This window comes from Micrasema longulum, unplaced genomic scaffold (genome assembly GCF_059751315.1).
Source record: "Micrasema longulum isolate JH-2025_06_02 unplaced genomic scaffold, ASM5975131v1 h1tg001282l, whole genome shotgun sequence".
NCBI classification, from domain to species: domain Eukaryota; kingdom Metazoa; phylum Arthropoda; class Insecta; order Trichoptera; family Brachycentridae; genus Micrasema; species Micrasema longulum.
Window position 1 is genome coordinate 148 of NW_028278469.1, and position 129,121 is coordinate 129,268.

The 129,121-nt window shown below is 31.7% G+C and overlaps 1 protein-coding gene across 2 annotated transcripts; it reads left to right on the forward strand.

The window, feature by feature from the left end:
* The first annotated feature begins 5,138 nt into the window (after positions 1–5,138).
* On the forward strand, positions 5,139–100,509 carry LOC148276082 (uncharacterized). 2 transcript variants are annotated; one of them, XM_088234783.1, is made up of 4 exons: positions 5,139–5,235; positions 30,098–30,167; positions 59,067–59,184; positions 99,026–100,509. In XM_088234783.1, exons 1-4 carry the CDS (start codon positions 5,158–5,160, stop codon positions 99,258–99,260), a joined length of 501 nt encoding a protein of 166 aa, XP_088090909.1. In that variant the 5' UTR covers positions 5,139–5,157; the 3' UTR covers positions 99,261–100,509. The 2 variants fall into 2 exon arrangements, with proteins under 2 accessions (XP_088090909.1, XP_088090908.1); XM_088234782.1 differs by lacking the exons at positions 59,067–59,184; positions 99,026–100,509 and adding an exon at positions 52,752–53,638.
* The last annotated feature ends 28,612 nt before the right edge of the window (positions 100,510–129,121 follow it).

A 129,121-nucleotide genomic window follows, 5' to 3' on the forward strand; every position in this document is an offset into this window, starting at 1 on the left:
TTTTTAATATGTACATATTTACGCCTAAGAAAAAATAAATTTATGTTTCCACAAATCGAAATAATCCGATCTTTTATTTTATCTTGTCTGTGCTTGTCATGTTGATGCCAATACAAATGTCATTAATCGCCAGGAGCGTTTGCAGAACTAAAGTATTTGTTTTTTTTTACATATTAAATATTTATGATTATTAATCACCGATTCACACCTAACTTGGGAATCGATATAATTGCGCGAGGGTTTCTAAAAATGGCTCCTAATAAACTATTTTTTAGACCCTAAGATCATAATTGGCAAAATTCCAACAGATTCGCGAATTCATTCATTGCTAGGATTATTTTTTATTAACCACTTACAACACCTACAGACTTTCTTTTCTCTAAAAATGGATAAAGCTTTCCATATTTTTTCTTCTCGTCTATTTTTAAGCTAGCGCCCTTTGCACGCGCTACTATTTGTTTTCGCCTACTTTGTTTAAGATTATAGGCTCGATTCCTGGCAAGGAAGACACAAACTATTCGATCTCTTGCTCTGGACCGGCACCTAAAGCGTGAGACTGGCCGCTCTCCGCAACTGTCAAATATAAGGCGACAAATGACAAGCAAACTAAAATGGCGGCCAGAAAAAATCGGTCTGGAACATAAAACACATCTCGTAGTTAGCCCCTTTTCTTCAGTCTAACACTCTTGCTGCACAGTTAGAACTCTATACGATAAGGACACTCATGGCGGTATGCTGTCAAGTTAATTAAATCACTTATGTCGATTGAAGGATAGACCGAGAGCTTTCATCACATAAATCTATTCCTAAGCCAATTAATTACTACCTAGCCCAAAGCTGCAAGTAAAACCGCATTATATGGATCAGGAATGGTTGACTGTACAGAGCTGTTTGGTTTAATAACAATACATGTGCCAGCCAGGATTTGTAGACGGTACCACCTGTTTCATGTACCAATAAGTAAAACATCGTATGTTAAAAATGCTTTTTTTCGTAGGACTTTTTCAATGTACAATACAAAATTTAAAAATATAGATTATACAAACATCACTCTGTCAGATTTAAAATTTACACTAAAAATGTATTCTGTAACTTAGTAGACATTATAATAATAAATATGTACATCTCCCCTCCCCTCCTTATCCTCTCTTCAAGCATTTTTGTCCTTATCCCGCCCAATTTACAGTAACTTAATGTTCTTAAAATAAATATTTAAAAAATCTTTGATTATTGAGTACATGAAAATAACATTTTTATATGTATGAATTGTATGTATTTATTTTATATGTAATATATATTTTCTTTACTAACTTTGTATGCTATGTGGAAATCTGTTATTAGTTCTGAGTTTATACACTATATCTGTTTGTTTACTAAAAATATGTATGTAGAACTGTTGATTTCCCAATTAAAATAAAATAAAATAAAATAAATCTGAATAAAATTCTGAGCTAAAAGTCTTGAGCTAGTTTTGTAAACTCTCATTACATGTATTTATGGTTCAATTTTCAATTCAATCACAAAGACGCACATGGTATTTATCGTTTTATTCGTTCAACCACTGCATATTCATGTGTTCAATGAACCTAAATTGTTAGTAACTTCAAATCTTTTTTTTATTTATTCCTTGAGGTAAAATTCATTTCGTTCTATTTTTTACACACGTAAACCACTAAAAAAAATTACGCCTTTACAAAGAAAGAAAAAATCAGAAAAGTAATATTAAAAATTGAAGAATCTTTGATAATAACATATTCGCAAAAAAAGTATCCATGTAAGTTTTTATGTGCGCACAATAAACACCCAATAAAGTTATCCACAAAATACTTTTTTAAAAATCCAGTGAATTCAGAAAAGAAACAATTCAAATCTAAAATCTTAATTGCATTTTTCAGTGACGATAATTATTATAAATTATTTTCTCACCAAGCTTATTTAAACTAGCAAATAAAACATTCCATTTCTCAATTTTATAACATTTAGATAACAAAATTTATCTCACATTTGGCTTTCTAAGTAAATACTTTTCATGTAGTTAATATGTTCGAAATTAATTTGATTACCTAACTTGTGCTTTGAGAGTAAACAAAATCCTTTTTGGTACAATGTAAAATTTAAGATAACGTCTATCAAGGAATAATGCTAGAAATTTGTGATAATCCATTTTAAATGTACCGACACGATTTATGTGTGTTTAACTTACGATACAAATGAAACAAAATGTAAAATACTGAACCTTTTCATATAAATAACTACCTGAACCCGGCTATGCTTTGCAATTGCTTAATTTGAATATATTAATAATATAGCTTAAATGAACATAATTTCAATTTCAATTTTCATTTTCAATTTTATTTATTCATATATATGTTCATTATAAAATGGAATATCTTAATTTATACCATAGAAATAATTAAAATAATTAGGTATACATAAAAACCACATCAGTATACATAATACACTACACCCATAATTAATAAATTACAACAGTGCTATTAAAAGTGAACTGACATTTATTGATAAGTACATAAAATTTCAAATATCTGCCTTCTAATAACATACAAAATGATAAATCAAACTTCTATAACTAACTTATACAAAAAAATATTCATTTAAAAATGTGAATTGAACAGGAATGTTGCGTCTCATAAAATGAAATAATACGGACCAAAATGGACACCAAGTCGTTGGAACAATAGGCATAATCCCCCAGTCTACACACGTGCGTTTCCAGAAATTCTCCAGCAGCCTAGTGGACCACATGGTGACGATATCTACCTACTGTCTACAAAAGATTCTCTTCGGACATCTATCTCCCTTTGTTAACCATGGAGTTGATACAGTGCTTTATTTATTTAGTTTTTTATTGCTTAGTTCTTGGCATGAACACTTGACAAACTTACTATTATGCTCTATTTTTTATAAATTGATTGATATCATTCTAACTTTGCTAGAATTCCACTCGTCCATGCGCTTTGTAGCTGCACGATGATAGGTTATCTAGCTTTCATATACCAACTTAAAAATACCTAAATTTTATAAATGGGGTCTAGAATTCCAATCGTCTATGCGCTTAGTAGCTGCAAGACGTGTTGTAATCTTACTCCTTTTTATTATTCATATTATTTTTATTTTTTTTTAGTATCATTAATACACTAAATTTATTTGTCAATTTTTAAAATGTGTAAATGGGGGCTAAATTTCTAACTGTCTATGCGCTCTGTAGCTGCAAGACGTCCTGTAATCTAGCTCCTATCTGTTATAATTTTTTATTGATCTTAATTGAAAACGAGGAACTAGAATCCCAACCGTCCATGCGCTCTGTAGCTCCAAGACGTACTGGGATATTTATTAATTGTACAGCGCCCTTGAGGTGATTTTCACAAAAATGGCGCTATATAAATTATCCAACTATATATATATATATATATAATATCCAGAGAATAATGTGTTAAAAAGTAAGAAAATCTTGTAACGAAAAACTCCCTCAGAGACGTGGAAAATGTCAACGTCCAAAGTAATATTGTTCAACATAAAGATAGCCCTTCCAACAGGCATAACCATTGGCAGGTTGGTCCTGTATATTGGAATGTGAAAAAGTCTATGCTGATGCTGTCTAAGGTTATTATCCGGAACATAAAAGCTAATGCTCTGCATAATTTCCGGGTTGTCAATAATACCGCGCAACAATCAAAAGAAGTGCGTATTTAAATACACATTCCTTCTTGTCTTCAAACTGCTGTAACCGAGCATACCCTGGAGAAACTCAGTGGGATAAAGCCATGGATAATATTCGCACTCCCTCATGCAGAGAAACCGAATATTTTTTTCTGAACCCTCTTCACCATAATTGATTGTTTGATATAAATTATCGTAAAAGTAACCATCCTACAACGGGGTAAATAAGTTTCTATAAAATGTCGTGTTATATAAGACTCGCAGCTAAAACATAAAGGTCGGTTAGGTTCTCGGCAAATTTTAAATATATTTTTTTGGAAAAAAATAGTAAAAAAATACCATATTTGTGTATCGAATAGTAAAAAATTGTTTTTTTAATTATTTTTTATTGATTAAAAAATATAAAATACATAAATAACATATTATACTCCGAGGAGTTTACAACGGAGTCCTGGTCTGGACCCTTATGTATGGAAGCGATGTATGGACGATGAAAAACAGGGATGAAAGTTGGCTGAATGCTGTCTAAATGCGATCTCTCGGGTAAATGCGTGGTAAAACCATGTACGATAGACGCACAAATGTTGAGATCCGTCCACTATGTAAGGCTGAGACAAGCATTATCGACAAAATCAAGAAAAGAGCTTTACGCTGGTTTAGACATGGCTAAGAATATTTACAATGAGAATGTTGATGGATGCAGAAATAGAGGTAGACCGAGAAAGACATGGCATGACCAAATCCAACAAATACTTGAAAATGGACATGTCAAAAGTCGGATTAATCAGCTCGCGTGTATGAGAAGATGTGTGAATGTAGAGGAAGCGAGATCTGTATGCAAAGATAGAGTGATGTGGCGTTCTATCCTCTCTGCCTACCCTTACGGGGAAACGGCGTCATGCTTTGTTGTTGTTGTGTTATAAATAAAACTAATTTGGGACGGTACATAAAAAAAAAATGACTACAATTTGGTTACATGATATGCCAGGGAAATCTGGCGAAATCCATTATTCTTTATTTCGAGCAAATCACAAAAAACTGATACAATTTTTTTTTTTTTTTTTTTATAGTCAGTTAATATTTTATGTGTTACTAGTAATAAAAAAATCATGATTGTGTCAAGAAACAATAGTAAAATAATTTGATCTTGAGGATTACTAATTTTGAAATTCTCAAGTAGAGCTCACCTGTTTAATCCCGTATTTTTATAATGGCCGATTTCATACGACCGTAAAAATCCACACAGAATGATAAAATTATTGTTCCGTATTTTTCGGACCATAAGACGTACTTTTTTGCTCTGAAAATTCAACCAAAAATTCGGGAGCATGTTATGGTCCGATGCGTCTTATCGTCCTCAAAATAACGTAATTGTATGCTTTTTCTCCGTTAAGGTAATAAGGGAGAATAGAACGCCATAGTATTCTACCTTATACTAACATTCTTTTATTATTACAGGGTCTACCACCATCTTCTACAATGGGTTCCATGGCTATGATACATCTCGTCACAATCTTCGCCTCCATCCTAGTTCTGTCTCATGCCATGCCATACAGGGTAAGAAATTCTTATTTAAAATTATTTGTCAGGTTTGTTGCGAAACGAATGGATGAATAAAGAATGATAAAATTTATGTGTTTATGGCGAAAATGAATGGTAACTTAGGACATAGGCGGCCAAAAAAATCGTGGCATTCTGTCGCGGTACCAAAACGGCGCAGACGGCACGCAACATCAATGCGTGCGGGCTAAACTCCGCAAGCGAGCGCACAGTTTGATCGCTTCTATTCGGGTACTTTCGACTTTACTGGGAATACAATTACGGAGTTCAAAACGGGGAATTGAAAGCAATAGTGGTAGCAGACCTGTCTCAAACCACGACTGAGCTAGTAGCGGCTTTCAACGTAAGTGACTAAACAACATTAAGCCATTTACATAATGTCGGTAATATAGAAAAGTAGATACTGTAAGTAGGATCTGAAAGCCATTCTGAAATCGGCCAACGGGAAGTGATATAAAGATTGGAAAAAACGTTTGCATATGTGTATTGTCTCTAATGGGGGTTGTTTTGAAGGGAATAAAATAAAAATTCATGAATAATTATTTAGCTAATGTTCTTTTTTTAAAAAATCCAAGTTATGGTTTAATGTAAGGTATATAATTAGCATTCTATTTTTGAAACTAAAATATTTCTACACAAATATTGTAGGTGTACTGGGTTATGTTGACATATGGCCCAAGTGCGGCCTGCACTTATCCCCACGAAAAATATATTTTACGAGAAAAGGTTGCTGACTCATGCCTTCAACCAAAGATCACCTAAAAGAAACCTATGGTAAAGCTATGGCGATCCTGCCTCGACATTATCCACTCCATTTTTTATAACTACAGACGTATATTGTCAACAATTGCAGACAATGATGGAGAAGCTCGCAGTAAAACAACTGAAGCTGGTCAGGGTAAACGGTTTCTCTGGTGAGTTATTACTCTGATCTTAATCATAGATTTGCCTAAGACAACCGTTGACAATCCGCGGCTTGCGAGTCACATGCGCATGCGGCTTATTAGCCACTTGAATGCAGCTCACACAGCGCAAGTTTCACTTTTTGATCCATTCCTTTCGTCTACGGGTTGTAAAAAAGAATTTCTAGGAGTATTGCATTTTGGAGCACTGAGAATATTACAAATGTTGTCATTAATATTAATAAAACTCGACAATTTTTTTTGTAACTTCAATAAGTCTAAAATATAACCGAAGTGAGAATAGTTTTGTTTCTATTTTCAAGACAAAATTTTATTATGGGATACTCGTTTACCTTTGCGTCACTCATTAAGAAGCGCTTTGTGCGAAAACATTTTCAAAATAAATTTACAATTTAATGAATTTGGTGATCAAGATTGTCAACACAATGAGGAAATATTGCATACTACGAATATCGATAAAAATATGTGAAATTGATTTAGAAAAATTAATTGCATTTTCAAAATCAATATGGATGTTATGGAAAAATGTTTTCATTCACAAAATAAAATTGTTAAAAAATACGTCCCAACAAAAACGCCACATGTTTGGCCTTCACAAATGTGACGTCAAGATTCATGACTACGTTCTATTACATTTTAACGGTCACAAATGAAGGTTAAAAATTTAATCTAATCGTGACATATAAGAGGCGTGGCCAATGTAATGAAACGTGTTCGCAAAATTTTAAAATGAATTAAAAAATATATTAAATAAAAATATTAAAACAATTTTGTTTTTAACCACTAATTTTTATATTCCACCGACCGGTTTTAAAGCAAACAAGCTTCTTCGTCAAGGTTTACGTAACTAATGAATTGATTCCTTTATTTTATTGTGTTTATATATTTATATTTTTATCATTTTCACTAAATACTATACGTGGACCCAATAAATCAAGTCGTTTTTTCCTTACACGGGTGGTAATTTGATATCATTATTTTCAAAGTTAGACAGGAGAGGACTGAAAGAAATATTGTTTATTTGGTTATTAATTATTGTTTTCTTATTATGAATCGCTTTTTTAATTTCTTAGATTTCTAAGTTGTCTAATTTTAATATTTTATTTTCAACATGAAGTACTTTTAATCCAGTGTCTTTATTGAAGTTATGATTATTTTCTATCAGATGATTTGCGAATTCAGAAAAATTATTATTATTTAAGCATCTTAAATGACCTTTTACTCTAATATTAAAGTTTTTTTTACTTTTTCCAATGTAGATTGAATCGCAATCATTACAATTTAATTGGTATATCCCAGATTTGTTATATTTATGGACATTGTCTTTGTGATTTTTTAACAATGTTCCGATATTATTAGTTGTGTAGAAAGCCCGTTTAATGTTTGATGGTAGGGAATCAGATAATTGTTCTGAAAAAATGTCATTGTCATATCATGTCAAAATTAGTGGTTAAAAACAAAATTGTTTTATTTATTTTATAACAATGAATAACCACAAAGTTATTGCTTCAAATATTAACTTTATATAAAAAATAATAATTTATTCGGAGGTATTTCATGGATCCTTATTAATTTTAACATGTAAAAAAACATGATATTTCCCTATTGTTGCTAAAACTCTTTATCATCGCCAATTTTATTAATTTTTACTTGAAATAGATATTAATTACGGAGATCTTCGCTGTAAAAAAGTTGTGGGGAAACAGTTTAAAACTAAAATAAATTTGACTCTTAATTATTGTACCACTGATATTTGGCCCTTTTGACTTGTGAGTTTGCCAACCACTAGCTTGAGAAATTTCATTTTGAAAGCATTCAGCCTACTTTCATTCTTGTTTTCCCGATTCCATGCTTCACTTCCATACATAAGGGTCGGCATCAGGACTCCATTCTGATCAGCTAATTTCGCCTCCCGCGACGATCATCATTTGCCAAAGTTGATTCAAGTTGTCCGTTTACTCTGTTCCCGGCACTCACCCTCATTTTTTGGTTGAAAAAATCAACTATGTTGGTATTATAGATAACGTGGTATTTTCATTGTCCATTATATGGACGTTATATTAACTTGTAGTGTAAATATTTTCACCCGATGCACCGTTAAACGCGTTTTTTCTATTCCATGAAATTCCCGCCCACAATTATTATTTATTCCGCTTAGTAAAATTTAATATCGTGACAAATACACAGAAGTATGCATTATAATGGAGATATTATCAACCATCGTGAATTAAATTCTTTCAGTGAATACGTTTTTAATAATACATTATGCTTTCGATGCATGTATATTTAATTCCCTGCGGTATAAAAATACACGTATATAATTAAAACGTTATAAACTAAAAAAAAACTCACCACCACAAGATTAACCATCAAAAGGATGTGCTAAAAAATTAGTTTGCATGTGGGTGATGTAACATCATGATACCTCGAGAAAAAAACCAAATACTCTGAAGTTAAGATATTTTTTAAAAGCTTAGTAACATAATGTTAATAATTTATTTTCCACAATTTATAAAAATTATCATATAATTTAGGCCTGTTATGGCAAAATAAATAAAAAAACATAAATACGCCGGTCATTTAACTAGCGTGCACTCCCGCTCACTGCCAATAACTGACTGATTAAACGTGTTTCGTCTTTTGTTTTCGTCTCTTTCTCACAATCACCGGCCACAGAACCGCGTCTTTGTCTTCCTTGTGTATAAGTCCTATTCTCGTGCTCTTTTTTAAACAATTAAATAGAAATATCACATATTACGATACCAAAAAAATATATGAAATGAATTGAAAATAATTAATTGTATTTTCGAAATCAATATGGATATGTTGGAGAAATATTTTCATACATAAATGTAAAAAAGAAATTTAATAAAAATACGTTGCTAGAAAACCGCAACATGTTTGGCCTTGGTAGTTGTGACGTCAAGATTTGTGACAATGTTCTGAATAAATTTGAATGAGCAGGAATAAATAAACATGAATCGTGACGTATTAGGAGCGTGGCCAAAGAAATTCCCGTTTTTGCGGAATTCAAAATTACAAATTTAAAAATATTTTTTATGCCACCAATAATTAGCAAAAATTTTTTTTTACTGGACAGTATTTCAAAGACCTTTATTACTTTAAAAATGAAAAAGTAAATATTTCCCTATTATTCTTCGCATAGTAAGGATAAATATTTGTTGTATTAAAATACTGCAAAATGTCAATTTTAATATTATAAAAAATCCAACATCATCGTTTAAGTAAATAAGAGAGATATTTATGTAAAGTCTTGTATCCTATGTAGACTCGTCTTACACCACAGTCATACAAGAATTAAGACTAAAATCGACGTCACGATATCCCATTTTTTCGCACCTCAAAAACTGAACCAATTTTCGCGTTTTTCTTAAACAAAGTATCCAAATAAAATCATCCTTACAAGACAAAAAGACTTGATTTAATAGTGCCATCATCATCATCACCATAATTCCCTTTCCGCACCTAATGGTGCATAGGACACTGCATTGGTACACCAATTGCAGCGTATCTTGATCATTTTTGTTACATGAAGGTAAGATGATCAGTCTTACGCCTCAGGTACTATTCCAGGGACTATAAAATATTTTAGTGTGAAACCACCCTTTTAAATCAATATTTCATATCAACCATGTCGGGAATTGAACCCGAAATGAATGGTAGGCAAACGCGCTGAGCATTACACCAAGAGGCCGATGAGGCCGACAAATACAACATAATACTGATACGATAAAATAGGGTATAATTCATTAGTTAAGTAAAGGAAATTGGAAAAAAAACCAAAGTAGGGAACAAAATGTCGAACACTCCTCTAGTGGAAGGGAAGGCCTGTTGACCACTGCCAACAGGCCGGCTTCTCCTGAAGAGTTTTAAGTGGTTTCCTCACCACGTGAGCAAATGCTGAGAAGTTCCTGATTAGCCCACATTAATATATCCCTCCTGATCCCAATAGTTTAGATAAATTTTAAGATATTTAATTGCAGAAAAATCCACTTTTTGAAATATAAACCTTGTATATTATAAGCAAGGTAAATAATAAAGCAACTCCCATATAAAAAATAAAAATAAATAAATAAAAAAAACACCTTGATAAAGAATCAATTAAAAATAAAATACTTCACTAATAGAACTTTAACATTGGCTAAGATCAACGGTGTCTATATAATTCAGGGAAGAGTTATTTGGAGCATGGGAAATATTGCTGTTAGAGTGTACAGAAGATAAATAATATTTAAAAAGATCAGCAATATCTTGACTATCAGTAATGTGAGTAGCATTGTCGCAAAGCATAGCATACTTGAAAGAATATCACTTTCTAAACAAAAAAGCTGAAAGTTATAGAGCTGAAACCTTTTTTGACGCGGGAGACATTCTGATGATCTATAAAATGTTCTTCATATCTCGGTAGTCAGTTGGCAGAAGAAACCATCTGTAATTTTAAAAAATGTTCAGAACAGCTAAAAAACTACTCAATTTCAAGACGTTGATGCACAAATTAAATATTTTAGTGCCACTTTTCAATAATAAATTACCATCCGGTTTTACTGAAATATTTATTAAAACTTTTGAAAACTACAAAACAGAAAATATACACATGGTCCCTTCTGCCATCTGACTACCGATCTGTTGTAATATATGAATATTAATAATTCTCAAGGGGGTTGAATCCAGTTCTTGTTTGCAAAAATTTGTATCGACTCAAAATATTGTTGATATATTTTTTTATTATTATAATTAAAATGCAATCGTACCAAGAAATATTAAGCCCACTAACATTTCTTTCTCTCTGACGTGAGGTAGTTTTTTGAGTGTATTCGTGAAAAACTCAGCGTTATTCTAGTTAAAGTATTGGTGGATGTGGAAAATTTCGATTAACTCAAAGTTTTTTTTAGAATTTTTGATCGTATACTTCACAGTATTCGTTATATTATTCTGCCGAAACTTTGAGTCTCGAGCTTACAGTAAAATTAAAATCCAATCACATTAAAAATTTGAATTCTGATTTTCCATGAATCTTTCTTGAGATAAATTTCAATAGTGATGGTCACACTGGCAGATTTGTGTAAAATTGTTTTTCAAAGGAAAAAAATGCACAGTACCAGTTTATATCGCCGTGACCGTAAAACAACGTCGTGTGTGTTTGTCTTCAAATTTACATGGGAGGTGTTTAATTTTTTTTTACGATTTATCTTGCAACTCGCCAAGTATAACGATATATTCTTTGATACTTGGGTTGGTTACATCTAAATTTTTTTTCAATCCTGTCGTATAAAGCCTTTATATAACCTTATAATCAAATAAAAAAGAAAGTCAATCTAGCGTTTTTTGCACATCCATCGTTGTTCAAAGATAACGATTATAAATCTTTCTGTGTTATTCAGGAGGATGTTATCAATAGGAGATAACACAACATGCTTGAATGATATTTTCAATCACCTTTATTGTAAGAACAATTTAAGAAATCTGATAATCAGTCTTATGCTTCAGGCGCCTGTCCAGGGACTATGAAATATTGTGGTAAAAGAACACATTTAAATAAATAACTCATGTCAACCATGTCGGGAATCGAACCTGAGACCTCTTGCATTGAAGATGAACACGCTGACCACTACACTACGAGGTCGAAAAATCGTATAACCGGTATATTAAATCAAAATAAACTAAAATATTGTAAAGTGTCTTACTCGACACGGGTTATCCCAGACATTGTTAATTAAGTTAATCATCACCATTCCATGTCCAATCCCCGGTTGGAGCATATGGTGTCCACAAATATTCTCAAAGCATCTTTGTCAGCTGTCAGCTTTTGTGCATCCTCCAAGTCAGGTTCGTGTCCCGTACTTCTAACACGAACTGCCGACGAACAGTCGGCAGTTCGGCAGAACGGCAGTTGGTTTTTACTGAGTAAATATCCAATATCCAGACAGCTTTTATGCTGGTCAATGTGGAACCTGCTATTCCTAGCAGTACTCCTTGTTTTTTTAAAGCTGCTATTTTCCGAAACTTAAATTCCTAGGTATTTCATTTCATTTTCTTTTTTTTTTGCACCACAACAGGCCAGGAGGCCCAATTACAGTGGTGAATTACATCACAGAACACCCAGGCTTGAGAAAAATTACATTTTATTTTTTTGTGTTCTCACCGGGAATCGAACTCGAACCCGGAACCTTCCGAGCGTGAGTCAAGCGTCTTGACCACTACATCGCGGAGGCCGCCAACTCTTAACCCTTTCGAAGATTTAGTTTGACAGAGTTGGGCGATTTTGGATATCAATGTACAAAGCGTTACACAGTACATTGATTTTTGCAATATTGATTTTCAAACCCACGCATGCAGAGAACCTATTTAACCTATCTACAGTGACCTGAAGACACCTCACTAAATCGTCAATTATAACCGCATCTTCAGCATACTCTAGGTTGCTGAGTTTTCTAGAATTGTCTTCCTTGGGATAAACTCTATTAGGTTCATAAAAAGGAACGGTACAAGAACGCACCCTTGATGAACTCCGGTAGTGACCTCAAACCAATCTGTGACAATATCGTTGATTCCGTCTGACTGATTCATCATCGCTATTTGAGTGAAGGGTTCGACAAATTTTAGAGGCATCCCGTATGATTCTAGTATTTTCCAAAGTGTAGGTCTATGCGAACTATCCAACGATTTTTCGTAATCTATAAAGCACATAACCAAGGAACTATTTAGTTCCTTGTTCTCCTGAAGAATTCAGCGTATGTTGTGGATATGATCCGTGCATAACGTAACAGGTAGGAAACCTACCTGGTTCTGCCTAAATACTTACATAATGGGTCCTCAAACTCTTTGCAGTGTTAAATATACAAGTGCTTTTTCCGGTATACTAAGTAGTGTGATGCCACGATAGTTGTAACATTTTAATGGATCATACTTTTTGTGTAATGCGTTGATCTCCCCATTTACCCAAGTTAATTCAAGTGTATAATGTATTCTTGTATGAAATAAATAAATATTTTAAACCCTCTAAAAACCTAGAATAGGGAAATATAACTTTTTTAAACATTTTTTTAGGTAATAAGGGTCGATGAAATACAGTCCAGTAAAAAAAATGTTTATGCTACTTATTAGTAGCATAAAAAAGGTTTTTAAATTTGCAATTTTGAATTCCCGCAAAAACGGTAATTGCATTGGCCACGCCCCTAATACGTCACGATTCATGTTTATTTTTATCTTTGTTCCAAACCATAAAAAAATTACGGAACGTCGTCACGAATCTTGACGTCATAAGTATTAATGCCACACCAACATGTTGCATTTTTCTAGTGACATTTTTATATTTTCTTTTTAACATTTCTCCACAATATCCGTATTGATTTTGAAAATACAATTAATTATCCTAAACTTGTTTCATATAATTGTATCGGTATTCGCAGTGCGCGATATTTAACTATTGTATTTTCTCTTCTCAAAAATATTTATCTCACTCTTTTGTGGTATAAATTAATTTTAAAAATAACGTAAATCTATTTATCGGCGTTAAGCTTCACTTACAATGTCATTTTATGTTTCTATGGTGTGCGTTATGATTAAATTGAAGCATAAAACTATTTGTATTCTGCGGCAAAGCGATAAACACTAAAACCTTTGTTCGACACGTAGGTACTTAAAAGATTCCATAGAATACATCCAGAATAAAAGACAATTAAGTTTTGTTTATTAAATCCCGCTATATTTACTTATTATCTTTGAAATAATGTAGAATTGCATATCTTGTTTCAAAATTCAATCAATTATTTAATTAAGGATCAGATATTGAAAACATCACTTTGCGTCATTTCAACAGACAAATACTATAAATAGCTCTTTATTCTAAATGGATAGTTGGGTAAACATCTAAAGTGTACAGAAATTGAAATCTAAAATAGAAATGTTAAAAATCCTTTAAGAAATAAATGCAGGAACTTACGGAAAACACTCGAAAATCCCACATTAATCAGCCAACTACATGTCATAAGCTCTGTAAATGCACGGACTTCCATATTCCCTTCTCAAATATAATTTATTTTTCTGTTGCAACAAATTTAGACTCGATTTTTTTTCTGTCATGCTCAGTGCGCTTCTCTGGGACAATTTATTACACAAATGAATGCATTCAATCCACTTGAAGGTAATGAAATTTTCACTGTAATTCCATCAAACTTTGGGAATACTTCGAAACGCTAGAGTTGCCTGTCTCCATAGAAATTAATATCGGAGTATAACACGTACGCATCCTAAATAAACATAACCAATAGAATCGGGTTGTGGTCCCGTGGCTAGTGTTGCGGACTCACGGATCAGAGGTCCGAGGTTCGAACCCACTCTACCCCAACTTGATTTCCGTTTTCTAATAGTGAGTTATTTACAACTCGTTGAAAATGGCGACCAAAATTTAAATATTTGGGCAAGTTATAAGAACGCTAATACGTATTTTTCTTTAAAAATGTAAATATTAGTCGATTCGGAGAAATACTTTGAGCTGGATCCACGTCGGCTTCAATCGTATTTTTTTTTTATATAAGGCGGGATGTGGGACTGGGTAAGTACATAAAATGAATGAACTGTTTAACGTGTTTGAAACGAATATTTGTAAAAAAAACATGACCACATATTTATTTGTATGTAAAAAGGCTAAACTTATGTTTTTTTTTAATTGACATCGAACCTCTACAAAATGCTGGGAAGAAAAAAAAAATCTTACATTGGCCCTTTTAGATCCAAGCCACATATTTATTAAAGATTTTAAATACTGGGGGGTTATTGATCGTTTTAACGCAGCATTCTCGACAAAGGAATTAATTATACCATAACACAATATTACTTCGAATTTAAACATACTTTGAAAATCGGTAAATAGTTTGTCACGATCCAGAGTTAACCTATATACATATATATAGGTGAAAAAAATCAAAGTGCACTGTCAGATGAGGCCCGCAGGATTGTGTGTTTAATGCCCGAAGAGCCGATTAATTGAGATACAAAGGACCGAATAACTAAGACCCGATGGGCTAATAGACTCGAGGCCTGGAGGTCTGTTTTACTAAGGCTCGAAGGGCCAAATTTTTTATTAAAATAATGTTACTCTTGTGTTGTATGAATAACTATTTTGTTACAGAAAAAAAAATTATGTACATATTATCTGCAAATAATACTTTATGAATTACTTAGCATGAAAACTTTCCTTCACCCGTCAGCGTCGAGTAATATTAACGGGTTTTAATAAAACGAATGGACATGCAGATATTAAATCGTAAATATATTAAAATGTAACTTTAATGATGTAAAATACAAAGTTACGATAAATATTCACATCTTCTATATGCTTGCCGTTACTTATATCAAGTGTATAATTATTAACATCTAAATCAAATATTTTCCCCTTTGACTGATAAGTACAGAAGCAACAAAGTTCTTTGCATAATTTATATTTAATGTACATAATACGAACGTCTTTTAAAAATATTTTACCCACGTGTTTTTATAGAAATGCAACGGTTTTTGTCCAATATAAGCATCCATAATAAATAAATCCAACACCAAATAATAAAATAATTTAACTGTGCATTACAGGTTTTTCTTTTGTGAAAAATTGCTCAATTTACACTAGATTAATACAAAATCAAATGATTTTAAAGGAAATACCACAAATCAGCCATCCAAATTAATGTCAAATTCAAAAGCTTTTTTTGTAATTAACGATTTTAATTTTGTCGTAACAATAAAACCCATTTTACATATTGTTCAATTCCTCACGGTACAGTAAAATTAGGGTGGATCGATAATTTGTAATATTATTTTTTTTTATTTTAAAATTTATTTATAAACCCTTACGGATTATTGCATTCATTTTACATAAAATAATATATACATTTTTCATTTATACTCTGTTGTTCAAAATAATATGTTTTACATCTTTTGAAAAGTTTGTCTGAGTCTTTTGTTTAGTTTTGTCTGGTTGTTTATTGTATAATTTCAGTCCCTGGTTCATTAGTCTTGATTGTCCTTGTCTTGTTGTAGAAAGTTGTATATGGTATTTGTCTGATATTCTCGTATTATGTCCATGTTGACTACAATTTTTTACAAGTTTTAGTTCTTCGTCTACAATTACATTAGTGGCTAATTTATGGATAAATTTTAATGATTCTAGTTGAAAGAGTTCAGTTATATTTAATTGCTTAGTTTGTTTAAAAGGTTCTCTAGTTGCAGTTAAATAGGGAAGGTCATATACTAACTTTAATATTTTATTTTGTTGTCTTTGTAGTCTGTTTATGTCATTTTGATACCCTGCTCCCCATAGTAGTTGCGTATAACATATTTTTGTTTTTACATAGGCTTCATACATTAGAATTTTTTTCCGTTTTTGGAATAAAATTTTTGATTTTTAAAAAAAGACTCGATAATGTCGCCACTTTGCTAATTAAATTGTTGAAATGAATTGTCCATGTTAATTGTCTGTCTATTGTTAGTCCTAAGTATTTAACATGTTCAATTTCAGTAAGTCGTTCATTATTTATGTAAGCATCTACTTTATGACATTTTTTTCTAGATTCAAATGAATAATATTGCATTTTTTTTCATTAAGTTTAAGTTAGTTTGTGTTTGTCCATTTAGTCAACATAGTAAGGTCTTTGTTTATGTGATTGTTTGTTAATACGTCTGTTTGATTTTTATAGAATAGTCCAATGTCGTCAGCATACATAATAATTTTTCCCTTGAAATTGTACAGTGACAAATCATTAATGTATAAAATATATAATATTGGACCCAAAATAGATCATTTATTATTATTATGATTATTTATTCAAAATTTATTCAGCGGCGATTCTCAGGTAAAAATTCCGCAAAAAGATATCGAGTGGAGATAAGTCGGCCTCGTGGTGTACTGATTATTACGTTTACCGAGAATGCAATAACTAATATTAATAAAATAAATAACGATCCACTCTATGTTGTTTTATCGTGCCATGTGAATTTCAACCAGGGTGGGAAAGGGGCTTATGAAAAGTTTAATTTTAACCAATAGATTAAGGGAGGATATTATTCAGTATCGACACAATTATAATGCATTGCTTTTTATGTGTTGACCCGTTTTAAATCAAATATAATGATTGATGCTCAGACATTGAGTCTTTGTGGGTATAAATATTAAAATGTTTTTTTTTAATACTTTATTTCCATATTGTATAATTTTACACTGTCTTCTATTTTTATACTGACATATTAATGCTTTTTAGTTATTAATTAAGAAACCGGTTGTGCTTACATGGACACCCGTCCCAACTCAACACAGGACTTTAAGTCCCATGAAGTTGGGACTTATGATCAATTCATTAATTGACTGTCCTGATTTGCTGGAGTTGGTGTGTTTCCGTGTACCTGGTCGACATACCCGCCACAGATTTCCTTTTTGTTCTACAAGTTCTAAGACCAACTCTCACATGCACTCGCCTATCCCTAGGCTCCATAAATATGGCAATCAGTATGAGGACAAGGCTGATGTATTTGGTTCTGGACTTGATAGTTATAAAACGAGTTTGATTTCTTTTTTTCTCTCGCAATATTATTCTTAAACTTTTCTTTATATTTAAAAATGTTTTTCCTTTTTTCATATTTATGTATTTATTTCGTATATATTTTTGGTTGCTTATGTGTATTTACCTACTTGTTATTATTGTTATAGTTATGCAATTTTATAATTTTTGTTATGTTTTTATGTACGTATTTTTTTTCATATTTATGTTCAATATATGTTAAAGGCAATTTATGCCGTTTAAGTAAAATAAATAAATAAATAATGTGTAATAAACTGCCATTAAATTAATAAATAAAATATAAAAATACGGAAACAGTTACCTTGTTTAGCCAATGAAGCATCGAAGTATAAATCGTGTACAAAAATAATGTACAAATACGAAAATTATGTACAAAATATAAAATATTTAAAATTATGAACAAAATAAAAGCAAACGGTAAACATAAATAAATAGTTAAAATGAATCCTTCAAAAACTCTCAAGATATCCAAAAAATAATTATGATAAGTAAACAAATGAGATAAAAATATCAATGAAATATATGAAAGTCATTTTTAGGAGAAATATACAAGTTTGGATTTGTTTGACTGCTGTAAGACATTTTGTCCAAATGTTTATTAAAATTTATGTTTATGTAATAATTTTTATTTGTATTATTCTTTAATAATATGCATGCTTCCACATTCTATTATGTCGTACCCCAACTTAACACAGGGCTCTTGGACTCATAGAATTAGGGATACGTTACTATTTTTTTGTAATTTGTGTGAATAAATAAAAAAATACTAAGAAATATCCTAGCAAAGAAACGCTAACATAAAACGTATGAAAACAGCTATATAAATTATCCACAATAATAATAATAAATGCGGAACTAACCACCTGACTTGCGTTCCATTCAACTTAATTCCGGAGCTTATATTGTGTTTGGTGGGAAATAGTATTTTTTCTTGTATACGCTAAGAAATTGTGAAGTAGTGCGAAAGGGCGCGACCTACAGCTTTGAATTCATAATAAGCGGCACAAACAGTTAATTCTTCTTACTTTACTGCGAATTTGCACGACAATGTTATTCGATAATTTTTAAAGCACAATTTCAAATTCGCGTTATATGAAGCGTCATCTGCATTTGATCAAACCTCAGTGGATATTAGGGGATTTATATTCACATTTCATCATAATTATCATTCCCTAATGGTGCATAAAGCACTGCATTGGTACACCAATCGTAGCGATTCTTGATCATTTTTGTTACATGAAGACAAGATGATCAATCTTACGCTTCAGGTACACCAGTCCAGGGGCTATGAAATATTCTACTAGGAAAACACCTCTCTAAGCGTGTTTCAAAGATTTTTACGGGACAAAAGCTAAATAACTTAGTGCCTTGCATCTGGAAAAACGAAAGTACAAAATGTTTTGGGAAAAAAAATTGCAAATGGTTGATAGACATGGGAAGCGAAAAGTCAGAAAATTTGCTGAAAATTATAACTTAATTTGTACCTATATGTTATATACATATTTAAATATTATGTTCATATTTATTATATTATATACATACTTTTTTTTATTCTATACCTATATTTATATGTATTATATCAGTGTACACTTTTGCAAATACGACCCTCAATGATGATACTATTTTTGCCGCAACATATCGGTTACTTAGAACAGGCATTGCCTATATAGGAACCGATAGATCCTCTCAAGTATTCCGCTATACCATACCCCTTCGCTTGCTTGATTTATCCTTAGTGTTTAAGTAGAACATTTGTTTGTAATTTAGCTTATGTGGTGTTTCTAATGTATAAATAAATAAATAATTCTTATCAACATGTCGGGAATCGAACCTGAGATCTATTTCATGGTAGGCAGACACGCTAACCATTACAACACGAGGCCAACAAATATTTACATTTAATAGTTTTAAACCCAAAAAAATCATATCTTAGGGAATAGTGTTTAGCCAGTTTCACCAAAATGACAACTATGAGGTCGTGAAGTATCTGCAATATGTCGTTAATAAATACAAAAGGCTCACGCAATCAACTGAAAGTCAGGCACAATCAATAATTATCAGACTCTAATTCAACCCGTATGATTAACAAAAAAGAAAGTACATTAATTTACGCAATACCTTCATTAGAATGTGCTTTACGAAGTACAATACAGCTTAATAGGGCGTCATAATAGGTTGTTCTCCTAGAGATAACATAAACGTTCTAAAACTCTAGACTATAGAGTCTCATTCTTCGCATATTGTAATATTCGACCTGAAAAGAAAGACTTTATTTTGAATTTTAAATCTTCAGTATTTAATGTGAAGAATGTCATTTTTCAGTTTTACTTACACTATCACTTAAATTAGGTTTAATGTCTAACTATTTCATACGGAGATCTGGAGCAGCATCCAGTCTAGTTCTGTAGTTCAATCACAAATAACTATCGACGTGCTTAAAAACATGCTAAGCATTTGAGCGATCACAATGAACAATAATAAACATATTTAAATTTATTTCTACATAGAGGGAAAACATTTTTGAGATGGTAATATGGAAGTCTAGGCATTTACAGGGCTTATAACCTGTCATTGGCTGGTTTAAGTGGCCACTTTATACGCTGTGTAACATTCACCATTCTGCCCATGTTTAAACATCCATATTTCCTCAACTCTTCCATCTGTTGACTTTTGTGAAGTAAAAGAGCTGAAACCTTTATCACGTGGGTGTGATTCATCCGGCTGAACCAAATCGCCTACTAGGCACAACGCCTGAAAACAATTTTCCAATTTTTATACTTTTTCTTTTACCAGGTAGTAATTCAACAATGTTTGAGTTGTCCAAATGCTTGCAGACTGGCTGGATTTCCTCCCTAGGGAGTTGTTCATATTTAAATTTATTTCAACAGAGAGGGAAAACATTTTTGAGAAGGGAATGTGGAAGTCCAGGCATTTACAGGGCTTATGACCTGTCATTGGCTGGTTTAAGTGGCCACTTTACTTACTGTGTAACATTCCCTCCTCACTCACGTGATAAAGGTTTCAGCTCTTTTACTTCACAAAAGTCAACAGATGGAAGATTTGAGGAAATGTGGATGTTCAAACATGGGCAGAATAGTGAATGTTACACAATGTGTAAAGTGGCCACTTAAACCAGCCAATGACAGGTCATAAGCCCTGTAAATGACAGGCGCCGTGTCGTAGTTGGTTAGACGGCTATCTGTGAAACTGGCGTCGCGGGTTCGATTCCCGCCAGTTGCAAGAAAAAAAATCCAAGAAAGATTTTTTTTCTCAATTGGTCTGGGTGTTGTGGTTTATTTTTCATTACCTCCTTCCAAATCCCCTCTATCCCACCTGCTGACAAGCCTCAACATAGAGGCTTAGCGGGTTATTCCTTTTTAAAAAATGCCTAGACTTCCATATTCCCTTCTCAAAAATGTTTTCCCTCTCTGTTGAAATAAATTTAAATATGAACAACTCCCTAGGGAGAAAATCCAGCCAGTCTGCCAGCATTTGGACATACTCAAACATTGTTGAGTAATGAACATGCTTAAGTTATAGCAGTCATAAGTCAACGTTCGTGAAGGTTTGTTTTTTGTTTTCCTCGTAAATAAATACAGATCACTGGCGAAAAATCGGCGTTTACTATAAAAATTCATACAATATATTGCATTTGCAAAATAGTAACGAGTATCTAATACAACAAAGTGAAAATTAAATTACTATTACTATGGCGACTGCTTTTCTTGATATTTGGCTTGTCAACCGCCGGCTAAATGCAATAAAAAGAATGATAAATAATAAACAAATGAATTTTAAAAAGCAGTTTTGGAATATTTTCCATATTTACACCGGTGAAATTCAAATATGTGATTACGCAGCAGTATTATACGTCGTGAAACGTAGATATTTTGACATTTAAAATTAGGTGTTAACGGATGTTCCATTATGATAGCAAATACGATAAACAATCATGGTGAGAAATTGTTATAACGTCGCTTATTAGCACGTCGATAGTTATTTGTGATTGAGCTACTGAACTTATTTTTAGCGTGGGCGTATATTGAAATATATCTGTTAGTAGGTATCACTTGAAATTTATCTTTTTTTTTTCTTTTTAATTTGATTCGAACCGTTATTTTCTCACCTGGGCTACTTTCTTTGCTAATGGATAATGGGGTATTTTTAGTTTTATAAAAAATTAAGAGCACTGTTTTATAGAAAACTGTCTTTCATTATTTTATTTCCCGGTCGATTTTACATATACATATTTTTATTCGTTATTACTTTAAATGGCAATTTATTCTTGTTATTTTTTTTGTTACAATAATTGCAAGTTTTTAAATTTTGATACTTATTTATATTGTAGTCAATGCAGAAACAAATTACTTTTTTGAAAAGCTGTCTGTTATTATTTTCTTTCTTTCCGGGCGGATAAAGAAGAGTCCTGGACGAGTGCTTTCAGCTCGATGGCTGCTCTTATGTTAAAATTCTGAGTAAGAAAATCAAATGGAGATAAGACCGAGAGAGAGCATTCGCCTACCATGCTTGTGGTTCCTGGTTCTATTCCGGAGAGTTAGATATTGAATATTGATTTAAAATATCGTTGTACACTGTGATATTTTATGTTCCTGGACTGGCAACTGGAAAATAGGCTGATCACTTTACCTCTGTGTCGTAAGTGATCGATATACGCTTTATAAAATGTACCAATGAAATGCCTTACACACCACTGGGTTTGGACGGGTATGATGATGATTTATTGGTATTTTATTTATATTTCTGTTTCATTTATATCGGGTTGTGGTCCCGTGGCTAGTGTCTTGGACTCACGGACCAAAGGTCCGTGGTTCGAATCCCGCTCTACCCCAACTCGATTCCATTTTCTAACAGTGAGTTATTTACAACTCATTGAAAATGCCCCTCAAAATTAAATATTTGGGTAAATCATAAGAACGCAAATATTAACTTTTCTTTTAAAAAAAAAAAAAACTATAAATTAATTAGTATTGTTTTTAATAGTTTTAGTATCATTTCATGGGAAAACACGCATACTGTGCATTGCAAAAACAGTGAAAAAAAAGTTGTGAAGCCAATATAGTTTTATGAGCTAAGAGAAACAGTGCAGATGTGTTTAGTAGGTAACGTCTTTAGTAATAATTTTTGTCTGCAATTTCCTTTGCAAGTAGTACTCATAAAATTCTGATATTACCAACCCGTAGAGAGTAATAAATGTTCGTAACAATAATATTGCATGCATTTAAGATAACCTTTAGTCGCTATCGTTCATTGGCGTAAATTTATAAAAATATGTTAAACATGACATGAGATCTGGCAGGTAGAGTTTGAAAGCCACATTGCGTGAGGACTTAATACGAAAGATAATATCATGCATGGTTAGAATAGTAAAGACAATGGGTTAAATAAACAAAGGAAAGACCCAAAATGCTGGATACTGTCCAAGGAGATAAGAAGGTCTGTCAATGTCAATAGACCGAGTTTTCTGTGGTTTCCTCTTCACAAATGCGGAGAAGTTTTTTAACAAGACCACAGCTAATGATCTTGTCAAATCCTCATACAATAGTTAAAGCAGTTAGAAATAACACGTTCATTTTGCAGTAAATATAATCTTTGTATGTAAAAAGCAAGATAAGGCAAAAAACAAGTAACTTTTACCTAAAAAACACATTTCCGATTAAAAACATATTATTGTCTCTCTTGAATCTTAAAATGTACATTAAGTACTTTCTTTGCAACTCAATTTAAGCATACGGCAACAAAGCGTGGGTAAGTACGGCAACAAAGCGTGGGTTAGTACCGCAAAAAGGCATTTAAATACATCAGCCAAAGTACAGAAAGCCATTTTGTAAATCATATTTTAAAAAGCGTTTACGTATTTACTATTTACCTACTAATTATTCTTGATTTTAGACAAAAGTATATGTCAGAACCATTTAAACGTCCACATAACATACATAGGTTGCTATGAATCCCCCCACGCACAAAAAAAACAAGAGCAATTAATTAAATTGGTTTCTTAGAACAGCCATTTGCCATTTAGAAACCGATTGCAACATTAGGCATACTAATATGTCTGGCTTGCCGAACCCTTCATATATTGAGCCTACTCCGAATACAAGCGAAATTTGTTAAGAGTGTTTTTATGCCCTTTTGTCTAATATAAAATGTATGCAAAAATAAATTTAAAAAAAAGCGAAATATTTTTTTTAAAACTCGATGTTTGCTTGAAGGATAATTTTTCAGGAACGGTTTTTTGTGATTTGCGTCAAATCGCGTGAACAATCTTTGTTTTAAAAAATTACACATTACAACTAAGCCTGAATGCATTCTTATTTATAAATAGTTCATAATTTTCATTCATATTTCATTATCATTCAATATATAGGTAAATTATTAATATTAGGGATAAATAATATACACGATAAAGCATTATGTTTTGAAAAAACTGTAAGACTTTGATATTTTTCTAAACTTCTTTTTTGCGCGTTTCAGTGAGTTTTTTCCAGGTAATCGATATGTTTCGATACTCGATACTGTCTTTTTTTTTTTTTTAAACCCGAATTGCCACGTGGAGTGTAAATCGTATTATGACAAAATGATCCTTAATAGGGAATTTTATATTAATGGTACCTATTCCATTTGTCTGCGGCTCAAAATAGTTTTGATTACTGTGTGAATAATTTTATCGATTTTAAAACATAAGTACGTTTACTACAGCGCACTTATTCATTTCGATTAAATCAGACCTTTATCCCTTGATTTAATGAGTTAATTCATTTTTCGATAAAAGCAACTGGATTCTTCATTAAAAAATCAGTTTTTTTAATAAAATTTTGCAAATCTATTTTATCAATCAATAAAGTATACATGCATATTTTCAATCCGTAACAATAAAATTGCATACGCATATGTGTGAGTACATCGTTTTTACATCTATGACATGACACACACGTGTCTCAAATTATTTTACCAGAAATCTAGAGCGTCGACCCAAGAAAACAACTTAGCATTTTCTATTTAACACAATGCATTATATTGTACAAGACCAACGTATTACACAACGGACGTTAATTTTAAATAAGGAAATCAGATGATAAATCCAATACGCTTTAGAGTGCATTAACTTCATCCCCGCCATAGAGACGTCAAGAATAAAGGATTATGACCTATAAAAGGACCACAGTTCGTTTAGTGTTCACTTAGTCACATCACCCAGTTCGATTCATTTTTCGCTGCCCTGTATTATATTCACCATGTAATAAATACGCATCCCACATCAACATCGTTTCTTTTGTCATCTCCCACTGGTGTAGAAGCTCACCTTTATTCGAATTTCCGTAAAAATAATTGCCCGACTTTACCATGTTATATAATATCTCTGTAAAAACTAACCATCCAATGACATGTCCTTACGTCAACAGAACCGGAGATTTTTTGTGAAAGTAATATGGAAGTTTAGGGCTTCTGCAAAACAGTAATTATAATAATATTATGTTGTACATGTAAAAAAAATAATTGAAATAATAGAAAAGCTTGTAAATATAGGCAAAATGTTAGATGCAACACAGTGCATAAAGTGATCATTTAAACCAAACAGCCCTAAAAGACTTCTTTCTATTTTTTACAAATTTTATGTCCATCTATTTCAATATTTCAAACACAATACTACGGGAATCAAACCCATGACTAAATCCAAGGAAAGCATTTGTGCTAACAACTACAATGAAAAGCGAGCAATCGAGGCCAGCTAATAAAAAAACACATAAAAAATAATAATTTTAACAAGATATGAATTCATTTTGTTTTTAAATGAACTTTTAACAATATTAAATATAAAGCTTTTATATAATCGTTTTTCTGCTTAATATAATTTTCCTTTTGGACGTTCGTCAACTGGAAAAACCCTATAAAATGTCATCAATTTAAAAATAATTAAATGAAATTGCTTTTTACACAAAAATGCTTTTGAGAATTCCTCCATTGACAAAGTCTAAGTAACTTTTGAAAATGCACAGATAGAAAAATTCTGCTGATCTCGGCAAAATAACATATTATCGTAGTTTTTTTAAGTTCACGAGAGCTTACAATTTGTGCATTGTGAATCTCCCAACTCAACTAAACACTTTTATCCCCCATATTTCTAAGATAGTAAACTAAAAGAAAGATAAAATATTTTAAAACGCAGAGAACGTTATTAAATCATAAATTTCAGTTTGTTGAAAAGAACTTTCATTCTTGATGGTATTGTTCATTGTGGTTCATTGTATTTCATAAAAGAAATAAAAATCTGTAAATTAATTAGAGTAATTTCTGTAAATTAATGTAAATTATTATACCTTTTATTTATTTCAATTATTTTATTACTAATTTATGTTATTATTTACTTGTGTATTATTTCACATTTCAACACATGTAAAAGTAGCGGTATAACTGAAATAAATAATCTACAAATTTATCTTTAGTATTGGTATATATCTAGTATTGGTATATACTATAGGCATTTAAACTCAATAAAATATATCTAGCCACCTTCAAGAAACGCCTGATGCATTATCATATATCCCCAGAATCCTGAACTCCCGGGAATTTTAACTTTTTTTAAAAATATAAATTTATATCCCTTTTTGTTTCCTTAGTTCCCTACCTCTCTCCTTCCAAAAATCAAGTTTTAAATAAATAAAATATTGTATACCCAAGTAAACTCGAATTTTTGCCAGTAAAACTTTAGAAGAAAAAAAACAAAACCGTAATTATGTAGCTACATATATTTGAATCTTATGTCCTTACTGATTTTATATAAATAATCAATACAATTAGTTTTATAATAAATATACCAGTATTAAAGATGCCGCAAAGCGATGAAACCGGTCACTGGTAAATATTTTTTTAAATTATAAATTTGATTATCTTCTTCTTCTTCAGCCTTATTCTCTCCACTGCTGGATAAAGGCCTCTTCCAAACGTCTCCATTCCTTCCTATCACCCGCTTTCATCATTCATGTTTTACCGGCAATAGAGGCGATGTCGTCGGCCCATCTTTTCTGTGGCCTTCCAACACTTCTTTTGTTTGCCCATGGTCTCCACTTTATTATTCTGGGTGTCCACCTGCCATAATTTTGTCTCGCCAAGTGTCCTGCCCACTGCCATTTCAATTTCGCTGCACGATCCATGATATCCACGACTCCGGTTCGGCGCCTTTTTATTATCACATTTCTTTAATTCTATAAAGATAATACAACGAACTTCTACCAACACCTTTAATTTAAAATGGTGATCATTCTATAATTTTACAACTTTTTCAACATTTTTAAAATCCATATTTGTTTTGAAAATATATTTATTAAACAACACACATGACAACTTCAACTGGATAAATTACAGTAACGAATTACAGCACAGAATACCTAGGCTTAAAACTTCTAATTACGGTCTCACTCAATCGAAATGAAGGGCCCTATTTTTTCATCCCTTTTCAACGTGATTGGCATGTTTTATTAATCAAAATTTTGGTGATTCAAATTTCATGTTACTCGCTTTTAACAAACACTTTGACCGAATTCGAAAATTGATAAAACCGGAAATTGAAAACCCTTTTTACATAATTCTCTTTGCTCATTATTATTTTTAAATTTGTTAAAACAAAATAATGTCTCAAATAATATTTTTATCTTTTTATTATATTTCAGGTCCGTTAAAATTTTTAATTACGTTTTCGATCGTCGTTATCTCAACGATGTTTTTGATGTTACTTTCTGAAATTGTGATTGATATTTTATACCGTTGGAATTGTGAAGCCATAAAATATAATAAATCATTAGGACTGATCTCCACTCGTTCCTCTTTTGTGATTTTTATTTGAATATAGACGTCAAAAACACTCGTCCAGGGTCCCGGTTCTGTTGTACATACAAGTGTATTGTTCATCCGCCAGGAAACAGATAAAATTGTGTAATTTACAACTTAAAAATGTGTAGTTGGAGTTTAAGTTTAACCTTTACTTGTACGTTACTTTTCCAAATAGATGCTCACCTTTGTTAAGATGTTGATAACAATATAAAATTTCTTTCTCATAAAAGAACAAATTAAACCTCCTACAGGTATTTGAATCTACACTATAAAATGCAACGCAGAATATCAGCATTGTGACGACTGAGTGCAAATAAATGGAAAAGTAATATCAAATATTTACGCATAATCATAGACCGAAACATGAAACAGAAAGATCAAATTCTCGTCTCTATTGCATACACCATGGATTGGTCTGACACACATTTTGTATATCCAAATCATAGAATTGAGAATAGTCCTAAAACCGCATACGAGCATCAAACAGAGTAGTTTTACGTTTCGACCCATTAATTTCTTTGTAGACGTCGCTCAGTACGCAACTCCTGATTTGAATTCAACTATGCCGTGTTGAGTCCTTTTAAAGTGTAGAAGAACTGCTAGTATCTTAAAGAAAGAGGATGGGATCACATTTCATGTGTAATTAGCAAATGAATGTGTAAGTAGTACTTAAAAATTGAATTATTTGTCCATCTGTCAGATTGTCGAAGAAATTAAAATGGACAATTTGTTAGTGTTGCCAGGGTAGTAATTTTTTTACCCTACTTTGCTCATCTGATGAGAGAACTAATGAAAATTGGACCTCGGATTAAACAAATCTGTGCTGGACATTTGACCGACATTATCTTTAAAACATAAAATATTATTTAACATGATATAAAAATATCAGTTTTATGTCGAATAAAATTTATTTTAAGTTTAAAGTTCATTAATTCAATTACTCTTATTAAATGACCCTTTACTTATCTACTCTGTTGTGTCAATCAATATTTCCGCGTGCACAATACAACTTTAGAGAAATTAACAAATTCCTTTTTTTTACCTCACATTTGTTTTATGATTATATTTTTTCCCATCTAGCAACATTACGCGGTGACATCACGAATGCATGCAGCGAAAGTAGGGCATGGTGAGGAATTATTGGACACAGTCCGATGTATTCAAATGTGATTCTACGCTCCTTCTGGACTATTCTTAATTCTATGATCATGGACAAAATGGTGAATGTTACAAAGTGTGTTAAGTGGTCACTAAAACCAGCCAACGACAGGTCATAATCCCTGTAGATGCCTAGACTTATATATTGCCTTCTCCTAAATGTTGTTCATCTCTGTTGTAATATGTTAATATTAACAGCTCCCTGTGGAGTTGAATCCAGTCTTTGTCTGCGAAAATTATGACAAACTCAAAATATTGCAGATTAAGAAATATTTTGACAATTTAAGAATATATTTATTTTACTTTACATTAACTCAATCCACAAAAATATATTACTGCATGAAATGATCAAATAAGGTGATGCTTTATATATAAATATTTTTACCTGACAGAACAATATAAAAATAATAATAAATCTTATATTACTTTCCCCCTACGCGATTGTTTGAGAAATTCCGATTTCTAGACAAAAATCGATATTCAAAAATATTTGTTCACTTCAAATCTATGAAGACTGGATAATGTTTCTGCTTTACAAAATATAAGTACGTGACAAAGAACAATTATTGGTAATATTTTAATTCCCAAATTAAAAACAACGTCACTATACTCAAAACTTTTTTTTTATAAAGAATAAACAAAAATTGGTATCAAGAAAATATTTGAGCAAGAAGTAAAAAACTGTATTCACAATTCTTTTTTACATGGCACTTATTTATTTATTTATTCATACAAATACATACGTATTACATTTTTTTTATTTTTTTAAACGTATCCCAAACTCTATGAGAAAACACTAATACTACTTAAACATTGTATATTTAATCTTAATTTTGACAGGCGCTGTAGCTCTGTTGGTTAGACGGCCAACTATGAAGCTGGCGTCGCGGCTTCGATTCCCGCCAGTTGCAAAAAAAAAATCCGAGAAAGATTTTTTCCCACTTGGTCTGGGTGTTGTGGTGTATTTTTCGTTACCACCTTTCATATCCTCTCTTTCCTACCTGCTGACATGCCTCAAAATAGAAGCTTAGTGGATTATTTATTAAAAAAGATTGAAAAAAAAGGAATTTTAAGAAAATTTTATCAAAGGGAAATTTTTTCGTATCATTGTAAGAGTCACTCGCAATTATTTTACATATTTTTTTTGTTCAAAGCTTAAACCTAAAAGGAAACAATGAATTATAAAGTATTTAAATTTCTATACATAAGAGTATTTTTTAAATCTGTGTGCATCTTGGTACTTTTTTAAAAAATTCGATACTTATTAGAAAGATGGTAATTTTTATTTTATTCTGTGATTAATTGTTTTTATTATTTTTTAATAACCGTCTTATTTTTTCGTAGGAAATAGACCAACTCTTGAGAAGGTTGCAACAAAATGAAGCGAGAGAAGCTGCAGCATACGAAGAGCTTGGTAAGTCAATTGACATTATATTTTTTTAGCCTTTGTCTAAAGAAAGAAGACTACTTACTAGGATGGTCAAAAAAACTCAGTTGCAGAAAAATATCTCCATTGTTTTGCGTTCTTCATCAAGATTTCTACAGCTAATGCCTCTCACGTATCTATTGTACATGATATATGTTGTTTTTGAAAACAAATGTTAATATTTTTTCATTTTTTGTGCTTATCTATTTCATTAAAAAAGTGAATGTATTTTTAAAACCTTATATACACATGCAAAATGAGTTTTGTGTCGTTTGCACTTTTGTGTCATTTCCGAAGTTTCAGATCGCATTACGCCGTACATCATCACTGTCGGTGTAATTTTTGTGTAGATGCAAATGCGTTAGGTTATTTATTTATTTATTAATGAACTTAGTCCATTCGAAAAATGGCAAACACAAATATTTATAATACGAGTACATACAGGCACAATTGAATAAAATACAAATTGATAAAATTAAAATTAGAACAAAAATATTAATAATAATTACTTTGTTATGTATATGCTTGGGATTCGTATCATATCGCAGTCGTCGATATATGCAGTTTTTTAATCTAAATTCGCAGTTTACGATTTTTTAAATAAATATTTGCGTTTCTATGATTTACGAAAATATCTCAATTTTCAGGCCATTTACGAGATGTAAATAACTCACTATTAGAAAATGGTAATCTAGTTGGGGTAGAGTGGAATTCGAACCTCGGACCTCTGATCCGTGAGTCCGCATCACTAGCCACGGGACGACAACTCGATTAAAAAAATAAAAAAGATTTTATCACCTTTTTTACTACTGGGGTTTCTTTTACCTATCGAGTTTGGTAACTCTTTGGTCTGCCTAAGACTATCGGCTCGAATGAAAACTTATGCCAAGTTTCTCTGTGGTGTTCGGCCACTTAAACCAACCAATTACAGGCCATGAGCGCTGTAAATGCCTAGATTTCCATATTTCCCTTCTCAAAAATGGTTTTCCACTTTATCCACAAACATAGTCCAAATACGAGCTAAAAAGTTGTCGCCGAGCCTAAAACGGCTTCCATTTGTGGAGAGACTAAAAACTCTCGGTCTCTTAACGCTGCAGGAACGGCGTGAGAGTGGTGACCTGATAGCCATACAAGATACTCAACAGCCACTATTGCTGCCCAAATTTGGATTCCATGTTCAAGCCTAAATAAGATGCTTGTCTTCGTGACAATAGTCTCAGGCTGAAGAAAACGAGATTCAATCTAAATCCACCAAAGCATTTCCTGGGCGACAGGGTTGTTGATGGTTGGAATGAGCTCCCACAAGAGCTGATCTTAATGTGTAATCTCAATGGGTTCAAAAATGGACTAGATTTGTTCCGGAAAAGTTGAAGTGCGCTAACAGCTAACTTTCATTGAAATAGATTTTTGCATATCAGCTTTAAGCTGCCCGCTTAAAATTAATATAATAATAAAACATTTGGACATATTTGACACATGGTTGAATTTTAACCATTATTTATATTTAAATTTATTTCAACAGAGAGGGAAAACATTTTTGAGAAGGGAATATGGAAGTCTAGACATTTTCAGGGCTGACCTGTAATTGGCTGGTTTAAGTGGCCACTTTACACACTGTGTAACATTCACCATTCTGCTCATGTTTGAACACCCACATTTCCTCAACTCTTCCATCTGTTGACTTTTGTGAAGTAAAAGAGCTGAAACCTTTATCACGTGGGTGAGATTTATCCGGCTGAGCCAAATCACCTACTAGGCAACGCCTGAAAACAATTATTTAATTTTTCGTTAGTAGTGCAATAGTTAAAATAACACCAAATATAAAAGAGGTTGCTTTGAAAGGGGGAATAATATTCCACAAACTAATGCAAATACCAATTACTTATTTTCTAGGATTTATTTCATTATCACACAAATTGTATTTTTCAACTCCATTGTGTTTCAAAAACCAATTAAACTCGTTATTATTTGGAAAATAATCGTTTTGTCTTTTGTTCCTCATAATATAAATTTTAATTATTAATGTGCTTATATTATATTGCATACTATACAAAACAGTTTGTCGGTCTCGTGGTGTAGTGGTCATAATGTTTTCCTGCCATGCAAAAGGTTTCGGGTTCGATTTCCGGCATGTTTGATTTGAAATATCTAATTAATAAGGTGTTTTTACGTTTGAATATTTCATTCCATATTATGATGTCCACATAAAAAATATTGAATTAGTTCAACATCGATTTTTAAGAAAGATAGGCTGAAGGTTGGGCTTACCTAGATACCAATATACGTATAATGAGTTAAAAACTAGCTTAAATATATATTTTCTTCAAGACTGTCGAAATAAATCCAACCTTCTAGTCCAATTTAAAATTCTTTGATGCGCCTGAACTACTGAACTCAATAAAATTAAATATCCCAACTAGAAACCTCAGACAAAAATTACTCTTTTATACCCATAACCATAGAACTAACTATGGTTTTCATTCCCTTATGTCAAGAATTCTTAGATCTGCCAACAAACATACCAATCTTGATTTCTTTGATAACAAGTCCTTTTTCGTAAGATCACTGAATCAAATTCAATTATAAACACTCCCGCTTCCACTCCCACCAAGTCTATTAAATATCATTGTGCCTTTCTACTTTCTTTTATATATATATTTTTTTTAAATATATTTAGACCCCTGTATTTAGTAGCCTTACGTGTCATGTACAAGGCTAAGGTACTCGGTAAAAAAAAAGTTTTTGTTTGTCTTGGAAATGGGATGTTCGATCACTGATTTTGGTTTATTACCTTTATGAGTCCAATCACCATTGTTGCAAAGTTCAAGAACAATGGCGCGTGATAACTACTTTTTACTACAGTGTGGATATCTGTAAAGGATATTCCATCTTTCCTGCATTCTGCTTCAAGATTATGGCGTTGCAAACTGAAAAATGGGCACTGAAATAACAGATGTTCTATACTCTGTGAAGAAATATCATCGCATGGACAATAGTCATCATTCCTTAATTTAAACCTATATAGATAACTTCTCATAGCTCCGTGTCCGGTAAAAATTTGGGTCGTTTCGAAAGTACTTTGGTGATGATGACGGAAGTTTGCTGCATCAGCCAGCGTTGGGAAAAACATTTTAGTGATTTTACCTACAGAAGAAGCGCGGTAATGATCCTCCCAACGCTGCTGCGTATTTTGTTTTATACAGCGTTTAGCAAAGCTAAGGGGAAATTCTGAGAAGAAAGGTGCCGTTCTTTTACAAGTTGCGGCTCTTGCTCGTTCATCCACTCTCTCATTTCCTACGATACCAGCATGTCCTCTCATCCAGCATATTTGAATGTTCATCCCTCTTATTTTTAGATGCTTCATTTAACTCTGAATATCTACAATGAATGGATTTACCGACCGAGTATCTGTTATAGCTTGAACGCCCGAACGACAATCTGATAATATTTTTGCAATAACCCATCTCTCTGGTGGTTTCTTTAATAACCATTCGAGAGCTTCTCGTATTGCGAGTAGTTCAGCCTGGAAAACTGAGCAGAAATTATCTAATTTAAATGTTCTGATTAGTAATTCTTTATCACTCTCAAAAGGAACGAATGCCGCTCCCACTTTTCCGTCGAGCAGGCTACCATCCGTAAAGATTCTAATTTCGTTGGGAGCATAAAGAGGTATATCCTTGTCAAGTAAAATAATATTTTCGGGAATTCTTTCGCACGGGTGAGGTAAATTGAAATAGTTTGCAGTTCCTTGATACTTGCGATCATCTGGAATGGAATACAGCTTACCAAATTTCTTGACATTATAAATGTCCTTCCTTTCTTGAATTTTAAGGTCTTACGGTGTAAACCCTGTTAGAGCTTGGGCAGAGATGAGTGAAATGGTTCTGTATCCTTTATAAGATTTTATGGCAAATTGCCTTTGTAAGCTGTCAAGTTTTTTCTTATTGCATTTCTTTTTTACCGCTTCACCCCATAAGCTGGCCGCATATGTAACAAGAGGTTCAATAGCACCATAATATATTTGCTGCATTACCGCAGGAGAGCACCCCCATGTTGGTTTTGCCGCTCTCACAAGCATTCCAGAAAGATTGGCAGCCTTCTTGCAGACGTTATCCACATGTAGTGACCAGTTGAGATGCTTGTCTACAGTTACACCTAATACCTTAATAGAGTCAGCAAGAGCTAGCTTTACACCGTTCATGAATAAATTAGGAAGAGTTTCTTTTCTTTTGGTTACTAACATCGCTTTTTTTTTTCCTCTGAGAAGTTAAGTTTAACCTTTTTTCCCCAATCAGCTATAGTCAAAAGGGCACAGTTTGTTCTTTCTTCGGCTTCAGACATAAGTTGAGCTCTGACTGTCAGAAAAACATCATCAGCAAACGCTTGGTTATCAATTCCATTTCCAAAATCTATTTGTAAAAGATCATTCAAAATTATATTTCAAAAGCTTGGACCACAAACTGAACCTTGAATACATCTTTGTGAAGTCTTTTTGTGTTTAGTTATATCTGCGTGTGTTATTTTGACCTCTCTGTTTTCAAGATAGTCGATAACTAGTTCCAAAATATTTTTAGGGCAGTTTTTTCGACGTAGTTGACATATTAAGAATGGCCACCAAGCATAATCAAAGGCTCCACGGATGTCCAATGAGACAGCTATGACAATTTGGCGGCTATTTTTTCCATTATTTATATATATATATAATAATTTCCTATGTATACATATGTCCTTAAAAATGCTCATTGGGCGTATAAATAAATAAAATAATCCCTTAACTGGCTCCTGAAGCGTTAGACTGATCATCTTACCTTCATGTAAGAAAAATGCTCAAGAAACGCTGTGATTTGTGTACCAATGCAGTGCTCTATGCACCATTATATGCAGAAAGGGAATGAAGAAAATGAAGAAAATACAAAACAAAAACAATTCGCACGTTTAATCCATATTGATAATTATATTTTTAAAAAACATTTGTATGTGCATAGAAAATTAAAGATAACAAATATTTACTACGAAACGACATATTATATTATGTAAAGTAGTAATGTATAGTAAACTCCTTGATACCAAGCCCTGTGTTGAGTTTGAAAAAAACGTTATAGAAAGTGGAACCATCACCAGCCCTCTCTCGTCCAATGGTAAACATAGGCCAGGGGCGAATAGTCCAAATAAGCTATTATGCACAGCTTACCATTATATTTTAGTTTAGATAATATTTTTTTATGCATAGAATTAAGAATAGTCCAGAAAGAGCATAAAATCATATTTAAATACATCGGACTGTGTCCAATAATTCCCCCACTGTGCCTAACTTTCGCCGCGCGCATCCGCGAAGTCGCCGGGTAATGATGCTTGATGGGAAAAAAAAATAATCATAACACAAATGTTAGGTAAAAAAAAAGCAATCTATAAATTTCACTAAAATTTTATTGTGCGCGTGAAAACATTGATTGACACAACAGAGTAGATAAGTAAAGGGTCATTTAATAAGAGCAATTGAATTAATGAACTTTGAACTTGAAATATAAAACAATTTTTTTTTGACATAAAACGGATATTTTTATAACATGTTAAAAAATGTTTGATGTTTAAAAAATAATGTCGTTCAAATGTCCCCCAGGGAGTTGTTTAATTCGAGGTCTTATTTTCATTAGTTCTTTCTTTAGATGAGCAACGAAGGGTAAAAAAAATTACTTCCCTGGCAACACTAACGAAATTCCCATTTCATTTCTTCGACAATCTGACAGATGGAAAAATAATTCAATTTTTAATTAATGCATTTGCTACTTAAACATTCATTTGTGAATTACACATGAAATGTGATGCCATCCTGTTTCTGTAAGATCCTAGCAGTATTTTTACACTTTAAAATGACACAGCACGGCATAGTTGAATTCAAATCAGGAGTTGCGTACTGAGCGACGTCCATAAAGAAACTGATGGGTCAAAATGTAAACGTACTCATTTATGAGTAGTTTAGTCGCTTTCTGTTTGATGTGCGTATTCGGTTTCTGGACTATTCTTAATTCTGTGGTTTTATGGTAACTATATGTACGGGAAAATAAATCAAATAATTGTTATTATTTATGAATCACCGTTTATACAGGGTGTTCTTTAAACCCTGTCACATCCAAAACCACGATGATCAGTATGGGAAATAAGACATTTTAGCATATAAAAAAAATATTTAGGACAAAGAAAATTTTAAAAAACTAAATATTTATTTATTTTGTTTTTGCACCACAACAGGCTAGGAGGCCCAATCACAGTGGTGAATTACATCACAGAACACCCAGGCATGAAAGAAATCACTTTTTTCGTGTTCTCACTGGTAATCGAACCCGGAACCTTCCGTGTGTGAATCAAGCGTCTTAACCCGTCTTAAACCTTAAGCCGCATTTAAAAAAGCCGGAATTAAAAAAGAATAAATGGTTGCTTACTTCTGCAGAGGATAAGTGGGGGAACGTGGTGCAGTAATAAAATCCCCTTCTCCCTCTCCTCGCTTCTCCCCTACAGAAGTAAGCAACCATTTGCCTTTTTTTGATATTTTTTTTAAAAAAATTATTCGTTTTAAAAAAATGATTTTATGTGCCAATATGTCTTCTTGCTCGTACTGATCATCGTGGTCTCAGATGAGACAGGGTTTAATGAACATCCTGTATATTCCTACAAAAAAATATCTATAAATTGCGCCCAGCGCCCATCCCGTTCTCAGTGAACGATGAAACTAGCCGATTACCAATCACATTTTTGTTAAATGTGCTTGTCTTTACTGCTGATGTGTTATATTGTACGCTTAAAATTATTTTGGAAAAGCAAATAATATTGAAAAAGTGATAAAAGACGTGTCAGAAAAATATAGATCCGCCATTGTTGAGATCTGTATGCGTTATAAATTTAGATACACCATACGTATACCTAGATTTAAATACATTTAACCGTTTATAGGACCTAGAATGAATTAGCACATAAATATACCACCATAAATGAGGTATTTGTTTTCTAATATTTCGCTTTTATAATATGTCTTATGTCATTAGAGTATCGTAATAACATGCACTGGTAACGCAGTCATCCACTTAGCTTTTTCAAATGCAATAGGTTTATTAATAATTCAAATTACATATTTTATTTGTTTTTTTAATTTGTTTTATAAAGGAGTTGCTTTATTATTTACCTTGCTTATAATATACAAGGTTTATATTTCAAAAGTCGATTTTTCTGCAATTAAATTTCTTTAAAAAAATTTTTTTTATCAAAATACAATTTTACATTCACAGCTAACAAGGGCACATACCCCGTTCCAAGCCAGGCAATTACATTCTAATATATAATAATAGTTAACAAATGAATAAAGAGCACAGGCAAATAAAATATAAACTTATTCGTATACACATTTTGATACATATACACATGAACATATATACACATATATATATTTATTTATTTTTATTTGGGAAAAAAACCACAGTTTTTACATATATTGTATACAGAAAATAAGAATACATATGAACGAAAATTGTGAAAACAGTCAATAAAAAATTTCCACGGTGGTGTAAGATATTGATTAAGTACATTATCGGTATCAAAATAAAAGCAATGAACAATTGTTGGGCACTTAGAAGTTGCAAATAAAATAAAAATACATAAACTTATATACATTTATAAAAATAAAGTTAATAGAAACAAGATAAATTTTAATTTAAAGAATAAGAAAAGAAAAAAGTTATATAAAAATAATGTAAAAGGTACAAAAATATAATAATGAACATACGAATACATATATATATATATATATTTATATATACACACATATATACACACACACATACAAACACCCATGCGCATACACATACATACATTCATAAAAACATAGACAATTTATTTATGCGAAACTTCATGGTTGCCATCTATAATTATATTGTTTTAAATTATTCCTTATTTTCATATTTTATTTTCGACATCCAGTAAGAATCTCCAATCCGTGGCATGCATCAACTTTTCCTATTCTCTACGACCAATGTCATGAAAGAGCGAGGTCAACACCTTCCGCAACTTGACAACACTCCCGTCTTTCCACGATTCTGGCAAAAGGTTATGGACCTTTTTGCCTACGTAATAGTGTTGTCTCGATGCCAGAACAGTGTTGACCCCTTCACCTAGTATCAGATCCGCGCTTGGGTAAATGTCTCTATTTATATGTGTAACCACTACCGTTCTCCATATATACTGTTGAATAATATTCAGTACTCTGAATTCTTTGAAGAGCAAGTCACTTGGATAACACAATGTTTTTTTTAAATTTATCTAAGGGGTCAGGAGGGATATACTAATGTGGGCCAATCAGGAACTTCTCAGCATTTGCTCATGTGGAGAGAAAACCACTTTAAACTCTTCAGGAGAAGCCGGCCTATTGGCAGTAGTCAACAGGCATTCCGTTCCACTAGAGGAGTGTTCGGCATTTATTTGGTTTGCAAGACACAAAATACATTACACAAAAATTAACACAAAATACGTGTTCTATAAAGGGTCAAAAGGTATGCTTTTGATGGGGTTAAAGGTAAAAGCATTTTTTTAATTTACCCTACTTCAATTTTCGTCCTCTTTTCAAGTTGTTAAAGGGTAAAAGAACTAATATAATAAATTCCCGTACATTTTTAAGTACCCTTGTCTTTTTAGAGAAAATATTTCCCTGCAAAGTAATTATTGATACAACCCTTGGATGAGTTTGTTAACAATTTTTAAGATCGAATTAATTCAACCATTACGGTTTGGTTTTTAATTCAATTATTACGTTCCGGTTTTTGTTTATTCACTCTTGTTTGGCCTTCGTTTTACTACCCTTCAGATAAAAAAAATATTTTACATGTAGCACCTGAGCGCTTAATGCTATTTAAAGACTGTGCTAAAAAATTTCTCCGCAAACGGTAGTGTAATGTATTACATTAAGAAAAAGACGAGAAATTTAGAAAATACATGTATTACAGGAAATATGAGCAGGTGGCGGTTGATAAACGAGTATATTATATGAATGGTATTAGATAATACCTGAAATAAAAAGACTAATAATTCTTAAAGAATAAAGTTTTCCATCTTTGTTTTGATGCGAACATTTCAAGAGAATAACTAACGCGTAGGTTTATTATGAATACAATTGTGCTGAATTTGTATTTATCCATTTATTTAATTTATAGCCGACAACACACTTTCCTTACTGCCTGGAATATTTTTACACGTAATAACACGATATAATGTCGCGATAAATGAACTTTGTGATGGTATAAATTTCTCTTATTTAGTATTATTTCTCTTTATAAAAAATTTCTCCCAGAATTAAAAAAATAACAACATCATCTTTCTCTTCTTTGCAATGTTTTTGTTAAAGCGTTTATTTCTTTAAATGTACACAAATCGATACAATATTCCTTACATAAAAAATGTATAATATCAAACAATATTCTCCTTATAAACTATCAAATAATAATTAGTCATCAGATGCTCAGACTAAGTATTAATTAATATAAAAATAAGATAGTACAGGCATAGAATTCAACACATAAACATATCGTCGTGATCGTAGAACAACGACGGATGAACAAAAAATTGATTTTCCCATATATTTGTAGAAAAGGTTATTTAAAGGCTTTATATTACATATATAAAATATATATATACAAACCGGGTGACTGAAACTGAGCCCGCCATAGCAAATTCACATATAGAGAAGGTTATTTGCTAATTATTGGACCTTACTTTCCTTAAGTAAAGTATTATAGTTTAGGAGATATATCAAATTTTTTCTCACAGTAAAGCAGCAAATTAAATATAATGTAGCTATTTTTATACATAAAATAATTAAGGGGATGAACAAAATAAAAACAATAATAAAATTTAACCAACAATGTCATACATATGAAACAAGGGATAAAAAAATATAAGAAGGAGAAAAACTGAATCTCAAAACTGATTGTACAGGGGATTGAAGCTGCACAATGAGTTACCTGAAGAAATAAAGAAGATATAAAAGATCGAAATATTTTAAATTAATTTGAAAAAATATGTTGTTGAGAAATTTTGATAAAAAAAATTGTAATGTCATTAAAAGTTTATATTAGTTCTTAAAATTTTATTAACTAACTTAGTAAAGCATAAATAAATTAAACGAACGATGTTCCCGGGACTCACTCTCCTCTCGATATTGTTCTATGTTTTTCATCCTTGAGAAACTTACCTTACAGATGCACAATATACACATGGTTATTTTGTTCCTTTTGAAAATATTAACATGTAAAATGCTGATGACAAAGATTTGAACATACTAAAATTATTGTTAACAAAGTTTATATTTACTCGATAACAATGTAAAAATAAATGTAGATTCTTATGACTTTAATAAACTTTTTTAAAGGACTCTATATTATACGGTTTTCTTAGTCAGCAACCCGTAATAATCTTGAAAACATATTAAGTTTACTACTAACCAAGCGATTTGAAAATGTTTTGTTGGGCTCTGCGCCTTAAATCGTTTTTTGATTAGATCCTATGGGCAAAGAAATTTCATTATAAAGCTCCCTTGCTTACGACGTACGAATAACCGGTTTCGAACATACAAGTTATCATACAAGATTCACCCCTAATTTTTCCGACGATTCTAAATGTCCCAGAAAATTTAGATTCGGGTAATTCGATTTCGAAATACGTCTGAAGAAATTCCGCCTCCAGTTTGATAATTCTCAATTTCCCTTTTGTGTCGAGAACTGCGTATTTTATCAATTTTATTCGCTTTTTATGTCCTGATTTCGACTCGTCCCATGTGTCATATTCGTACAATCATAAAATATGATTTTAAACTTCTTTTGCGTGTAAATCTCCATTAGTTTTAGTGTGGATATATCTAGTATTGTCGAATATTATTACAATAAAACGGAGTTTATTATGCTCGTAGTATTAACACCTCTACTAAAATTCTACGTTAAAGGTATCAAATATACTATTATTTATTGTAAGAGGTATCAAAAGTTGATGTGAAACCCATTTTTATGAATCCGTTTTTAGTATTCTAGCTTATTTTAAAGGCGCTAGTGCAGATAAGGTAGTTAACTTTTGATTTTATAAAAAATCGTTAGGTCACAATATTTACCCCCGTCCGTAGTGTAATAGCTAAGACACGTCAGAAGTTAATTTAGTTCACAAAGAGTAAAAGTTAGTTAAAAGCGTAAGGGGGTTAGGAAGGCGAGGGGTTTAGAGGTTTGACGTTACACGACTAGTAAATTTTTTAGTAAAAATGAATGTGGGCCATACTGAAAAGATATTTAATTATTTATTATAGATATTTTAGTGGGTTTCATTATTTTTCCTTTTATTTTTTCTGTTCATGTACGTATCTTCTTAAATAAAAATAAATTTAAAAAGAATAATTAAATGGGATTATATTGATAATAAGTCTTAAAACTGGTATACATAAAAAATCGGTAAGTGATTAAATACTAATATTTACTAACATTAATTTAAATATTAGACCACAAAGATGAACATAAATAATATTAATATTTTTTTAACTTTATTTTTTGTTACAATTATTACTATACCTAATTATAATTATTTAAAAAATGTATTACGAGACTTTTTATAAATTATTAATATTTAAGTTAAATGTTATTGAATCTATTTTAAATCAATTTTTATTAAAGTTTATCTAAAATTTTATAAATTGCATTAATTATTAATACGTAATTAAATAAAATTTTGATCTATTTTGCATTTTCAATTTTTGTTTTGACATTATTGTTGGTCACATATAATTGGTGAAAAGTGTTAAGTGTTATTATTTTTTATTTTATGAATTGTGTAATATTGTGATATCTTTTACTGTTTGTGAACTGAAAACAGGTTAGTTAATAGAGTCCCATACAGGCAAAAATGGTTTACATTATATTACTGTACACACTGTGTGATATTTACTATTCTGTTTATGTTCAAACATGATAATTTCTTCAATTCTTCCATCTGTTGATGTTTCTGGATTAAGAGTTAAAACATGTATTGAAATGGATGAAATTCATCCAAATAATTTTAACTGTAGTGCGTTTGAATGTTTAATGGCCAATGTTTTCGTGCCTGTCAGTAAACCAATTAAACATTTTGTTTTTGTGAGTACTTACGTACACCATATGCCATACGAAAACTTTATGTCACGCACATATAAACAAAGGCTCCAAATACTCTCTAGAATATTATTTATTTAAAAACTACGTGTTACTTCCCTTACCTACACCTTAGATTTTTTCATTTTTATTAAATTTACGGCCAAAGCAAATAACAACACTTATATAAAAAAAATATACAAGTAACCAAGCAAACAGAACATAAAACAAAGACAAATAAGGGTGTACTGCTATCGCAGAAAATTTAAAATCATTACAAAATGTATATTAATTAAATAAAAAAATTAAAACCATATTTAATTCAATAAAGTTTCCTATCAGACAATATAAGACGCAACTGATACATTATATTTTAACGATACGTATGTTTGAAAATGTAAATAAAAATTAATAATGAGAAATTTTAAAAACAAAACGTAAAACACGAGCAGTTTGCTCACTCAGAGAGGTAGTATCGTGTTAAATAATATGTGAAATATTTTTTTGTTACGTAGGATTTTTGTTCATATTTTAAATCGTTGAATTTTTTAATTTTAGAATTTCACATGTTATTCTTCAAAATTATAATAGGCTGGGGAAAAAGTAATTTCGTATTTTTCGCTTTATTACAATGCTTTACAAAAAGTGTTACAATCATCCGATTTAACTTATATACACCGTTCTGTTTGATAATTTGTTACTAACGAGAATCCAACTTTATAATGCCTTTTTTGTAGAAGCCCTTGTCCCTATTGTCAAAAACCTCGGACAACCAATTTTTACAGGCCTCTATTGAGGCCAAATTTGTACCTTCAAGCGCGTTGGCCATAGACAGGAACAGGTAGTAGTCACCTGGTGCCAGGTCTGGACTATAGAGTAAATGCATAAGAACTTCCCATCCGAGCTCCCGGAGCTTCTAGCGCGTCATCAAAGATGTGTGCGGCCTGGCGTTGTCCTGATGAAACACGATTCCTCTCTTTTTGACTAATGCTGGCCACTTCTGTTCGATCGCCGGCTTCAAACGGTCGAGTTGTTCACAATTGAGGGCAAAATTGAGCATTTGGCCATAAGGGAGCAGTTCATAGTAGAGTATTCCTTACCAGTCCCACCAAACATACAGCAACTTCTTCCTGGCCGTCAGTCCTGGCTTAGCGCGGGCTGGGCTGCTTCGTTGGCTTTCGACCACAATCTCTGTCACTTGAAATGGGTTGATTTTGTTGAGATTCAGCAGCGATTCGCTGATGGAAATTCGGTCCAAGAGGTTTTTTTTCGTCGGCTTGTGTGGCACCCAAAGATCGATTTTTTTTTCTAGCCTTCCGCAAATGGTTCAAAACGGTTTTGTGATCAATATTCAGCTCCTGGGCGATGCTACGACTGCTAACATGGTGGTCTATCTCGATATTTTTCATGATTTTATCGACATTCTCGACGACAGGCCTGTCAGCGTGTGGTACATTATTCACTTCCACTACACCAGAACAAAATTGCTCGAACTATTGTTGTGCAGCACGAACTGAAAGAATATCGGCTCCGTATACATGGCAACGTTTTTTGGTCGCTTTTGACGCGTTTTTCCCTTTCAGGTAGTAAAAATAATGTTCCTTTGAGACCTCCGTACTCGACGCACGATAGTTCACGACTGAATCTACCAGGCGCAATTCTTTACAATTATTGTTTGTAGTATATACTCACACCATTACAGCGCCGTATCGTATGATTCGATGTGACTAATAATGAACGAGATATACTTAGTTGAAAAAAAAGGGCGCGAGATACGAAATTACTTTTTCCCCAACCTGATACATAACAAAAAAAACTAAAAGCAGAGTCTGTTTTAAAAAAGGCTCCCAGCTATTTGGGCACATATTAAAAACATTATTAGCTGAGCAGAAACTATACGCTTTATTACTTGATAAAATCCACCAAATACTCCTAACTTTAAAAGGGCATATTTACATAACTCACTTAAAATATTTGACCAGTAAGTTCAGACTGAAGAATTCGTTCTCGCTGTCATAACTCTGAATGTATAACGAGTTTTGACGGAAAAGTGCTCCGAAACGGTTCAGGAAGAAAATACAGCGGTCGTTTTAATCAGTTCTTCATTTACATGTCAACCATAAGAGTAAGAGAAGAGTGAAGTTAAAGCCATAGTTTAAAAGTGTCGCGAACGAGCACCGATAAAACTTTGCGAAAACGTGGAGATATCTTTTAAACTGTTGGGTAGCGCTTAAGAGATTATGCGATGTAAGACATTATTAATAAATAGGTATTTGAAACTTGTTTTTCTGTCACTCTCTCGCAAATGCCTCCCCGATACGGCGCTGAAAAGACAACTGCATGTCGGACCGATGATGCCTAACTAAAATCGAAAAAATCGACGTTTTGTTGTCCCGTTTTTTTTAGAATCAGAATAAAACTTTCCGTGTCGGTACCTTTCCAGTTTTTCAAATTTTTAATCGAATTATTGTATACCGTACCTCCAAAGGCGGCAGATAAAACTGGGCGCTTTTATTTATTTATTTTTTTTAATTTGAAAATTTATTTATAAACCCTTACGGATTATTACATTCATTTTACAAAAAATAATAAAAACATTTTTCATTCATACTCTGTTGTTCAAAATAATATGTTTTACATCTTTTGAAAAGTTTGTCTGAGTCTTTTGTTTAGTTTTGTCTGATAGTTTATTGTATAATTTCAGTCCCTGGTTCATTAGTCTTGATTGTCCTTGTCTTGTTTTAGAAAGTTGTTTATGGTATTTGTCTGATATTCTCGTATTATGTCCACGTTGACTACAATTTTTTACAAGTTTTAGTTCTTCGTCTACAATTACATTAGTGGCTAATTTATGGATAAATTTAAATGATTCTAGTTGAAAGAGTTCAGTTATATTTAATTGCTTAGTTTGTTTAAAAAGTTCTCTAGTTGCAGTTAAAATTTGAAGAATTTTCAAGAATTGGTTTTTGGATGGTTCTAGCTCTCACGTGAAACCATTTATCAAAAAACCAAAACAATAAAGACACGCCAATTCCAAGTATCTAAGGTGCGTAAAAAATCAATGCTCTAGTTCCATAATCCTGGGAGAAAATACGAGAATACGTTAAAATGAAACTACTGTGCTATAGTATTTATGTAACTTTTTATTATTTTTTTCAAATTAAATTGAACTGTTTTATATTAAATTATTTATTAAAAATGTATTTTGGTAAGATAAAAGGCACTGCGTGCCATGCATATTAATAAATAAATAAAAGATAAGTCAGCCTAATAAGCGACGTGATAACAATTTCTCACTATCGTTGTTTATAATATTCGCGGTCACAATGGAACATCAGTGAACACCTAATATACGCGACGTACGAGTATAATCCTGCTGCGCAATCACATATTTGAATTTCAAACAGCTATTTTTATTTATTATTTATCACGCTGTTGACAAGCCAGATATCTAGAAAAGCAGTCGCCATAGTAATTGTAATTTAATTTTCACTTTTTCGTATTAGATACCCCTTACTATTTTGCAAATGCAATAAATTGTTTAATTTTTTATAGTAAACGCCGATTTTTCGCCAATGAACTGTATTTATTTACGAGGAAAACAAAAAACAAACCGACACGAGCGTTGACTTAGAAATTACACACGCGTTGACTTATGACTGCGATAACATAAGCATGTTCATTATTGTTCATTGTGATTGCTCAAAGGCTTGGCATGTTTTTAAGCACGTCGATAGTTATTTGTGATTGAGCTACAGGACCTCTGTAAGATAGGCGAACGCCAAACACTGCACAACGAGGCGAACCTATTTCCACTCGATTTACCTATTCAGGATTTTCACCCGAGAGCAGCCATCGACTCGAAACCCTCGTCCAGGGTTCTGGTTTTATTGCGTACTGAACTGTATTCTTCATCCGCCTCGACACATACAGAGTAAAATACGACTTAAGTATAAAGCTTGACTTATGAAACTGAGTTCTAGTTCTCTTTTGAGAAAAGCCAAAGGAAACAAATAAAGGATGTCGAATTACCCTTTAGAAGTTTGCTGAAGTCAAAACAAACCCTTATTTATGCAGAATAAATTTCTAAGAGAAGATCCGACCCTATTATATGTCGAATAAAAACTATGAAAAACTTCATTTCGAGTGCCCTTTTCAATTTGTATCGAAGTAATTTGAGACGAAAATGGTTTAGTAATATTTTTTTTCCGTTTGAACTTTTACCCTATCCTGACTTCTTTAACTGTTTTGAATCATTCGCTAAATTCTATGCTGTAATGTCGCTTTCATCAGCCCGGATTTTCTCAGCTCTTTCCCCGACTCTTCCACCTGTCGACTTTTGTAAATGCCTAGACTTCCATATTTCTACTCAAAAATGTTTTCCCTTTCTGTTGCAACAAACTTAAATCTGAATGACTCCCATGGAAGAAAATCCAGCCTGTCTACAAACATTTGGACTTACCCAAAACAATGTCGATTGAACTAATTGGTATAAGTAGTATAAAAATTCGAAAATTGTTTTCAGGCGTTGCCTAGTAGGTGAAATGGTTCAGCCGGATGAATCTTGCCTGCCTCACCTCAATATTAATTAAATTAAATTCAATAAAGCAAGTAATAAACTGTCAATTTCAATACCAACAGTCTTTTTCTCAAAAACTATTTTTAAAAAAAGGCTAATTAAAATCAGTGGCAATGTATCTGCCTCTCGCTTGTGATAAGTTATGGAAAAATTGATTATAATTTACTGGCATTGTCTCTAACGGCTTTTGATAAAATTACGTATTTAAACACATCACAAAGAAGTAAGAGACAAGATCAAATCATCAAAGCTTGGCCACGTGGAGCAAATGTCATGACTGATTTAGTCTGCAGTGATAGGGTTAGTCCAATTTAAATGTCACGGAATTAAATTATGCTTTAGAATTTTTATTATTACTTATTTTTATACATCATCTCAACAGACCAGCGGAGCCAATTACAACACAAAACACCTAGGTTTGAGAAAAACTTTTTTTGTGTTCTCACTGGGATTCAAACCTGGAATTTTACGTGCGTGAGTCAAGTGTCTACCATCACACAGTGGAGGCTGCCTTTTTATGTATTTGTCTATGACTGGGCGGATAAAAAATACAGTTATATGTGTGAAATAGAACCAGAATCCTGGACGGGTGTTTTCTTCTCGATGGCTTTTCTCAGGTTAAAATCCTGGAAAGGGGAATCAAGAGTAGAAAAGTCTGCTTCGTACTGTAGTTTGAGGTCATTGTTGACATAAAATATTTACTTGTTATGTAATTTTACACTGCAATATTTCATTGTCCCTGAACTGGCGTCCGAAGCGTAAGACTGATATTTTTACCTTCCTTTAACAGATGGTCGATAGTATATCGAATACAGTTAAAATATTGGCATTTTAGGGAGTTTCCACAAATCCGGAATAATGTTGAAAATATTATTTATTTATTTTATTTTAATTTATTTATTTGGATAACCAACAGCTATAATTATCTCATATTTATATAACAAAACAAATAACAAATAAGCCAATTACAGGTTTTCACAAGTAGCATCACAGTAAGTTAAAAAAGATTCTCGAACATGAAATGAATAGTAATTAAATGTAAATTTAAAAGAAAAGAAAAAAAATACTACGAGTTATTTCGAAAGCAAACGCCGCACGTTATTAAGATTATTTTCAAATAAATCTATGTTAAATGATTTATTAATTACATTAAAATTATTAAAAGTTCGCCATAAATATGAATTTTGCCTATAATTAGATGAAACAAGAGGTATGTGAAGAAGAGGGTTATTTCTTAAAACTTTGGAAGGAACATTGATAGAAAGTTTGCAAAGTAGTTCAGGACAGTCAATTGAACCAGAGGCAATTTTAAGTAAATAAATTATATCCGCTATTTCACGACGTTTTTGCAGAGGCAGTAGGTGATGTTTTTTACATATATGAATATACTGGTCAGATTTAAACTCAAGTTTCAACCGGAAACACATGAAAATTACGATTTTATTTTTAATATTTTCAATGCGTGATATCTGCACATTGTACATAGGATTCCATATTTGTGATGCATATTCTAAGTTGCTTCGCACTAATGTACAGTAAAGGATTTTAAGTGTCTTTGCCATAGTGAACGACGTAGAACTACGCATAACAAAGCCAAGCGCACGCGATGACTTTTTTATGATGCTGTCAACATGGGCGTCAAAAAGTAATTTACTATCATGGAAGACACCTAGATCCTTTACACATAATGAGCGTTGGAGGTTTTGACCCTTAATCACATAGTTAGTACGTAAAAATTTAACTTTGCGACTAAATGTAATAACTGAACACTTAGAAGGATTAAGGTCCAAGCAGTTGGAGTTGCAGTAATCCTCTAGACGGTCGAGATCTGACTGCAGATCAAAGACGTCAGCTGGGGTCTTGATTGTTGTAAAAATTTAAAAATTAAATTTTTAATTTTAATTTAAATTTAAATTAAAAATCTAATTGTGAAATATTTAAAGCATTTTTTTACGATTCTATTTACATAACTATCAATGCATAAAAAACAACTTTTCATAACAATTTTCGGGTAAGACGAGCACAAACAAAATGACTCGCAATTGACGTCACGTTACTTTGATGTCACACGTAATGGCTGCCAAGTGCGCTTTGAATAAACATTACTTGCAAGTAAGGCGCAGTTAAGTAACACGTACCGTTTATCCCAGAAAGGCCCTTCATATAATTTGCCAAAAACGCAGTGAAAGTTGTAAAGTTAAATTCAATTAAAATCGCGATATACGAAATTTGAAATTTTAAAAGAGTTACTCGAGTAAAAATATAGAGCTTTTTAGTGTGAGTGAAACCGATAGAAAGACTCACGGTCTTTAAAACGGTTTCGGGTATGTGGAGGAATGTACTTTCAATTGCCGTTTATCCTTTAAAGACTATTTACACTACATGATTCTTTTTTGTGCCAGAACTCGACCATTGTCCACGTGTAAACAGAAATTTGTAGGACAAAAACTTGTCCCGAGACATCGCCACCGAGATAGACGGGCAGGCTATCTCCACGAAACAATAATTATTACCCCGACCACCGCGTGTACCCACACTGTCTTCATGTGAATACGCACGGACAGGACTGTATGACAATAGCGATTTACTTTACCTGAACGTGTCGCTCCAAAAATAAATTCTGCTGAAAGTGGTGGCAAGAAATCCTTTTCATTATTTAGTTCGTCACTAAAAATTCCAATACATCTTGGTTTAAAATTAATTTAAAAAATTGTGAATTCCCTCGTAACAAACGCCGTCGTGTTTTCATTTTTGCAACGCTCACGTGTGTACTGCGGCCGAATTCTCATATTGTTCCAGCGTTCTGTCCTGCTCGATCGAGACTGTTCACGGAGCTAGGACAAGACAATATTGTCATGTCCTTTGTATTGGCCTCAAACGGCCCTTGTGGCCTTTATCCGTCTTGTTTTCAGCTAATTCAAACATGCATATTTTAAACCTTTGTTAAAAAAATATCCGACGTCATCCCTGCAGACCACGACGCGCGACGTTCGGTGATTTTATTATTTTCAACAAAGTTATTATATGAATTATGAACCTCAACCTATGATTTAGTTTAAAGAAAGAGTACTCTTGAGATGATGGATAAAAGTATTTTTAAATTAAATATAGTTTTTTTCCTTAGAAAAGGATTTGAAAGCTTTTAGTATAGTGCAAATATAATCGAATCCGCAAGCAATATTAAATGTCGTCGAATAAAAGAAAGCGCTTTATATCCTAGTTCCTAGTAAGGGGAAAATATATCCCTTTACTGGACGACGAACACAATTATTAACACTCCAATAGTCGCGTCAATATATTGTACATTTGTAGTCGCCTCGTATCTGAGAGGTACACTATTAACTTTTCACAATTAGCTCTAATTAACTACAAAATGAGGGAAAATAAATATAGAAAACTCTAAACAGAACATTTATGTAATAAAAAAGTGGCAATGGAACATTTATTTACTAAAGTATAGCAACGGAAGATTTGTTAATAGAATATTGGATATTTATAATAAAGTGTTTGAATCAATGAAATTAGGATAATATGGTCACGTGGTTTGTTTTTTTTCTTCTTTGTCAAACGTTTCATCATCATCATCATTCCCTTTCCGCAGCTGGTGGTGCATAGGGTACAGCATTGTTACACCAATCGCAGCGTTTCTTAATCATTTTTTGTTACATGAAGGTAAGATGATCATTTTTACGCTTTAGGTACCAGTCCAGGTATTAGGAAATATTCTAGTGTGAAAACACCCTTTAAAATAAATATTTCATATCAACCATGTCGCGAATCGAACCCGAGACCTCTTTCATGGTAGGCTAACGCGCTGACTATTACACCATGAGGCCTACGAAACGTTTACCTAACAAAAATTTAATTTATTACAATACAAAAGTTGTGTTTGTAGTTTTGTCGTGTGCAATTTTCACATACATATTTATAAGTTTTTGTTCGTTATAAAAATGTTTTCATACTTTAATAATAATATATTATCCTTTTCTGTTTTTTTTCCTGTTCTGTCTACACTTGTTCTGTAAAGAAAGTTCTCCAAATAATTCGTAATACTGTCCTTCACGGTAAGTGTACTTTGCAATAATTGTTTTATACCCAAGTGTATCATTTCATTGTATAAATAAAAATAACGCTTTGCAGAGTATTTATATTTCACAATCAGTGATTCGATTTGTTTTTAATCACAGTATTGTGAGGGCGATACTTTCGTGAAAGCTTTGTCTTTTGAAATATTAAAAAACGGAGCCACGGTTTCGTTTTTCGCAGAATCACCATATTGCTTTGTTCAAAATAAATCGCTATTCTTAAAAATAATAATGAAAAGTTGTATTTGTCCTTTTGTCTTGTCTGTCTCGCTTTATGTCAACGTCAACCTTTTTTATAACTTGTTTTACAATCTTTATTAGTCTTTATTCAAAATTAATTTAAAGTATTTTATTATAATATTATTTTACAGAATAAAACGTAAAATAATAAGCAATGTTCACCACGATAAACTATCAACTAATTGTTTGTCATCGGGTGCTCAGACATTAGTGTTAATTACAGGCATATTTGCATACGATAGACAAAAAAATATATGGAATAAACACATATTAAATATAAATTACGGTCATGATATGTTTAAAAGAAAAATAGTATTTTAAACTGCAACTTAAACAAGACTAAAAAAATATAAATAATAAAACAACAAATTACAACAAGGATGGAGAACGTTATAGAGAGGTGAATATATAACTCTCGGTACATATAAGTCTAGGGCTTATGACCTGTTAATGTTACACAGTGTGTAAAGTGGCATCTTAAACCAGTCAATGACAGGTCATAAGCTCTGTAAATGCCTAGACTTAAATATTCCCTTCTCTAAAATGTTCTCCATCCCTGTTGTAATTTGTTAATCTTTATGACTCCTCAGAGGGTGAAATCCAGTATTTTGTCTACAAACATTTGGACAAACTCATAATATTGTAAACAGTAAAAATTTTAAATAAATAAAACAACTTCGTTTTTAACCACTAATTTTTATTTTTCACCGACCGGTTTCAAAGCAAACAAGCTGTCAGGTTGTCAAGGTTTACGTAACTAATGAATTGATTCCTTTTTATTTTATTTCTATCATGTTCACTAAATACTACACGTGGACCCAATAAATCTAGTGTTTTTTTTCTTACACGGGTGGTTATCTGATATCATTATTTTCGAAGTAGGCCAGGAGAGGACTAAAAAAAATATTGTTTATTTGGTTATTAATTATTGTTTTCTTATTATGAATCGCTTTTTTAATTTCTAAGATTTCTAAGTTGTCTAATTTTAATATTTTATTTTCAACATGAAGTACTTTTAATCCAGTGTTTTTATTGAAGTTATGATTATTTTCTATCAGATGATTTGCGAATTCATGATATCAGATTACCACCCGTGTAAGAAAAAAAACACTAGATTTATTGGGTCCACGTGTAGTATTTAGTGAACATGATAGAAATAAAATAAAAAGGAATCAATTCATTAGTTACGTAAACCTTGACAACCTGACAGCTTGTTTGCTTTGAAACCGGTCGGTGAAAAATAAAAATTAGTAGTTAAAAACGAAGTTGTTTTATTTATTTTATTATAATGAATAACCACAAAGTTAGAGCTTCAAACATAAACTTTATAGTAAAAATTTAATTAAATAAAATTTAAGAAGCGAAATTAAAATCTATTTAAAAAACTATCGTTTATTAGTAAATCAAATTAATCAATATATTTAATGCCTAGCTAATATTTGGCAATAAATTGCATGAGTTCATATTTATATTATAAAAACTTCTTTGCTCAGTATTTTAATAACAGTTTTTTTTTTGGTTTCAGGATATCCGGCTGAAGAAGCCATGCTGATGGCAATGAAACAAAAAACACACTCCAACCGACACAATTCCATGGAAAATCATTTTTCGAGGCATTCTAATGACCATAAATCGAAAAACCTCGATAGCATTGCAGGGGGAAATATTGTAAGAAATTTAGACATTATTGGGGGAGGCAACTTGGTGAGGAATCTAGACAGCATTGGCGGGGGAAATTTAGTTAGGAATTTAGACAGCATTGGCGGGGGAAATTTAGTTAGGAATTTAGACAGCATTGGCGGGGGAAATTTAGTTAGGAATTTAGACAGCATTGGCGGGGGAAATTTAGTAAGGAATCTAGACAGCATTGGCGGAGGAAACTTGGTAAGAAATCTCGACAGCATCGGCGGAGGAAACTTGGTTAGAAATTTAGACAGCATCGGTGGGGGAAACTTGGTAAGAAACTTAGACAGTATTGGTGGGGGAAACCTTGTTAGAAACCTCGATAGTATCGGAGGAGGTAATCTAGTAAGGAATTTAGACAGTATTGGTGGCGGTAATCTGGTAAGGAATTTAGACAGTATAGGAGGCGGGAACTTGGTAAGAAATTTAGACACCATTAGTGAAAGAAACTTAGTCAATTTTTTCCACACGCCAAGGGGAAAGTATTTCTTGGAATTTTTAAATAGAAATCTTGACAGCATTGCCGGGGGAAACATTGTCAAAAATTTAGATAGCGTCGGTGGCGGAAATTTGGTCGGAAAAAAGTAAAACAAAAAATGGTTTATATCTCGATTGGAATAAGACTTAAATCATAATATACACTAGACTTACGCTTCGAAAAATATATTATATTTTGTGATATCTGGAAAGCAAGCATTTTGTAACATGAAATAAAATATTCACAACAAATTGCTTTTTATTTATTTTTGTTTTTTCCTTTAATATAATCTTTTCATATTTACTTCGCTATAATATAGGTACACAAGAATGCTCGTAATTCACGACAAGGGGAAAAATATAACATCTCTTCGTATTACCTACAAAGACAAATCTGTTGAGTTGAAACCTTCCCGCCTTATTTCATTTCAAAATGAGACAGTTCATAAACCTACGAAAATAAAAAATATACTCCTACGTATTCCGTGTTGTTCTTCTATACATGAACGGTGTTATGCGATAATCATTTTAGCATAAAAAAAAGTTTGGTGTAAATCGCATTTCAATTATTCATAAATTAATATTTAATGAAATCCAGATTATTGATATAATGTTTCTTCTTCATTTGATATGTAAACGTTTTACCTTTATTATCTTCTGGTCGAACAATATTTTGGAACATTGGACATTTTGCCCGCTGGACGACCGGTCAACGTGGGCAAACTCTGCGGCAGACTCCCAACCTCAGACCATCCACCTCACCCTACCACCTTACCCGACCACCGATTAGCTGGATTACAAATAATGCCACGCTTTCAGGCAACGAAAACGACAAAAATATTGTATATATGAAACGCCTAGCGATCGGATCCACTCACGTGTAATTTTTTTTTTTTTATAATTTATTAATAATTTATTAGTAATATTATTTACTTATATTTTTTTCCTAAAAAAAAAAACACTAATTGGTACCCATACTTCACTTTTTTTTGCAAATATAAGTAAAATTTTCACATAAATTCGCGTCTATTTCATGAAAACGAATATTCCGTACCTTAAATTATTACATAACACCATCCACATATAGGAATTTCTCTTATTTTGGATTGTGAAATTGCTTGCTGTCATTCCAAAAGACTGAATTAATGAAACGAATTACACATAATTATTTACGAGTCTGTCTAAATATACACATAAGAAATGGAAAGTATGTGAGTATAATCCTCATAACGTCTGCTTTGTCTAAATCATAGGTTCTTCAACCTTATTTTGCCCATCGTTCACATTTAGATTTTTTTTTTTTCTAGAGTCCCACCCCATTTATTTTTACTTTCCATCTGTCACAAATCTGAAACGGTTATTGCCACGATTATATTTAGACGTGTAAATACACTGTAATGTTATATCGTTGTAAAATAGGATATGATATAACACATATCCTATTTCTGAGTTTAAAGAAGAATGTTTCAACGGCAATTAAAACGCGTGCTAAATTATATTGAGAAGTATTTTTATTAACATTCAAAATACATTGAATTTAAAACTTAATGAGAAGGTTGAATTTGGTGCATTTTAAAGGGTTTTTTAATATCAGGCTCGATTTTACTTCAAAACAATCTTAAGTCGCCGCGTTCAGTAACATGGAACTGATTTCTCTTTTTAGTTACCAACGTTGCCCCAGCACTGAATCCACGTTCAGCTAAATAGAACGACGGGAATGCTATCAGAAATAATTAAACAATCGCCCATAATCCTGGGTACAGTTGCAAAATCGACTTCTGCAACAAAAAATCTTGGTAGCTATTCTTAAGTTTAATTTTTAATTCCTCATTTGTCGTTAGTTCTATTATTTCTTCTTCTAACTAGGATGATCCTGCTGTGTTAACATTTGAAAAAAGATCTAAAACCTAGTATGGTATGTCCATGTTTATAATATTCTGGAATCATTCCTTGAAATCAGTGCGGAGGTTTTCCAAGTAATGACAGTAAACAAGCGAGTCGTCGTTCTTGAATGATACTGCTGATAAATTCGAGAAGTTATTGAATTTGCGACTGCTGGTATTTCTTTTATAAAATAGCAGTTTGGATTCAAAAGCAGCAACGCTTTTTTTTGTCTTAATCAAATTTAAAGCTGGAAATTGACATCATTAAATAATTCATACAGGTCTGTCAAGTACGCAATATCCTCATTTGATGAGATAAGTTTGTCGCGCAATTCTGTGTCTTTGTTTCCTAGAAACTCTATCACAGACCCAAATAGGTTGTAAAATCGCGTCAAACAAATACCTTTTGACAGCCAGCGCACGTCTGTGTAAAGCAGTAATCGGTTGAAATTTTCACCATTGGCAATGCAAAGCTGACTAATTAATCTATCATTCAACGAGTTACATCTGATTTTATTAACTGCTCTGATAACATATTGCACTGATGTATGCAGGCTTTCACTCAGATTTTTTGCAACCAAATGCTGGCGATGAATTGCGCAATGCACAGCAAGTCAGGAGCTTTATTTTTAAAGCACGCTATGAAGTCTTTGTGACGCCCTGTCATAGCCGCTGCGCCATCTGTAGCAACTGACAAAATATCATTAAAAGGAATTTACTTTTTGTCACAAAACTTTTCCAGCGTATTGAATATAGTTTCTCTTTTTGAATCTGTTTTCAAATTTGTAGCAAACAATAGTTCTAGACATATTTTCTCATCTTTGATGATCCTCATATATGACAATAACAATGCATCATAGGTTGGTAAAATGAACTTGGATAAGCTGAATTGAAAATTGGCAAACCTGCAGATGATTGCACAATCTCAGGTGAAAATCCTGATAAAAGAAATTGAGTTAGGATAAGTCCGCCTCGTAGTGTGGTGATTGGCACATTCGCCTACTACACTTCAGGTCCTGGGTTCGATTCTTATCAGGGTGAACGTTAAATATTGATAATAAAGGTTGTTTAAACTGCAATATTTCATTGTTTCTTGAGTGACATCAGTAGGTAAATGATCACATTACCTTCAGTAAGCAGATGATCGAAATACGTTGCATTTTGTTTACAAATTTTGTACCCAATGCTGAATGGGGATGATGATGATGATGATGATGATAGAACGGGGTTACTAATCCAATTTAGACAGTCAATGGACCATTATATTAAATGCAATAATTTTATGTTGGTTGTGTAATCAGATAAATAAATTTTTAAAAAAACAATACGTCGATGTGTTCCTACAGCAAAGGTTCAAGATTCGAGAAGCAAGCGGTGTAATCACTCCTGACTTGAGAAGACACCCTTGCCATATCTGCCTAGATTTTACCTGACCATGCAATTCTACTTTTTAATAATAGTTTTTAAGACTTCAAATATTGTTTAGGTCTAGTTTAATCAATATATTGTCACTGTTCAACCAAAAGTCACTAACCCAAAAAACATCATTTTAAGAAGTCGCATTTTGAAAGTTTGGAGACCATGAAAAAATTACATTTTTGTGTTTTAAAGATTTTAAGTACGCAACATAATACATTCATGTCTTATCAATAAATTTCATTGGTACTTTTTTCCTTCTGATTTATTTTAAATATCTGGAATGTTTTTAACGTGGTGAGGAAGCCAAAATTTGGTTAAGTGGCGTATCTCGTTTATAATATGTGGCCTTAATATGTTACTAATTCGTTTCTTTAATTCATTTGTATCGTATGAGAGGAAACGAGAACGAAATACGTTTTTGTTTTTTTTTTATTTTATTTATTTGTTTTAACAATAAAATAGCATAAATAATTGTATTGTTGTTTTTGCAAAGCCGAGGCTTGTCTGCAGGTTTCATTACATTTTTTTTTATAAGAGGTAAGTACAGAGTATAATAAAAAATGGAGAAAATATTTATGTGCACGTTTAAAATTTACTTGTTCTTTTTAATGAGTTTTTGATGATTTTTCAAAGATATATTTACCTTTTTTTCATCTTGATTTTCACAAAGTATTAAGTTTAAAAGTTTTGGTACTACACTTCCCATTGTTCTATCTCCATAGTATTTTTTCTGTCGAGGCACCGTCAGCTGCTGTGCCGATACTTGTCGGGTCATGATCTTATCGGTTACTTTTAAAACTGCGGTCGAGGAAAAGATCTGTCATTATCTTATATACTGACACTGTTTGTGAATAGGCAAAACGTTGACATAGTCAAATAATACTTTATCATTGTCTTTTGCCTCAATCTTTATTTTTACAGGTACGATGTTTTTTTTAAATTTGCACTCGTAGGTTCAAGACCCTGTCGGTATAAGACTTGAAACTTAGGCTCCATATTCTTAATCCATATTGAATTATTGGCTCTACTAACCCCAAGTAAACTAGTCTGTATGGTCTATGGTTTTAAGAGGTACACGTTAAGCGTTAGAGTGAGATGGATATATGACAAACGAACGAACTTACGAAACGAAATTGTGACAGAATAAGCCTGCTGGACAATGCAAGCTAAAAGAATTAGTGAAAGAAAGGAAATATAAGAAATATTTGTTTTTGTGTTGTCGTTAAAAATTAATTTTAATTTATACATATATAAATCATGTTTTTTTATGTTTTGATATATTTACATAAAGTCACATAGTAAAAAACAAATTATTCGGATTTAAACAACTTTTTTCTAGCAAAGTTACCTCGGCGACGTATAATTTTACGCTTCGAATGCCATATTTAACTCAAAACATTCAATTTTAGAGTTAGTGACTTTCGCCTGAATAACGACGATATTATATAATATCATTAATGACAATCCATCAGGACTTTTATAAGCCTGTTGATTGGGTTGAAAAAAAATGACGCGCGTTAGCATTAATTAAATCGCACACATAAAAATTATAATTTTTGAGGTAAGTTCCGAAGTGACTTTCTTCTATAGAGTGGACAATGAGCTGAAGTTCTACAACTTAATATTGAAAAAATGCACTGAGACTTTACAAACAACATAGACCTAAAGCTCCGCAAACAACTTTCCAATACATATGTATGGAGCATATTGATATACGGGTGTAAGAGATGGCGCCTTGCCGAAAGAGATAAAAAAAAGGCAAAGGACCTTTAAAATGTGGTGCTACAGAAGAATATTAGGAATTTACTGGAGAGACCACATCACTAACGATGAGGTTTTCAATTGAATCGAAGCAGGGTGGCACCCAATTAAAAGCATCTTAGAGAGGCGAGTAGAATGGATCGGCCACATTATGCGCCATGCAGGTCTCCTGCATTGGCTGAGAGGACAAATCACAAAGGGCGCCCCCGATGGGAGTTTTTAGAAAAAGTTTGCGAGGACTTGAACTGCGCTTCATATGTTGAGCTGAAGAGGGCTGCAGATGATACAGTGAATTGGAAGACGAGATGTAGGACTTTGCTGCAAACCAATTCCCAGGATTGAGACTGCGAGAAATAAGATAAAAAATAACACCAAAAGCTTTCTATAAATTTATTATATATAATATTTACATTTTACTAAGGAAAATCTGTGGAATTTTTCTCAGCATTGATAAAAAAATTGCTGTTTCCTAATTTCTCTTTCACTTTAAAAATCAAAATATAGAAAAATTCTAAATAATTAGAAGTTCAAATAATACTACCAAAGTAAAATGACCTGATTTTTGTGATATCTCTGTACCTAATTCCTCTTTGCTTATGTGTTATTTTTTGTTCTAGGTCAAAATGTTCGCAACCTTGATGCCCTGGGAGGAGGCAACCTTATCAGGGACACCCACGATATTGACTCCCTTTCTGGAATCAGCTTTGGAGGCAACAAGCGATTGGAATCATTCAGGTAAATCCATTTGTACTATTATTTTATTTATTTATTTATAGTGGAAATCAGTGACAAATAAGCTTCTGACATCACTGCTACCTGATGAATTGTGAGGGGGATGGGTAAATGAAATCTCTCCCTCCAAACCTAGATCTTTAAAGATGATTCTTCTCCTCCAAGTCCAGGGCCTTAAATATGTTGAGTAAAAGGCAAATGTTTTCACATCTCACATTCTCGGGTTCAACCCGTAATCTCCCGAAAATAAGGCTTCTTTTGTGATATTATAAAGTATCACATTCACATGTGTATGGGTGTTTATCATCTGCACTGCCAAACCTACGTCTAGAAGTTTCAGAAAGGTTCATTCAAATGTTATAAATATGTTATATTCGCTAACGCTCAACACTTTAAAAAAAAATTAATGTGCTTTTAGTTTCACGAAGATTTGAACTTGAAAGTGTAGACTTTTATGTGAGAAAATCCACATAGAAGTAACTGACAAAAAAAATAAAAAGTTGGTACATCTAAAGAAAATATGATGTACATTATGTCAATCAACAAATCAAAATATAAGATAATAATGGCACTCTATTGATAATCCAACTGAAGATTTGATACACGAAAGCAAGATGATTAGCTTTTCGCTTCAATCTAGAATATGTGAAAATCACTGTACACATTTCCTATCGATATTGCCGGTAATCAGACCCGGGATCTCGGGCACCTTAAGCAAATGATGTAATCAACGATGAAGTGGATTAATTTCTATTTGATTTCCTTCTTTTTTACCAGAAAGTTATCATCGAAAAAAAAACATCCAGTTTAATATTTGTAAGATTTTGTTATTTGTTGTTAGGGGAGCTCTTATACCAATTGAAGATGATAGAAGACATTATTTTGATGTCTTTATTACATGGTGTATAATACAGGACAGCGAGAACTGAATTGAACTGAATGATGTTACCACACGCTGACGTAATTTTTTAGGTCATGTTCTGATTTGTCCTTTGATTCCTTTACTTAGATATAAAGCTGTAGTCCGATGAAAAGTAAGAAAATCATACGTTTATGTCATTTCTTAACACCGATCTTTCAGAATTGTGCCATTTAAAAAATAAACAAAAACATTAGATAAAAGCGAACATTTTATACGGTATTTCTGATTAAAAATTCAAAATAACTCAAATATAATTACTACTTAGGTACTTAGGACAAAACTTAGGTACATAAGTACTTTTATTTATTTATTTATTTATTAACGGACATTGTCCATGTATACAATTTATAAGGTTTAAATATTACAATAAAAGAATAGTTTAAAACATTTAAAGAAAAAAGAAAGAAGCATTGACAAACATAAGGGACATCGAGACAAGATGCAAAGGCAAAGCTATTTTTTTAAATGTTCTAACGATTGTGTTATTATTTTGATATGATTGTAATAAATAGTACGTGTGCTTTAAAACTCTAGTCCATAAATGGATAACTTAAAAGACTAGAAAGGAAGCTGAGAAGTATGTCTCATATATCAGAGTGTAATTTATATTTATTGTAGGTCTTTTCTCTTTTCATTGTATGTATGCATTTTTTAAAATAAATTTTCAGATTTCTTGTTAATTTTTGATATTAAACTATAATAGCAGTCGATGCGAAAGTACTCTTATATATAAAATAAATAATACAGAGACACTCGGGGACATGCCTTTGGGCCAGTGGAGTGGCTACATCCACAAATAAAAAAAGTTTGGATGTGTTATATTTGCACATATTTTTTTGTAAACCTTGTCAATATTCAAATTTATTTTGTCAAGATAATAAGAAGAAAAAATGTAACTGAAAGATAGTAAGCATTGGAAAAAGTACGAAAAAAAACCTTTAAAAACATTACGCGTTAAGGTGATTCTAAACGAAAATACGAAACTATATCTATACATAGATGGCACATTTATCATGTTTTATTGAAAAATGCCATTTTTACGTTTATTTTCAATAGAAATTTTACAAAATTTAGTTTGCGGAAACTTTACACTTTATTGATTATTATTATTTTTATTATTATTTATTTTATTTAGTTATATGATTAACATAGTCTAATATATATTTACAACACAATATTTACATCTGTATTTATTCTAACATTATTTATCACTATTATACACTTAAAATACTAATTTATTAACATATTACAACAGAGATGAAGAACATTGAAGAAAAGGTAATATAGAAGTCTAGGCATCTACAGGGCTTATGACCTGTCAATGGCTGGTTTAAGTGGCCACTTTACACACTGTGTAACATTCACCATTCTGCCTATATTTGAACATCTATATTCCTTCAATTCTTTCATCTGTTGGTGTTTGTGAAGTTAAAGAGCTGAAACCTTTATTTTTGCAGGTGAGATTTATCTAATTGAATTATTTCACCTGCATACTAGGCAACGCCTGAAAATGTTATTTTTTCAATTTCTATACTTCTTCTCCTTGTCTACAAAAATTTGGACAAACTCAAAATATTGTTGATACTTTTTTATACTATTCACTGTTTCATATGTACATTTTCATTAATTATATTCACTATTTACTCTATATATTACCTAATATTTTTCACATATATACTTTTTACATTTAATTTAAAATATAGTATTTACATTATTTATTACACATATTTCTGGCATTTCCTCAAATAATTGTATTCCCTTGTACATAAGGCAGTTCTGGGACATTGCTTTTGATTTCTTTTCCAGTCTTATATTTTAGATCCTCTTGTTGCAAAGTAATGAAAGAACTCATTATTTTTTAGTTTATTTTGAAAATATCTCGGAACCATTCCTTTAATAATTTTGTTTATTTAATTAGTAACATTGAATTTGATTATTCGATCAATTGTCATGATATCTAGAAGTTGAATCATTTTCTTAACTTTTGTTCGTCTCCCACATCTTAATATTACCCGCATCGCTTTGTTTTGTATTATTTGGAGTCTCTAACAAATATATTTATAACAAACACCATAACAATATAATTTAGGTCCTTTTCACAAAATGGTGTACAAAACAAAAAATAAGATGAGTTGTTTTTTAAAAATGATAAAAGCGCCATCTATAAATAATTAGTTTCATGTTTTCGTTTAGAGTCACCTTAATATACCTACGTTCACCTAACAACGCTCTGTTTTTTAATTTATCAAAGTAATGCAAATTGCCTACGGGCAGGAGCATAATTGTTTATTCAACGTTGGGTATTTATTTCGCAACAAAAACTCATTTCAATGAACAAGAAACTTTTAATTATTTTCCATTACCTTATCATACAAGAACTTGAATAAATGTTTCTTACTATTTGGAATTGGGGCGAAAAGAAAAAAAAAATCACTTTTACCGCAATATATTATAAGTGAATATCTACGCCACGTTCCACATAATTCATTTATTTGATGTATTCGATTCTCGGCAGGACCGACATGGAATATTTATTTAAAGCTGTGTTTATTTCGGTAGTCAGATGGCAGAAGGGACCATATGTATTTTTTTCTGTTTTTTAGTTTTCAAAAATTTTAATCAATATTTCAGTAAATACACATAGTATAAAAAAATAAAAAAACAGCATAATTTAGATTGGTAATTTATTATTGAAAAGCAATACTAAAATATTTGATTTTGGGGATTAAAGTCTTGAAATTGAGTCGTATTTTAGCTCTCCTGAACATTTTTGAAAATTACAGATGGTTCCTTCTGCCATCTGACTACCGATTTAAGCTGGAGTGAATCTGAAGCGTGAGACTGATATTGTCATTATGTATCAAATGTATAAAATACGCTGCAAATGGAGTACCAATGCAATGCCCTATGCACCACGGGTGCGGATAGGGAAAAATGATAAATATGAATTAATACGTTACAAATAGAAATTAAATATCCTTTTTCTTTTTAAATAAATTTCTCCCAGATGCAACAAAAATACATTTGAAATTATCACGAATTTCTATTAAAGAGGATTGGTCTGCTTCTCAATTAAATAATACAACCTACTCTCATTGGCCATAAATACAACAAGTACTCACACTACGTTTTTATTATTTGTAGTGTGACATACGAGGGTACTGCTTGCAAACCCGGCAAAATCTAAAAAAAGTGAGATATTAATTGAAACTTATTCCGAATACAATTTTTTACAATATTTATAACATTGTCACTTAAAAATACGGCTTTATTTGTAAGAACTTGACTTTTAAATTATCGGGTTTGTTGCAAACATGGCAACCTCTACTTGAGTATTGCAAAGTTGGAATGAATAAAATAAAATTTATTGTTTCACTTTTGTTTCTTGACATAATCATGCTTAGGTCATCACTGTTTACGTATAAAATATTTACTGATTGTAATTAAAAAATGAAGTTTAAAACAAAAGTTGATGTTAAGAATTGTATCAGTTTTTTTTGTGATTTGCTCAAAATAAAGAAAGATGGATTTTGCCGGGTTTGCAAATAGTACCCTAATTTTAAATCACTTTCGGACAAAAGGATTTTGAGAATTAATCAATTAAAATCTATAACCTACTTCCACTCTCTATTAAAACAATTAGTAACGAGAAAATGTTTTAAAGGGCTATAAAAAATGGATAGTGGAGCTAGGTAGAAGTAAAATGGATTGTCTCATTCGCCCAAAACAATATTGAATCAATCACTCCACAAGTGTATAGCTTATGTTAGGTTTTTGTTATTTTCATTGTGCATTTTGTAATATAAATAATATAGATGTACATATATACCTAGTTTTTAAAACTGAGTATTTTGTTAATTATCTCTGTTTATTAAGTTAGTCTTCTTTGTTTATTCTCTAATGTAAAGACATTTCAAAAGTATATTGTTATGTCCTCGGCACGGGTAACCCCAGTGAAGTCACATTATTTTTATTATTTATTATAGTTTGTAAGAGAAAAATATGAATAAATAAAATAGGAAAAAAAAGTATTTATTTGTTTAATATGAATTAAGGGCTTGTTTCAAAATTATATCTAATGTTTCCCTCGGCACGGGACACCGCAAGGAAGAAAAATTGTTTTTCAATTTAAAAAATACACTTTCAATAAAGGTCAGCGAAGGAAAATATAGAACGGGTGGAAAAAAATTGTTGTATGAAGAGCAGTTGGGTTGGGAATTATATTTAAAGTGGACAGTTACGCGTTAAGCTGAATATTCAGAGTATAGATTGTCGTTCCGGGAATAGAAGAGATACACTCATCCTAAATTTATATAGAGGAAAGTACTCATATTTCCTATAGTGTGTCAAATTCGGATAGCGTGATAACTTTTATTTATTTAATGCACACAATACGAAATTTTATCATAGCACAATTATATTTTTTTATGTCCCGACTTGTTAGAAAATTCCGTGTTAAGTCGGGACTCTTCTACATATAAATCAAAAACATTTATAAACATATTAAACAACATACAACCTAATCAAAACAATGTACAAAATAATAATAAAAAAATATAAATAACAAAAATTTATACTTGTCAAGAAATGAAATGCCGAAAAGTTATTTAATAATACATGGCAATATGTAATAATTAATATTTTACAGTAATTTTATAATTCAATTCGGTAATTAATTAATTTTTAATTTTGCGGACTCTGGTAAAAATTTATAAATAAAAGTGGAATAAAACTATATACGTATTTTTATTATTATAATTAAAATGCAGTTCCACCAAGAAATGTCAGTACAAAAACTCAATAAATTAATTGATAGTAAAAATAAATACAAAATAATTAAATAAAGTAATAATAGTAACACATGTATATGGTAGATGGTAGAATATGTAATTATTATGTATTACATCTTTTATGTTTTTTTCAATGTCTTGATATTTTATGTTTTTTTTTATTATGTATTTTTGTGTTTTTTATTTAATTTAATTTTGTACGTTCTATTATTTGGCATATGATTTATTGCTCCTATTTCTTATATTTCTTTATAGTATTGAGTGAGTTTCTAGAAAACATATCTCAATTATCATTTCAATTATGTTTATATATTTCATTTAAATTATTTATTGACAATTCTTGATGGAATTCCAGTGTAATGATGTAATAACTTATATTTGAATATAAGTTATTAATTTAAAAAATACTTGGTACACTTCCACTTATTTATTTTGACCAATTAGCGCTTTCACCCTCTAATGGGCATCTTCAGACTGGTGAATATTATACAATGTAAGGGTGATTTATATAAAACTAAATATTATCTTAAGTGTAGGTACGTTTAAAAATAAGTTGAAAAAGATACAATACGCAATATTGCAATGGAACAGAGTAAGACAAATTATTGAAACATGTGTTGGCAGCGGTGTACTTTAAGAAAATATTCTATTATTTGAAATATATAATAAAATATAATTCTGTCTAATGAATTAAAATGCAATTTTGAAGATCCTGAAGATGCCATTAAATGCAATTCTGGCACGTATGGTGTACCAGAATTATGTTAGAAAAATACACGTAAGGAATTTAGAGTTAAGTGCAGTAAATGTTTTAAGTGGTGTCACGAAAAGCGTACAGGATTTAACTAGAGAGCCAAATTTATTTGCTCGGAATATGTGGATTAAAAGATTTTAATAATGTTTTTCTCATTGGCTATTTTTTTTAACTCGTTGATCTCGTGGTGTAGTAGTCATTGCGTTTGCCTACCATGCAAGAGGTCTCGGGTTTGATTCCCGACATGGTCTATAAGAAATATTTATTTAAAGGGATTTTCACACTAGAATATTTCATAGTCCCTGGACTGGTATCTGAAGCACAAGACTGATTTTCTTACTTTCATGTAACAAAAATGATCAAGATACGCTGCGATTGGTGTACAGATAAGGAATGATGATGGTGTTGTTTTTTATGATATCCATGATATCCAGAATCTTCGAAAAATTGGTGTTAAGAATTATTTCGGAGAAATTAAATACTTGCGGAAACCAATTCGGATTTAAAGCAGCTTTGTCAACAGATATGGCAATATTTGCCTTAAAACAAACAGTGGCCTACTATAAATCAAGAAAAACAAATACATACGCATGCTTTCTGGATTTGAGTAAAGCATTTGACCGCGTAAATCATAAAATATTATGGAATAAAATGGAGAAGAAAGGAATTCCATCTTGTATTATTAATACGTTGGCAGCCTGGCACACACAACAGGAAAATATTGTAAAATGGGGAGATGCTACATCTTCGCCTTTTTATTTGAAATGTGGAGTCCGACAAGGAGGTTGTCTGTCTCCGGCACTTTTTAATTTATATATGGATGATCTCACCGTGCTTCTTAATTTATCCAAAGTCGGATGTCATGTTAACGGCGTCTGCGCTAACAATATTAGTTATGCAGATGATATGGTATTATTGACTCCATCTATTAATAGTATGAGATTGTTGCTCAATATTTGCGAAAAATATGCAATTGACCACAATATGATATACAATGCAAAAAAATCTGCCGTACTTATATTTAAACACAAGACGTCACTTTCTGAGTTCGTGAACCCATCACCACCTGTATTCCTAGACAACAACAGTTTAATGGTAACTGCAAAAGTCAAATATCTAGGGCACATACTGACTGATAATTGTAAAGACGATCAGGACATAAAGAGACAGAGAAGAGCCATTAATGTCAGGGCCTCTATGCTAGCGAGACGCTTCTTTCAATGCAGTAACGAAGTGAAGAAAATCATATTTACTTCGTATTTGACGTCCATGTATACAGCGGAACTTTGGAACAACTATACGCAAGGAGCGTGGAATAAATTAAGGATCACGTATAACAACTCATACCGACAATTATTCGGATTGCCCAGGTACTGCAGTGCCTCTGAAATGTTTACAGCTGGACGAATAAACACCTTCGCTGCCCTGCTTCGCCAAAGAGCCTGGAGCCTATGGGAACGCCTAAAAAAATCTAATAACGAAATTCTCCAAGCCACTGCAGAGTGGATCCAATCACCGTTGTTCAAGCGATGGCGCGATATGTTAAGACCACCATAAGTGCTGCAATATAAAATTTTATTTTATGTTTATATTTATGTTTATTTTTATATTTATGTTTATTGTTATATTTATGTTTATTGTTATATTTTTGTTTATATTTATATTTATGTTCATGTTTATATGTTCATATGGTAGAATTGGCTCTGCACTTTATAGCCATTTTACTGGAATAAAAATTTAAATAAAAAAATAATAAATAAATAAAATAAACTAGTTCGTTGTATTTAAAATTGGGCACCTGTTGTATCCGTAATTAAGACTTATACTCTTCACCCTAAAAATAGCAAGGTTTTGCAAATAAAAAACATTTTATTTTTTGTATTGCCACGGGTGTTTAATTTTAAAAAATTAATTCAATATTAAATGAAGTAATAGATAATGCCAAGTCGTAAATCATTAGCTTTGTATTTTGATTTCTACATCATGAAAACAAAATGGTTTCTGAAATATGGGTACTTTCCCCTACGTTACCTACAACGCAACACAATCAAAGGTCACGTAATATATTTTCCTGTTTCTATTATAATCTCTCTAACAAGCGTTTGTAGGTAACGTAACAATATTCAAGGCTCAAGATAAATAACAAAGATAAAATCAAACACTGACCAAATTAATAATATCCTTAATCTGATGCGAAACTAAGTAGTTTCGTATAAAATAGACGTTTGAAATAAAGTAATAATTTTCATTATTATATTTCATTTTTGAAGTGTAAAATTTGCTAAAAAATTGTAAATAATATTGCATTGAACCATTTAAAGTAAACGCTTGTTTAATTATTTTGGAAATATACTATCCATAATTTTATTTAATATTCCCAGGGAGTTTTGGGTAAAACTCATTTAGGGACAAGGATAAAAAAAAACAATTATTTGTACACGTACTTTTTAAAAAAATAAAAATATTTGCGTTCTTATGATTTACCCAAACATTTAATTTTGAGGGCCATTTTCAACGAGTTGTAAATAACTCACTATTAGAAAATGGAATCAAGTTGGGGTGGATTCGAACCACGGAACTTTGGTCCGTGAGTCCGAGACACTAGCCGCAGGACCACAACTCGATCTTTTAAACACCTTGTAGGCTTTTACATTTTTTAAATACATATATACATATAAAGACAGACATTTATTTTACACAGAAGAAGCAAAAAAAAATATTAAAAAAATTCATCTTTATATCTTGGGTATACTGGCAAAAAACGTTAACTCTAAAATATGCTGATTTTACTTATTGATGCAGTTTTGTAATGTTTTTAACGCTCTATAAACTGGCAAAATACACTAAGCCATATTTAATTTTATATATCTGTAGTTTTAAAAATAAATTTATGATTAAGTCCTATACCGGGCGTTTATTCAGGCTAAAAGCTTTAAATAACTTAAAATGTACTTAATATAAAATTAAGAAAAGGAAAAATTAAAAACATGTTCTTAAATGAGTAAAATAATAAAGTGGAAGAAAACTAAATGCTTGAATTCTCAAAACAGGGATTTGAGGGACACTGTACTTTCACATTGAAAAATGTCATTTTTTTATTGTACGAATTCCACTGATAAGTCCTTTTTCAAGCTCATCTTTTTTTTGGAGAGGAACAGCATTAAAAACAAAAACGTAATCTTAATAATCAAATCAAACATTAATTTAATTTTACTCTTTTATTTTTTTTTGTTTTTAAAACAAAAAATCGTAGAGTTGTTTCGCCTTGTTAGAGCATTTTCAGGGCACTTTGATATGCTGCAATTAAATTTTTTAAATGTCAAACAACCCATATGGGATTGTCTCTTTAATTCTACGATTTTTGAAATGTATATTTATTTATTAAATTTGTGTTGTGGTACCCAAAGGACGCCGCAGTATGAACATTAATTAAATTTAGTAACATCACTTAATCATTTTGATGAAATGTTGGCCCACGTACCATCAGTAAGACTTATTCTCTTAATTTGAAATGACATATGAATTAATTTCTAAGCTTTCTACTTTCTACCCACCAGATTTAGAGAAAAATTATAATGAAGTAAGTCAAAACATATTTATCTCTTATGACTCTATTTTTAATTTAATCGTGCCGTACTTAATGGGTATTTAAACAATACTCCATAATCGTATTTATTTGTTTAATCTTTGCCAAAGTTTTTACATAATAATATCATTTTACGGAGTTTCATAAACTTAATTCTAATAATGTCTCTGTCCGAATGTAATTGAAAAGCTATTGATATCTCTATAAGGCTTTTCGTCTCTGTTCAAATATTTTTTAATGTTAATAAAATCTAGGGATACATCGATACGCGCTTCTGCCAATACGATACTGATATCTTTATTTATAGAAAAGTATTGGCGATATCGAAACAGATAATCGATTAAAAAGATGATGGATAAAAGACTGTACTGAAGAATTTTAATAGACTCAATAGACTTACAGAAAAAAAAGAAAATTCAGAAGTATGGAAATTAACAATTCAGTAAATTTAAGAGAAGGTAATATATAAGTCTAGGCATCTACAAGACTTATGACCTGTCAATGGCTGGTTTAAGCAGCCACTTTACACACTGTGTAACATTCACCATTCTGCCCATATATGAATATCTATATTCCTTCTATTCTTTCATCTGTTGATGTTTGTGAAGTTAAAGAGCTGAAACCTTTATTTATGCGGGTGAGATTCATCATGAGAGCCATTAGCAGGTCATAAGCCCTGTAGATGCCTAGTTAAAAATTACCTCAAAAAACCCAGACCAATTAAGTAAAAAACATTTCTTGGATTTTTATCTTGCAACTAATAGGAATCGATCCCGCGACGCCAATTTCACGTCTTATCAGCTGAGCCACGGCGCCTGTCAGCATCTCATTCAAATAATTCGTGAATAACTTCTCAACGAATAATTTTAAAAAATTTACTTATTAAAATTAATTGTTTGATATATTATTCAATTCTTTAAATATAAATACGTAATTGGGTAATGCAAAGTCTTCATTTTACTTTATTGGAAATTAAGCTTTCAATTATATTTTTGTTTACAAATATAATCTCCGAACAAGACCATTTATTTTTTAAGATTTTTTCCTAGGGGAAATAAATTTCAATGACGTATATATTTTTGTGTTATAATATCAGTGAAATGTCGAGTAGGCAAATGAATGTTTTAAATGTATTTTGTTACCTTTTCGAATTGGTTAGCTATTCTTTCAATAATAGGGTATTTTTACAAATCAGGTATAACGCGGGATTTTTTTTACATATTATAAGCATATTTTTTCTTCTCTAATGATAACTAACAATGTATAGAATACAAGTTTTCATTCATTATTTTCGGATTTAAAAACGAGCACATTCAAAACGGCTTGCAGCTAGCGTCACGTCACTTTGACATTACACACCATGCCGCCGCGTGCTTCTAACAAACATTACATAAAAGTATGGCGTGGTAACGTTATACGTGCATTTTGTCCCATAGAGCGCGAAACGTCTTGTTTTTAGGTAATTTCAAAAAATGCGAATTTCAAATTATTGAAAAAAAATTATATAAATAGTAATACCTCAGAGACATCTCTCATTTATCGCACCGAGAGTGTTCAATATTTTGGAAGAGCGTATTAAGCTCTCAAGGACAAAAACTATTTTCAAGAAAGGAGTTAAGGACTGGATTTTCCTTAGTAGGAGGGATTTGAGTAGGAAACTCCTTGATGATTTTCCGAATGCATGAGTTTACTGTTTACCATATTGATGTGCCATATATATGTTTTTTAATATTTTTCATAATTATTTTTTATATTTTTAATCCTATATTTGTAGTGATATACTCATGTGTCTGTGTCATATAATTGCTCGTCCCATCTCAACACGGGCCTTTTAATCCCATGGAGTTGGGACTTATTGTCTCAAATAATGTACAATAAACTTATGTATTTAAATAAATACCGTTACTACCGTATTTTTTGAATATTTAAAAATAGTAAAAACACGTCAATAGACCCTATTGTTCAAGCTCCAAATTACATTTCTTGTCGTTTGTAACGAGCTTTAGGCCTATCGTTAAGACATTATTTTGTAATAGTTAAATTTGCCTAACACTATACCATACACAAGAGTTAAGCATTATGATAGGCTTCCACTCACTTCCCGACTCCGCATGGGACCCATCATTAGGAGCCCCTAAGGAATTTATTTACTAAGGGCTAGTTTGCCTAATGTCAGTTTGGCAAACTTACTGACCCACTTATTTTTGTGCACAAAAAAACACTACGTTCGCTTGACATTTCCTAGAAAACAGTACAACTTTTAAGTATTGCAAATGGGCTAGATTAATAATAATATTTGGCAAAATTAACATGTATTCCATACTTTTTACTTTGAATACCAATGAAATTTTTTAATAGACAAATGAAGGTATATTTTAAGATTCCCGTTTAAACGTTTGACGTAGAAACGCCAAAGTTTTTTTTAAATGTATTTTATATATTATATGTTTACCCTAAGCTAATGAGGAAGTTCAGTGGTTTTTAAAAAAAAAAAATATTTGTTAATAGACTATTAAACTAAGCAAAAAAATACTGTATTTTATATATCATATTATCAGCGCTACGATTTTATAGTTTTGTATTTCTGTAATAACTCCCCCCTGTGACGTCAGAGGTTCATTTCTGCTTATTCTCATTCAGTTCTTTCAATTGGTCCAGAAACAGCAAGCAGACCGGAAATCTTCCATAGCTCTCATATCATAGGTTCATTCATATAAAACAGTGACGTCATTCAAAGTAGTGTGTTTTTTTTTTCGTACATTTTCAAGAAACTTTGCTGTACAATTTAATGCTCTAATTTTTACCCCGCGCGAGACATTATTTGTATCCAATTCCCCGTAGAGCCGAAGTTCCTCATTACAACAGTTATATTGAGAAACACACGTACAAGTAACTGAACGAAAATAGCATTAAACTATGAAGGGCAATAAAATAATGGTATACAATATATTCAAGAACACGATCAAAATATAAGACTTCGTGCTAACCCATGTCAATCTAGCTTTATCCCACACTGCTTTAATGGCGAAGAGATCTACAAAAAGCCGGACGATCTATCCCAAAGAATCCCAAGTTGTGTGACGAATTGACTAATCTACACATTCTGGATATTAGAGCATAAAAACAAGAGTTGCTCTTAGAAGATTTGATAAATAGCAGATTTTGACTTCTGGTGAAGCGGTTGGTTACACGAAAAGAAATTGATTGTGACAGAGATAAGACAGTTGGACAGTTGGAGCATATGGTGTCCACAAAGAGACTCCATGCATCTCTATCGGGTGCCAGTTTCTCTGCGTCCCCCCAAGTCAGGATAGCGTCTCGTAGTTCTGAGACAACTGCCGATGAACCTGATGCCTTGTAAAGTAGACAAACGTAGTTAGGGCTCTCAGGAGGCATCCATAGTATATGGCCCAGTTAACCGTATCGCCTCCGCTCGATGACAGCTGTCACCGGAGTTTGCTGCGTCCGTTCTCGTCCGTTCACACCCCAAATTCTTTTGAGACACCATTCTCAAATCTCAGTATTTTGCTGATTTGGGCCCTAGTGAGGTGTCACGATTCGCATGTGTAGAGGAGAATAAGTATTATGCAGGTGGGACATTACTTAAAGTATAAAGTATTTTGAAAATCCGTACAAGGTCGATCTCTGTTCTATGTTTTTCAAACGAAGACAGATTAATAGTTTAAAATATTTTACTTTTTAAATGTTCCAATTTAATGAGGAATTTTAGCCCTACGGGAAATTGTACACTTGTAAATTGGATGAATCGGGTTGTGGTCCCGTGGCTGATGTCTCGGACTCACGGCTCAAAGGTCCTTGATTCCCATTTTCTAATATTGAGTTATTTACAACTCGTTGAAAATGGCCCTCAAAACGATATATTGGGGTAAATCATAAGAACGCAAATATCCCTTTTTATAAAAAAAATAAAATATTTTCTTGCGCGCGGTAAAAATTGGAGCTTTCGATTGTACTATAAAGCTTCTTGAAAATGAACGAAAAAATTATGAAAAATATTTAAATAAAAACGAACTACTTTGAACGACGTCACTAGTTCATATGAATCAACCGATGATAAGAGAGTTATGGAAGATTTCCGGTATGCGCACCGTCAACGGACCAATGGGCAAAACTGATAAAGAATAAGCGAAAGAGAACCTCTAACGTCACACGCGGAGTTATTTCAGAAATACAAAACTTTAAACAATCGTAGCGCTGATAATACGGTCTATAAAAATTGACTTAGTTTAATAGTCTATTAATAGTTTAATAGTCTATAAAAAAAATAATCAACTTCCTTATTATGCTTTCGCCTTGACAGAATTAACTTCCATCTTTTCCTTGATCCTTCTTTTTTCTTTCTTTCTTTTTCCTTTCCATTTCTCGTTCGGCAACCAGCAATTTTTCCTTGTGCGGGTACCGCCTGGGGTCGTATTCTGAATCTTCTCTACCCCCTAGAGAGTAATTAATTCGGAGATTTTTATTGTTTGCATGCGTTTATACTTTGCTTCATGTCTGGCCACACTGATAATTAGATTCTATAGTTCTATAATTAGATTCTATACGTAATTAAATAATTAGATTCTAGATTACGCTGACGTTTCCACGACTTCAGAATACATGCATAAGGTATATTTTTGGTCTTAGAAAATATGACCACTTTTCTGATTACCGTAGGCAACTGAAATGGCTCAAAATTAGACAGCGAAGAGACTATCACTCCATCTCACTTCTGTTCAATATAATTCATGGTTCTAAAGCTCCTATATACCTCCGTGAAAAATCTCAACGCTTATCAGTTTATGGTTTACCTCTTCGTTCTAATTCTCAAAGCACTTTCGTAATACCCATCCACAATTTCTCTTTCTTCTCTAACTCATATAGTGTTCATGCGGCTCGACTGTGAAATCGTCTCCTATCCACTATCAAAGATGTTACTACAGTTTCTCTGTTCAAATCAAGTCTGAAGAAACATCTCCTTTCTCTTACTTTATCTCTCCTCATTTCCTCTTTTTTTTTTTTTCTGCTTTCCATTGAGTAATAGTATTGATTTAAGGTCATTTATATGCAAATACAGTTATTTCTATATTTATACATCTTTAGTTTTGTTATTTTTATTTTCTATTAAATATGTTTTAAAACTTAAATTATAAAAATAAAAATATATTTTATCGGTTGGTTGGGAAAAATTGCCATTTGGTAATAAGCCCGTTGATGTAGAATTAATATTATGTACAAAAAATCGGGTTGTGGTCCCGTGGCTAGTGTTGCGGACTCACGGATCAGAGGTCCGAGGTTCGAACCCAACTCTACCCCAACTTGATTTCCATTTTCTAATAGTGAGTTATTTACAACGTGTTGAAAATGGACCCAAAATCTAAATATTTGGGTTAATAATAAGAACGCAAATATTTCCTTTTATGAAAAAAAAAAATACAAAAATAAAATCAATATTAACACGTGAAATTAAATGTGACGATTTTTATTTAGAACATTATTAAGAACTTAAGCGTTACCTAAAATATTTAATAAGGTTTAAAAAAAACACAAAATTGTACCAATATTTCTAAATCATATTTTTCTAATCATATTCATATTTTTATAGTTCATGTTAGAATTACTTAAAAGATAATACTTAACAAATATATTTGGGGATGTAACTCATCATTTTAACCAAGAAAGTTAATTTTTATACAAAATATAAAATTATAACCATTTTGATACGTTCTTCGTGAGTTCTTATACTAAGGTCCTTACTTATAAATCGGGTATAAAGTTTAGCTTGAGAATAGTGGCAAAATAATGATGGTATAGCAAAAAGTATTACTTATAAACCTTGCATAGAGTTAAACTCGGTTTAAATTTGGCATAGCGACCATATAAACTTATACCTGCACATTATGTGTTATAACGCTGGAATAAGCACGCGATCTGTCATAAGTCATATTTTTCGGCAGTTAAAATGGATAGTTTATCAGATTTTTTTTCAATTAAAAAAAATTTCGAAGTATTGCAACCTTTTCAATGGAATTCAAGTGATTTTATTTATTTGTTTCAATAAAATCTGGAATTTTATGTGTTTGTATGTGTTTTAATTAACTGTGATAAAAAAGAAACACAAATAAACTATAGAATTCGTTTTTACATTCACCTCTTCTTCCTAATTTTTATTTCTTTTTCTAACGGTTTTCTCCATGTTCTCGATTACACTTTGATTACAATTTGACTTTGATGTTTGTTTGTGTTCTTATAAAAGTTATTGCGCACGCGCACATATCAGTGTTGACTGTATAAAAAAATTAAGCATGAAATCGAAATGAAGTCGAGTTACCCGATGTAATACTTTGTTCTACTGCGGTCCATCATCGACCAATTACAGCGCGAATTCGCCAGTAATGCGGATGCATGTACTCGCGAACCAATATGCTAACAACATCGATGTCTTTAGCGTGAGTCTTGTAAATTTTAAATATCAATGTATATGTTCCTTATCAAATAGAACTTAATATTCTGTTCATATTGTATTTTATAACATTATGTACCTAGCTGCTTTAAACCTTTAATTGTATTTCTTTAGCTTATTAAAAAAATTATTTTTATTGCTTTAATTTTTTTAAAACCAACTTAACTTTGAAACACATTAAATTTTTTAAATTTTTGTTGTTAATACACTCATCTTTTTATTTTTATACCAACTATACTTCTTAACACTGTTCCTATATTTTATTTCTTTATATTGTGTTTTTTTTTTAAATCTATGTTGTTTATATACTCATCTTCTTTTTTTATACCAACTTTAGTACTTCTTAACACTGTTCTATCTTTTGTTGCTTTATATTGTATTTTTTTTAATTTAATGTTGTTTATATACTTATATTTTGTAAAACTTTCATGTATGTAAAAGCCTTATGGGCGTGAAAAAATAATTTAAAAAAATAAATAAATAAAAAATAAATTTTAAAAAAATAACCTGTTAATTATTCTGGGTAATAAATATTTTTACAAGTAAGCTTTTTTTTATGTCGGCTATAAATAGTCAAACCGGGTATAGTTATTTCTTAATATAAACCTGGTATAAGGAAATCTAATAAGTAAGGCCCTAATAGTCCAGGGAAAGCAACATATTTCACTCGCCTTTTATTCTAAAATGATGAAATAATTACCATAAATGCAAGTCACGGGGTGAAGGTTCGATGTATTAATAACAGCTTTTGAAAATATTGGCCCTTTAGTGAATTAGCGCGTCGTTGCTGATCATTATTCTTGGCGCGAAACCAGACATTAAGGGAAAAAACTGGTCGTGAACTCAGTTGAACTCTCCAAATATAAGCGAAACTAATACTCTTTTAAGAACTTATTAAAATTTCCAGAAAATAATATATAAGTACGTACTCACTTCATACGTATATGTTTTTGGGTAGATAAATATTTCCGTTCTTATGATTTTCCAAATATTTTCATTTTTGAGTCATTTTCAACTAACAATATAGAACAAATAAGGTATACGGCTATTTTGTTTCGAAAACCAACAGTTCTACATATCATAGTTAACATTAAAGAATTATTGCATGGGCTCGGAGCAGTAATAAGTCGCCACAAATTGAAAAATAATACTGATCTCTATAGTGCCTTGCTTTTAGCCATGACTTAGCACACGTGGTATTAAGAAGAAATTATTTTTTTATTTATTTGTTTTATTTTATTTTATTTGGGATTTTTACAGTTATTACATAAAAAGTAAGTAGAAATGTATTAAAAATACTGGAGTCAATAAAAAAATCCACTGTAAATCTAATAATACCAAGTAGATAGTATATATGAAAAGAGTTTACATAATTTAATACGGAAAGTCTATATAAAATATTTAAGCTTCATACAGTAGACACTCTTCATAAAATAAATTCTATTATACAAATTTATAAAAAATAAAATAATTTGAGATGAATAAGTCACTCAGATACCAACATAACAATAAATAAATATCCCACCACGTCTTGCAGCTACAGAGCGCATAGACAGTTGGGATTCTTGTTCCTCGTCTCCAATTATGATATACAGGAGCTAGGTTACAGCACGTCTTGCAGCTAGAGAGCGCATAGACAATAAGAAATCTAGCCCCTATTTACATTTTTAATTTGACAATAAAGTTTAGAGATTTAGTGATATTTAAAAAAATTAAATAAAAAACAAATTTATAAAAATAGAAGTTAGATAACAACAAGTCTTGCAGCTACTGAACGCATGGACGGTTATTCTAGACCTCATTTACTAAATTTGGATATTTGATAGTTGATAACATTAAAAACATTAACCTTTTCAAGCTAGATTACTAATCGTCTTGCAGCTGCAAAGTGCATAGACGAGTGAAATTCTGGCAACTTAAAATTATCAATAAACTTACAAAAACAAACATTGAGCATAATAGTAAATATATTATGTGTCATTGAGTTTACAGTGGATTTTTTTAATTGGCTCTAGTATTTTAAATATTTTTCTAATTATTTTGTTTGTGTAATAGCTGTAAAAATCTCAAATAAAAATAAATAAAATAAAATAATAATTGTATGTGAAAATGTGTAATAAATAAATGACTGGACTTTTAAATATTTTTAACTGATTTTATCTGTTCAAAATTGACATAATGACCATAACGAGGAAATCACTTCATCAATCTAAGAACGTTTAAATCTAAACAACGCTTTAATACCAACTCCCAAAAGAAAACTAAAATAATAATAATAATAAATCCCTTTTAAGCGAATAAGTTATAATGCTAATAATGAAAAGCTGTAATGGAAGCTAGTTTTTGTTTTATTATTAAGTCGGATATGTCAAATCGCATAAAGTGTCGGGAAAATGCCTTCAGCGCCATTCTGCGGTGAGTTTCCGAAGCTCCAAGTGGCAATTTCAACTTTACGACCAATTACAGATAAGATGATGTACTTATAAATATTCTAACTAGCCTTATTGAAGAGTAGTGCGCAATACTCATCCGACATTTTATTCAATTAGAAAAGATGTCTTTAAATATAATTTTAAAAGGCAATTAAAATAAATTCGTTGATTTCTACATCTATAATTGCGCCTTACTACCAAGAAAACGTTTTCGTTAAACCAAGCGTTCAGATAGAAAGGCTATATATGCTTTTATGTTTGGAAAGAAACGAAAAAATAATGCAACCGATTTCATCGTTTTCAGAACGCCATTTCAATTAATGTTTTGGTAAAAAGGGAGTTTTAACAGTACACATTGAAGTTTGCTAGTAAAAAAAATTTGTGGGAGTTCATTCTAAGTTATTATAGAAATAAGACAAGTGGTACTTAAATCCACAAATTTGTAATAGTCAGTGACCAGTTGCGCCGTTTTCGCGACATCTTCGAGACTGGACAGATACAACACGGAATTTGTGTACATTAAAAAAAACTTATTTTTCAATATTAATATCTGTATCTTAAGGATAAACCACGGAAGTCATTGAACGAGATGTTCAGGAAACAAGATTTTTTGATTGCGCAATTTCCAAAATAACATAATAACAATAATAATAAATCATTATTAACCAAGTTATACAATGTCATACAAAAAAAAAATAAGGTATGCACGGTTAAATGGCGGACTTATTGCCACTTGCTATTTCTCACAGTCTAACCAAGACTAAATAAAAAATAGAATATGGATTATTTTCAAAAATAAATTAAAATAAAAAACAAATAAATTAAAAAGTTTAGAAAAACACAAACAGTAAAAACATTACACGAGTATCATAAATTCAAAGAAAATTCAAATGATGAAATGCCAGTTTATGAAGTTGACCTGTCTAAAAAGGTCGAGCAAGACCTGTCCAGTGCAGCACAATCGTTTAGGACCCTTTGTACATTATTTGTCGTCGAGTGGTTACTGATATTTAAAAAAAGATATGCTAGATTTGCTTCCTTATATCCCACCTATTTACCACTGTTTTTATAAACATCTCCCCACACAAAGCCACACTCGACAGTCAGGACAAAGTGACCATGGCAGTAGTTAGGAAGGTTTTGAAAACGATGAAGTTATTTACGATTAATGTTGTATTTTAATGTTACTCTATTTTTTTTTTATGTGCTTCATTTTCGTTGGGAAAATTTTCATAATAACAGTGAATTATTTCCATTTTATTTTATTTTATTTGAACTTTTGATATTAATAAAGCCTTTGTGTAACTTATTTTTTGTCTATGTTTTTAATTGATTCATGTACTATCTAAATAAATTAAGTGTTTGGAGTGAAAACATCCCTGGATTTAAACTTTCAACTTAGTAATTATCTCAGAATCAGGATCGATGGACTTGATCCATTAATATTCTGACCCACCCAAATGATTGTTTCGATAATGGAATTTTTAATCTACTTTTATTTCTGGTGTTGTGAATGTGTATTTTTTCCTGTGTACTAAAATATTCAGGTCTTGCTTTAACAATAAGACAAAGTTCCATTATATAAATACCAGTCGCTCTTAATAAATAAATAAAAATTGGCCTACATGTAGCCAGCAGCAATCAGCATTTACCATTTTCCTAACACGTCTTTTTTTTTTTTTTAAAACATCCCGTACATTATTTGCTTATTTTTGCGACAGCAGTTTGCACGTGTTATTTACAGTTTAAGCGGTTATCTAATTTAATTTAATACCTAAAAGAAAGCAGTGAGAAGTGGTTTTTATTATTTTTGAATAAATTATTATATTTAAATTTATTAACAAATTTTTATACATAACTTTTGAACCAAATAAAATAACTTCATTCTATAAAGAACCTTTAACGTAAAATAATGATTATCTTTATAATAATGTAATAATGTAACTGGGACTACTGATGTTTTTTGCGTTAAAGTAAATTGGACTTCAGATTTTTATTTCGTCATAAAACAGCATTTTTATGAAGAAAGAGGACTTCGGTATTTTATTCGTGGATAAAATAGCTTATTGCCATAATTTCTTCATTTTTAACTTCAAAACGGCAAAAATTTGACTCCTGAGTTTTATCTTCTAAGATACAGATATTGTATCTTTAAAAAAAATCACCATCGGCTATGTTACACGTGTGCCAGTGCTTTTTCCATTCTTCTAAACATTTCTGGAACGCATTTTTAGGTATGGGCTTTCGTTTCGTCAGCGATTCGGTATTTATCTCCTCTATGACCGCTGCACGTCGTCCTTTCATTGAGCTCTTCATCTTTGACAACAGTAAAAAGTCGCAAGGGACCAAGTGCGGAGAATACGGAGCCTAGAAACATCAATGCGGTTTGGTTTTTGGCAAAAAGTCGCGAACACGCCACGAGGCGTGAGCGGCAGTCATTTTCGCTTTCAAATAATCTTGAAACGCGTCTTAGAGCCAGTTGCATTAAAAAAGTTTAGTTTAATCAAATTTAAAGTAAAATTATTGTTGCATCTTAGTCAAAATGTGCAAAATGAGTTGTTTTATTTGACTTTTTAGTGCGAACTCTTTTGTTCATTTTGACGAAAACGCAACAATTATTTAGCTTTAAACTTTATTTGACTTAACTTTTTTGATGCAATTGGCCGTTACTCGTTCAAAATGGCCGCAAATTGACGGATTCATTTTAAACATGCATACCAATAAATTCAGTAGTAGGTAGTTCTGCTTTTTTTTTGCTCTAGGCATAAAAATGTCTGCCTTAAAACAGGTTGTACCTAGCTAGTCAGACTACGCATAATCCAGAGAAATCTATTACCAAAAAAATGTAGCAGATAAAGGAAAGAGGAAGTTCAATGCAATGGAAAATTGGAAATAAAAAATGTTTTCTTACGCGCGGTAAAAATTGATTGTACGCAAAGTTTCTCTAAAATATATGAAAACGAACTACTTTGAACGACGTGGCGTCAATAGTTCTTAACAATGACAGAGTGTTATGATACATTTCCGGTTACCGGGTAGCCAAGTCACCAATCAGCAGAACTTGCCGTAGAGAACTTGTAACGTCACAGGCAGAGTAATTAAAATCACAATACTTAAAAAAATCATAGTGCTGATAAAACGATACATAAAACTTGCCACCTGCTACACACATTTAAATTTATAATATGAATAAAAGGTTCTTTTTAAAATAACGTTTATGTGTTTTTTTAATTAATTTCCGGCATTTACTTAATATTCGAGTCGAATGAAATAATTAAAACCCATTGTCACAATTATTATCAGCTATAAAAATATTATTGTACGTATTCTGTACAAAAACCTTAATATCAAATTATTTTGACCGTCCAATCGCCTGAATTTTTCACAAAGCGGAACCTATCCGAACGTCAATATCGAAGAGAGGAATTTCTTCAATTAAATAACTTGGAGAAAATTTTACGATTATTTACTTAAGATTCTTTTGTTCCTTTCAATCAGTATTGAACTGTCAATTCGAGTGGTGATATTGCGTTAAAAATGTCCAGTTCACCGATTTCATTCTTCATTTTACAAATTGGTAATTAACCGTTTTATTTTTTTCAATTACCTTTGATAGAAACTTAATTTTTATAACGTTTGATTTCTTTCACATCAAATTAATTGGATTTTATAAGGTTTCGCTCTTGAATTATCTTTAATTAAAAGTTGTACAGATTCTTAATCATTTTTCGTGTAATGGTGCGTAAGGCACTGAGGTGAGAAAAAAGCATTTTCCTACCGGGCGCGAAAGCGGGGACGAAGCCCAACGGCTTCTATGATTGAAAGCGAAAGAATTTAACTATGTATTTGACCATGTTTTTCAAAGTCTGGCTGACCACAGAACCTTAAATGTGCATTTTGCAGAAAACAGTCCGATCTAATATGTATGTGTCATTCTGTATTAAAACATATGTTTTTATTATGAGTATTTTTAAATTAATCCATTTATAAAATTAAATCTGGAGATATTAATCTTCCGATCATTACCACACCCATAGAATTAAGAACAGTCCAGAAACCGCATACGCACATCAAACAGAAGGTGACAAAACTACTCATAAATGAGTAGGTGTACGTTTTTTCCCATTAGTTTCTTTGTAGACGTCGCTCAGTACGCAACTCGTGATTTGAATTTAACTACGCCGGGTTGTGTTCTTTTAAAATGTAAAAATACTGCTAGGATCTTAAAGAAACAGGATGGAATCACATTTCATGTGTAATTAGCAAATGAATGTGTATGTAGCAATTGCATTACTTAAACATTGAATTATTTTTCCATCTGTCAGATTGTCGAAGAAACAAAATGAACATTTCGTTAGTGTTGCCAGGGCAGTATGTTTTTTACCCTACTTTGCTCATCTCAGAGAATTAATGAAAATTGGATCTCAGATTAAACAACTCTGTGGTGGACAATTGACTGACATTATCTTTAAAACATCAAATATTATTTAACATGATATAAAAATATCGGTTTCATGTAAAATAAAATTTGTTTTATATTTTAAGTTCAAAGTTCATTAATTCAATTACTCTTATTAATTGACTCTTTACTTATCTACTTTGTTGTGTCAATCAATGTTTCCACGTGCACAATAAAATTTTAGAAAAATTAACAGATAGCTTTTTTTTACCTTACATTTGTGTTATGATTTTATTTTCCCATCAAGCAACATTACGCGGCGACATAACGAATGCGCGCGGTGAAAGTAGGGCATAGTGGGGGAATTATTGGACACAGTCCGATGTATTCAAGTAAGATTCTACGCTCGTTCTAGACTATTCTTAATTCTATTACTACACCGTAAGATTTTCATTGTGCTGTGGGTGTTTTCTTCAAATGGAGAAATGCCGTTTTTGTGATCAACACTATTTTCAGAAGGTGATTATTACGGTTTTTTTATGAAAGCGGCCTGGCTGTTTTTAGCGGAACATAGAATTGACCTTACTGCACCCGATAACACCAACATCTCATTTGACCAAAATGTGGGCTTTCTGCATAACTACGTTCAATTGTCGTAGTCAAATCGTCGTTCACGACGATTTGACACCGACAAAGATGGACTATAATTGGAAGCCACTAACCTGTTCCTATCTTTTCTCCTTCGTGTAACACTCGGTTGTATTCTGACACTTGACACTTTTGAAGATGCGGCACCGGCGCACGTAACGCGGAAGGCCTTCTGCAGCAAGCTTCTGGATGCCGCACTAAAGCGATTGGACAAACAATGTACAAATTTAGACGCGGCGCGGCGCGGCGTAACAAAGAATCTTGCGGGTAAACACCAGATCTTTCAATGGCAGGTGGCGAAAGAATACTGGGGTCGGGTAGGCAAGGTAGATCGGATGTTGAGATTGCGACAATAATATATACCAACGCATACCAACATAATAATATTATATGCGCAGCCATACTGTTTCAACATTTCGGTTGAAATTTAACGAAACCATTTAGTTCAAGATTTTGACATATTTTTCTACACACATAATTCTAAATTAATTGTAAAAATTATACTAGTTAAACATTAAACTTCCTAGAACATTATAACACGGACGGAGAACATTTCTGAGAAGAAAATATGGAAGTCTAAGCATTAGCGGGCTTATGAATATTATCATTAACTCGTTTAAATGGCCACTATGTAACAATCCATTTTGTCGATGTTTGAACATCCACATTTCTTCCATGTTTTCGTGTGTTGAATTTTTTAAAGTTAAAGATCTAAAACCTTTTAAGATGTGGGTGAAATTAATCTGACTCAATTATTTCAACTAACATTATTTATTACAACATTACCACGCCTTAAAACATTTTACAATTTTTATGCTTCTTGGACTAATCGGTTAAATCAACAATATTTTAAGTCGGTTCAAATTTTTGTAGACTAGGACAGTTCAAAAGCCCTGTAAATGCTTAGAATTACATATTTCCTTCACTCAAATGTTCTGCGTCTCTGTTGTAAGTTGTAAATCTTAATATCTTCAATCCAGTTGTTTTCTACAAATATTTAGACAAACTCAAAATATTTTTCATTAAACTTTTTGCTTTGGCTTTACTAAATTATTGACCGGAGTTTGATTAATATCTACTTTGCTTTAATAAGATTCATTATAGAGTTTTGTTATGATATATATATCTACAAAAATATGATAAATATGCATTTACATATCTTACGACCTATCATTTGCTGATTGATTATTTTGAAATATAATCAATTACAAATAGTAATATATTTACCCAATCTTACCAAAGCTGGATTTTTATTTATTCGTCAAATCCAAATATCAAATAACTCAATTCAATTCTGATAAAATTTTTCAAAAGCGCTCACAACAATGCGCATAAGCAAGTTTTTAAGTCCATCATGCTGTTTTCGGAACGATTTCTCCCACCAATGGTAAACCTTTCTGTGAAGTTTTCTCGGAAATTGAATCTTTAAAACAAAGATTTCAATTCTGATCAAACTTTTACATATGACCCACTCGAAGAAAACGAGGAAGTGTTGAATGAGGTTATTTTGCAATTCGTTGCGAAAGAGAAAAGTTTTAAACAGCTCAAAATCTGGACACGAAGTGGATTGAAATATTTATGGAGTTTATCAAAATCCATAGCTAATCGGACATTTTTTAATCAATTTTTATTTATTATTAAAACACCATCTTTTTAAAGAAGTTTATTCAGATAAAAAATATAAGTATACAACATTACCATTAAATACATTTTTTTGTTAATTTATTACAAACATTTACATTAAAGTTTCCCGTTACATGTAAGATAAAACAATTCTTGTGAATATAATGGGGAGTGACGTCTTACAATAATTTGTTTATTTTATTTTTAATTTTTAATATTGTTTGTAAAACATATCGTAGGTATACAAGGAAAACTGGTTAACTACGTTTTTGGCATATTTGAGTTATGAATACCATTAACTTCAAATTTTTACCCTCTATCTACAGGTATAATCGGTTAAATGATATTACCGTCATTAACTGAGTTATAGAGAATTGTAGAGCGAGTAAAAACGTATATGCAGCATTTCTTCTCAAATATTTACAAAGAAAATCACCTAAATGATTTTAAGTGATTATTTTTTAACCGAAGTTTAGGTTTTTAATAATGAATATACAATGAAAAATAATTAAGTTTTAGTTACGAAAACTATATTACATCCAAAGTTTTTATTACAAGTAAAAACAACAACTCGTATTATGTAAGTTTCGCTAGTTTTCATTGAAGTAAAAATATCTGCATTAATGAAACCTTACTACAGCAAAAAACTATGTTAAAAAAGATTTGTTAAAGTTATGCAAAACAGGAGTCATTCCCGAAGAATTCTATCAATGGTACAAGAGCTCTCTTCCGCTAATGTGATAGATGCTATATCTAAAGATGAAGACAGTGTTGAATTTGATACAACTCAAATTTAGTTAAACAATGTCACCGGCTAACTCAACCAGCACAAATTTCTTCACAAGGAAAATCAGCCAAATGCGGATTCTATTTTTTCTATCTTAATTCAAATCGGGTTGTAGTCCTGTGGCTAGGGCGTTGGACTCACAGACCAAAGGTCTGTGGTTTGAATCCCACTCTACCCCAACTTGATTCCCATTTTCTAGTAGTGAGTTATTTACCACTCGTTGAAAATGGCCCTCGAAATGAAATATTTGGGTATATCATAAGAACGCAAATATTTTTATTTAAAAAAAAAACTAAAAAAAATCTCAAATTCTCTTGCTTTTTATTTCATATAAATTCTGTTATGTAGAATAATATGTTTCATGAATAATAAATGATTAGTATTAAAAATAAAAAAAAACTTAACTTTTAATGAACAACCAAACTTGAAAATTCAATTAACGCAAAACTGGCTTTTTGCAGTAAAGCGGTTTTCCTTGTATACCCACGATATAAACTACAAAAAAAAACGGTGTTTTCAATCAGTGCTACACAAAAAAGAATTATAAATATAAGTTTTTACTTCTTTCATTAAGACGTCGTATTCCTAACTGCACTTTTTATTTCCTTTGTTCATTTCATTAAAGAAAAATATTCCTCTGTAAGTATAATGATGTTGTACTGCAGTTGTTTTCAATTTTAGAATTGAGATGTTACCAGTTGTTCTAGGTCGCGTACTTACGTTTTGACGTAGAAGCACTACTATTTATATTGTCTTTGTGGATTTGTAATAAACAATATTTTTAAAATAACGATTTAATATCTAAAACACTATTTTTATAATTGGACAGTGGGAAAAGTAGTATGTATTTATTAATTTATAGTATTATGATTATTATTATTTATTATTTATTTAGAAGTGGTATTTATTTATTGTATTTTTACATGAACGTCATTAAATGTTGTTCACGTATAAACACACATATGTACAAAAATAATGGCAACTACATACATGAGACTCATTTCATTAAAATTATTTATTTTATTAGGTAAACAAACCGTATGTACACATATATTGCTAATTTCTTTGTATATTAGTGTAAGAAACTCATGCACACACCAAAAAAATGGTTTTCACTTAATACAATAATTTTAATTATGTTAAATATAATAAATGTAAAAGAAAAGAAACGAAATGAAAAAATATGTAAATAATATTAATAATAAAGTTAAATATCTGCTTCTCTCAAAATTTCTTTAATTTTTGACCTAAATTTACATACATTGTCACAAAAAATATCAGCCTCGGTAAATATATTGTTATATTGGTCGCATATTCTAGGTATTGTGGATTGTTTAAAATAGTTTGTTGTATATAAAATATTATAATCGATATCTTATGATTTTTTTTCCAAACTGTAATTAATTATTACATGATTACCTTAACCTTAAACCTAGAACAAAGTGGTACATAAATGTACCACCAGAATTCAGGGCTATATTTTTTATAATTTCACAAGAGTATCGTAAATACGTAAACAAGTACGAGTAGATGAGTCTGCTCCACCTAGATTTTCAAATGTTTAGTATCTTAAAATAACTTTTTTTAGGTTTAGAGAACATAAATAAAAACTTAAAAGGTGTCCTGTAAAGCATTCATATATATATATATATATATATATATAGGAAATCGTACTCAAAAATCATTATGCAAGCCTCAGATAACTAACTGGTGAGCTCAACATCGCGACATCTCTTATGGAACTGCGCGGGAGTGCTTAAGTTATGAATTTAAATTCTTTATTTTCACTTTTTTTTAAATAAAATAGGATAAAAATTTTATAGGACTTTTACTTTAGAACAGTTATCTAGTCAAAAACACTCGCCTGAAATTCAGGCTATATTTCAGAAATTTGTAAACATTAATCAACTAGCCACTAACCCTAATGTGTATATAAGCTCCTCTCGATTACCTTATACATATTTGTGAGGTTCTTCTGATGTAAAATAATCTTCCGTCACACAGAAGGAAACTTATAAACATATTCATAACTTCTACAAAGCCCCGAACTTTTTTAATACAACTTGAGTAAAGAGTAAAATATTTTTTGTATCAATATTGTTACCTGGACAAATATAATATCACTCTTAATTGTTTTTTTTTCTTTTTTTGATACGCGTGTACACAGTAAGATTTGGTTGATAAATCAGCGAGTATCGTCCTCTTCACGGGAATCTGCATCGGCACCCTGATAGCAGCTTAGATCAATAATTGTTTTTTTATATTTTTAAATGAGGAGTTGCATTATTTTTTACCTTGCTTATAATATACACGGTTTATATTTACTTCAAAGCGATAGTTATTTATTTAATAGTTAAAAATAAAACTACTTTGTCATTTATGCATCAATGATTATGATAAAATTATAAATAAACTTATCAATAAAACTTCTTGGTTTAGTTTTACTTTTTATTATTTTGACCAACGAGCGCTTTCGCCTAAGTAGGCATCTTCAAGACTGTCGAAAGCGCTCGCTGGTCAAAATAATAACATGTAAAACTAAACTAAGAAGTTTCATTGATAAGTTTATTAACAAATTACAACAGGGATGGAGAATACCTTAAATAAGGGAATATGGAAGTCTATGCATTTACGGAGCTTATGACCTGTCATTGGCTGGTTTAAGTGGCTACTTTACAATGTGTAATGTTCACCATTTTGCCTATGTTTGAACATCCATATTTCTTCAATTCTTCCATTTGTTGATTTTAGTGAAGTCAAAGAGCTGAAACCTTTATTGTTGTGAAGAGATTCATCTGACTGAATTATTTCACACACTAGGCAACGCCTGAAAACAATTTTTCCATTTTTAAACTTCTTTTTGGACCAGTTGGTTTCATTACAATATTTGAGTTTGTCCAAATGTTCGTAGACAAAAGACTGGATTTCACCCCCTCGGGAGTCATTAAGATTAACAAATTACAACAGGGATGGAGAATACCTTAAATAAGGGAATATGAAAGTCTAGGCATTTACAGGTAGTTAGCATACAATTTTGTGAAATCCAGTTTTATCTACGAACATGCGAAAAACCTCAACACTTATTAGTTCATGGTTTACCTCTTCGTTCTTATCCTCAAAGCACTCTCTTAATACCCATCCACAATTCCTCTTTCTTCTCTAATAGTTTTAATATGACTTTTTAAACTTTTATCAGTTGTTTTTTATTTTTAATTGAATCGGCATTCACTTCGTAACACTTCATTATAAATTATTATGAAAATAAAACTTTGTTATCAGTGTTACACATATTTTATTATTTCCACCCTCACCGCACTCACCTTCTTAGACCCGCGTCTGTTAACACTCTCTTAGCCGAGCGATGTCTTCCCACACATTAAATCTTAGACTTACTTTTTGCAACTTTCACTTATGTGCTAAATTTTAAGAAATAAATTCGACTTAATGTTTTGTCCATGTTTTCATATCTGTACTTAAGATAACCATCCATTCATATGCCAACACCTTAGATAAGAATAAAAACCCCCTGCTCTAAGTTTCACTGATTAATCTGTTTATTTTTTGTTTAGATTCGATGACATTGTGAACAATATTCTGTGTTTATTATATTAGTTTTATACCACCCGTCGATGGGAGGAGCGCTCTCCCGAAACTATAGTTGTGTTCTTGTAAAAGAATAAAATTGTGTAACACTGATAACAAAGTTTTATTTTCATATACCTTTTAATATTTCACCGTTTTTGCTTGAATATGTAATTTTTAATACTATTTAAATGTTATTTGTGTTTTTTTCTTTTTATATACTTTTTTTGGCTTGTATACATAATTTCAATTTTTTCAACGTTTTTGATAAAAAAAATTAACCTGTATTGGGTGTGCGCATATTTTGTTAATTAAAAAAAATGATTTTATTTTGTACTAGTTCAGTATGTATATATACATACATGTAATTTTTAAACTTTTTCAATTTTCTTTCCCAGATTGCATAATGTAAACATTATTTTGAATTTATTTCCATGCCTAGTATTCTGTTTATTCTGTTATTTTCAAGTATTTTTCATACCCTTTTTAATTTGTAGTATATCATAATTTTAATTTTTCTGCTTTTGTTAAATAATATTATAGTTTAAAATTTAAAAACGTCTCTAAAAAAATTATTATCTGTATGTCCCTAAATGAGTTTTTTTTTAAAAAACTCCTTGGGAATATTGTATATAATTATGTATAATATGTTTTCAATATAATAAAAATAAAAAATAAAAATAATAATTCATAATAATTTTATCAGTTGCTTCGCACGATACTGACCATACACTTTTTTATTTATTTGTTCTTTTACAATTTATGTATTATTTTTTTACATTGAAAATAATATCTAGGTGTCCCTAGCCGAGGGAGACAAAAAACATGTTTTTAGCTGTGATGAACAGTAATTAAAAAAAATATATTCACAAGGTCCAGGTACCCAAATCAATGTCACATTGTTACACGATTTTACCACACTCGTATTCTTGTTTTAACTCGAACCAGGGTAATTCTCTGAAAACAAGCGCTGGGATCAATGAGGCACTAGGCGTATAGCTGATGGTAACCTGGGATACTCTATTTTAGTTTTGTTTTTCTTGTTATTTCCTGAAAATGTACATGATGATATTTTTATTACATTCTGTTTTCAATAAAGGTCAACTTAAACCCATCCCTTGAAAAGTTGAAGCCACGTTAGGAAATTGAACAAAATAGCTAACCGCACGCTTATTCAACATGGATACTTTTCAAATAGAAACAACATGAAAACATTACATGAATCCCTGTATTTTGTTCGTCTCCTTTCAGTATTCAGTACCTGGGGACATATTATGTATATTGTATATAGGATTTACTATCCCAAGTGAGCAGAGCCGAACGCTCCATGTCCCAAGTAAAATAGAAAACCTCTGCGTACTTTCTAGATCTCTTGTTGTTTTATAGCTTAAGTCATCATTTGAGAACATGAGTCTCTAACCTTTTGAAATTAATTCATTTTCAAACACTATTCGTATTTACACTCAACAATATTTATTTGTTTTATTATATTATTACTAGCGGACCCGACATACGTTGTCCCGCCCGAACGTTTGCAAAATACTTTTCATTGATAAGTAGGTACCTAGATTCTTGTTTGTGATTGAATTCCAAAACCAAAAATTGTTTATTTTGAATTCAAGTAGGTACCTAGGTACTTGTTTATGGTTGAATTCCAAAACATAAAATGAATCTTTTTTCAAATATGGCATTCTTTTTGCAAACGTCAAACTCCGGTCATCTCACCAACAAAGGGGTGTACTTATGTATGAATACGATTTTTAAAAATATATTGTATTTAATATTATTTTACTGTTACCAATAATCCAATAAATATAAATAAATGGGTAGAAATCATAAGGAATTTAAAAGAATCTGATTTAGATCCACAAAAAACAAATGCTGTTTGTAAACATTGAAAAATAAACTTTTTTTATACAAAAAAAAAACAACATCTTTCCATTTTTTTGCAAATGCATTCTCCTCGAACGTAACCCTGGTAGATCGATGAATAACACATTTATGCTCCTAACTTATTTTTTACATATTCGATTAAAGATTTTAATATCTACGAACACGCATAGCGCAAAGATCTGTATTTCTTTGAAAGCCGCACGTAACTCGGTTTAGCCGTTTAGGAGGAGTACGGTGACATCACACGTACAGAGGATATATATAAAAAGAAATGATATGATTTTGATATTTTGGGTTCGTCCAAATTTTGTGGACATGGCAGAATAGACGTGAAATATTGATTTTAAAGGATTTTCGAATTGAAAAGTTTCTGGTGTCCGAAGCGTAAGACTGATTATTTACTGATCGATTACTTTCATTTAACAGATTAGCAAACTTACTGTATAGTTAAATCAAAATGAAAAGAGAATAATAATAAAGCGCAATTTCGTTTTCTAATGTATAATTCAAATTTCTGTCTGCACTTAAAGGGCAGGAAGGCCACTGGTTGAGAACGACTGCGGTGAATTAAACAACTCTCAGCGATAGGAGGTAGACGTTGTGACGCTAAACCTTACACCCTAGAGAGATGATCGTAATAAATAAACGGGTAGCTATCAGCATTTGTCTGACTAGATAAATACATACAATGATCCGACGTTTTGCGGTCGAATGTAAACTTCGCCATTTTTACGAGTTCATAATGATAATTGTTTTGAATCAATGAATCGAATAGCTAACTAGTCGTACTTGACTCCAAAATAAACACATTAAAAAAATATTTTTCTCATGATGTTACTCCACGGTGGAGGTTGGCTGAGTAGTTAAAACTACAGTTGAATCACTCGCTTGTGTTTTAAATCCAAGGCACATGTCAAAATAGAAAGTTAACATTTATCTTCAATTTTAACTACAAAATCAAATTAAGTTTTCTACATGAAAAATAGGTACAAGTTACCTACGAAGATACTTTAAATTTTCATACCAACTTCGCATATGACGAGAATATTAGGTAGCCTCCTTCTAAGTCAAGGGAAGACACCTTTTCTAATTCTAAACCAAATGTAACAGAAAAGCCTTGGTTCTCCAAAGTGATTCTGACAAATTTGAGACATCTTCTATATGCGGAATGCGCATTGGACATTGTTGTAATAGTTTTCATTTGTTTAGAATCCATGTCCGGGACTCTGCCATGTGCGAATGTCAGCTTGAGGAGGAAGATCTAAATCAAATTTTCTTTGGATGCCCCATAAATGATTGTTATCCTAAGTTCCTATCTGACCTCTCCAAAATCAACGTCCCATTCCCTAATAATATTTTAACTCTCTTGTCCCCACCCAATAAACAAACATTTTTTTTAAATGTAAATATGAAGTTATAAATGGTATAAGGTTGTAAATAAGTTATATGCCTTCTATTTATTTTATTTCATTTGGGAAATCAACAGTTCTACATACATATTTATAGAAAACCGACAAATAAAGTGTATAAACTCAGAACTAATAACAGATTTACACAAAGTATACAAAGTTAGTAAAGAAAATATATATTACATATTAAATAAATTCATATAAGTTTATTCATATAAAAATGATATTTTAATGTACTTGTAAATAATATATACTATGAAAGTGTATGTAATATTAAATACTAACACACTAACTTGTATGTATAGTACTAACACATGTGTAAATATTTAAATAAGTCAATCTCTAACTTGACACTGGCTAGAACACCCCAGTTAGGGGTGAAAAAAGCCAAAAAAAACTAAGAAGAAGAAAAAAAATTCATACAAATATACTTATTTTCCTAAATAAAGATCGATTTTACTTCATACCGTCTCGATATTTTTTTATTTTATTTATTTAACACATAATATAACGCACTAGGGGGTGAAATTCAAATATTTGGTCATACTAAAAATATTGTTGATGCCTAGCTAACCAAGTTGCATCTACTTGGTGACAGTTATCACTGGTTTCAGAATGCGTCATTCAATTTCTACATTACTCACCGAGTCAAATCATCGGTAACCCGTGTTTGTAACTATTTGTATCTCGTGTTTTCACGATAATGCAAAAATATTCTTGCTTCGCTAGATTGTATTTTATCCCGAATACATAATTCCAGTTGAAAGCGCGCCCGTGGTTTTTGAAGTAGTCTTCAGGCATGAATATTTTTGAAGGATTCGTATTGTTTTGTTTGGTGAATAAAATCGCAACCCTCAAATAATCTCGCATTTTTATTGTATTTTTCGAGTATCTTTTAGTCAGTAATATGTTACCATCGGACCTGTCGCATTGTATGTTCATCTAGGTGCACCTTTCTTGTAGACGTAATCTTCAAAGTATTAAGAAGAAAAACGTTACTCATATCGGCATATATTTTTTTTTAAATATACCTACAAAAAAATGCGTTCTTATAATTTACCCAAATATTTGAATTATGGAGTAATTTTTAAATACTTTGTTAGAAAATGGGAAACAAGGTATAATAGAACGGGATTCGAACCTCAGGCTTTCTGATCCGGAGTCCGCGACATTGCCCATGGCACCACAACCCGCATATTATCAAACTTTTTTTTTTAATATGTGTGACTTATATAATGACTTTTTACCCTTTGTTTTTTAGAAATCATAATTGACAAAAATCACACTCACAAAGAATGGGACACTAAAATTAATATATATGCAATACTTAAACTCATTTAAAATAGCATTATATCAACTCATTAGCTAACCCGAAAAAAAATCGCTAATGATCCTTAAGATAAAAACTATTTTATTTTAATTTACTTTCATATAATTTTGAATACTCTATCCTTACCTTTGTTTTGTATAAGTACATTGAACTCGTTAATAAATATACTAGTCTCGAAGATGTCGCGAAAGCGACGAAACCGGACACTGGATATTCGAAATTTGTGGATTAAAGTATCACTCGTCTTTTATTTCTATAATAAATTACAATGAACATCCATCAAGAATTTTCACTTACAAATTTAAATGTTTTGATTTTGGGACTATTTTTAATTTTTATTCAGAAACAACCGAGTAAAATGGGTCCGAGACACTTTTACTTCCACAGAACCACAACTTAGTTATATTACTTCAAGAACTTGTCAATAAATAACACAAATCGAAACCGGGTGCATTAACACTTTAAGCACAGGCTGAATACACATAGAATTTACCCTGTGCCCGGTCCACTTTTGTGAAATTTCATGCTTTGTGAAGGGTTTCTTAAAAGTGACATAATCATGAAAATGCTGGATTAAATCAATTGAAACTTCTTACATTTATTTGAAAACATTTGCCAACATTGGCCTTTATGGAGAGCCACATTGCATTGTTTGCACATATACAACACGTCCTCACTCTTTTTTTGTGCTTTATATCCCGGAGCCGTGTAAACACGTGATTATAATAACCTTGCGTTGTGACCCAGTCCCGTGTTTTCACGTAGTTTACCAGCTGCAAAAAAGTACTAATAAAAGTCACTAGATGTCAATAAAATGCACTTTTTAGACAGCTGGTAAACCACGTGAAAACACAAGACTCGGCTCCGGGATACAAAGTGTTAAGGGGATATTTCTTTTTACTGTTTTAAACCTAAATCATCTGTCTTAAAGATCTGCACTACCTTGGTAATCCATAGTATGACAACGAATGTAAAATAACTGTAGAGGGATGACATGCTTCAAGAATTCTGTTCAGTTCATTACTAATAACTAATAAGATGGGTTATTTACTTTCCCCATGAATCTAAAGTGAACTTTGCGGAGAGCTAATCCCTACAAACCAATTCTAACCCCTATATACAAATATTAACATACACGGACTTTCTAAATAATTACGTTTATTTTTTAGAGATGCCCCATACAAATCAGTATGTTTTACACCATCAATGATTTAAATGACATCTAAATTGCGTATTTTCGGACCCAAAAATAAAATAGCTAAATTATTATACTACCCTTAGGTATTATGTGTAAATTATACGTCTACATAACCCTTGCAATTAATAAAAGAACTGACCATGAGTAACTATTTAATTGATCACAAATTGACCATACTACTTTTAATCATGGTGCAATGAGCTTTTAAATTATTTTTTTTTAAATTGTAAATTCATCAAACTTGATTGTAAACAAACATCAAGTAGTTTTTGAATTAGTATACTAAAAATTGATAGTAAATTTGCGAAACTGGAGAAAAACACTAGTCTTTAAGAACTGTTTTAGGAAAGAAGGGTTAGGGCGCTTTTATTGTAATTTATTTATTTATTCATTCAAAATTACACTTATTTAAATATAAGTGAACTTATTAAGACTTTTAAGGTTGTGTCCGTGTCAAGCCATAATAAATAACAATAAAAATACATATTAAAATTAATTAGATTAAAATATAAAGACATGTGATGCAATATAATAAAAATCCTGAAAAAGGGGTATAAGTAATAAATAATAAAATAAAGAATACAATTTTAAAAAGATAATCAGACATAAATATAAAAATCTAAATTACAAATTATAGAAATTTAGATTCTTACATAATCAAATATACAAAATAACAGTATCATTGAAGTCAACAAAATAAAAGTATAATAGTAAAATATAGTAGTATTGAAAAAAAACAAAACAATGGTATCATTGAAATCAATAGAAAAATAATATATACCTATGTAAAAACATAATTGAAATGATAATTGAGATATGGTTTCTAAAAACTCACCATACACTGTAGTAAGAAATAGGAGTAATAAATAATATGCCAAATAATATTGAGTGCTAAATTAAATAATACAAAAATACGTAATTAAAAAAATATTAAAATAAGCAAATAAAAGTAAAAGTATGAAATAAAAGAAAAAGTATTAAAGTAATTGAAAGAAGATTTGTGGATTGAATTCAAGCAAAATTATTTACAACACATTAACTACTGTAGCAGAATATTATTTTTATCAAATCCAAAAAAAATAAGCAAATCAAGTATATTACAAAACAAAGCCTTTAGAATTATTTTGAAAAAAAATTTAAATACACAAGGGTAAAAAAGTCGATGTTAAATGAATTACAATAACTTACACATCGGCAAATATTATTTTACAATACCATGATATTTGTATATAAAATTATTAACCCTAAAAAACCACATAATTTTGAAAGAAAAATTATTAACTCGAACATGATCATAATACCAGAGAAAGGGTAAAAATCAGACTTCTATTCCGAAAAAATGCGAATCACAAAATAAAATTTTATATGAGACAGTAAAAAAATATAAAGACATACGTATGTGTTAAAGAATTCATAAATGATATATATATATACATATAATGTCTTATTAGAGCATACATAAGAATGTAGCTAGATTAAAATTCCAAAGATGAACTCAAAGGGTAGTTAAGTGGAGATCTTGTAAAGATAAATGAAGAAGAGGGAGACCGCCCACACGATGGTCAGATGATATTTGATTTGATTTTTTTTTTTTTTTTTTCGATTTATTTTTTATTTTTCATTTAATATATAAGTATAATAATATATAAAGAGATCAGGGTATTCTCACGAGTCGGAAATAACGTTAAAAACATAATTGGTTTTCAAGTTATTAAATAATGTTCTTGACAGTCCCGATCTTTTAAATTGTGTAAATTTTTATGTGAGACAGCATGGGACAAGACAAAATACTTATTTTGCTGTTGATTTGCATGGTTCAAACTATGCCAAATACTCACCTATTCCACGGTTCCACATGTTAGCAAACAAACATGGAAACTTAGATTTATTTTTTTAAAAAATATACTAATTAAAATCATTGCTTTTTAATCACCAAAATGTACTAGGTTTTATACTTGTTTCACTGTTTATGCTATGATACATCGCCTCTGTTACTTCAATACTTTTTATATTTAAACCCTTTATTTATTGTTAATTTGCTGCATACCTATGTCATAACTTCTTAATTAATTTTTATTTATTATTTCCTAATTTTCTGCTGATTTTACTTCATGTATCTTTATTTTTTATACTGTGTTCGGGTGTTTTGTTTTTCAAAATTATTTTATGCTTTGTCAAAGGCGTAAGCCGTCGAAATAAATGAATAAATAAACAATTGTTAATTAGAGAGGATTTTTACTATTCTAATGATACGAGTACAACTATCGATGCATCCAAAACAAGTTTTCATTTATAATTTCCGGTTTAAAAATGAGCGCCTAAAAATGCTCAAGTTGGTAATACGTAATTTTGACGTCACGCGTTATGACCGCCGACCGTGCTTCTAATGAACATTGCACACAAGTTTGGCGCCAAAACGTCATACGTGCCGTTTGTCGCACAGGGCGCGAAATGTCTCGTTTTCGGGTTATTCAAAATATCTATATTTTAAACCTTCGTAGAAAATTTATTTTTTAAAACCGAAATCGCACAATGAAAATATATATACCGTTGCCATCGTCAATTTTTGCATATTTAAAAATAAAAAAACGTGAAAATACCCTATTGCTGGTGACTGAATGCAGAAAGCGTAAGACAAGGATGTATGGGGAGTATGGGGGAGGCTTATGTTCAGCAGTGGACAGGAATGGCTGTGCGGTGATGATGATGATAATAATGCGTAAGAATATGTTTGCACTATTTAAAAATTAAAAATATACTAATGTAAAAAAATTGTGAATAAAATAAAGATCAAATAAAAAAAATAAAAATTGTGTTTGCTTAAGACCACAGGAATGAAATGAAAACTAAACAACAGAGCACAGCAGTGACGCACAGCTATTTGTTTCTTACTTGCTCGGCAATACTCGTCTTCTCTGAATACGCCCGAATGGTCGTTTCACCTCTAAACTTAACCTGATTCAACTCCCAGCCGTGCTATTCTAAACCGCTCTCGCGGCCGTAGAAAACACATTTATCTAGCGTACTTTATATGTAAATACGGGAGATAAAAGCTTTTTCTACAGCCGCGCGAGCGCTTGGAACATCACCCGAGGTGTGAGCATAATAATCCAATGAGATTGTGCTTTTGCTTGCCTGGTTGACTCGCTTCTTCACTGTGATTGGACCTCTTGACCTAGTGTGATGGAAAAAAACGTAGTTAGGGGTGGCGATTATAATTTTGGATGGGTATTATTTGACTGAATCGTTGATATGTGATATTTTTTGCGGAGAAATAAAAGTTTGCGTGATGATGGCAGGTGTAGAAAAGAACAGTATGCGGCCAAATAAACCATGGCAGACAAAAATCCTACCTTTAGGAAGACAGGAAAGGGAATCAGGGACAGGAATCTGGATGCTATCTCCAAGTCCTGGCTTCTGGGTAGTTTTTCCCTTTTTTGGTGATCACAGCACTTTCACTATAGTTATTTGGGAAATATATAGATGAATGTGGCGGCGCGGCAGTCAGAATATGTAATGGTGTTCAGATGCGGGCAGATGATTAAAGGACGAGCAGATGCGGGCAGATAAAATTATGAACATGCGGTAGTTGACAGAAATTATCAAGAAGAGAAAAATGTGATTGTTGATGTTGGTTGCTATGGATATAGAAAATTGTTCTTATAGCAACCGTAGCTACCCATGGCCATAGAGACGAGGAGAATAAACAAACATTGCGAATTGGGAGATTACAGGATGTGTAGGATAGGTGGACCTTCATCCACTGGCGATCGATCCAGCCACAAACCACTCAATCCCACCAACCACTCCCGCAACCACCTATCAATATTGTTTTTTTTTTAACATGTTGTTATTATATTGTATTCTCTCTTACCCGAATTTACACCTATCAATAATTTATTACTTGAAAACGAGATAATTAATATAACGCTTTACACGCCAGTCTTTTTTGGGTTACTTAAAAGCACCCATTCTCCTTTGAGTTTTCGTAAAATATATACATATTTACAGTATATTTTCTTCCACAGCGGAATCCCCTTCGGCGGACTGAAGCGAAGGCTTAGCGATATTCCTCTGAGCTACTACTCCCCGTCGATGAAGAGGGCGGGAAACTTCGACGAGATTGACCACCACGCCGGATTCGTCGGATTCTCCAAGAGGAACTTCGACGAAATCGACCATTCGAACTTCGACTCATTCGCCAAGAGGGACATCTCTACGGACCCTAAAATGGCCAAGTCACCGATGCGATTCCGATACTAACTCACTAACTAGTTTTAAAAGGCTTTCAAACGGGTTGACTTAAATCATATTTCAGTGTTTGCGATCAAGCTTTGTGCTACCTTTTCATTTAAATCTAATTACCTAGCACGTATTTCACGATATTAAATCTACGTAACATCTTAATTTAATTATTAATTATAAGTGGCAAAATAAGGTGTGTGTAATTAAATAGGTTAATACGATTTCTCTTTTTGAAAATATTTGTCATCTCTTTCCGAGTATTTTTGCTCCACAAATTAAAAATATGTGTCGAGTTTGAATCTTTTAGACCATTTGATATTAATAGTCTTTTCTTTGGAGTTCGAAATATTCATATTTTTTAAATTTATTTATTTAAAACATTTTACATACATTTATACGGGACAGAGACACATTTTATAGTTATAATTACGAATTGGTTCAATAAAATATCTTGGTATATGTTTTTTTTGCACTTTATTATTGTCATAATAACACACTTCCTAACTATTGATTGATTTTAATTATCGAATCAAAATAAATTAATTTTTTCCAACAATTATAGGATTTTTATCAAAGTACGAGTAGTTATGGTTAGTTGAGACGTCGATAGTTTAAGATCTGGCTTTGTACCAAATAACTCGTCAATATAGACATTAATTTTAAATTTAGTTTTTTTCTTTAAAATATAGGAGCGTGGGCAGCTATCATGTTATTTATTTAAGATATGAAAAGAGTTGAAATACTCAACATACGTGTTGATTTGGAGATATTTTTTCTAAAATAGAGTTTCAACGACTATATCCCCTCTTGCTAAAAACACCTTTTTAATATTCTCAAAACGCCAACAGTTCAATTGACCTATGAAATAAAAATTTTATTCATATAGTTGCAAAAAAGTATCGCTTAACAATTTAAATGAAAGCACTGTTTTAAATTGTTACCATACATTTTTATTAAACATCAAAACCGATATTCTTAAAAACATTTTCGATCGGTTTTAAATCATTGTCAAACACGGTTTTGTTCCTTAATACTTGAAAATACGCATATTTACTAATGCGAGATGAGTCGTAATTAAAAACTTACTTGAAATCTCCACACAACTTATTATTCATTTGTTTATGCGAAGCCTATCAATGAGTTATTTGTTCATTTACTTTTGCATTTATGTTATTAATGTTTAAATTATCTTTATTACTCCTTATTTAAAACATTTACATTCCAACTTCCACTTTGTAACAAACGAATAAAAAAATAATAACCACAATACGAGTTTTGTGTAATTAAGAATGAACTTTACGATGGATTCGATATTGAGGAAAAAACATGACGTCTCAAAAGATAATTTCTACATAAGAATTTAAAGCATATTTAGACGTAAATATTCAATACATTGTATTATTATCTCTGAAAGTAGTCCGTCTTCAAAAAACATCCAGCCCTTAAGTTGAATGCAGCTGAGACAAACTGCTCTTTCGGAGACAGAACTTCTATTCGGGACCAGCATAATCGGCTACATCTTTGTCACCTGAAGTGCCCACTTCTATTGGTAGCTACTTTGTTACTGCGCTGTTTCCTATTCCATAAATTCTGCAGCCAAAGGTCATCAGTAGCCAATTTTACCTCCTTTGCCGCACCTCCTCACACTACTTTTTACTAGCGTCTATGCAAAAAGTAGTATCTCATCATCATTATATGTCTATGGTGTCTAGATTACAGCCTTCGGGCCTCTCTGTCGGTAGCCAGCTTCTGCACATCCTCCTAAACTTTCGCATCCCGTAATTCTGAGGTAAACTACCGCCAAACTGTCAGAAATGGACGTTCCGGACGTTGAGAACCTAATTGAAGGTAAGCGGCCTCAGGATGCACCCGCAGTTTAAATAGAGCCCAGCCAACCGTATCGCCTCCGCTCGGTGATAGTTGTCATCGGAGTTGGCTGCGTCCATTCTCTTATTTCCTCATTCCTCACAAAGTCAAACCATCGCACAGATAAAAGGCTCCTATACACACTGTATTTTGCTGTTTTGGGCCCTAGTGAGGTGCCACGATTCGCATCCGTAGAGTAGAACAAGTTATATGCAGGCGTTAACAGACTTAATTTGGTTTTCACTTAGTAAATATCCGATCTACAAAACAGCCTTCATACTCTTCAAAGCGGCGTCCGCTATTTTGAAAGTATATACCATTTTCTGTAACATACTCCCAGGTATTTGAAATTCTTAAACCTTTCGATGATTTGGTTTGACAGAGGCAGGGGATTGAGTATCAAGGCACATACACGGTACGTGGATTTTTGCAACAGTTCTTTTAAAATAGAACATAGAACGTCATGACCTTTCATAAAACAAGCCCGTTCTAAAACTACTTCTAATTCAAATTTTTATTCTGGTTCTCAATAGTCACCTGCTTTTTACGAATATTTTTTATGGGTTTATCCAGATTTAATTATAATTCGAGTGTTTTGTCCATTTACCCACATAAATACTAGCACTAGTTCGGTATTCATTGATTGAAATATCATTTACGTTAACATTAGAAATTTTATTTTTCGGATATCAATCTAGTCAAAATAATAATGTGCCAATATTCTCTGAATGTGTTTAATCTATAAGAAATTTTATCTATTTTAATTATTGTAAAAATAATTACTCGTAATTTAATGTACGTATGTATAATTCAAGTAAATGTCTCAATTAAATACGTGTAATGTATTGATGTTACTAACAAACATATTAAGAAAACATTTTCTGGTTTCAATTGTCTATCAAATATATTTCAGTGCAATTGTATTTAAAATATTATATATTATTATGTTAAAGGTGTTATATTATCACGAAATCAATGATAAAAAATATCTAATTGTATTTTCATAATATATACTATATTTTTATTAAGAATGGATTATTTAAAAATATTAATTGATAAATATATTTATTTATGTATTCGAATATATTTATGATGGTTATTGATGTTACAGTATCGAAATAAAAATTGCAATGTCAACCAATTTATTTTATTGAAACCATCAATCGATCATTGCCTCGCACCTAAATGGCGTCAGTCAGGGACCAAGAAATATACCAGTCAACATCCACCCATTCAATTAATATTTTACCTCGCCTTGTTGGGAACTGAACCCGGAACCTCAAGCATAGTTGACAAACAAACCAACCAGTTCACTATGACGCTGACTAATCATAGCAATTGAATAGAAAACACTCGTCTAGGGTTCTGGTTCTATTTCACACAGAGGTAGGCTACAGGGGGTTTTGTTAAATTTGACCTGTTAAATTAAGAAAAATTAATATTCTCAGATTAAATCAGTACATAATGCAATTTCAGTGGATGGTTTAAATGAATTATGATACATGAAATTTTGTTGCCATTTGAAATTTCTCGAGAAATATATTTATTAGGGATGCGCAATAAAAGAGACTTATCCGCTTTTTGTCTATACGGGGTGTTCTTTAAACCCTGTCACATCCGAAACTATGATGATCACTATAGGCAAGAAGATATAATAGCATATTTAAAAAAAAAAAATATTTAAAAAACAAATGGTTGCTTACTTCTGCAGGGGAGAAGTGAGGGGGGCGCGGCGCAGTGTCAGACTCCCCCCTTCCCCCTCCTCGTTTCACCCCTGCAAAAGTAAGCAACCATTTGCTTTTTTTGATGTTTTATTTTTTAAGATTTTATTCGTTCTAAAAAAATATTTTAATGTGCCAACATGTCTTCTTGCTCATACTGATCATCGTGGTTTCAGATGTGATAGGGTTTGAAGAACACCTGTATAGTGTAACGATTGCCTGCAATCGCCTAACAATGCTTTAAGGCTCCCCGCCCTCTGGGCAGCCAGGTTGCGGCAGCCAATACTACATATGACGGCTTATTGGATACCGCACACTAGGCAGCCAAGATTTCCTGGCTGCGGCAGCCATGAGAACGCATTCGACTGCACGGCAGCCAACTGGCTGCCCACAGCCAGAACGAGACAAAGCAAATGTATGTGGCTGCCTCAGTCTTGTGCGCACTTGTCGGACCAGCCAGATGTACTTTGTGAAACGAATTCGCAATGACTTTCAATACAGAAGATCCATAAAATAATTTTGAAATGAACCCTTTCAAATAAAGGATGAATCCAATGTCTTCTTTTTGGTTTGCGTTTCTTACGAGATAAAACGTATAGAAAAATATCTTCCACTTTAACTCGGACTGGCCGTCGGCGTCGGGCAAAATTTGCTGCCTAGTGGGCGAAGAGCCTAAAACGCCGATGTTTGATAATACACTATAATAAAGAAAGAAAATAAAAAATAAATAAAATAAAAATAAAAAAATACACTATATTGCTTCCATATGTTCTTAGATATTCAACGCAAATTTTTTTACGATTTTTTGAACGATTATCCGTCTTGCTTCACACGAGTACATTTTTCTTCCCTTTACCGTAATTGGTCACTGTTTTATTGTCATAATATAGTAAAACATTTTTAATCAACATGAAATTTTTGCGCCAATCTTGGGACACTTCACTCTTGAAATCCGAGGTAGGTAAGTACATTTGCAACTAATATTAATTATTTGATTTCTTTAATTAAATCATTTTCTACATAAAAAATCAAGTCACATCTATATTTTGTCGTTTGATATACATATCGACACATCCTACGTACAACTGTGTAAGTGCCTCAACCACGGTTATACGACTGTTGCATTTTTGAAACTTTAATATGGAATATTTAAAAAAATAAAAAAATCATAAGACATGTTTTTTTTTAAACTTATAAATGTTTAACTGCATATATCTAAAATAAAATCTGAGGAATAATTAGGTATGTGTCAGCTACAGATTATTACGCGGGGGTAATGCGCCGCGGGCGACGGAGATCTGCCCGTCGCTCAGTTCTACTTCGGACAGCGAGAGAATCCGCACAGGCTCCGTCAAAAAAATTAAAAACACAGGTATACTAATCAAAATGATGAAAATGACCTAATATTAATGTTGTGACAGCGATACATAAACAAATATAAGACCATATTTCATTATGATTTTTTGGTAAAAGCTGTGGGAGTGAACATTTTAGGGGAAGATATCAAATTAAGTACAGAGTAAAACTATGTAACTAGGCAGATAATCGTGAAAAATTTCAATGAATCCCATTGAATAAGCCTGTATCAGCGACTCACAGTATTTATGACAGGTTACGTAGCAAAGTATAAGTGTGTATGTGTGATAAAACAAAAACTAGTGATCTCAGAAAGCACATTTATTTTTTATTTTATTAAATAACTCAATTAAAACCGTTATGCCAAATTTCACAGCTTTACTACGTAAGAACAGCGAAATATCACGAGTTGATTTTTTTTTAATCTTTAGAACGCTCTCCCGTAAAATTGATTTTTTTCAGTTACACAGTTGTACGTAGGATGTATCGATGTATTAGTGTTTTGGATAGTTAGAACAAAATTATACACCTTCCCCGTCCCCCTTCCCCCACCCATCTCGCGAACCCGCCCCGCCCAACTACCTCCCCCCGCGAGCCACTCGTCAAAAAATTGGCAGCCCACCCCTGATTTTACACTCAGAATTGTATTATTTATTCGCCCGGACACGGAATAATAAAACGATCAATCGGCTTACTCACAGTAAAGCAACAATGTATCAATTTTTATACACAAAATATTTAAGGGAATAAATATATTTTTTTTAAATTAATAAATTACCAACAATGTCATACATATGAAACTAGGGATAAAAAAAATAACATTACTAATGAGGAGAAAAACCGAGTTTAAAACTCATTGTCTTGGGGATTGAAGCTGTACTATGAGTTACCTGAAACAACAAAAGAAAAAGAAAGCATTAAAATATATCAAATTTTGATAAAAACGTAATGTCATAATATTTTTTTTAAGATGTTATGAACTAACTCAATAAAGCATAAATAAATAAATAATGAAAAAAAATCATATGTTCGATGTTCGAACCCCACTCTACCACATCTTAATTCCCATTTTTCAATAGTCGGTATTTACAACTTTTTTAAAATGGCCCTCAAAATGAAATAGTCGGGAAATCATAATAACGCTAATATTTCGTTTGTTAAAAATAAAAACATGTGTCCTTACTGGAAAACTCGTGGCAAGGACACTACAAAATATTTGTTTGTTTTTTATTATTCATTGAGAGTACAAAATAAACTACAAAGAAAACTGACAGTGTGAATTCTACTGTTTTTTTTAGAAATACTATACGTTAGAAAGTTGAGCGATTTCATAACACATATTAAATATCTAGTTTTCAGGACAACCTTTTTCTATATTTTGCTTTGAAGCCTTTGTCCTGAAAACAGTCGATGACAATTTAATTTGAACACTATCTTATACAACAATAGGGAAATATCACTTTTCTGCGCAATTATAAATAAAGAAGGGTCTATTAAAATATTACAACAGAGATGAAGAACATTTAAGAGAAGGTAATATAGAAGTCCAGGCATCTACAAGGCTTATGACCTGTCAATGGCTGGTTTAAGTGGCCACTTTACGCACTGTGTAACATTCACCATTCTGCCTATATTTGAACATCTATATTCCTTAAATTCTTTCATCTATTGATGTTCGTGAAGTTAAAGAGCTGAAACCTTTATTTATGCGGGTGAGATTCGTCTAATTTAATTATATTACCTTCTCTTAATTGTTCTTCATCTCTGTTGTAATATGTTAATATAAACAGCTCCCCGGGGAGTTGAATCCAGTCCTTATCTACAAAAATTTGGACAAACTCAAAATATTGTTGAAGGGTCTATTAAATACTATCAAGTATTTTTTTTTTGTACTTATTTGTCGCATGAAAAGTCATTTTAAATTTATCATTTTAAATTCACGCGAAAACGATTTATTGCACTAACCACACCCCTAATACGTCGCGAATCGGCTAAATGGTGACCTTTGTTTTTGGCCGTTTTAAATTTAAATAGAACGTCGTCACGAATCTTGACGTCACAATTGTCAAGGCCAAACATTTCGCGTTTTCGTCGAGACATATTTTCGAATAATTTTATTTAAAAAATTATGCATCAAAACATTTTTTTACGATATCCGTATTAATTTCGAAAATTCAATTAATTTTCCTAAAACTATTTCACATATTTTTATCGGTATTCGAAGTATGTGATATCTCCCTATTCTTAAGTGTTTTTTTAAGTACCTAAGTTAGATACTTGATACTTTGTCTTAATGACAGATGATCGATTTTACGCAACATATATTAATGGTTGTTTTCAGAATACCTTTCTCGAGGGACAATGCAATAATCCTTAACGTGACTGGCATGTTTTTATTTACTTTGTTATTCCTCTGTTTTTTTTATTTTGTACCAAAATAACTCAAGTTATTCCGGGCACAAAAAGCCATTTCAAGGCCTCTAATCTTAATTCAATATCAAGACATTAAGAAAATAAAAGGATACTATTTTTAGTCACATGTTTTTTTTATTATTTCATTTCACATTTACGTCCAAGGGACATTTACAAAAATAGCATAGTTATACCTGTATGCAGAGACAAAACTTAAGGTGAGGAAAGCACATTCTAATTTCAAATGCAGAAAATAACCCGAAGGTGAAGACAATAGAATGTACTTTCCTCACCTTAAGGTTTGTCTCTGCATACGGGTATTAGTTTAAAATAAAACAGATGAGTAGGAACAAAAAAAGAATGCCATAATAAAAAGGAAAACTCAATGTTACAAAAAAAAACAAATCATACAATACTCATGGTGACCGCACTAACCAGACGAGACATAACATTATTAGACCTTATCTTTTGCGGCTTAACCGATTTACGTGCGGTTTTCAGCGGAATGTAGATCTTTGCGTTGCGCGTGTTTGTAAATATTAAAATTTTCAATCGAATCTGTATAAAAAAGTTAGAAGCATAAATCTTTTGTTCATCGACCTACCAGGGTTGAATCCGACAAGAATATCGTTGTCTAACATGTAGTGAAATAATTCAACTAGACGAAACTCACCCGCATAAATAAAGGTTTCAGCTCTTTGACTTCACAGACATCAACAGAGAAAATAATTGAAAGAATATAGATTTTTAAATATGGGCAGAATGGTGAATGTTACACAGTGTGCTTATTTATGCTTCAATTTTTATTATTATCGGTATGTTTTCAAATTTACATTAATGTTTTATTTTCTAATTAATAATGGTATATTCTCTAATTTATATTTATGATTCAATTTTTATTATTATTACCAGCATGTTTTCTAATTTATATTTATTTTTAAATTTTTTGATGTTTGAAATTTAAACAGACATTTACGCGCGGGGGGGGTGTTTCAGGCGTTCTAGCCAACCACAAGCGAGCCGGGCGCGTGATTTCGGGATTTGTCACAACGCGTTTGTTTTTTTTCAATTCACTTCAATTAATTTATTTGAAATAATACATACATTGTAAACTAAAAATTTAAGACATACATATAATAAACAGATAATACATACATTGCAAACTAAAAATTTAAGACGTACATATAATAAACAGACAAAAAATACATAAAGAGACTCTTGTCAAAATAGTAGGAGAATCCTGCTCCGGAAAACCCCTTCGCATACATGGAACAGATCAACATCCAGAACGATGTTGTTCAGCATAGCGGTAGCTCTTCCAACCGGCATAACCATCGGCACGTTGGCCCTGTATATCGGAATATGAAACAATCTATGCTGACGCTGTCTTAGGTAATTATCAGGAACATACAAACCAATGCTCATCATAATCTCAGAATTATCGATCAAACCGCGCAACAATCGATAAAAATGTTCAATAAAATACACATTCCTTTTAGTCTCTTAACTGTTGTAGCCAAGCATACCCTGGAGAGACTCGGTCGGGTAGAGCCAAAGATAATACCAAAAAATATTGTTCTCACTTACTTATCATACTCCGTGACGTGAGTGTAAATGCGTAAGATTTTCTGTGCTTGTTTGTTTTAGTAATTAATTCGTGTCGTGTGTGTAACTTAAGTGCAATTATGAAACCATAAACAATCCTGTTTGGAACCATTGAGAACTCCCGCGATATAAATCTATTATTTTCACCAGCATCACTGCGGGGGGGGTTGAGTCGAAAATATTAAACATGACAATCAGCAGAACCAGAAAATTCAGAAAGTTCACTACTTCCACTCGTGATGATGGCATACCTTCCCCCAAAAGGTGCTGAAGAATGAAGTCCAACTTACGTCATCATCAATGATGAATTAATGAATTCATCATTACAAATGTTAGAACACGGACTATCTCTTCGTTCTAGTAACGAGAGAACCCTTTTACCCTCCCGAGAACCCTCCGTGGTGTAGTGGTTGACTCACGCACGGAAGGTTCCGGGTTCGATTCCCGGTGAGAACACAAACATTAAAATGTGATTTTTCTCAAGCCTGGGTGATCTGTGATGTAATTCACCACTGTAATTAGGCCTCCTGGCCTGTTGTGGTGCAAAAAAAAAAATGTAAATGTAAAAAAAAATACCCTGTCATTGCTCTAATTCTCTTGCCTCCTCTTTCACAGTAATAACCGCTCGACTGTGGAATAATCTACCCACTAATGTTAGAGACGCCCATTCTTTATTTACATTTAAGTCAAATTAAAATGTCACTATCTAAATATTTAAATTGTTACTTTATCCTTCTTCTTTCCTTCCCATCCCCTCTCCTCTCTTCATTGTATAGTGTTAATTTTTAATTCTTTAATTAATCATTGTTTTTATTTTTTTTAGTTCACAGTGGAGTTCTAGTGCCAACTCTTATGTATGGAAGCGAAGTACGGAATTGTAAAAATAATTTTGAAAGTAGGTTAAATGCTGTCTACATGCGATCCCTTAGGTGAATGTGTGGTAAAACGATGTATGATAGGTGCACAAATGTCATCCGTGAAGTGTGTAAGGCTGAGACATGCATTATCGACAGAATCAAGAAAGGGGTGCTGCGTTGGTTTGGACATGTAGAGCGAATGGACAGCGAAAGAACGGCTAAAAGGATCTGCGATGCGAATGATGATGGATGCAGAATTCGAGGAAGACCGAGAAAGACATGGCACGATCAAGTCCATCAAATACTTGAAGATGGACATGTCAAGTACACGGGTAGGAATAATCGGCGTGCGTGCATGAGAAGATGTATGAATGTAGATGAAGCGAGATCTGTATGCAAAGACAGAGTGATATGGCGTTCTATACTTTTTGCCTACCAATGGTTTGTTTGTTTTTATACAAAAAATAATTATAAAAGTTATATTTAAACAAAGCGTCTACATTTCCCACAGTCCAATTATTTTTTTTTAAATGCGTTTTAAATATAAAATCGTCATTTAAAAAAAATGTTTACTTCAAATCCATAAAGTCAACATAAATAGTAGTAACAAATGACAACAGATGTGGATAACATTTTAGAGAAGTAAATATGGGAGTCTAGGCATTTACAGGGCTTATGACCTGTCGTTGGCTGGTTTAAGTGGCCACATTACACACTGTGTAACATTCAACATTTTGTCTATGTTTGACCATCTATATTTATTTTATTTTTCCATCTGTTGATTTTAGTGAAGTTAAAGAGCTGAAACCTATATTGTTGTGAAGAGATTCATTTGATCGAATTATTTTACATACTAGGCAACGCCTGAAAATAATTTTCAAATTTTCAAACTTCTTCTTGGACCAGTTGGTTTTATTACAAAATTTATTACAAGATTTAGAGATGAATATTGTCATTCTCAACACAAAAAGCACAATAAAAGAAGTATTTGTCAATATTCTTCGCTATAACACTACATTTGTTCAGAAATGTAAGGAAAAACCAAACTATTATTTAATATTCGTTTCCATAACAAAAAATGTTTAAAAAAAGAAATCAAAATCTGGCTGAAGAAAAATGCCCTTAAAAAAATTTTAAAAATATATTCAAGTGACATATTATTAGAACAATGTAAATTCAATTTTGAAAACTGTACAGTGTACCGCCCTTGTTAGAGCAGGTTTTCCTATTGAAGAGGACTTTTGAAAAAAAAGTTTTGTTTAAGATAGCAGCAATTGCAAAATCTTTTTAATTCATTTAAAATATAGACAACAGCACATTTCAAGTTTTCAGGTTGTTTCAATATTGCTGAAAGTTGTCCCTGATAAGATGTCTCGGTGACATTTTGCTAAGAAAGCTTGACGGGTACCCGAAGATCGAAAGATAATAAATACTCGTATCATTTCAAGTATTTGTATTGATAAAGTTATAACATCTAGCTGTTGCATTGTTAAACTAATATTATTTGAATAATAAACGTATGGAATGGAATACCTATAACAAATTAAATAAAGTATCGACGGCGCGGGGGTGGCGCACAGTGCAGTGATGCGAATAGATCACAAAACAAAAAACGTTATTACTTTGATTTATTAAACATGATTTATATTTTAATGGTCAGTGTGTGAACATCGCGCAATATGCAAAACCGACGGATGACGCTGTCAAAACATTATAAAAGAAGAACCCAATAGCTCTCTTTCCCACGCCGACAGCCTCCAAAATGATATGTGACGTTTAATTTCTGTAGCTATTGATTGTTGACTATTCTGTCCCGTAGAATTAAGTAAGTCCAGAAGGAGTGTAGAATCATATTTGAATACATCGGACTGTGTCCAATAATTCCCCCACCTTTAGACACACTTTCGCCGCGCGCATACTTTAAGTCACCGCGTAATATTGCCAGATCGCGAAGAATATAACCATAACACAAATGTAAGGTAAAAAAAAAACTATTTGTTAATTTTTCTAAAAATTTATTGTGCACTCGGAAACATTGATTGACACAACAGAGTAGATAAGTAAAGGGTCATTTTATAATAGTAATTGAATGAATAAATTTTGAACTTAAAATATAAAATAAATTTTATTTTACATAAAACAGATATTTTTCTATCATGTTAAATAATATTTTATGTTTTAAAGATAACGTCAGTCAAATGTTCACCACAGGGTTGTTTAATCTGAGATCCAATTTTCATTAGATGAACAAAGTAGGGTAAAAAAATTACTACCCTGGCAACACTAACGAAATGTTCAATTTGTTTCTTTGACAATCTGACAGATGGAAAAATAATTCAATTTTTACGTAATGCGTTTGCTACATACACATTCATTTGCTAATTATACGTGAAATGTGATTCCACTCTGTTCCTTTAAGATCCTAGCAGTATTTCTACACTTTTAAAGGACACAACACGGCGTAGTTGAATTCAAATCAGGAATTGCGTACTGAGCGACGTCTACAAAGAAACTAATGGATCAAAACGTAAACCTACGCATTTATGAGTAGTTTAGTCGCCTTCTGTTTGATGTGCGTATGCGGTTTCTGGACTATTCTTAATTCTATGTTCTTCCATTGTAAATATAAAGTATAATATTTTAAAAAATGATTATTTTTTAATACATTTGATTTTCTTTTTTTCATTTTTATAATGCATTAATTACTAATTAAACACTTAACATACATACGCATTTTATATGCAAATAAGGCCGGGCGTATTGCATTAAGATAATTGCTTTCTACCTACCCAAACTGCTCAGTTTGAGAAAATAAATAGTAGGTCAATTGACATATTCTAGGTATATTCATATACTACTTTGTACCCGCGGCTTCGCTTGTATGATATCAGGGTAGGTAATCAATTAATTTTGTCGTTCATAGAATGGAATAATAAATTTTTTTAGATAGATACATTTTTTGATTTTTAAGAAGTTTGCATCGATTGCCGTTCCTCTAAAGATCACGATTTAAAAATATGACGATCCGTTAGTCTATGGAGACGTAGCGTCATTATTTTGTTTACAAATCCAAAATCTTACTACAAAACCATAACGAAAAGCAAACCAAACTAACCATAGATAAAGCTAGTCAATTATAGAAATTTAAAGAATTAATTTCAAATTGACACTTTTTGACATCCCACCTCATTTTCATATAATGTTGCCCATTGTTAACACTTTGTAAAAAATATATATTTTTTTTTTTTAAAGTTATTTTTAAAAAAAAGGAAAGGTAAGTCATATATTTCATCATAATTAAATAAAACAAAAAAATACTCAATTACAAAATCTAAATTAAAGAGAAAAAAAAAAATAAGAATCCAAAATACATTTAATGTATGTTAATAAAAATATACAAAAACTAGCAAAAAAGTCAAGAGAAAGCAATATTTTTTTTAAAATTTAATATACTCGTGGTACTTAACTATAGCTTGACAAATGTAAGTTACAGTTCACCATCTTTGAAATAATTAAAAAGAGTTGATTTATATAAACTATACTTTATGTTAAATATATCAGCAACGTCAAAATAGTTATTACCGAGTACATGAAGTCGATTCAGAATAGCATTATATGTATATTTATTATGAAATAAAATAATATTTTTTGTATAGTCCGCTAGTAGACAACTTTTATATTGTCTAGGACTAGTTAGGTATTTATGGGTAAGAAAGATATTTTTTTATACGGTTGATTTTTTCTGGCTAGCAATACGCCCAACGTGGGGCGCCATTTTAACACATAAGCTAGTACACTTATGTGTTACAATGTATATTTTTTTTAAATAAAGACTCTATCAACAATAAATAAATAAAACAGACACAAAACAAGGATGTAATGTAACAACGGCACGCTTTGCTCAAAATACAGTTGCAAACATGCTAAAGTCACATTCTCTGCTCACGTCCAACTTTGCATTACCTTCAAATAAACTCGACGACTTTGCTTTATTTACAACTTCGCTACACGTTTAAGCGTATAATTTAAGTACATACCTTTTTACTATTAAATATTCTGCGCGAATATTTAAGAGCTCAAAGCAAAGGTAATTAGAGTTTGCATCGAGTTTTCCTAAAGGTGTCAACCGTTATTAAAACTAAACAAATCAAGTAGTACCTACGCAAATGACACTTTTTTTTTTTAATTTAGTGACAACGTTTTAAAAAAAGATCCTTTTTTTATATGTATAAAAATACATATAAGGCGAAAAGCACAAATAAAAAAACGAACGTTCTTTGTTTTATTTTTTATCTGGTTTTGGTTACATTTATGAGCACCCACAATTTATGCATGTATATATCGTGGGCAAAAGAAAAAAACTCTCAAATCCCTGTTTTGAGAATTCAAGCATTTAAGTTTTGTTCCAATTTTACTCTTTTACGACTTATTTAAATAAAGTAAAATGTTAAGTGCGCATTTAAGAACATGTTTTTAATTTTTCTGTTTTTTTTTATTTTATATTAAGTAAATATTAAATTATTTAAAGCTTTTAGCCTGAATAAAATACCTGGTATACGACTTAACCTTAAATTTGTTTTTAAAACTACAGATATATGAAATTTAATATGACTCAGTGTATTTTGCCAGTTTGTAGAGCGTCAAAAACTTTACAAAACTGCATAATTAAGTAAAGTCCGCATATTTTCGAGTTAACGTTTTTTGCCAGTATTCCCACGATTTATATTTTTTTTAATGTTTTAACTTTATTTAAGTAAATGGCTATTCTGTAATTTTAATTATATTATTTTTCTCTATTTTCCTACTTTAAAAAATATATATTTAAAACCATTTTATCTAGTTTTGTTGAGTTTTTTTCTTTTCTATCTTCTTAATAGAAAAGATTTATTTTTAAAAGAATCAAAAACAAAATAATATATCGCCGTTGCACATCAAATATGGGCCATGTGACTTCGAGCACATTCTGAGAAAATCATCAAAATACGACTTTTTGGCATAAATTAATTAATTAACATATTACAACAGAGATGAAGAACATTTAAGAGAAGGTAATATAGAAGTCTAGGCATCTACAGGGCTTATGACCTGTCAATGGCTGGTTTAAGTGGCCACTTTACACACTGTGTAACATTCACCATTCTGCCTATATTAGAACATCTATATTCCTTCAATTCTTCCATCTGTTGATGTTTGTGAAGTTAAAGAGCTGAAACCTTTATTTATGCTGGTGAAATTCATCTAATTGAATTATTTCACCTACATACTAGGCAACGCCTGAAAATGTTATTTTTTCAATTTCTATACTTCTTAATGGACCAGGTAATTTATCAACACTTAAAAGCCACTTAAACCAGCCATTGACAGGTCATAAGCCCTGTAGATGCCTAGACTTCTACATTACCTTATCAAATATGAGCAGAATGGTGAATGTTACACAGTGCGTAAAGTGGCCACTTAAACCAGCCATTGACAGGTCGTAAGCCCTGTAGATGCCTAGACTTCAATATTACCTTCTCTTAAATGTTCTTCATCTCTGTTGTAATATGTTAATATAAACAGCTTCCCAGGGAGTTGAATCCAGTCCTTGTCTACAAAAATTTGGACAAACTCAAAATACTGTTGTTAAAGTAATTAATATTTTAAATCAATCTATTATTTTTTTTTTTTTGTATTTTTCCTACTTCGTCTACACACAGAAGTGTTATTTTCGGTTTGGTTTTTTTTTAAATCGTTTTTATCGATTTTCTCAGAATGTGCTCCGAGTCACATGGCCCATATTTGATGTTCAACGGCGATATGTAAATTATTTTATGTGTGTACAATATTATGTCTGTACTCTTTAATTTGATTCCTAATTAAATCTGACAAACCCGATGACAAACTATTATTTAATAGTTTATCGGGACAAAATATCATTAATACTTTCTTTTCTGTTTACAATGTATTAATATTGTAATAATGTGTATTTTCTTGAATGAAGACTCTGTACCAAAAAAAAACAAAAAACAAAATACCATATCAAAAAAGACACGACCTGTCGTGCTTGGCGTGGGATTACGTGTTCACTGGAGCACAATCGAAATGTTATTAAATAATAATTGTTATAAATATAAATCAACACTTACATATTACATGATGATAAGAACTATTAACCTCAATTTTCAAGACAATGTTATTAAACAATAATTTGACTATGCACAAATGTTTGTAGACAAATCATGATCGTTATCATTCTCTTTTCCGCACCCGGTAAAGCGTAAGGCACTGCATTTTAAAACCAAATGCTGCGTATTTCGATCATCTGTTACATAAAAGTAAGGTGATCAGTTCTACGCTCCAGAAAAAAAATAATATTGCAGTATGAACAACCTTTTAAATCAATATTTCTCGTCCACCAAGCCAAGAATCGAACAAACGGCGTCAAAAATGGTAGGCGAACGCGCCAACCACTACGCAACCAAAAGTTTATTCACTCGATTTCCTTTTTTCGGATTTTTCCGGAAGTTGCAAACACTTATTTATTTATTTATTACTTGTCATGGATTATGGCTTTATTTTGCACACAGAGCTGTATTCTTCATCCGCCTGGACCTCAGAGTAACAATTCACTAAAGAAACCCTTTAGCTCTATTGCATAGAACACAAGAGTTCCAAATTTTTGGTTTGGTTTTTAGCTTAACAACAAACGCGTAACGGGTGATTTTGGTTTGCGCTTGCAATTCTCGACCCGAGTACCTACGGCCCGTTGTATTGCTGTAATATGTATCTAAACTCGTGGTTAATAATCACAGAATGGTTTTTCTCCGTGTGGGCGACTTTATAAACTAGTGGCGAGTCTTACTCTAAGCCCTGGACAAATAAATATAAATAACTGTTTTAATTAAAGAGTTGTTAATTTTTATATGCAATACGATGTCATTTAATAATATTTTGATCACGTACAAATGTTTGTAGACAAATACATCCATTTCTAGAGATTTTTATCGAACCACTACACTGTGGGCGGACTTATCTCCATTTGATTTTCTTTTTCGGGAATTTTACCGGGGGGTAGCCATCGGGTCGAAAACACTCGCCCAGAATTCTAGTTCTATTTCACACTCGAACCGTATTCTTCTCCAGCCCGGACGCAGACAAATAATTTATTACAAATCTAAAATGATATGCTAATTATTTTTTGTATTTTGTAAAGACTTACCATTTTCATTCGAAACGTGATTCCCCGGGCGCCGGAGTGGCTTAAGAAGATCTACTTTATGTAAATAAAAACAAAAGGAGTAATTAAAAAGCAAACGTCTCCTAACTGTAAATATAAACAAAAGAATTTACAGAAACAATTTATGTTTCAACTGCTTATTTCAAAGTTTATTTTAATGGCAATAATAATCATCATCATTCCTTTTCCGCGCCTAATGGTTCATTGGTATGTAGGATTTAGGTTCCTGACGGTTAAAGCTCCTACTCCAGTTAGGGATTGACAGAAAAGACACGAGGTTGCTGTTTGATATTTATTTATTACATGGCGAATAAATAATCAATTGCATCGCACGAGTGTTACGGCGATTAGGAGTTGAAGAGACTGCACTTGAACTACATGCTGGAACTGAGTGACTTTGTCGATCTGGACTGACTGACTGAACTGAACTTGTTGGGCTGACTGACTGGCGTTGCGTCCTGTGGTCTCTTTATAGACCACGTTCCTTTGTTGTGCATTTGTTCATGGTAGGGACGATGTGAATGTACTGCAGAACGATGCTCACAATTTATGTGCAATACTGTTAGAGTTGCATTATAATATTTTATTGAATTCTATAGAAAATGATGACATTCTTTTCTTCAGTCATCACACTATTTCAAGTGAAACGTTTAAGCACGTGTGTATCATCGATAATGGACTCTTAACACTACACGTACACCAATCGCAGCGTATCTTGATCATTTTCGTTACTTGAAGGAAATATGATCAGTCTTACGCTTCAGGTGCCAGTCCAAGGATTATGATATATATTTTAATAAATATTACATTGCAATCGAACCCAAGACCTCTTGCATGGTAGGTAAACGCGCTGACCGTTACACCACGAGGTCGATAGTAATAACAGTAATATTAATACTTATTTGATGTTAGACTAATCATATTTGCATGTTACTTATGAAATACAATAAGAAGTTTGATTATTAAAATTCTTGGAATATTATCATTTCGAATTTAAATACGTAATAGGGTTTTCCCACAAATCGGTAATAGCATTGAACATTTATTAAATCTGTGGCTTGGATCTAAAACGACCATTATCAAATTTCATATTTTTTGGCACCATTTTGTAAACGGTCGACGTCATTAAAAAAATGTACATTTAACTATTTTATACACACACAGACATGTCTGGTAATTTTTTTTATTAATATTTGTTATCAAAGGCGTCAAACAGTTCCACAAAATTGTCACAAAATAATTACTCTCCTGTAATTGATGACATTGTTCTTAATAGACCCAAGCCATGTAAGTGTTCTTAGCGGATTTTTACGATTCTAATATTATAACCATCAATGTTTCATACATAATCGCCCTCAGTTGGGGTTCGTCACTCTGATGTCACACGTCATGCCTGCCAAATGTGCTTCTAACAAAGATTGCGTACAAGGCGCGGTAACGAAATACGTGACGTTTGTCCCATAGGGCGCGAACGTCTCGTTTTCAGGCAATTCAAATATGCATATTTAAAAACCATGGTAAAATAATATTATTTACCCGTCATCGTACGGCAAAAATAATAATAATACCGCTATCATCGCAATTTCATGCTTATTTAAAAATATTGTTAAAAAAATACGACAGTCTGTTAGTCCATCGCAACGTAGCATCATTATTCTGTTTAGAAATCCAAAATCCTACTACAAAACCAAAACGGAAAGCAAACCAAACTAACCATAGCTAAATCAAGTTAATTTTTAAAATATCAACAATTAATTTCAAATTTATTATTTTTAACATCCCTCCTTACCGACCACTCATGTTTAAATAATGTTGCTCATTGTTGATATATTTTTCACTGTACTTTTTTACTTTTTACTTTTTTTACTTTTCACATCTCCGGCGATCTATATAGGGCGCTCCGTTAAGACGTGAAGGAAACACAAACAAACAAACACAATTTCGAACTTATAATGGTAGTATAAAAAATAAATAAGTAGTCGATAGTATGGATATATATATAGCAGAGGCGAACCGTGTATAGAAGCGATTATGCGCAGCTTACTATTATATTTGACTAACCATAATTATGTTTTACTGTAATTTTATTTACAGAAAAACAAATAAATAATTACCAATTATTTTTAATCATTTCCACCGTTTGTATCTTTATCCTAATATAAATATAAATATTAATAAAGCGCGCCCAGCGCCTGCGGTGAGCCAAGAAACTAGCCGATTATTCCAGCTTATTTTTTCATACAAATTAGTATACTGTGTTTTGAATGTCCTAACCCCAGTGCGGGTTTTTTCTCTTAGATTAAACTTGCAGATTACACAAATTATTTGAAGATTCTTGATTTGGAAAACAGTATTTCAAACATTATTTCTTTAGGAGTATTTTTCTTTGAGATGGTACTTTTGTCATAAGACCATTTACTTTCATGCGTCATAATGCAGGACATATGGTGCTCGACGCGGCCGTTTTTAGCACTATTAATTTCTAGAGCAATTCGGCCAGTCGACATTTCAATTGAATATTTAATATCGACTAAATTCGTAGTGCTATTATTAAAACCACCATTCGCCACTGATATATAGATATATTGATTGATGGATTTAAAAATCTTCTTTTTTTATTTCGTGATACCGATCCGGATAATTGGCAATCGGTGGCTGGAGTTCGGATAAACGGAGTTCTTCTATCCTTTAAATAGTATAATGCACTATGTTTTATTTATTTGGATAACAAACAGCTATAATTATCTTATATATATATATATATATATATATATAAAAAACAAATAAGCCAATTACAGGTTTTCACAAGTAGCATCACAGTAAGTTAAAAAAGATTCTCGAACATGAAATGAATAGTTATTTCATGTAAATTCAAAAGAAAAGAATAAATACTACGAATTATTTCGAAAGCAAACGCCGTACGTCATTAAGATTATTTGCAAATAAATATATGTTAAATGATTTCATTATTACATTAAAATTATTAAAAGTTCGCCATAAATATGAATTTTGCCTATAATTAGATGAAACAAGAGGTATGTGAAGAAGAGGGTTATTTCTTAAAACTTTGGAAGGAACATTGATTGAAAGTTTGCATAGTAGTTCAGGACAGTCGATTGAACCAGAGGCAATTTTTAGTAAATAAATTTCCCATGTTTGTTATTATTGCATCTATCTACGAAGGTATGATGTGTGTGGTGGGTTCTATAACCCTACCTACACATGAAGGGCATCGCACCCATTGATAACAAAGCTAGAGGCAACTGCGAAGCGATTCACTATCACTCGCTGAAATATTTTTATATTAATATATTCCAAGAAGTGGGTTTATGAGCTACCTGCACAGATTCAAGATATCTGAGATCAATACGATGGAGATGATGTTACGTCCCAAGATGTCTCCCATCTGTTGATGCATTGCCCCTTTTTATTTTACAAATAATGCAACTTAAAACGCGATGCAGAAGTCTAAATGAGGATTTACATGATGTTCATATAGTGATTAGTCATGAGGACTTGTCAAGAGAGGTAATATTATAGTGATAAATACAGTAAAAACAATAAAAGGTATAAATGATAGCAGGACACGAAATGCCGAACACTCTTAAAGTGGATCGGAAGGTCTGTTGACGAATGACAACAGTCCGCCTTCTCCTGACAAGTTTTCTGTGGTTTCCTCGTCACCAGAGCAAATGCGGAGAAGCTCCTAAAACAGGCTACAGCCGAAACATTCCACCAGATCATTACATATTATAAACATATCAACTTGATTACTAGATCATTGTTTTTTAAGTGAACAAGTAAATAAACATCCCGTTGAAACAAATGTTAACCTTGCACATCATAATGTCATGTCATTTACTCGAAAGAAAAAAAGTATACTATTTGACTACAAACTATCTGGGAAAATTGTCAATCGTTCAATGAAAGCGAGAGATTTGGGTGTACTGATGGATGATAAGCTTTTATTTAGAGATCACATAAATACAATAGTAGATAAGGCGTACAGACTTCTAGGGTTTATCTTACGAATCTCCAAGCCATTCTCATCACCAAATACATTAAAACTTCTTTACTATACTTATGTGCGAAGTCAACTCGAATTCGCTTCATTAGTATGGTCCCCTCAATATAATGTATATATTAATCAAATTGAAAACATTCAAAAGAAATTTATAAGGAGCCTGGAATATCGTTTTGGTAACATTGAAAATGATTACAGCGCATCTTTGATCAATTTTAATATAGAATCACTACAAAAAAGGCGCCTTAGATATGATTTAATTTTTCTTTTCAAAATTCTCAATAACATAGTTGATTCGCCGTATCTTTTACAAAATATTGGTTTCCGTTGTCCTCTTCGCTATACTAGATTAAATTCCCTTTTTATGTACCAACTTGTAAAAACAATTATACCTCGAATTCATTCATTAGACGCACCTGTAGAAATTATAACGAACTCAGTATTGATGTAGACATTTTTAACTGCACGTTGCATTTGTACAGAAAATTTCTTCATGGGGTCGATTATTTGGGATAGTTGCTGAATGTACATCTTGAGTGGTTTATGCTATGCATATGTGCCGCATGTAATGTATATGTTTGTATATGTTTTATATGTGCGTTCATGTGTGTGCGTGGATGGCTCGGAGTGTACATTCGGTATTTTTATTTATTTTAATTTATTACCTCCATGGAAAACGCAAATGTCAACAATTATCTTTTTTTCACTTAAAATTCTTATTTATTTTTTATTTTTTGTCACATTTAATGTTTATATCTTTTTAATTTATGAAAACTTAATTGGTCTTTTTATGTTAAAAAATTGTTGTTTTTAATACTGATTTTGTATGACTGTATGTTTTCTAAATAAAATAAAAAAAAAAAAAAAAAATAAAATAAGCAATTTAAAAAATAATGCATCTCCCTAATTAAAAGAAACTCCCAAGGGGGTTAAATCCAGTTCTTATCTACAAAAATTAAGATTAACTCAAAATACTGTTGATTTTTATATTCATTTGAATAACAATGGATCACCTCGCTATTACCCCTCACCATATTTTTCACAAGTACGATGAACATATTAAGGTTTTTGGAAAATAAATCATTTAAACAATTGTCATGGACAATTCATATCAACAATTTAATTAGCAAAGTGGCGACATTATCGAGTATTTTTTTAAAAATCAAAAACTTTGTTCCAAAAACGGAAAAAATTCTAATGTATGAAGCCTATGTAAAAACTAGAATATGTTATACGCAACTACTATGCGGAGCAGGATATCAAAATGACATAAACAGACTACAAAGACAACAAAATAAACTATTAAAGTTAGTATATGACCTTCCCTGTCTAACTGCAACTAGAGAACTTTTTGAACAAACTAAGCAATTAAATATAACTGAACTCTTTCAACTAGAATCATTAAAAATTATCTATAATAATTTAATTGGTCTTTTTATGTTAAAAAATTGTTGTTTTTAATACTGATTTTGTATGACTGTATGTTTTCTAAATAAAATAAAATAAAAAAAAATAAATAAAATAAGCAATTTAAAAAATAATGCATCTCCCTAATTAAAAGAAACATGGCTAATGCCACTAATGTAATTGTAGACGAAGAACTAAAACTTGTAAAAAATTGTAGTCAACATGGACATAATACGAGAATATCAGACAAATACCATATACAACTTTCTAAAACAAGACAAGGACAATCAAAACTAATGAACTAGGGACTGAAATTATACAATAAACTACCAGACAAAACTAAACAAAAGACAAAGTTTTAAAAAGATGTAAAAAATGTTCATATATATTTTTATAAAATGAATGTAATAATGCGTAAGGGTTTATAAATAAATTTTCTATTTTTTTTTTTTTTTTATTAAAAAAAATATTTATTTATTTTTAATCTGCAGCAGCATCCCCTTATCCCTATGATGCTACACGCACTGCTTTTGTTCACCACATGCACCGTATTTTGATCATGAGAAAAAAAACAGTTCACGGGATTTGGAAAGAATTATGGTAAAATTTCCATTACATGATATCGTAATACTGAAAATATGTTGAAATCAAATCCATACTGCAGTTAGGAAACAGTATTTATTCTCAAGAGTATTAATGTCTCAATATCCTTTGAAACCATATACATATCTACTTGTAATTTTAAATATTGAGAATAAAATTCACGAATCATATATTTATAAGAGTTATTGTAATACCATTATTTTGTATAATATTTTGGTGTTGTTTATTTATTAAAATCGTGCAAAATTTCTAAAAACGATAAATAAGTAATAATTTAGAAAAAATCGTAAAACGGAAAATTTACAAAAAATTACATACGTAAATATTAAAAAATAGTAGTGAGTGTTCCTACGCGTTAAACAAAGATGTTAAATGATTCTTTGATTCATTTTTTATGTTCCTTAATTAAAAATAAACACTTGTTAAAACAATTCAAAATGTAGCCTACTTTATGTATGGTTTTCATTCATCTGTTTATTTTTGGGTTTATGTTCGGTAAAAAAACGTTATTTTTAACTTAACACGCGTGGGCGTAGCGTTTATTTTGTTTAACTACATATTATAATATTCATATATAAATCAAACACTGATTTGCGTGTGCCAATTTTATTGTTTAAAAAAAAATCCGAAAATTATTTCGTCTTTTTAGTTCTTCGTAGTTTTAAACAAAGATTAAGTATTTAATTTAAATTATTTATTGACAATTCTTGATGGAATTCCATCGTAATGATGTAATAACTTATATTTGCATATAAGTTATTAATTTTAAAATACTTGGTACACTTCCACTTATTTGTTTGACCAATTAGCGCTTTCACCCTCTAATGGGCATCTTCAGACTGGTAGATTAAAGGTCTTTATGTACAGTTATGCAAGTTTAATATCTTGAATACTAATTGAGTAGTTGTGTACGTGCATTTACTTTATTTTGCGTTTATATTTGTTTTATTTTGTATTTTAGACAAAAAAGTTGTAGTAAGCTTGTAATCCGAACGTTGCCATTTTGAACTTCGTTTACAGCGACTTTATTATTGTGTTCATATTTCACAGGTTCCTTTAAATGATAATTAATGCCCTGAAAGCCTAATTAAAGATCTCAACTCTCCATTAAAGATGTTTATTAATATTTTAAGAGAGACACCGTCATTTTAAAGTAAAACAAAATATGTTTGAGTCGAGGAAATACCTACGGTATAAATATTGTATGTAATGATGTAATAACTTATATTTACATATAAGTTACTTATTAAAAATACTTGGTAAACTTCCACTTATTTGTTTGACCAATTGGCGCTTTCACTCTCTAATTGGCATCTGATAAATATTATACGGTGTAAGGATAATTGATATAAAACTAAATATTATCTTAAGTGTGGGTACATTTAAAAATAAGTTGAAAGATATGCAATACGTAATATTTCAATAAAACAGAGTGGGACAAATTATTGAAACATGTGTTGGCGTTGTACAAGAGAGGATTCTTTTCTATGAAAATATTTATTGTTTACAGGATCAAGTATTTTTAATTAGTAACTAATATGTAAATATATGTTATTTCATCATTACAACGGAATTCCATCAAGAATTGTCAATATGTCATTTAACTCTTTGCTCTCTGACAGTAAAAATTTGTCCTGCTGTAAAATAACTCATATATCTCTTATATGAGAATGCACTTGATGTCATTGTCAGTATATATTTGTAATTTTTTCACTAGTTTCGGCCATTTTGAAGTACCTAATTATTCCCAAAAAATACTCCTGGGGATCAGTTTTGCGTAGAGCTGTCATCCGTTTGGTTGTGTAAAATTAGTACTCTTTTAAAAATCTCAATATTATAATTATGAAATCAAGTAATTTATTTTTTTTAAACATTTTTGTGGTTTGATTATAGTAATAATAATAAGCAATTACTTTTAAAATGTTTGAAAAAAGTGATATTTCCCTATTGTGCTAAAATAAAATTGTGTGTTTATTACGTACTTACATTATTTTCTATTATTTTATAAATTTTCTTTTATTTTCTTTTTACCAGGATTACAAAGAGCGCCTCCGGGCAGCTTCTCTCGTTCGGTAACGTGCAATTTTATTGTTATGTATTAACCGCTAAGGACACTAATGTCCTCATACGCTCGGTACAACTTTCACAAGTCAATATTAATATTTTATATGAGAAAAGTGGCCATACTTTGGCGGCGATACCGGTTTAGCTATCAATGATGTCATTACTCCTCGCGTTACCGACCTTTCGACGTACACCCTTTTTTAATGGTAGTAGTAATATGTTTAAGGTCAATGTAACCTAGCGGATTGCTGACAAGACCACTACAGGGGTGGTATTCCGAATCTTCTCTACCCCCAGGAGAGTGGTTAATTTGCTAATATTTTTTTTAATGCGACAACACTTTGCTTCACATAATGGCAACACTGATGATTAAACGTCAAATGACGTTTTTTTCCCTTTAGGGCCTTCTAACAAAACATGATTACATTGGCCAAAAACAAGTTACATTAATTTACAATAAACATAAGAACAACACAAACAGAATGGAATAACAATATATACACAGTCATTTCGAGTAACATTGGACCACTTCAACAAGTTTTTTCTAATATTTTTTTAGTTGAATTGAGCCAGCTGCAAATTTATGAATTATTTGGTGTTCTGAATGCTCCATATAACTAAATTTGACCACAAAATTTTTAAAATAACATGAAAACATTACTTTAATGATGTTTTTATGGGTGGTCCAATGTTATATTGATATTTAAGTAACCTAAAAAATCTCCCCGGGTAACATTGAACCATTTTTTTTAATACTCTTCTGATCCAAAGCATTAAAAAAAACATGAATTTGCGTCGATTACCCCAAACATACTTACTCTTGGGCTCGAGCGGTGGTACCACACAAATAAATTAAAAAAAATTGATTAAGCTTTTTTTATTCTTTTAGAAAGTAATCAGTCATATATAAGTCAGGTTTTTGTCCAATGTTATATTGAATTCCAATGTTACCCGGAATGACTGTACAAACAATAGACAACAAAAATAAATGTAAAAATACATAACATCAAATAATAATTGAAATTAAATGAAATTTCAGCATTAATTGAAATAGGCACTGACAGAAAAAACTCACTAAAACCTGATAGCGCCTATTTAACAGAAAAGAGAAACTTACCGTAAAATATTAGAAGGAAGATAGAACTTAATAACTAGAAAAATTGCAACAAAATAATCAAAATATTAACAAACATAAGAATCTTACTAAACTTGTATATTTGCTCCTGATTTGCGATTTTTATATTTCTGGTTGGTATTTTCTCACCTATGGCATAGGTTAAAGTTGGTTTAAGTAAGAGTTGTATGATATTTTTTTACAGAAGCAGAATTAACACGTTCACCTCTAAGTGAATTTCAATTACTAACATGTAGGTAAGTCAGTCGCCAATATACCGCTAGTTTCAATTAAAACTGCACACTGGGGGATGAAATTTAATTATTTTAACTGAGTTTCGAAATTAAAAGGTAAACCTAGTTGAACATTTTACGACCAGGTATAATTTTGTTTTGTTTCGGATGAAGCTGCTTTAAAAACTAAATAGATATCGCACATCCGATAAAATAGAGTCATAACTCCAAAAAAATTATAAGCACACATAATAAATGATTGATTACTTTAATTAAACAGTATTCTCTACCTTCCGTTACAAATACAAGAGTTACTAGATACTCCACCCCGATGCTGCAAAAAAATCAAAAACATTCGGTCAAAGAGGATTGGCCTACTACTCAGTTAAAGTGTACAATCTACTTCCATTATCCATAAGTACAATCAATAAGTTCTCACAATATAAAATTGCTATTAAGAAATGGATAGAGGAGGTGGGTTGCGCACGGATCGATGAGTGGATCAAGCCAAATAGGTAAAATGTATGCACTGTTTATGATTTTTTTTAAATTGGTCTATATAAATTGGTTATGTTTTTTATGAAAATTTTTGTTTTTTATATTAATAATAATTTGGTTGATTGGATTGATTACGTTTTTTTTTATTGATATTATTATGTTAACTTTGTTAAATAGCTAATCTTAGGCATGTTTCACATTTTGCAAAATGTTTCCCTCGGCACGGGACACCCCGGTGAGGGAACATTATTCTGTATAAAAAATAGAATACAAACAATGTAAAAGTATAAATAAATAAAATAAAAAATTACACTTTATATACCGTATTTCAATTATTATAACAATTATTTTTTGTATGATATTCTATTATTTTTGTCTGGATTATATTTGTAACTAAATATTATGTTTAATTTATATTTCGTTATTCCGTAAAACATTTCATTTATTGTATTATATTTAATAGGGAAGTATCACTTTTTTTAAACATTTTTAAAGTAATAAAAGTCAATGAAATACTGCCTAGGATATAATTTTTCTAATTATTAGTAGTCTAACACAGACGCGGCGAGTCACTCTCTCTCCAGTAGCAATCACGCCAGTCACAAGAACTGTATACTATAGGTGCATGTGTCACCGCAAAATGGCCGGGCGTAGGGCAGCCGTGGCCGGCGTACGATAAGCTCCTAGGGAGATATCGCTGCCTAGAGATCTCTTGTAGGGTCGCTAGTAGGCAGCACTGGCAACTGCAATCCTGAAGCAGGCAACCAGGTCGTTAGTCCGATATCGCTCCTTCGGCGGGAACGACGTGTGTCTTCCGGGGAAGTATCCGGGGGTCCAATTATCCAGGGTCCAAATTCCAGAAAATATCCGTATTCCAAGTCCAGGGGGTAGCGGTAGTCAAATATTCCAGTTGGCGAAGAGGTCCGGTTGAAGCGAAGTCGGGAAGCAAAGAGACAAAGAGTAAAAGCTCTCAGTGGTGTTGACGAATGACTGATTTATTATTTTCCCGGCGGGCCTATATATTTTGCCACGCGGCGCCGTCTAATAGCGGGCGGGACTAGGCCGCCAATCACGCGGCGAGAGAGATAGCGAGCGCATTCGCTCTATCGGCCTTTCTCGCGCCACGTATAACCACGTCCCCCTTACGCTACCCGACTGCAGTTCGACACGGACCGCATGGCGGTTAACATTCAAACAGAAAATAATTTGTATGAACCAGTAAATGATATGGTAGACAGTTAAATAATCTTTTTTTTTTTAAATCATTTTAATACCTTTACAAGCTTCGGTATGGAAATGACCACCCCCGAAAGCTAATAATGCTAGTCTTTATTGGGGGTAGTACCTCGCATACACATTTCGAAGTCCCTATTCTGTAAATATATTGAACGCCCCCAGAAAGGGCCGCTAAGTTTTCATATGCGGCGTTACGTCGGCTACAAGTGGCATAAAAAATATTTTTAATTTGTAATTTTGAATTCCCGCAAAAATGATCATTTTATTGGCCACGCCCCTAATACGTCACGATTCATATGTATTTGTTCCTGCCTATTCAAATTTGTTTAGAACATTGTCACGAATCTTGACGTCACAACTACCAAGGCTAAACATCTTAAATATTTTTCTACTGTACTTCCGAAAACATTAGATAAAACTGGGTGCTTTTCAAAGTCTTTAGGTGGTTCTAGTTCCCATAATAAACCATTTATCAACAAACAAAAAAAACGGTAGACACACGTCAATGGTAAATATCTATAATGTGTAAAAATAATTACACTAGTGCCATAATCCTGGGAGAAGATAGGGGGTATGGGTATACGTTTAAATCAAGAAAATTTAAAATGTAGGATTCTATTTAGAAATGCATGAAATATAATTCGATAGACCCTAATTTGCAAGGATATCTATTTATAGACAACAAATAGATAAGTATAACTACATTACCAACCATTAAACTTCAAAGTAAGTATTTTTTTTTTATTGACTAAAATGGTGGAATTGAAAGAAAGGCTTTAAGGAAGGCCTGTGCAAAAAAATGCTTTATCGGTGTATTTAATATATTTGAAGCAATCTCTTTGGTTATCATCAATATTTAACTTGCAAAAACTTTACGTGCCACCATTGTCCTATCGTTAGCGTTGTTAAATCATAATGAGATTATATGAACGGAAATAACGAAATGTAATTTAACAATAGCATGAAAAGTGCTATTTACATTAGCATGCTATTGAAATGATGAAAATGGCATTCATTTCATCACTAGTTCGTCTAGAATCTGTTTTGGTTACAATTGTTCACTGTACTGACTCAAAACTGTACTTATGTTTGCTTTATACAATACGTAGGTAGGTAATTCTTTCATTATTCAATTAATTCCATTATTCAATATGTCAACACATAATGGGTAAAGGTACCTACTATTTTTTTTTATTGTAGCCAACTTCATGCAGTCTTATTTTCATTCCTCATACCGATTTTTTGTGCGTATAGATATCTTTCCGAAATAGTAATGCAGATACTATTTACCAAAACGTCTATTTTCTTTTTCAAAACCGAAATAGAACCTACTAAATTCGGCGACCTTTGTTTCAACAAATCAAGTTATAGTTATTAAGCCCTTAGTCTCAGGCGATAGTTTGTGGGCATATTTTTGCCTGTCATACCTAAACAAGACTATTAACTCAGCTCCTGGGGGGACTGAGTCATCTTTTCAGTTCTCAGTGGAGTAATTCTCATTCTGCGCGTTTATGTCGCGGGGGTGGGCACATTTCACTTCTGTAGACTGGAGTGTTTAATAGGTGGCTAAGTTTGGATGAGGACCCAGCTTTGCGGGGTATAACGCGATCCTTTGCCCTGGGCTACTACTGCTAAAATCTCAACGGCTGTAATGGTGGAGATGAAAC

Bases quoted from the DNA above. Each gene is read 5' to 3' on its own strand.
- LOC148276082 (XM_088234782.1), top strand. From the start codon at position 5,158: ATGGGTTCCATGGCTATGATACATCTCGTCACAATCTTCGCCTCCATC. The intron at 5,236-30,097 runs GTAAGAAATTCT...ATTTTTTCGTAG, and splicing joins CTCATGCCATGCCATACAGG to GAAATAGACCAACTCTTGAG. The intron at 30,168-52,751 runs GTAAGTCAATTG...TTTTGGTTTCAG, and splicing joins TGCAGCATACGAAGAGCTTG to GATATCCGGCTGAAGAAGCC.